A 144,179-nucleotide genomic window follows, 5' to 3' on the forward strand; every position below is an offset into this window, starting at 1 on the left:
GTTTTTGCATTGAATAAGCCTCCAGGAGTAGGTGCCCACCTACTTGTTGTTGTCCTAAATTCCCAACAGATTCTGATTGGGATATCTCCCACTGGAACATGGGAACATGAGTCGGCCATTCAGCCCTTTCAACCTGTTCCTCCATTCAACTGGATCATGGTTGATCTGTATTTTAACTCCATTTAACCATTATCCATGATACCCCGTCAAACAAAGTCCTGTTAATTTTAGTTTTGAATTTTTCAATTGGACCCCAGCCTTTTGGGGGATTCTAGATTTCCTCTGCCTTTTGTGTTAAGAAATGCTTCTTGACATCACCCCATAATTGCGTGTTTGATTTTGATCCTCAAATTTATATCTTTGAATCTTGAGACCTTATCTCTATAAAGTAACTGTACTTAGATTAATGTATTTAATCCCCAATCCTCAATCCAGTGAATAGATCAGCTACACAGATACATGAGAGGGTAGATGGAGCCTCAATTTAACATTTCATCTGAAAGATGACACCACCAAAAGTGCAGGACTCCCTTAGAACTACACTGGAATGTCAGCAGGGGTTATTTGCGCAAGCCTCTGGAGTGAGAACTGAACACTGCTCAGAAGTGAAAGTGCTATCACTGAGCCATGACGGATATACTGGAGTGCTGTGTTACCAGTAGCTGTATTCCATACCGAGCCTGTGCCTTCAGGAGAGAAGTGGGAAAAATGAACAATAAGCTGGATGAGAAGAGCCATGGCCTGCAGGATGGAACCAAATATTCATGTCATGTTTGATTGGTTGAATGGGGGAGGGCATGTGGGTACAGGGCAGGGTGAGATAGATTCCAGTATTTTTGGAACAAAGAAGGCAATTTATTGTTGCTCAGTAACTCAGAGAAGGTGAGAAATTCAAAGGAAGGAAGGATTAATTTTGTGCATCCAAGCTAAATTTAATTTTCCTGGATCATTCAATTACACTTCAGTAATTGGAATGTACTTGTGTATTGTTGAAAAAAAGAAAAAAAAGACAGCATGTCTCTTTTTTTAGTAATACTCAAGTTTTTTTTTATTCACTCATGGGGTGTGGGTATCGCTGGCTAGGCCAGCAGTTATTTCCCATCCCTAGTTGCCCTTAAGAAGGTGGTGGTGAGCTGCCTTCTTGAACTGCTGCAGTCCATGTGGTGTAGGTACACCCACAGTGCTGTTAGGGAGGGAGTTCCAGGACTTTGACTCAGCGACAATGAAGGAACAGCAATATATTTCCAAGTCAGGATAATGAATGGCTTGGAGGGAAACTTCCAGGTGGTGATGTTCCCATGTGTCTGCTGCCCATGTCCTTCTAAATGGTGGTAGCCATGGGTTTGGAAGGTGCTGACTGTACAGCCTTAGTGAGTTTCTGCAGTACAACTTGTAGATGGTACACACTGCTGCTACTGTGCTTCGGTGGTGGAGGGAGTGAATGTTTATAGTGTCAGTCAAGCGGACTGCTTTGTCCTGGATGATGTCAAGCTTCTTGAGTGTTGTTGGAGCTGCACTCATTCAGGCAATTGAAGATTATTCCAGCACACTCCTGACTTGTGCCTTGTAGATGGTGGACAGGATTTAGGGAGTCAGGAGGTGAGTTATTTGCCACAGGTTTCCTAGCATCTGACCTGCTCTTGGAGCCACAGTATTTATATGGCTGGTGCAGTACAGTTTCTGATCAATGGTAACCCCCAGGATGTTGATAGTGGTGGATTCAGCAATGGTAATTCCATTGAATGTCAAGAGATGATGGTTAGATTCTCTCTTGTTGGAGATGGTCATTCCCTGCACTTGTGTGGTGCGAATATTACTCGCCTCTTGTCAGCCCAAGCCTGGATATTGGTCCCAGTCTTGCTGCATTTGGACATGGACTACTTCAGTATCTGAGGACTTGCAGATGGTGCTGAATGAACATTGTGCAATTATCAGCGAACATCCCCACTTCTGTCTTTATGATGGAAGGTCATTGATGAAGCAGCTGAAGCTGGTTGGGCCTAGGATACTACCCTGAGAAACTCCTGTACTGATGTTCTGGAACTGAAATGATTGACTGCCAATAACCACAACCATCTTCCTTTGTGCTGGATATGACTCCAACCAGTGAAGAGTTTTCCCCTGATTTCCATTGACTCCAGTTTTGCTAGGGCTCCTTGATGCCACACTTGATTAAATGTTGCTTTGATGTCAAAGCCAGTCACTCCCATCGCACCTCTGAAGTTCAGCTCTTTTGTCCTTGTTTGAACTAAGGCTGTAATGAGGTCAGGAGCTGAGTGATCCTGGCAGAACCCAAACTGATTGTCTCTGAGCAGGTTATTGCTAAGAAAAGTTCTATACTACCAAGCAACTAAACATACTTGTGTAGATGAATAACTGGTATGAGATCGCCCTCTTATGGTTCAAAGGACTTGTATTTATAAAAGCAAAAAACTGCGGATGTTGGAAATCCAAAACAAAAATAAAAATACCTGGAAAAACTCAGCACGTCTGGCTGCATCTGCGGGGAGGAATACGGTTAATGTTTCGAGTCCGTATGACTCTTCAACAGAACTAAGTAAAAATAGAAAAGAGGTGAAATATAAGCTGGTTTAAGGGTGGGTGGGGGGGTGGGGGACCCCAGCTTATATTTCACCTCTTCTATTTTTACTTAGTTCTGTTGAAGAGTCATACGGACTCGAAACATTAACTGTATTCCTCCCCGCAGATGCAGCCAGACCTGCTGAGTTTTTCCAGGTGTTTTTACTTATATTAATAAAGCACCTTACCACAGCATTTTAAAGTTCTTCACACAGTGTATTACTTTCTTGTGCGCTCTGACTGGAGTATGGCTGTTTAAACGCTAGTAGTCCTCCAGTGCCTCACCCAAATGACCAAAACGCAATTGTGAGCCTACATGGTGACTATTGTTAGGTTGTTCAAACCAGTGAAGCATTACAAGTGAGTGTAAACAACAGCGATTTATATTTTTAAAACATCCTTAGCATAATAAAATATCCCAAGGTGCTTCATAGGAGTATGACATGACACTGAATCACATAAGGGGATGTTAGATCAGATGACCAAAAGCTTGGTCAAAGAAGTAAGTTTTAACCAGTGTCTTAAAGGAGGAAAGCGAGCAAAGAGATGGAGAGGTGTAGGGAGGAAATTCCATGGGCAACTGAAGGCGTGGCTACCTTTGATGGAGTGATTAAAATTGATTAAACTTGTCCACAGTACATCAGTGACTACACTTCAAAAGTACTTCATTGGCTGTAAAGTACTTTGTGTTGTCCTGATGTCACATAAGGTGTGATGTAAGTGCAAGTCTTTTTCACACACGCACTTTCTAGCAGGAGTCACCATGTAGTGATCAGGAACTGGATCTAATTTTTCACTTCCCTAACCCATGTACACTAAGGTCAATTATCCATCATGGCTGAGAGCAATGGACTCAGCTCAGACCAGAGTTTGATTGTGTAGAGTAGTGTAATGGATATGATCCTAGACTAACAACTAGTGTTTGTAAATTGTGCACTTGAATATAATGAAATTGGTCATTTTCTACTAGAGAAAAAGGACCATGAAAACTGACGGATTGTCCTAAAAGCCCAATCAATTTATTAATTTGCCTCAGGGAGGGAACTGGCTGAAAGTTGCCTGGTCTGCCTGTGATTCTAGTCGTTCACTGGGCTGAATTTAATGAAAGGATTGAGAACGAGAGGGTGCAGATTTAAAGTAAATGGCAAAAGAAGCAAAAGCGATATGAGAAAATTCTTTTTCACACAGTGAGTGGTTAAGTCTGGAATGCACTTCCTGAGAGTGTGGTGGAGGCAGGTTCAATCAAAGCATTCAAAAGGGAATTAGATGATTATTTGAAAAGAAACAATGTACAGGGTTATGGGGAGATGGCAGGAGAATGGCACAATGTTGTGGTAAGGTGCTTTATGTGGACAACCAGTGCAGACACAATGGGCAAATGGCCTCCTTCTGCACTGTAACAATTCTGTGACTGCAGCAGTGGCCCCATCCACTGGCCCGGGAGATGGTGGCAACCCCACTGTGGCCGTTTCTGGGAATTAAATCCCAATCAGGCAATTACCTGCCTGTTGTTGGGTTACGGGGGCCTTCAGGATGAGAATCCCATCTCCAAGGCTGCCAGCCAATCAGAAGCTGGTTGCTGTTCAGTCCCAACAGTGCCGGGGGTGGTGGCCACTGCCAGAACCGTAGTAGCCCAGGACAAGAAGCAGTCAGCGAGGCCCCCAAGGACAGGTAAGTGGGGCCAGCCTTGCCAAGGCCACTTAATGTGTAACATTAATCTTTCTTTCCTTTGAATTTCTTACCCTCTTGAGCAGATGATGGCTCCATAATACATTATGGTTTGATAGGCAATGGCCATTCTCAGGCACTCAGCTAAGCTTTCAGATACTTTAAAATGGTTCTTCCTACAGTCATGTATTGGCATCTAAAAAGAGACAGCTCACAATCATGATGTCCTGTTAAATTCCCAAGCTAAGTTGGAAACCCAGGGCCAGTCATGCAGGGGATCGGTGTGAGGTGCAGGAGAAGGATCTTTCTTTAGGGGGTTCTTCCAGTGAGGTCGGTCCTTGTGGCCGATGGAGTCCTCCATGGGAAACAGGATACCTGAACAGGAGGGCCTCCGCTCCCCAAACCCACAGGCAGGCTGCACCCTGGTAACCACTAGTGGAACAGCGGCAGCAGGATGAAGCCCTCAAGTGGCTCTTAATTGGCCGTTAAGGGCCACAATTGGACTATGTGGGACTCAACTGTGAAGGCCAACTTTGACCTTCCCCATTCTTGACTTAATCAAGAGAAGTCAGGAAGGCAGCAAACTCTCCACTCTGTACTTTCCCATCCAATTAAACACCCACCTCCCAGCCACTCCTGTGAGAGGATAAGCATTAAATTCTACCCACTATGTTGTTGAGCCTTAGTGCTCTATGAAGTGGCCAATCAACTACTCCTAAAAGCAGAAAATGGTGGCAATACTAAGCTGGTCAGGCAGCATCTGTGGAGAGAGAAAGAGTTAATGTTTCAGAAAGATGACCTTTCATCAGAACTGTGAAAATTATAAATATAATACAAACAAGGTGCAGGAGTAGGCCATCCGGCCCCTCGAGCCTGCTCCGTCATTTAATAAGATAATGGCTGATCTGATAACCTCAAATCTGCATCCTGCCTACCCCTGATAACCTATCACCCCCCCCCCCCCCTTGCTTACTAAGAATTTATCCATCTCTGCTTTAAAGATATTCAAAGACTGCTTCCACAGTCTTTTCAGGAACAGAGCTCCAAAGACTCACGATCCTCTGAGAGAAAAAACTTCACCTCATCTCTGTTTTAAATGGGTGACCCCTAGTTCTAGATTCTCCCACAAGATGAAACATCCTCTCCACATCCACCCTATCAAGACCCCTCAGGATCTTAAAGGTTTCAATCAAGTCACTTCTTACTCTTCTAAAGTCCAGTGGATACAAGCCTAGCCTGTCCAACCTTTCCTCATAAGAAAATCTGCCCATTCCAGGTATTGGCCTGGTAAACCTTTTCTGAACTGTTTCCAATGCATTTACATCCTTCCTTAAATAAGGTGACCAGTACTGTACTCAGTATTCCAGATGTGGTCTCACTAGTGCTCTGTAAAACTGAAGCATAACCTCCCTACTTTTGTAAATCAATTCCCCTCACAATAAATGATAACATTTTATGAGCTTTCCTAATTACTTGCTGTAACTCCAAACTAGTCTTTTGTGATTCATGTATTAAGACACCCAGAACCCTTTACATCACGGAGCTCTGCATTCTCTCACCACTTAGATAATGTGCTTCTCTTTTATTCTTCCTGCCAAAATGAACGATTTCACATTTTCCCACATTATAATCCATTTGCCAGATCTTTGCCCACTCACTTAACCTATGTATATCTTTTTGTCGCCACCTAATGTCCTCTTCACAACTTACTTTCCTACCTATCTTTGTGTCATCAGCAAGTTTGGCAACCATCCCACCCATTCCTTCATCCAAGTCATTTAAATAAATTGTGAACAGTTGAGGTCCCAGCACTGATCCCTCGGAGCCAAAGTTCCTTGAGCTGCAAACACCTACTGCAGATGTGTTTGCCCTGGATCACACCAGTATCCAGAACCTCCCACATCCTGCAATCGCATCACATCACCTGCCCGGCTATCTCCGATATGTGTTAATTAATTAATAATTGCTAATTAATTAATTATAATTAATAAAGCCTAATCCTCTCAACAGGTTTTGGCACTGCCAGTAAACTTCAGAATACTGATAAAATAATACAGTGCTTACAATACTGGTAAAACGAATAATACCAGTTACTCGTTTATCTGCTCCTGCTGCTGCACCAAAGTGGAAATCAAATATTGGAGACTGAAAAATAGTAGAAGAAAAAAACAAGCACCTCCTCCCCGACCTTCACCGAACTCCCCACTCAGCACACTTTACTTCTTGCAGTAAACCATACCTGAAGCACCTCTTTCCCCTATGTATCAAATTCCCACTTTGAACCAAATTCTCAGATATACTCACTCGGTCTCTGTCTCACTGCGGCCGAACTCTTCCCTCACTGATTTCCTGATGTATGTTAGCTGACACTGCTCTGGATCATGCATTTATTCACCGAGGAATCAGAATGCTCTATTTCTCCCACTACTCCAGCAGAATGAGCTATTGCATTCTTTGGAATTGTTGATCATCTCCATCTATACTTATTCCTATAGCAATCCTGTTCTCAAGCAGATGACCACACTAGCAATTCTCATTCATTTAAAAGCCTGGATTATCCATTCCCTTAATTTTCTTTTCTCCAATTTTAATTGTTCAATCTCTGTTTATCGGTTTAAAATCAATGATCTAAAACCTGGGCAACTTCGTTACTCATCCTTGAATCCTTTCCACAGGGGAGAGAAATTTGGGAGGGGTGGAGATAGATAGGAAAATCATCCCATAGAACTCCCATCTAGAATAGCCCACTTTGGAGTAACCTTTGTAGATGGTTTCCTTGGAAAAGTTCTCAGCCAGTCAATAAAGAGATCAATTATCTTTGGCGAGGCAGAAACAAAAATAACTTATAAAGTAGATATAAAGTAGATTTGGATTTTATTATATGTTCCTGTTCAGTTGAGTTACAGAATGAAACTTCTCAGATGTTGAAAAGGTGAGCAGCACCTTTATGTTATATTTGATTGGACTACTATGCTGCATAAACTATTTCTAGTGGGTTGGTATAACATGAAGGTAGGGATAACCTCAAAAAACCTTTCTTCATCACAGGACAGGATAGAGGTGGAATAGAGGACAGGACCATGACTCGGATCCAGACGTTTGCAAGCAGGCTGTCTAGTCCAGAGCCAAGCAAGTTATCTGAGTACAGTGCTTAAGATCCTTGCATATACCTGATCAATGAAAATGCAAGTAGGCCAATGGTCTGAGTCTGATAACTCGCAGTTATCAATTTCCAAAGTAAGAGGACCCAGTAGCAAAAATAGCTGACACTTTAATTCTCAAACAGAACTGGGGATTAATTGAGTTGTTTGGGCTCTTGGTTACTAAACTGTTCCTTCTGAGGGATGGGAAGAATTTGACATCATTCATTTAGCTTGGTTCCTGCCCCGAAACACCCCCTCTCCCCCAAAGATGTCTGCACAGAGAACAATTGAGGAGAAGTCTGAAAGTTCCTGGTGCACCAGGACCTGCGAGCTTGGCATGGCAGGAAATTAATGTTGTCACCTCTGTCAATTAGCCTGCAATTGGTAGAAAGGTCGAACTTGTCGTTCACGTCATTGACGCCAGACTCCCAAAGCAACTCTTCTCGGAATTCAGTTGTGGCAGGAGACTCCCAAGAGGACAGCGGAACTGTTTTAGGGATGTCCGCAAAGCATTCTTGAAAAGTTCAGACATCTCTGCCCACTCATGGGAGTCCCTGTCTTGTGACAGGGACTTGAAATGGAGAAACTTAAGAGACTTCATCGGGAGCAGCAGAGGCAAAGTTGAGGTGCCGGGGAGAAGGAACAAATCTCCAAACAACCTATTTACCCACCTGCCCCGCATGTGGCAGAATCTGCAGATTGTATTATTAGACTTAGCAGCTGTCTGAGAACCCATCGAACCAGACGGAAGCAAGTTATCCTCGATCCCGAGGTATTACCTAAGAAGAAGAAAGGTAGATGTTGAAAAGGCGGAAAATTAAGCCTTGAAAGAAAAGTATTTTGTTGTGCTGATTGTCCATATATATCATATTGAAATGGGGGAAGGAAGGGCAATGATGCATCAAGGTTCTTGGGATATATTTAATTGAAATGAATTAACTTGAATTTATCATTAAGGCTCTTTAGGTTTGAACTCAAGGTTATAAAAGATCATGTAGCCATCATTGAATATGTACAGTTTGTGATTTGAAGGATTGTAGTGGAGACATATGATATTTTCAGACTTCTTTTCAAAAGGGATGTTGATAAAACTGTCCTTTCCTGTCTTTGTATTGAAAGTGTAAAATATCTCTTCCATTTGAGTTGTCAATGTCCGTGTCACGCAGAGAACTCCACAGAGCGTGAAGGCACTGCTGGCTGCCCTTTTGAACTGATTGGTCTCCCAAGTGGCCTCCACAGTAAAGGATTCTTCATTGATTTTATTCATTACAATGTTGCCTTTGCCTTTTACAGTGGCATATATCACCCACAGCCCATTTTCATCAACGGAAAAGTCAAGAATTTGATCGTCAGAAGAGCTGTATGAGAATCTATTTCCAGTGACTGCATCTTCTAACTGAACTAACTGATATTAGTATGGAGATGATGCATTTGCTGTCGTGATATATCTGTTATCAACATTATAATTACAGTAAAAATAATTATTAAGCATCACTATGTCAGAACCATAACCAGGAGTACCTATTGCAGGAGACTGAAAAGACTCTCCGAGAACTAAATGTGTGTAGTCTGAGTAAAGTAGATACTGGTCCATTATCAGAAATCCATTCTGGGAAGTGACCCAATACATGTTCTTTCTGCCAGGGGCCGGATTAGGGTCTTTCCCCCATGCGCCATATCGATAGGATCCTTGGTAGATTCTTTGCATGACAAATGGTTTGCTCATGTTTGCAATTCCTCCATGTTCACAAGATCCTGGTGGGAGAAAGGATAGGATACAAAAATAACTTGAAGGCTGATTAAATCTTCTAATCTCTCAGCTGGTGTTTTTTAAAATGTGCCTTTCCTTTTTATTCATGGGATCTGGATGCAACTGGCAAGGCCAGCATTTATTGCCCATCCCTAATAACTCAGTGGTTTGTTAGGCTATTTCAGAAGGCAATTAATAGTCAACCACATTGCTGTGGATCTGGAGTCACATATAGGTCAGACTTAGTGAGGAAAGTAGGTTTCCTTTCTTAAAGGATATTAGTGAATCAGGTGTATTATTATGACAGGCCAGTAGTTTCGTGGTCACCATACTAGCATTTTATTATAGATTTATTTAATTAACTATATTTAAACCCTCTGGGTGTCATGGTGGGATTTAAAGAGCATTAGTCTATGCTTCTGGATATTCAGTCTGTAGGTTATTTTTTCCTAGAACCTGTAAACTGTAGAACATCTTCCCTTGCTCAGTCTTCCCTTCCTAAATTTGTAGGATTTCAAACCACCTCGGACAGACTGAGAACCAGACCCCACAGCTGGAGAGCATTAACCTCATACTGTGTGGCAAGGAATCGTCCTTGTCTAATTTTGAGGCAAGGACAGCACCACGTTTATAAAAAGCTTGCATATTTATTTATTGAGAAATGATTAATAATGGGTGGTTGAAGTTGATATCACCCACCACCACCTTCCCCCCGCCGCCCATGAATGTATTTATTATAAAAAGAAAATGGAGGTAGTGGAGAAGGTGCAAAAGGGATTTACAAGGTGATACAGGAACTGGGAGGTTATACTTATCAGGAAAAACTGAACTGGCTGGGTTTCTTTTCTCTCGAAAAGAGAAGGTTTAGGGGTGACCAGATAGAGGGCTTTAAAATTATGAAGGTGTTTGGTAAGGTAGATGTAGCACAGATGTTTCCACTTTTGGAGGGGACTAAAACTAGGGGTCATAAGTACAAGATAATCACCTATAAATCCAACAAGGAATTTAGGAGAAACTTCTTTGCCCAAAGAGTGATTAGAATGTGGAACTTGCTACCACTTGGAGTAGTTGAGGCAAATAGCATAAATACATTAAAGGGAAAATACATGAGAAAAGCAATAGAAGAATATGCTAACAGAGTTAGATGAAGAGGGGTGTGAAGAGATACATGTGGAAAATAAGCACCAAATAGACCAGTTGGTCTAAATGACCTATTTCTGTACTGTAAATTCTATGTAAGATGTCATTACCAAAATCTCCACCCTGGGATCCATTTTGAAGTTTCTGACATTCCTCTGGATGCTGTTGCAGTTCCTGAATTTCACGCCGCATTAGGAGCACATTGTTCTTATAGTGTTCCAGCTGGTTGGTGATGGCAGAAGTGTTTTGAATCTGAAGGTGCATTCAAATTAGTAATATTCTTCATGTCCATGTCAGTAACATTCAATACTGCATTGCTGAGGCTCTTTTCCCTAGAAAATTGAAAGGTGACATGATTAGAAGTCTATACAATTAAGAGTTTGATAGGGTATATGTCAGTAGGACATTTCCATTTGTGGAGGACTCAGGGACCAAAATTAGTGATCATAAATATAAAATAGCCATCAGTAAATCCAATGAGCAATTCGGGAGAAACTGCCTTACGTAGAGAGCAGTTAGAATGTAGAACCTGCTACCAAACAGCGTGATTGAGGCAAATAGTGTAAATATATTTAAGGGGAAACTAGATAAACATAGAAAATAGTAGCAGGAGTAGGCCATTCGGCCTTTCGAGCCTGCTCCGCCATTCATTATGATCATAGATGATCATCCAACTCAAGAGCCTGCTCCTGTTTCTCCCCATATTCTTTGATCCCTGTCGCCCCAAGAGCTACAGCTAACTTTCTTGAAAACATACAATATTTTGGCCTCAACTACTTTCTGTGGTAGCAAATTCCATAGGCTCACCACTCTCCAGGTGAAGATATTTCTCCTCATCTCAGTCCTAAGTGGTCTACCCCGTATCCTCAGACTGTGACCCCTGATTCTGGACTCCCCCACCATTGAGAACATCTTTCCTGCATCTACGCTGTCTAGTCCTGTTAGAATTTTATAGGTTTCTATGAAATCCCTCCCTCATTCGTCTGAACTCCAGCGAATATAATCCTAATCGACTCAATCTCTCCTCATATGTCCATCCCGCCAATCCAGGGATCAGTCTGGTAAACCTTCGCTGCACTCCCTCTATAGCAAGAACATCCTTCCTCAGATAAGGAGATCAAAACTGCATACAATATTCCAGGTGTGGTCTCACCAAGGCCCTGTATAATTGCAGCAAGACATCCCTGCTCCTGTACTCGAATTCTCTTGCTATGAAGGCCAACATACCGTTTGTCTTAAAAACAAAAAACTGCGGATGCTGGAAATCCAAAACAGAAACAGAATTACCTGGAAAAACTTAGCAGGTCTGGCAGCATCGGCGGAGAAGAAAAGAGTTGATGTTTCGAGTCCTCATGACCCTTCCACAGAACTGAATGAATATAAGGAGAGGGGTGAAATTTAAGGTGGGGAGGGTGGGGGGGCTGTGGGAGAGAAGTGGGGTGGGGGGTGGTGGTGTGGTTGTAGGGACAAGCAAGCAGTGATGGGAGCAGATAATTAAAAGATGTCACAGACAAAAGAACACAGAGGTGTTGAAGGTAGTGATATTCTCTAAACGAATGTGCTAATTAAGAATGGATGGTAGGGCACTCAAGGTACAGCTCTAGTGGGGGTGGGGTGGAAAGACTAGCGGGGCATAAAAGATTTAAAAATAATGGAAATAGGTGGGAAAAGAAAAATCTATATAAATTATTGGAAAAAACAAAAGGAATGGGGAAGAAACAGAAAGGGGATGGAGGAGGGAGTTCAAGATCTAAAGTTGTTGAATTCAATATTCAGTCCAGAAGGCTGTAAAGTGCCTAGTCGGAAGATGAGGTGCTGTTCCTCCAGTTTGCGTTGGGCTTCACTGGAACAATGCAGCAAGCCAAGGACAGACGTGGGCAAGAGAGCAGGGTGGAGTGTTAAAATGGCAAGCGACAGGGAGGTTTGGGTTATTCTTGCGGACAGACCACAGGTGTTCTGCAAAGTGGTTGCCCAGTTTACGTTTGGTCTCTCCAATGTAGAGGAGACTGCATTGGGAGCAACGAATGCAGTAGACTAAGTTGGGGGAAATGCAAGTGAAATGCTGCTTCACATGAAAGGAGTGTTTGGGCCCTTGGACGGTGAGGAGAGAGGAAGTGAAGGGACAGTTGTTGCATCTTTTGCGTGGGCATGGGGAGGTGCCGTAGGTGGGGGTTGAGGAGTAGGGGGTGATGGAGGAGTGGACCAGGGTGTCCCAGAGGGAACGATCCCTATGGAATGCCGCTGAGGTGGGGGGGTTGATTAGGATTATATTCGCTGGAGTTCAGAAGAATGAGGGGGATGTCTTCTTTACCACCTGCTACACCTGCATGCTTACCTTCAGCAAGTGGTGTACGAGGACACCCATGTCTTGTTGCACACTCCCCTCTCTCAATTTATAACCTTTCAGATAATAATCTGCCTTCCTGTTTTTGTTACCAAAGTGAATAACCTCACATTTACCCACATTATACTACATCTGCCATGAATTTGCCCACTCAGCTTGTCCAAATCACACTGAAGCATCTCTGCATCCTCCTCACAGCTCACCCTCCCACCCAGCTTTGTGTCATCTGCAAATTTAGAGATATGACATTTAGTTCCCTCATCTAAATCATTAATATATATTGGGGTCCCGGCACCAATCCCTGTGGTACCCCACTAGTCACTGCCTGCCATTTGGAAAAAGACCCGTTAATTCCTACTCTTTGTTTCCTGTCTGCCAGCCAATTTTCTATCCATCTCAATACTCTACCCCCAATCCCATGTGCTTTAATTTTACATGCTAATCTCTTATGTGGGACTTTGTTGAAAGCCTTCTGAAAGTGCAAATAAACCACATCCACTGGCTTTCCCTCATCAACTCTACTAGTTACATCCTCAAAAAATTCCATTGATTTGTCAAGCATGATTTTCCTTTCATAAATCCATGCTGAATTTGTCCATTTCTGCCACTGTTTTCCAAGTACTCCATTATTAAATCTTTTATAACGGACTCTAGAATTTCCACCACTATCGACATAAGGCTGACTGTTCTATAATTCCCTGTTTTCTCTCTACCTCCCTTTTTAAATAGTGGGGTTACATTAGCTACCCTCCAATCTGTAAGAACTATTCCAGAGTCTATAGAATCTCAGAAGATGACCACCGCTGACCAATAAGTACATAAGGGAGAAAGAAATAGAATTAAATGCTGATAGAGTTAGATGAAGAAGGGTGAGAGGAATTCAGGAGAAATTTCCTTATGCGGGGAATGATTAGAATGTGGAACTTGTTACCAAATGGAGTAGTTGAGGTGAATAGTATAAAAGCATTTAAAGGGAAGCTAGATAATCACCTGAGGAAGAAAGGAATATGTCGATAGGGTGAGAAGAAGTAGGGTAGGAGGAGTCTTGTGTGGAACATAAAGTCTGACATCGACCAATGTTTCAAATGGCCTGTTTCTGTTCTGTAAATTCCAAATAATTGCATCAGGAGCCATTTGAGATCATTTATGTTTATGAACCTTCTTCTTCCCTGCCACTCCACACCACCAACCCCCGTACTATACGATTGTCATTTTTAAAACAAACCGAAACGGGATAGGGTAACAAAACTGGGAAAAACACATTGTCTTGAATGTGGCTGGTGTTCTATTATTTGTTTTGCTCATGAGGAAAACTTGCAAAAAGTTTCATAACTAATGGGCGGAATCTTGAAGGGTCTTGCCTGCTGGCTGGTGACCTGGCAAACCGCACTGCTTCTTTTCGGGAAGGCCTGGCAAACCAGAAGCCAATCAGGAAGTCGCAAGGCCAGTGGCGGGCCTTCTCCTGGAATCAAGGCCCAGTTAGGAGAAAAGATAGATAGAATCAAGGTGGAAGTCTTGCTTACGAAGATGCCGGCAACTCTTGTGCTCAGCAGGGCCACTGACTGCTGCCAGAAGGATAGGCACCGGAGACCCTGGATCGTGGAGCAACGCAGGCCACAGCTAAATAACTTTTCGGGGGGGATTGGGGGTGTCACGGGCTGAGGGGTGCGGAGGGTCGGCAGCAAGGGCAGGTGGGGCGGCTCTCAGCGGGCTCTTCACTTCCCGATGTTCAGGCCCTCAATCAGGCACTGAGTGATTGAGGGACCATGCCCCTGACTCCCACTTTCCCAGGAGGTGACAAACTGGCCGCATGGTTTTAGCTGCCATGCACATTGCATGGTGACAGGTGTGCCTGCAGTTGGGTTAATACCAGTGGCAGCAGGATGAGGTCCTTAAATGGTCATTAATTGGCCACTTAAGGGCTTCAATAGGCAGTGGGGAGGGAAGGTTGATCATGGACCTTTCCACGGAAGTGGGAAGGTGGTGAGGTTCCGGAGCACCTTATCCTGCCTAATTACATGCCTTTCCAGTCTCCAAATTCACCACCAACGAGAGAAGTTTCCACCCATTATCTATACACCACAAGACAGCAAAGGATGAGGACAATATGAAATTTTGTTTTTTTTAAAAAACTTTTGGTCTCCAGTCTGCATTTTGAAAATTTCTGAGCAGCCTACTCCAAAAGCAGACTGTCCAGTCCATTCCCTTGTTTTTCCCCCATTATCCTGATTTTCTTTTCCTTTCAAATCTTTACTCTTTTGAACAATTGAATTTGCTTTCATCGCTCCAGATCATAACTTTCTGCATTTAAAAAAAAATTCGCCTTATTTTCCTTCTGGTTCTTTTGCCAATTACCTTATCTCTCTCCTCTGGTTACTAACCCTCAACAACATGAACAACTTATATTGATGCAGCGCCCTTAAAATAATGAAACATCCCAGAGCACTTCACAGGAGTACTATAAAACAAAGCATGACACTGAGCCACATAAGGAGGTATTAGGTCAGATGACCAATATCTTGAATATCTTGATCAAAGAAGTAGGCTTTAAGAAATAACTTAAAGGAGGAAAGTGAGGTGGCAGAAAGGTGTAGGTAGGGTACTTCAGAGCTTGGAGCCTTGGCAACTGATGGTAGAGAAATTATAATTGGGAATGCACAAAAGGCCAGAATTAAAGGAGCACAGATTTCTTGAGGATAGTAGGGTTGGAAGGGATTATAGAGATAGGGAGGGGTGAGGCCACGGAGAGGTTTGAAAACAAGGATGAGAAATTTAAAATCAAGACGTTGCTTAACTGAGAGCTAGCCTAAGCACAGGGTTGCTGTTGGAGTAGAGATGGGGAAGTAGAGATAGGAGAAACGATAGATAGAAATGAAGTGCTGAATAAGTTGGCATCAATCAAAGGTCACCCAGTTCAAATGGAATGCATCCTAGGCTGCTGAGAGAAGTTGGGATGGAGATGGCAGAAGCTCCGACAATGATCTTTCAATCTTCCAAGGATTGCAAATGTTACTAATATAAAAGCAAAACACTGCGGATGCTGGAAATCTGAAATAAAAACAGAAAATGCTGAAAAACCTCAGCAGATTTGGCAGCATCTGTGGAGAGAGAAATAGTTAACATTTCAAATCGGCGTGACTCTTCACTTGCAAATGTTACACCCTTGCTCAAAAAAGAGGGGAAGGATAAACCTGGTAACTACAGACAAATCAGTTTAATGTCAGTGGTGGGAAAACTGCTATGTATCAATGTCAAGAACAAAAATAATTCTCTGGATTAATAAGGGATAAAGAACATGGATTTGCAAAGAAACAAAACGTGTCTGATTGAATGAGCTTTTTCATGAGGTAATATTGATGAAGAATGTTGTATTTATGGGTTTTCAAGGGCAATTAAGAAAATATCTCATAACAGACTTGTTCAGAAAATAGAAGCACATGGTATTAAGGAGGCAGTGGTAACTTGGGTGTGTAATTGTTTAAGGGAGAGGGCACAGAAAGTAGTGGTGAACAAATATTTGTTTCATTAGAGGGAGATATGCAGTGGGGTCTCCCAAGGTTCATTGGTATTGGGACTATTGATTTTCTTGTTATATATGAATGATGAACTTAGGTATATGGTGTGCAATTTTGAAGTTCACCGATGGTACAAAACTTAGCATGTAGTAAATAGTGAGCATGATATTAGCAGATCTTAGGGGTACTGGTGAAATGGGCAAACACATGGCAGATAAAATTTAATGTGGATAATAGTGAAGTGATGTACTTTTGGAGAAAGAATATAGAGAGGCAGTGTAATCAAAATTTTGAAGGGGTAGTGTGCAAGAACAAAGGGACCTGGGGGTGCATATTCACAAATCTTTAAAGATGAAAGGGAAGTTGAGAAAGCGATCAAGAAAGTGTATGGGATACTTGGCTTTGCAAATAGTGACATTGAGTACAAAACAAGGAAATTATGGTAAACCTACACAAATCAGTTGAAATATTCTGTAAAATTTTGGGCATAATTTAGAAAGGATGCCAAGGCTTTGGATAGGTTACAGTGAAGGTTTACTTGAATAATAACAGGGACTAAGGAGTTCAGTAATGTGGAGATACTGGAGAAGCTGGGATTTTTCTCCTTAGAGCAGAAAGGGTTAACAGAAGAACTAATAGGAGTGTTCAACTTATGAGGAGTTTTGATAGAATGAGTAGAGAAGAACTGTTTCATTGGAACTGGGTCAGTAACCATAGGTCATAGATTTAAAATAATTGGCACAAGTGCAAGAGGGGAAATGAGGAGAAATTTCTTCACATGGAGGGTTGCTATGATCTGGATTGCACCATCTGAAAGGGTGGTGGAATCAAATTCTATAGGAACTTATAAACGGCTTTTGGACATCTTTTTTATTCATGGGATGTGGGCGTCGCTGATTAGGCCAGCATTTATTGCCCTTGAGAAGATGATGGTGAGCTGCTTTCTTGAACCACTGTAGTCCTTATAGTGTAGGTATACCCACGGTGCTGTTAGGGAGGGAGTTCCAGGACTTTGACCTAGCGACAATGAAGGAACAGCGATGTATTTCCAAGTCAGGATGGCGAGTGACTCGGAGGGGAACTTCCAGGTAGTGGTTTTCCCATGTGTCTGCTACCCTTGTCCTTCTAGATAGTAGCGATCATGAGTTTGGAAGGTGTTGAAAGAGCCTTGGTGAATTCCTGCAGTGCATCATGTAGATAGTACAAACTGCTGCCACTGTGTGTCGGTGGTGGAGGGAGTGAATGTTTGTGGATGGGAGGCAGTGGTAGCTTGTACTTGAAGAGAATTAATTTATAGGTTTATGGGGGTAAAGGCTGGGGAGTGGGATGAAATTCTGAATTGTAAGATTCTACGGCAGGATTTTCCCTGTGGGCTTCTGAACCCCACCGTCAGGCTGAAATGTGGGTCAGAAGCCTGCAACATGTGAGCAACAGTCACTTTTGGTGATTTTCCCCAGGATGGCCAATTAATGGTCAGAGAGATGGCTTGCAATCCAATTAAGGATGACAGGTCGGCTCTCAAACCTTGAGGGCTTGAAAGGAGCAGCTGGCAGTGATGGCAGATAAGTAAGGGAATCACAGAATTGTTATGCTGCAGAAGGAGGACATTCAGCCCACCGTGTCTGCACTGGCTCTCTGAATGAGCAATATGATTCAGTGCCATTCTCCTGTCTTTTCCCCGTACCCTTGCACACTGCTACTATTTAAATAATCATCTAATGCCCTCTCGAATGCCTCGATTGTACCTACCTCCACCGCACTTCCAGGCAGTACATTCCAGACCTGAACCACTCGCTGTGTGAAAAAGCTTTTTCTCACCTTGAATTTGCTTCTTCTGCAAATCACACAGTTATAAGGCCTCCAGAGCACCTGAACCTCTAACTTCAAGGATTTGAAGGGGGCAGATGGGACAATGAGAATGTTGTTAATGTAGTGATGTCGGAATGACATTAAAATTGTAATCATAAGGTAAATCTATGCCCTCTCATTCTTGATCCTTTCACGAGCAGCAGTAATTTCTCCTTATCTACTTTGTCCAGTCCCTCACGATTTTGAACATCTCTAACAAGTCTCCTCTTAGCCTTCTCCTCTCCAAGAAGAACAGTCCCAACTTTTCCAATCTACCTTCATAACTGAAGTTTCTCAACCCTGGAACCATTTTTGTAAACCTCTTCTGCACTCTCTCCAATGCATGCACATCCTTCCTAAAGTGTGGCACGCAGAACTGTACACAATATTTCAGCTGAGGTCTAACTAGAGTCTTCTACAAGTTCAGTATAACCTCCCTGCTCTTGTACTCTATGCCCCTATTAATAAAGCCCAGGATACTGTAAGCTTTATTAACTGCTTTCTCCACCTGCTCTGCCACTGTTAATAACCTATGCACATATGCACCCAAGTCCCTCTTCTCCCGCAGACCCTTTAGAGTTGTACCCCTTATTTAATATTGTCTCAATGTTCTTCCTACCAAAATGAATCACCTCACACTTCTCTGCATTGAACTTCATCTGCCACCTGTCTGCCCACTCCACCAACTTGTCTATGTCCTTTTGAAGTTCTACGCTGCCCTCCTCACAGTTTACAATGCTTCCAAATTTTGTATAATCTGCAACCTTTGAAATTATCCTCTGCACACCAATATCTAGACCATTAATATATATCAGGACAAGCAAGGGTCCCAATACTGACCCCCGGGAACTTCACTGCAAACCTTCCTCCAGCTCAAAAAATATCCATTAACCATTACTTGCTGTTTCCTATTACTCAGCCAACTTTGTATCCATGTTGCTACTGTCTCTTTTTGTTCCATGAGCTATAACTTCTCTCACAAGTCCGTTGTGTGGTACTGTATCAAATGCTTTTTGGAAGTTCACATATACCACATCAACAGTATTGCCCTCACCAACCTTCTCTGTTACCTCTTCAAAATACTCCAGCAAGTTAGTTAAACATGATTTTCACTTAAGAAATCCATGTAGTCTCCTCCTAATCAACCCACATTTTTCCATGTGACTATTAATTTTATCCCAAATAATTGTTTCTAGAAGCTTCCCCACCATTGAAGTTAAAATTGTCTGTAATTGCTGGACTTATCCGAACAACCAAGGAACTCAGTCCTGGCTCTGTTCTGGTACAACCTGTCTGACTTGTACAGATGCCATCTCCCCCAGAGCCAGTCCCAATGTCCCAGGAATCTAAAGCGCTCCCTTCTGCACCATCTTTCCAGCCACGCATTCATCTGCCTTATCCTCCTATTTCCGTACTCACTTGCAAGTAGCACTGGTAGTAATCCGGAGATTACTACTTTTGAGGTCCTGCTTGCTAATTTTCTACCTAGCTCCCTAAATTCTGTCTGCAGGACCACATCCCCCTTCCTACCGAAATCATTGGTACCAACATGGACCACGACATCTGGCTGTTCACCCTCCAACGAAGAATGTCTTGCAGCCGCTCGGTGGCACACTTGACCCTGGCACCAGGGAGGCAACTACCATCCTGGAGTCACATCTACAGCTGCAGAAATGCCTGTCTGTCCCCCTAACATATCTCCTATCACTACTGCTCTTCCTTTCTTCTTCCTCCCCTCCTGTGCAGCTCATGGTGCCACAAACTTGACTGTGACTACACTCCTCTGAGGAACCAACACCCTCACAGTATCCAAAACAGAAAACCAATTAGGGAGCGGGACCCCAGGGACCTCCTGCACTACCTGCCTGCTTCTCTTGTACTACCTGATGGTCACCCATTCTCTTTCTGCCTCTATGCTCCTAACCTGCGGTGTGACCACCTCTCGAACATGCTATTCATGTAGCTCTCAGTCTTGCAGATGTGCCACAGTGACTCCAGCCAGCTCCAGTGATTCCAAGGAGACTGAGTTTCAAAATGGAGGCGCCCTCTCTCCAAATGTTTTAAACTTATGCTAAAAAATGGCTGTGCAGCCAGGCCAGGGGGGTGGGGGGTGTGGGGTGTGGGGGGGCGGGGGGGTGGGGGGGGGGTGGGGGTGCCTCACTACGTGACAGCCTGCGGCTGCTACAGCATCCAGGCAGGTGGGGAGGGCCTTTAGGCCTGTCTGGAACACTAGCTTCCTGACCTGTGCCAGGAGGCTGCTTCCATGCAGCTAAACTGGCTCCATCTCCTGCAGGAACCTGACTGCAAAATTCCAATCAACCTCCTTTAATTGTCCTTAATAGGCTCTTAATGAGCCTGGTTAGCTGCCTGCTATGTGCAGGTGGATACCCCTGTTGTCCCCCTATCCCACCTCCATAAAAAGTGACCCACGGCAGGGTGGAGTGGGGGAACTGGCACATTTGCCAGTGCCGATGTTTTCATCGCTGGTCTCCACCCGCACCATCGTTCCCATCTCTGCTCCTGGCAGGGCCTAAAACTCAAGCCCTGTTATTCTATATTGTCATTCTAACAGTTTTGTCAACTTGATCTGCCACCTTGGAAGATTTGTTTATGATCTTATGTCATATTATTGCTTGGTGTGGTGGACCCTATGTTCAGTGAGGTCACATTGTCAAACAACTATACCTTATATATTCAATATAGAGAAAGTTCAGTCACTGCTGCATTAACTTATATCTCAACGGTATCACATAATCACTTCCTCAAACAGAGTTTCGAACACATGACTGTCTCCCTGAACCGACTGCATTAGCTCGGCGATGAGACGTTCCATCTCTTTCAGTTCCGCATGCAGAAGCTCAAAGTTGAGCTTGGTGAAAGTGTCTTCAATGTTCTCCATTGCTTTGAGCTGCTCAGTCAGATTCACCAATTTGTCTTCATACTGAATAAGCACGCTCTCGTATGCTTCAAACTATCAGGGTTCAAGATTTGTTAGGAAATAGAGATAGTTTAAGTTATATTGGTATTTGTAGGTGTTAGGAATGAATTTTAGCTTTAAAGTTTAAGTTTGATTTGTATTTCTGTATCTGTGTGTTAAGAAAAGGTCAAGTTCAGTTTTAGTTTCACTTTTAAAAGTGCCTGCATTTCTAATGAGAATTTACAACTGTAAGAGAAGTGAAACAAATAGAAGAGTAGAAAAACTGGGCCAGCAGTTATCTTCAAAACCAACTGAACTCAAACTGCTTCCAAATCAAACTGCCATTTCTAGTTTCTTGTGTGTGTGTCTGTGGGAGGAACCTGCCTCTCTGGACACCTGTTGCTAGGCAGAAGCAGCCTAGAAGGCTCAGAAAGCCAGTTCCAAGCTAAAGTTGGTTGAAAGTAGTTGCCAGAGAGAGACTGGAGCAAAAGGGACAGATAGCAAATCCCAAGCTAAAGAAGAAAGTCCCCAAAATCCAGGTGAGTGGAACAGGAGAAAGTCCCATGCAGACCTTGCAGTCAAAGGAAGGAACTTGAAAAAGACCCTGTTCAATGAAGCTAAGAGTGACGGGCAGAGAAAGGCTCCAAGCTTCATGCTTAAAGCTCCAAGCTGCAGGAAGCAGAGTCAAAGTGATATAAAGGTTTGTGAGAAGTCAGAACACCCAAAGAAGCAGCTGAAGGTCAGTTACTCTTTGCTATGGGTATGTGAAGCAGTGGTATACTGTTGACAGCTGAATCAATGAAAGAGGGAGCATGGAGGAAAGCTTGAATGCTTGCAGTGACCCAGGGGAGAGGAACATTGGAAGGAGAGTTCAAAACCTGTAGGTGAACCCTTGCAGAAGGCGTCTGAGAGAAAGCACCGGTTTGGGAGAAGATTCTAAGGCAAGTTCTTGGAGAGTGGAGATTGGAAACCCTCCTGTGAAAGATGGAGTTCAGTGAGACTGGTTGGCTCATGGTGTAACAAGTGTCTGGGGTGGCATCTGTCACTTGGTTTCAGAGTGTGGTGTGTCTGACCACAGGTTGCCAATTGGTTTACATGGACTGCATTTGCTGTGAACATTAGAGTATAAGATAGCTTTTGTACCTTTTGTTATCCTTACAAATCCGCACATATCGGTAAATGTATAGTTGTGGGTGAAGGAGTATTGTAATATAGTTCATCTTTTCTTGTTTAATAAATGTTTTATGCTTTTGTTAAAAGTTTATTAGCTGACTCCAGTGACTCTGCTCAGTAGCCCGTCTCCACATATCTAAACAAACAAATAAAAGTTGGGTAAAAGCAAAATACTGCAGATGCTGGAAATCTGAAACAAAAACAGAAAATGCTGGGAAAACTCAACAGGTTCGACAGCATCTGTGGAGAGAGAAACAGAGTTAATGTTTCAAGTCTGTATGATAGGAAAAGGGTCATATGGACTCAAAGCGTCGAGTGGAATTTTTCCAGCCCGCTGGCGGAGGCATGAAGGCAGGTCACGATCATCTGCTCAGCCCGCCAACGGTGGGCTGCGTTTCCCATCGGTCAGTGGGGAGCTAATTGTAGTACATTAGCATATGATTAAAAATCCATCCCGCCAGGCTCTTGGAATCCTGCCGTACTGTCCATCCACGTCGGCAGGAAAGCACGCCGACGTGTTTCATAACAGCATGCAGACGACATGTACTTGGCAGCGTTCAGTTTGGGGGAACTGAGCAGCAGTGTTCTCCACAGCTCGCCTGTTGTTTACAGGCCCCAGGCGCAGTGGGGTGGGGGCAACAGATGGCTGGCCCTGGAGGCTACAGCTGAGGAGGGGATGGTATCCGGGAGCAAGTGCTGGCCAACCTCGGAGGTGACTGCTGAGGGTGAGGGGGGGGGGGTGGAGGGGGTTGTCCAAGGGCAGGTGCTGGCCAGGCTTGGAGGTGGATGCTCAGAGGGGTGGGCGGGGGTGCCTCGGGACAAGTGCTGGTCAGCCTCGGAGGCGACTGCTGAGGGGGGTGGTCAAGTGCTGCCCTGACGCTAATCCCATGCACAGGCAATCAAGGTGGTGGGCAGGGTAAGTGAGGGGAGTGGCCATGCATTAGGGACACATGTATAAACTGACCATGCCTCTGCAACTAAGACAGATCAGATGCAGCCACAGTGATATGACTGGGGTCAGGCTCCTAGCCTGACCGCCACATGCTAGCAATGCCGAGGCACCACAGGGTAACCAAGCGCTCCACTCACTGAACGTGAGTTGGTATGCAACCACCAGAAAAGCATCCTGCAGATATGCGCACGGTTTCCAGGGAGTGTGCATGACACCTACATCCTGAGTCATCGCAGATCCCTGCAGTCTTCCTGGTTCCACAGAGGCTGTAGGGTTGGCTCCTTGGGGACAAAGGCTACCTGCAGAGGCCGTGGCTGATGATACCCATGTGGCAGCCTCAGATTGCAGCAGTGCGATGCTATAATGTGTCTCATGCAGCAGCTTGCAACTTGGTGGAGCGGACCATCCGGATGCTGAAGATGCAGTTCTGGTGCTTGGACTGGTCTGGTGGAGCCCTGCAATACAGTCCACAGAAGGTGTCACGCATCGTTGTCTGCTGTGCCCTTTACAACCTGGTGCTGCAATGGGGAGAGGAGCTGGCTGAGGAGGAGATGGAGGAGCTGCACATCTGCTCCGATGAGGAGGACGCCGACAGGGATAAGGGTGAGGGGGTCCTCGGTGGTGACGACGACGGTGATGAGGCTCTCGCACTGGCTAGATGAGGCAGGCGCACTCAGGAGTCCCTCATAGCTGCCAGATTTGTGGAGGATGATGATGACATGCAGTGAGCTGTCCCCATAGATCCTCACATTGCAGTTGTGAACTTTTGACTCCAGTCTGGCTTATGGCAGTACCAATACCCTCTGTGAGTATGCTCCTGTTATGAAGATGCAGTGGAGGCCTTAAGAGTTGCTTGATCACTGGAAGATGATGACAACATGCGGTGAGGACACTCCATAGATCTTCACATAGCCTCTGAGAATGTCTGACTCCTGTCTGGCTGAGGGCAGCTTGCTTGCGCTCCATGATCAGGGCCATCTCAGAGATGCAGCCATGAAACTTTAAATGCATCTGATGCTGTGTCCGCCTTCAGCACCTCAGCTCTTCAGGAGCTGGTGCACAGCATCACTGGTCGCAGAAACTGGTGTGATGGGGGCCAGCCCATCATAAACCTGCTGAGAGCACACAGAGTGTATGGGAGAACTCTATGGCGCCTGCCCACTACATTCTGACAGCAATGACCAGTACTGTCGAGGTGCAGGCATCAGTAACGTTTCCAGGGAGTGTGAGGCTGAACCATCACTGTGGTCTGAAGGCTGCACAGAGCACAGGGAAGAGTCCCTGGACTGAGACACCTGCCTTTTATCTTGTGCAGAAAGGTTTCACATCTGAGTGACAAGAACACTGCTCATCAGAACAAGGAGCCACAGGTAGGGTGACATTCTTGGGAGTTTATTGACTATAGTGAACAAGTATGTACAAGTGATCAACACCAATGGCCAGGCTGTGCAACTACTTTTACCTAACTTTCCTAACCCGGCCGCTACGTCTTGGTGCTCCCTGGAGATCCACAGCGGAGGTGGAGGCAGACTATGACACCCTGTCTGTGATGACTTTGGCGGGCATCCTCTAGAGGGCAAAGGCTTGGAGGGCCCCAGTCCTGCTTTGTGGCAGTGGCACCCTTCTCGGCCTGTGAAGCTGGATCTGCGGAGGTCACAGGAAGCTGGGATTCAGATGGGCTGGTCACTTCCAGAGTCATCTGGGTGGATGGCCCCGGAGTGTGCACCTGCTGATCCTCCTCCCTATGGGTGTCCAAGGGCCCCCGGCTGACTCCATGAGCGGAAGAGGTGCTGGAGTGAGATTGAGCTGCCAAGCACCCCTCTCACGTACACACTGTTGGAGGCCAATTATAGCATCAGCAATGGAACTAAGCAGTGCAGGAGTGATGTCCTGCATCAAGGTCTCCATGGCGGCTGCCATCCTGCCAGTGTTGACATCGGAGTGTTGCAAAGCCAATGTTATCACCTCAGCCTGAAGATGGACAGACTTCTCCATTGTGCCTTGCAATCTGAGGAGTGCAGTGGACATCCCTTCCTGCTGTTCCCTAGCTTGCCCTTGCAGCCCCAGCAACTGTGACATGACCAAGTTCAGAGGCTCGTCGTCTGACTTGGACTCAGCAACGCTTTGGCCTCTAGCAATTTTTCAAGTGCTGGGGACCCGGGAAGTCCCTGGCTCCACCTGCTGTGGATCAGAAAGTATGATGTGTTCACCAGATTGTGATCCCAAGGCTACTCTAAAGCTAGGTCCCACCGAGGTGTGTGCCTCTGCGCTGGTGGAGGGTGTGGGTGAGCGCTGTGATGGGACTTCAGGGAGGGTGCCATCAGATTCCTTTTCAGAGGCTTCTTCGGAGCTTGATTGGAGATCCTGGGTCATGGACTCTGTCGGCTGTTTGGCAGATGTGCCTGCGAAAGCAAGGGGAGACAATTGGTGCATGGCAGTGGCCTGTGAAAGAGGACACATCACTCACGGCATGGTCTTCTGATGGATGTTGCACCGCTGGATCCTCACTTTGGTAGAAGCGCTGACCTCACTGTCAGCACAGGACCGGTCCCAGTTATCACCGGCCAGCTAGATGGCTGTTTCGAATTCTGTCAGAACTTTGATCTCTGGCATCTCTCCACCTTCCCCTCCTATTGTGAGCCAGTTTGTCCTGCATGGATAGAGCTGGGGAGAGTGTATCAGGACTCTTGCCGGGCCAGATGATAAGTATGCCTGGCCTGCGTGGGTGGTGTGGTCCCATGGACGGGATGAGGACAATGACGGTGTGTGGGAAGGAGTGAATGGTGATGTCCTTGCACTGGCAGTGAGTGAGGGCCGGTGGATGTGTGAGGGGTTTGTGAGTGTATGAGTTTGGACTGATGAAAAGAGTGACTTACCTTGGTGGAATGGAGGAGATCATTCAACCTTTTGTGGCACTGGGTGGCTGTCCTCCTCTGTAGGGTGTTCACACTGACCACTGCTGCCACCGCCTCCGAAGCCGGGTTGGTGACATTGCTACCCATCCTGCAGCCAGAGCAGGGGTAGAGCAAATCCCGTCGGGCTTCCACGGCATCCAGCAGTTGCTTGAGGGGCCCAATGTTGAAGCGGGGGGCTGCAGCCTTTTTGCTTTTGCTGGCCATGTCTCCTGGACAGCGGTGGTGAGCTGGTGGTGATGAGTGCTTTGCTGGCGGCTGCCTTTTAAAGATGGCGGCCAGCATGATGCAACAGCAGGGTGATAGCGAGCAAGTGAATGAGTGTCTGCCCGCCATGGAAATGGCGTGTTTCCCAGGAATGCATAAATAATGAGGTTGGCTTGGGAAGAAATGGCATGAAAACCCGCCATTTTCATCAGAAGGTAGGACTCCATTTTACCCACCCACTACCGCATTTTGTGCAATTCTGGGAAAATTCCACCTGTTTCTCTCTCCACAGATGCTGTCAGACCTGCTGAGTTTTTCCAGCAAATAAAAGTTAGAATCTATCAAATTGGGTTCCACCCTGGGATCAGGCTTGTCCAGTGGTCACCTCAGCTGGGGGTCATAACAATACTCAGATAACAAAGAATCTTTATAAGTCAAGAAAGCATGAATATGTAAATATTTTAATTTTGATATAACTAATCCTTTCCCATTAGTGTTTGCTGTGCCTGAGCAAAATCACCAACCACAGATCAATGTTAGTTGGTGAGAGAGAAGGGTGGGTTCTGAGCTCTAAGCTCTAATTAAGGGTGCAGCACTGGTGCTCCTCTTTACACAGGAGTCAATATGCAAAATGGAGCTGCTATTTTTTTCTGGTCTGGTGCTTTAGATCTGGATCCCCAAGTGGACATGGCATCCATTGTTTGGTGTGTGTGCTGGGAGCGTGGCATTGTGGAGGTCAGAGCCAAGAAAATTCCCGACATAGGAATTCCCTCTTTCTGACCCCACCCCTTCTGACATTGTGGACAGAATTTTCTGGCTGGCAGTGGGACAGAGCGGGAGCAGGCGCGGGCGGGCATGGACCCAATCGCCGCCGGCAATCAGGTCTGCACCGCCATTTTAGGCAGGTGGGCCAATTAAGGCCCAACGGCGTGAATCGCGGCTCCCGAGGACAGCGGGAGTGAGCGGGCGGCGGGACTGCAGTGACTGCTGGGTCCAATGGTGACCCAGCGGTCTGTTTTAAAAAGTTGTTACAGTCTTTCCAAGGCTGTGAATCGTGGCCAGTGGAAGGGCTCCCCAGAGCGCTGCTGGTGAGCAGGCCAGGCAGGAGGGTATGGCAGGGGGGGGCACTGTGCCCCTCATTTTTCTGATGATTGCCTCGCTGCCTTCCTCGAGGAGGTGACAGTATGGTGGGAGGTGCTGGTTCCTCAGGACGGGAGGAGCAGACCCCCCCCCCCCTCCTACGTGACCAAACGTGCCTGGGAGGAGGTGGTGGGGGTGGTGAGCTCCCGCGATGTGGTGCGATGCACCTGGATCCAGTGTCGTAAGCACTTCAACATCCTCTTGTGCTCGGGAAAGGTGAGGACAATGTTGGCATTGGTCACTTAACCCAGCAAATAGCACCCCCCCCACCCCCCTCAAGTCCGAGTGTAGTATCTGCATTCAATCATTGACGGCATGTGTCCTTTGTTGGGTTGGCTGGCAGATATTGCCCATGCTGAGGCCACCATGAGAGGATGGTGAAGAGATGGATTCAGCCCCCGCAGCATGTGGTACACTGAGACCCACATTACTGTTTTGGGGGCACCCTGGAGGAGCTGCACCTAGGGTCTGTGCTGGAACTCCAGGACATGTCAAAGTCAGGGTGATGACATTTTGGGAGGAGAGCTTTAAAGTGGCGTTGGCACTGATCGATCTGCTCTCCTCTGCGCTTCACGTGCTTGCGCCTCCTTGCTATGGAGGGTTAGACTGTGTGGTGCCTAATGTGATGTAGGCAGCATTTGGCCAAGGGGGTGGGCGGGGGGTGGGGGACAGGCCTAGCATCTTTGTGTGATTGCTCGGCAGCAGCGGTGTGAGGAGGCACTGGAGTCCTGCAATTTCTCATTCTGGTTGGGGTGGACCGTCCGCGAAGAGAATCCAGGCATAAGTAGCACTAATCAATGTTCTTCTCTCCTTTTCAGAAGAGTGCACATAATGCCGCCGAGCGGGTGAGGACTGGCGGCAGCCCGGCACAGTTGGCAATTCTCAGCCAATTTGAGCAGGAGGCTCTACATTTGGAGAGGTGCCATGCACCCACATCCACCGGTGTTGATGAGGCTGGTGTGCCATGGGCAAGTATGTGTGCCCAGCAGTGAGGTCACCATTGTTCTCCCAGCAGCCATGGCAGCGCTGAATGTTTATTGATTGTAGTTTGCAACATGGATTGACCATTGCTTATGGAAGGATGAGCGCATAATGATCCGGAGGACAGGGATGCACATTGACATTGTCTCCACGTTAACTGATCCAATGTCCTTGTTCTTCCTTTCAGCATCAGCGGAGCAGGGCCGGGAGGAGGAACAGCAGAGGCCCCCTCTCACACCTGAGGGCCCTGAAGTCTCACCAGCATCACACCATTCTGCCAGGCAGGCACCAGCGCAGATACTAGCATCTCGGTGGGAATTAGAACATCGGCTAGTGTCCCGGGGCACATCGGTGAGGGCATTTCACAGTCGCTGGAGGAGCTGGCAGAGACAGAGAGTGCCCATGGCACCAGCAGTCAGAGGACTGCAGGGGACCAGGCACATGCTCAAGTTGGTGCCTGATGATGTGCCTCTGGAGTCATCTGCGACGCAGCAAGCGCAGGAAATGCGGCCGGGTGTGCTGGAGCATCTGGTGGAGATACATGAGGCTATGCTTGGCTTGGTGTCCGTGACGGAGGAGACTATGCAGACTATCGTCGAAACAATGAGCCTCATGCCTGAGCGCCATACGTCCTCCATGGGGAGAGTGGCAACTCTTGTGGAGAGGCTCCTCCAGGAGACCCTTCAGGGCTTCCTGGGGATGCGCTCAGAGCAGCAAGCCCTCACATTGGCATAGACCTCAGCTGGTCATTGCCAATGTGGAAGATGGTCTGGGCACTAAGTTTCCCAGCTCAGTGCCCATCCATTCATGGTGAGCAGGGAGGTCCAAAGCGACCTCACGTCGGCGTAGTAGCTGTCTGTTGTCTCTGCGGGCTCCTCTAAGGGTACTCTGGATGAGGGCGGCAGCTCCTCCAGCCCTCATAGAGTCACAGAGGCCTTCAGCACAGAAAAAGGCCCTTCAGCCCAATGCATCTGTGCTAGTCAAACACCTAACTATTCTAATCCCATTTTCCAGCACTAGGCCTATAGCCTTTTATGCCATGGCATCGCAAGTGCATATCCAAATACTTCGTTGTTATGTGGCCCCTCTGCCAGTGACCATTGCATCCGGTGAGGTGGCAACAACTGGGGAGATGCCAGATGTGGAACTGGTAGCTCCCTCCCAGGTGGGGCCAGCACAGGCTCCATGGGCCAAAGGACGACCGCCAAGTTCATTGAGGACAGCAGATTGAGCAGGCTGTCTCAGATGCCACTCCCAGCGAGGGGTCAGCAAGTCATAGCACCAGAAAACGTTAACATTAGGCACACCACAGGTTCATCATTGGTGCTTTTATGTTGGCCCACAATGTGGTCTTTATGAGTTGGCGTGATTTTTAACACCTTTGTCATTTTGTTTCATTAAGTTTCTTTGCTTGTAATATTAAATTCAGACATGTGACCATGGCTGAGGGTGCCTCTTTTCTTCTGAAGGTGGATGGTTTCCAATAATGTGGGACATTCAGCTTTATGAACAAGGACTTTAGTTAATGTTCCTAACCAGGCAGATTTTGCACTTAGGTATCGTGTATGGAGCCTACAGCCCAGGCTTGTCCTGGAGGTCCATATATGGTGTGCTAGCTGAAGGTTCATTGGATTAAAGCCTCCCGGGTGTCCCTGCCTCCTTGGAGTATGCCCGGCTCAGCGTCTACCCCCTCAGCATTTCCTTGTGCATGTTCATCCTCAGACTCACTGCTGGAGTCATTGTGTGTAGCTGCAGCCACTGCGTCAACATCTTCATCATCCACTACATAACCCCTTTCCAGCACAAGATTGAGGAGAGCACAGCATGCAACCACTATCAGTGACACACGATATGGGGGGTACTGGAGTGCGCCCCCTGAGCAGTCCAGGATCGGAAGCACATCTTGAGAAGACCAATGGCACTCTCCCCACAGCCCTTGTGGAGGTGTGACTCTTATTGTACCGCTGCTCAGCTTCTGTTCTTGGATGGCGGAGAGGTGTCATGAGGCACCTTCTGAGGGGATAGCCCTTGTCACCCAGCAGTCATCCATCAAGCTGGGCTGGAGCACTGAAGAGCCCCAGAACCAGGGTGTGTCTGAGGATGTAGATATCGTGGGAGCTGCATGGGTACCTTGTAGAATCAGATCACACACTATCTGCACATTCATGGAGTGGAAGCCCTTCCTGTTGATGAAGGCACTGGGCTCACTTGCTGGCGCCTTGATGGCCACATGTGTACAGTCTATTGCACCCTGGATGCTGGGGAAGCCAGCAATGGCCGTGAAGCTTCTGGCTCGCTGTATCTGGCTTGCCTGGTCCCAACAGTAGTGGATGATGGTCAATGCACGCCTGAACAGAACGTCTGTAACCTGCTTGACACAAGTGTTGACAGCTGATTGGGAGACACTGCAAAGATCACCCACCAACCCCTGGAAGGAGCCAGAGGCATAGAAGCTGAGGGCAGCTGTGAGCTTCAGAGCCACTGGCATGGGGTGTCCACCCACACAGTTAGAGGAGATCTCAGGCCCAATCACCTGACAGATATAGCTGACTGTCTCCCTTGACAGATGGAGCCTCCTTCGGTACTGCATCTCAAACATATTGAGGTAGCTGCTTCACCGCCCGAATACCCTGGCAGCATCTTCTGCAGCCCCTTCCACCTTGGACTACCTCTTGGCCTGGCATCCCTTGTGCCTGCACCTGACCTCCCAAAGGTGGCTCCCCCAGAGGCTGAATGTGGACTCCTGGCCTCCTCCCCCTTCTATCCCTCCCCTCCTCCTCAGAGGAGGTGCCTCCAGTGGAGAGTTCAGCTCCCATTCCCAGGCTAAGGGAAGGCTTCCTGAAACCTGCAGGCCCAAAAGAGATTCCTCACTGCAGAGTGCTGAGCGGAAGCTTGTGAGTCCCGACAAAGCAGCTGGTATGGGTTTTGAAGTATAGCAGATCACACAGGCAAGTTTCAGTAACTTTGAAAAAACAATATTTGACAGAGCACACTCGCCACCCCACTGAGCCCTCTTAACCCGCCTGTGGATGAGGTTTATACAAATGTGTCCTAACCGCCTGTCCGTTGTGCCCATGCGCCAATCTGAAGACTGCACGGCGCCAAAAAATCAGCATTGGTGCAAGGGCCTTAAGTGGCCCGTTAATTAATGGCGGGCATGCATCGGAGATCAACGTGTGCGCGTGCCCAACGAAATATCGCGATGGTGCACGGTGACGTCGGGACGCTCGCCTAACGTCACCGCACGTCATTTTACATGCAGGCGTGCAGGGCCCACCCCCACATGCCAACCGGAAAATTCTGGCCGATGCGTTATATTGGAAGAGGACAGAGGTTCTGCCCCTATCAAACCTGAGCAGAAACTGAAGTGTGAACCAGAGCACGGGCCTTGGGCAATTTTCTAACTCCTCCATTGCTCTCCTAGCAGATGTAAACAAAGAATTACAGGCCCAAATGTCAAATTGATAGAATCAATGAATAGGCGCAATTGGACAAGTTGGTAACCAAATTAATAGCCGTAGTGTAATTGGTCCACTAATGAGGCCAAACATCTGTCTATGGGATATTTTTGGGGGCACTCGAGCGAAGTTTTTTTTTCCATTTCGCCATGACCTGATTTAATCAAAATCACTTGGAGCTGCTGTAAGAGACAAAGAACTATAAATATACTTATGAAAACTTTGATGATAATATTAGCAAACAATGCTAATTAGCTCAAATAGACTACATGAAGCAAATCAACACAAATAATTATCAGCACAAATTTTTTACCTTTGAGATTTCAGCTCCCACTTTCTGAGAGGTTTTGGTAGGCCAGTTGCAAATTTTTGACTTTTTCAGCTGGGAATGTTGTATTGGGCAGGAAAACTTTACACATGCACTGTCCATCTCCAATAACATTGCCTTGCTGCATGGGCTGAAGAATTCATAGGTTGAAGAGAATGGGAACTGTCAGAGCTAGATTAGTGCGAGGTTACCCAACGAGTTACAAATGTCCTTTGTGATTTTCAAGTTCTACCCAACTGCCAATTGTTCAGAATATTTAAATAGAAATATATAATTAAAGTTACATTCATATGAAATGATGACAAAGGCCAGGGAAGGAATCAAGTTGCAGCTAAGGAAGAAAGTGGGTAAAAACCATCTGGAAAGAAACAGTTTAGGTGTGTGGAACACCATAGAGACAAATGCAATACTTTTCATAGGCTCTTATTTTATCAATGTTATGCCATAAGACCATACAATATAGGAGCAGAAGGACACCATTCGGCCCATTGAGTCTGCTCCGCCATTCAACAAGATCATGGCTGATCTGATAATCCTCAACTCCATTTTCCTGCCTTTTCCCCATAACCCTTGATTCTCTTACTGATTAAAAATCTGTCTATCTCAACCTTGAATATACTTAACGACTCAGCCTCTACAGTCCTCTGCGATAAAGAATTCCACAGATTGACTACCCTCTGAGAGAAGAAATTCCTCTTCATCTCTGTTTTAAATGGATGACCCCTTACTCTGAGATTATGCCCTCTGGTCCTAGACCCTCCCACAAGGGGAAACAACCCCTCAACATCTACCCTGTCAAGCCCCCTAAGAATCTTATATGTTTCAATAAGCTCACCTCTCATTCTTCTAAACCCCAGTGAGTACAGGCCCACCCAACTCAATCTCTCCTCATAAGAAAATCCCTCCATCCCCGGGATCAACCTAATGAACTTTCTCTGCACTGCCTCCAATGCCAGTATATCTTTCCTTAGATAAGGGATCAAAACTGTTCACAGTATTCTCGGTGTGGTCGAACTAGAGCCTTGTATAATTTTAGCAAGACTTCCCTATTTTTACGTTCCATCCCCTTTGAAATAAAGGCCAACATTCCATTTGCTTTACCTATTACCTGATGAACTTGTATGCTAGCTTTTTGTAATTCAAGCATGAGGACTCCCAAATCCCTCTGTCCTGCAGCTTTCTTCAGTCTTTCTCCACTTAAATAATATTCAGCTCCTCTATTCTTCCTGCCAAAGTGTATAACCTCACACTTTCCCACATTATATTCCATCTGCCACATTTTTGCCCACACACATAACCTGTCTATATCCTTCTGTAGACTCGTTGTGTCTTCCTCACCACTTGCCTTCCCAACTATTTTTGTGTCATCCGCAAACTTGGCGATGCTACATAAATTTCCCTCATCCAATTTCATTAATATAATTGTGACCCCAGCACTGATCCCTGTGACACTCCATTAGTTACAGGTTTCCATCTTGAAAATGCCCCCCCATATCCCAACTCCCTGTCTATTAGCCAATCCTTTATCCATGCTAATATACTACTCCCAAGACCATGGGCTCTTATCTTATTAAGTAGCCTTATGTGCGGTACTTTATCGAATGCCTTTTGGAAATCCAAATATATTATGTCTATCCTGCTTGTTGCCTCTTCAAAGAATTCTAATAAATTTGTCAGGCTTGATTTCACCTTCATTAAACCATGATGACTCTGCTTGATTAGATTATGTATTTCTAAATGCGCTGCTATTACATCCTTTGTAATAGACTCCAACATTTTCCCAATGACAGATGTTAAGCTAACTGGCCTATAGTTACCTATTCTTTATCTCCCTCCCTTTTTGAATAAAGGTGTTATATTGGCAGTTCTCCAATCCTCTGGGACTTTCCAGAATCTGTGGATTCTTGGAAGATTACTATCAGTGCATCCACTATCTTTGCAGCTATTTCCTTTAATATCCTAGGATGCAACCCATCAGGTCCAGATGACTTATCAGCCTTAAGCCCCATTAGTTCCCCCAGTACTTTTTCACTAGTGATAGTCAGTGTAATTATTCCCTCCCCGCCCTTTTGCCCCGTGATTATTTAGTATTTTTGATATGCTATTAGTGTCTTCTACCATGAAGTCTGATGCAAAGTATTTATTCAACTCCTCTGTCATTTCCTGGTTCCCTATTATTATTTCCCCAGCCTCATTCTCAAAGGGGGCCTGTTTTGACTTTGGCCTCTCTCGTCCTTTTTATATATTTAAAGAAACTCTTACTGTCTGTTTTTATATTACTTGCTAGTTTACCCTCAAAGTTTATTTCCTCACTCTTTATTATTTTTTTGGTCATCTTCTGTTAGTTTTTTAAAACTTTCCCAATCCTCTAGTTTACCACTAATCTTTGCCACATTGTAAGCTTTTTCTATCACTTTGATACCATCAAACTACCAGTGCCTCATTAATTGGTCTTCCTCGCCTATTTCCGTATACAATGTGTACCATTTGGACCATAAGATTTGTTAGTCTTCTGTCTCTTCGTTGAGCATTAAATTGGTGGCTGGAACTACACTGAAAAAGGAATGTGATGTAATTAGTAGAAAGATACAAACTTTGGTGAAATTGAAGAGAAGGAAAAGCTATCAAAATAATTAATGCATATATTCTAGAAGTGTATATGGAAAAGGATAATGGCTTCCTTTCCGGTTTCCATGTATTTCTGGATATCAGTGACACAATAACTATTATTCATTTAGCGCTTCTAAAGTAATAAAATGTCCTAAGGTGCTTCACAGAAGCATCCTAAAGCAAAATTTGACACCAAGCCACACAAGGATATGTTAGGAAAGATGACCAAAAGCTTAGTCAAAGAGGTAAATTGTAAGGTGCGTGTTAAAGGAGGAAAAAGAAGTGATGTGATTTAGGGAGGGAGTTCCAGAGATTAGGGCCTTGGCAGCATGACCACCAATGGTGGAGCAATTAAAATTGGGGATGCCTAAGATGCCACAATACAGAGATAGGAAGGAGGAAATGATGGAGGTATTTGAAGACAAGGATGAGAGTTTTAAAATTGAAGTGTTGCTTAACCAGAGAGGCCAAGGATGGTGGGTAAACAGGACTTGATGTGAGTTAGGACATAGGCAGCAGAGTTTTGGATGATGTTACCTTAATGGAGGGAAGAACATGGGAGGCTACCAGGACTGTGTTGGAATATTCAAGTCTAGAGCAAACAAAGGCATAGATGAGAGCTTCAGCAGCAGATGTGCTGAAGCAGGGCAGAGCTGGGCGATATTACAAGTGTGGAAATAAGTGAGCTTAGTGATGGTGCAAATGCGTGTTTAAAAACCTATCTTGGGATTAGATTTGACATCAAGGTTGGAAATAATCTGCGTTAGCTCCAGATGATTTCCAGGGAGAGGAATAGAGTCAGTAGCTAGAAAACGTAGTTTGTAGTGGGATCCAAAGACAATGATTTGTCTTCCCAATATTTAGTTGGAGGAAATTTCTTCTCATCCAGTACTGGATGACGAATAAGCCTGACAATTTAGAGATTCTGGAGTGGTTGAGTGAGGTTATGGTGAGGTAAAGTTAGGTGTTGTCAGTGTGCCATAGCGTTGCTTTTTTTTTGAACAATGTCACTGAGAGGCAGCATGTCGATAAGAAATAGGAAGGGGCCAAGGATTGATCCTTGGGAGATACCAGAGGTAAAGGTGCCAAAGTGGGAAGGGAAGCCATTATGTCATATTCTCTGGCTGCAATTAGATAAGAATGGAACCAGGGGAGTCCACTCCCACCCAACAGAATGATGGTAGAGAGATATTGGAGGAGGACGGAGTGACATTGGCTAGATCACATTTTTGCCCATTCCTTCTTGCCTTGAAGATGTGTTTGTTATGCTTTCTTCTTAAAAGGTGCAGCCCTTGTGGTGATAGTGGTTCCACGGTGGTGTTACTGAGGGAATTCTACTGACCGAGTGTTAGTGATAGACTAGTGATGAATGTTCAGTACATAATACAGCTGTTCATGGATCAACTCCACAAATTATCCCATGGGATTTAGAAATCAGTGAAGCAGAAAGACTTGATCAATTAAAGGGACTTTAAACTATCAAATACTCCCGAGTTGATTACTCTAGGCAAACAGTTTCTGAGGCACCCGTTATTTTCATGGAAAAATTGTTACAACCCAGTTAGTCAATCAAGATTTGGATGCAAGGAAACACAATGCCTATTTTTGAAAAGGACAAATCAAACATGCAACTATATGTTCACTTGCCTAACATCATTATCAACTTAAATTATGCAAACCTTGCTAAGGAGTAAGCTGGAGAAGCACTGTATGGTAATTACCAGTCAGTATAGATATAGAATGACAACATCTGACGTGATGAATCTGTTTGACTTCTTTGAGGACATTATAAATAAATTAGATCATGGGGCATCTATAATATATCTTGCTTGGACTTTCAAAACTGTTGAGAATGTTTTACATATCATGTACTTCAAATCAAACTGAGAGCTACGAGAATTGAGAGTAGAACATAGCGTTGGATAATAAAAGGAATTTAGGTACCAGTGAGGTGTAGGGTCATACTTGACCTCTTGTTCTTTCTAATCTCCTTGAATTCCTTCAATGTTAGAGCCGTTCGTAAACATGCTCAATTTTTGAAGGAGCAATAGAGAAAGGGATGCAATTAATGATTTGTAAACTATTTAGATCAGTTAACCAATTAGGCAGAGAAAGTATAAATGAAATTCAACACTAAGTAATACACACTGGATGAGTAAAATGTACATTAAAAATATACAGTGAGAAAGAAAAAAAAGGAAGACTTGCATTTATATAGTATTTTTTTACCACCATCATACGTCTCAAAGCGCTGTACAGCGAATGAAGTACTTTTGAAATGTTGCCACTGTTATAATGTAGGAAATGCAGCAGCCAATTTGCATGCTGCAATCTCTGATAAACAGCAATGTGACAATGACAGATAAACCATTTTTTGTGATGTTGATTGAGGGGTAAATATTGGTAAGGACGCTAGTAGTAACTCCCCTGCTCTTCTTCAAAATGGTGTTATGGGATCTTTTACATTCACCCGAGGAGACAGATGAGGCCTTAATTTAACGTTTCATCCAAAAGACAGAACCTCTGTCAGTGTAACACTACCTCAGCACTGCACTAGATTGATTTTTGTACCTCAAGCCCTGTATTTGAACCCGGAACCTTGCAACTCAGGTGAGAGTGCTACCAACTGAGCGACATCTGACTGAAAATAATAGAATTAGCGCAAAGGCTTGGAAAGACCTGGATATACTAATAGACTGATCCAGTGTCTAGAAAATGTTGCAAAGGGATTTTAAAAAACAGATAAAATAATGAGATGTTGTTGAGAACATTGGATTTTGTGATTTGGCTGCCACATTTGCCCACTAGTCACTACAGTTCAAAAGTAGATTATTAGTGGTGGAAAATATGATAAACTTTGGGATGTCCTGAGGTCATGATAAAATCAATATAAATACATGTTCTTTCTTTATTGTAAAGGAAGGATAGATTTTTTGAGTCCTCTCACATGACATGGCAGCATGCCTGTTGTCTTTGTGTATCAGAAACCATTGGGTAGTACCATCTGTGTTAGGCTGATAAATGATTACAGCAGGGGAGGAGAGATTGTAGAAGATCAAATTCTATTATATGTTCAGAATAACCTGTCACATGTTAGAATTCAAATAGCCAGGTGGTGAAGGATAGAAGTCAAGCCTACTCTTTATTTATTTATAACCTTTTATTTACAGAGACACAAATTACATACTGTGCACTTCTAATCCCACAATCACAGTTTTGGCCTGCTCCTATACTCTTTTGAGTGCATTAATAAAATCGAATAAATTAATTTACTAATAAACAAATCAACAGCATTTAAAGAATTATTGTAACAGAGAGCACAACTTCATGGAAACTTATTTAAATTAAATAAGGGGCCCAAGGAAGCAATTTGTTTTGTTTCTGGGCTGAAGAGAGATTGAAGAATATGTCGTTGGCCGGGATTTTTCGGTCCCACCCGCGGCGGGACCAATAGCGGGCAGGAACAGAAAATTTGGAGAGCCAGCCAAAATTCCATTGACTTTCAGCAGCACCAGAAAATCTTGGCCTCAGGCGGGACCAGAAAATCCCGACCTTTGTAAAAAGGCACATGGTAAGGTAAAAGGAATGAACTGGTTGGACCTAATGACTTTCTCCTGTGGCTTCTCTAAATGAGGTTCTAAATGTAACGGCAATTAGTTTCCATCTTGGGCGTAGACATGACAGGAACTAGGTTGAAAATTGGTGAACTTGTTTCACATGGAACCCTAACATCAGCAGAAATACTTCCTGATGCGTTTATCCTTTTAAAACGAGATTACTAAAGGTCAAAGGAATTTCACGTAGCCTTAGTTTGAGCACTAACTCACTTTGAGCAATCCATTTCAGTAAAGTTAAGTTGACTGTCTCAGAAAACCTGTGCTTCAGTGACAAATTATTCAATCCCCGTGCAAATTAACACTAAGTAGGTATTAGGTTTGATGAACTTGCTTAGTGATGTAATGATATCTTCACAACATTTTACACTTTTCAAGGCATGACAATATGTCTCACAAGACAGCTATGAAAGTCATAAAATGGTACAGCAGAGAAAGAGGCCATTTGGCCCATCACCCCTATGTGGGCCCATTGATAGAGCTATCCAGCTAGTCCCACTCCCCTTCCTTTTCTTCATAGCCTTGCAGATGTTTTCCTTTCAAACATTTAAACAATTCCCCTTTGAATATTAGTATTCAGTCTGTTTCTGCACATTCCAGACCATGACAGCTCGGTGTGTTTAAAAATAATCTCATTTCACCTCTGGTTCTTTTGACAATTACATTAAGTGAGGTACATGTCACAGAAGAGTGAGTAAAAAAGCATAGGAAAGAGCTTCCCTACTTGCTCAGCTGGTAGATACCCTGTGGATCGCGAAACTATTTAGACCATGACTATCCCAGGTTCAATTTCCAGGTGGTGTTGATTTTGTTTACACTCCGGTGGTGTCAATGCCCTTGACTAGGAAGAAAGAAATTAGCTGGGGTTCTTGTTCCTGGTCTCTATTTAGTGGTTCATGCAAGGAAATGGTGATTGGGATATCATGCCTGACTCACTATAAAGATTCCTACACAAATAATGGTCACTTTCTGAAGAACGTTTGGCGCCTGACATCCGTGGAACCATGCCACAGCAAAGAGACCATGTCTTCAAAAGAGGATAGAGGAAGAAATTTGTTTTTTTTTATGTTTCTTGATCTGCCATTGTCATATAGGAAGTGGTTAGCAGGAGGTGACTGAGGAGAAGCAACAGATGGGAAGTGACTACTGGGAGATAATTGGTAGGCGGTAACTGATGGGAAGCGATTAACATGAGATGATTAACAGGGAAGTGATTAATTGAAAATAAATTGTACAGGCCAATAAAGTCCCCATGAAAAGACAAGCTTCCACTGACTGCAAAAATACTACGTTTGAGTCTTCACCTCTCCTCATTTGTGGCCAGAGGTTGATTCCCGCACTGTGCGAAATGAAGTAGCTGGCCTAGGCTTTGTGACAGGGTCCACCTCTAGATTGGAAGTCACACTTAGGCATGTCAGAGAACGTACACATGATTTAGGCAGCAAATCAGGTTGTGAGACCGAGTGCACTTGGACGGAAGAACCCAACCTGGCACCAGAGACAGAAGGGCCAATGTTGGAATGGCTAAATGGATGGTGCACCTGTATGCTGGTCAGGATTGGCACCGAGTACCTACTGCTGATTGACATCCCCATGTGATTCCACGAGCTCAACAATGTGCCAGCTAAGTGCTGGGAACTGAAGGTTTTGAGTGGTTGAATGTCTGGCAGCTTGACCTGACTGGGCAAGATAACAATTGAACTTCGTGGAGTGATGGCCTTCATTGCACTCTTAAGTGTTTTCAGCACTCGCTGGGCCTTTTGTTTCTCTTTCCTTTGGCGGCTTTCCTCCTTGTGGACTTGCTCCCGTTGATCCCTGATCATCTGATTTCTGGTGTCGACGAGATTCCTGTTCAGCTCAGAATTGAGATGAAGAAAGGGTCAAATAGATAAGAAGGAAGAACAGAAAACATGAGGCCAAAAAACATGAATTATTAAACATTATTGTATAAAACAAAGCAGATCAATGAAATTTAACTTTTTTGAAACTCCACAGCAGGAGAGAGGGGAACACCTTACTGCAAATAAAGCAAGGTGCTCACTCTGAACCTCCGTGGATAAACACCACCAACAATGGAGAGGTCAGGACAGGCTCTCTTAATCCCCATGGTACTGGTGCATGCATCCAAGGCACTTGGCCATCAAGAGAATGGGTAGCCGGAGAAATGGGGGTACTGGGCTCACCCGGAAGCATCTGTATAAGGGAGCCGCATTTAACTTGTTACAACAAAACTTCAACATCTTCCTTTGGACCCCACATCCTCAAGCAGACTGTCTTTTTGGGCCTCACTTTTCCTACTAGTCACTGATTTTGGCCCACAGACTGAGAGGCCAAGATGTGATAGGGTTACTAACTTTGATTGGATTGGATTTGATTTGACTCCTGTACCATTGATCTTCTGCTTCAAACCACCCTGTCCACACGCTCCCACCGTGGGTCACCCAATATGTCCATACTTCCAGTGCACTGCCTTCCTCTCTTTGCCAATCAGAAAGAGAACAGATTCTTCATTATCCAATTGGATGATTCTTGACTGTCAGTCAAACAGCCTTTTTTGCCCCATCTCAATATTTTTAAAACTAATTGCCAAAGAATTGAAAGATTAAAATAAAAAACAATTTTCTAATGCCCCTCTGATTTTTCTCCTGATTTGCTCATAGTGGTGTCTTGGAGATTTGTCTTTAATTTCTAGTTGGAAGTTCCAGTAAATTCCAGGAGGGGCAGCAGATCTAAGTTGAATGTAGTAACTCCAAACTCTGCCTTTGGCTCTGACACTTATTGTGCCATTACCCTGAAGGCAAAGGCTTCAATGCCTTTCAAGGCCAAGTAGTAATTCTCCACAAAGCTGGGTCTCTGCATATTGAAGTCCCAGCCTAAATTCCAGCCCATCCAGTACATTGTTGAAGTTGTGATGGGAGTATTCCATAAGAGCCTCAGACTTTTGGTTGAGTTGTCCTCAATTTCAACTCTGAATAATTAAAGGGGAAATGTACTCTATTAAATTAACCAGTATTCCTAATCTAAACAATTAAAAAGGGGAAGTATATTCTATTCAATTGCTCACAATTCCAAGCTGTTATAAAGGGAGTTCCAGCTGTTTAGGCTGTCGTTAAAAGATCCAAGGACACAGGAAGTGTCCTGGCTAACATTCCTCCCTCAGGCACCACTAAGAAGAAATGATTAACTGGTCAGTCAATTTACTTCTGTTTGTGGACGGTTGCTGGTACAAATTATCTGATTGTGTTGCCTTCGCAACAACAGCTGGCACCTCCCAGAACGATTTCTTTGTGCTTTGGAAGCAGTTCAGAGGAGGTTTACCAGACTAATACCTGTCATGAACGTGTTGTCTCATGAGGAAAGGTTGGACAGGCTAGGCTTGTATCTGTTGGAGTTTAGAAGAGTTAGAGGCAACTTGATTGAAACATATAAGATCCTGAGACAGGGTGGATGTGGAGAGGATGTTTCCTTTTGTGGGAGAATCTAGAATTAGGGGTCACTGATTAAAAATAAGGGTCACCCATTTAAATGGAGATGAGGCGAAAATGTTTCAGACGGTCATGAGTCTTTGGAACTCACTTCCTGAAAAGGCAGTGGAAGCAGAGTCTTTGAATATTCTTAAGGCAGAAGCAGATAGATTATTGGTAAGCAAGGGGGTGATCGGTTATTGGGAGTAGGCAGAATGCAAATTTGAGGTTACTATCAGATCAGCCATGATCTTATTAAATGGCGGAGCAGGCTCAAGGGCCAAATGGCCTACTCCTGCTCCTTGTTTGTATGCAAATGTACCTGAAACATTTCAACGGGACAAGGCACATAAGTAGCAATATTTTAATTCAGTACCAATTTGGTATGTATATGCTGTGCCTTCATCTAGATCCCAAACCTGAACCCTTTCCACAGGGAAAGAATAATTATTAGCTTGTCCATTGGGCTATTTATTCCCTCATGAAGATTGTTTTGCTTTGCTTCCAAAAGGGGTGGGTTTTATGCAAGTTTATACAGTATAATTTAAAAATAAACTTATTTGAGGAAATGGGAAATTGAGGGTTATTGTTTTTGGGATGGGTTAGATGGACTGCGGTCTTTACACAGTTTTGTATTTTCTATTTTCCCAATAGCTTCAGAATGTGTGAGATTATGCACAAATTCTGTAGAATACACACCCCCTTTAAAACAAAATATGAAAAGAATGACTTACTTTAATGTTTCTTTTTTAATAGTAGGTAGAACAAAAAATTGTCATGGAAGTGTTTTTAACATAACATACAGTGTTTGTGTAGTTAACCTCATCTTCTCTCTTCATTTTTTTTTTGCTCTCTAGTTGACCTTTACCCTCTCGTACATGTCACCTGATTTATCAAAATCTATAGTTCCTGAGGCAGTGTGAAGCTATTTTGAAAAGAAATAAAAAGCAGTTTAGTCTGTAGCAGGCAGCTGAGGTACCAGGGGATCAGGTAAATAGGCTTCTCTCTTTTAAAATCTGTTTACTGTCCATGAGTGGACCATGGAATATGTTTTGTATGCTTACCCTTAAAACTGATAGCCACGTTCCCCTGCCAGTTTTATTAACATTTTCAGCCCATGAAACAAATCCCAATGTTTCAGTAATTAAGTATCAGGACTAGGCCTAAAACTATAGTATTAACCCTACATTATTATTCACACTTCTTAAATTCTGCTTTTCCCTAATTTCCATGGTTTCCCTCCTCCCCTGATGACAAACTGGTATATGGCTCCATGGCCACCAGCAGCCTGTGCAAAAACAAATATGAATACATACTTGAAGTGCTGCAACCTATAGAGCTACAAACTAAGAACTGGAAAATGGGATTAGGTTGGGCAGGTTTTTGTTGAACAGCACAGACAAAATGGACTGAATAGCCTTGTTCTGCACTGCAAATTTTCACCGTTTCTCTCTTTCAAATGACCATTTTTTATGGTCGGCCCCAGATGGTTTGTGTCAGAAGGCTACTTTACCATGGGTATCGCCAGGTAAGTGTATAAGAGGGAGGCAATTTCCTTCCATTAAAAAAGATTTCCTTCCAACCTAATCCTAAACCAGGGAGCCCTGGGAGATTTTCCTCTCCCTAGCACAGTGGTGCTACATTTAGTTTCCCCAAGATCTTACCCAGCACGGACTGAATCAAAGACATTTCTGCTTTATGTCAGCCTTGGCTCAGTAGTAGCAGTAGTTTTTGAGAGTCAGAAGGTCATACACCAAACCCTCTGTCCAGAACTTCCACTTATAACCTCGGCTGACCATCTTTTGGGGTTGTCTTCTTTTGGATGAGATGTTAAACTGAGGGCTTGTCTGTCCTATCAGATGGCTATATTTGATGCAATTCAAAGAAGAAAAGGGGAGTGCACCCAGTGTCCTGACCAACACTTATCCTGCAATCAACATCACTGAAACAGATTATCTGATAATTTATTGCATTGCTATTTTTGAGATCTTGCCAAGTACAAATTTGCTTCCATGTTTCCCTTCATTAGGTTGCAATTCAAAAATGCCTCATTGACTTTGCAGTGCTAAGAGACATCCTGAGATTGCAAATAGTACTGTAGAAATACAAGTTCCAACAGGACAATGCATTTACCCACTGAATGCTTCTCACACTCCATTGAGGGCTCATTTCCCTTTGATTTTCTTCTGCAACCCACTGCAGCTGAGTTAGTCCACATTTCCCTCTATACATCCCCAGAAATGTACTTGGCCTGACTTTAACAAGGCCCTTTACAAGTCACATCATCTTGACTTGGACATACATTACCATTCCTTCATCATTGCTGTGTCAAAATCCTGGAAGTCCCTACCTAACAGCAATGTGTACCTTCACCACACTGATGGCAGCAGTTCAAGCAGAACGCCCAACCCTGTCTGAAGGGCAACCAGGGATGAGAAATAAATGCTGGCCTTGCCAGCAATGCCCATATCCCAAAAATGATTTGTTTTTTTAAAAGAGCAGTTCCATCCCCATAAGGCAATCTTATCTGAGAGAGATTGACAAATTGGTTGAAAAAGTGATCAGTTTTACTGTTGAGCGACCGCTCTGATCTTACTATGCTGTCTCTTTTATTGCTTGAAGTACTCAGGCATCAAAATAAAACTTGTAAGGAGTGAAATTTTTTAAAAATTAAACTATTGTTGATTTTTGAAAAAAAATGAAGGTGTTGCCATGCAGTGAGAATGGACATATGTAACTAGCTATTTAATCCCACACTCAAGGAGTGTGCCTCTGACCCGCAATATGTTCACTACTGTTGGAAGGAAAGTCCATTCCAAAAACGATCCCTCAAAAATTCATTAACGGGATCCAGGCAACACTGGCATGGCCAGCATTTATTGCCCATCCCTAATTGCCTTTGAGAAGGTGGTGGCAAGCCATCGCCTTGAATATAATTAAGTGGGTTGCTAGTCTGTTCCAGAGGCCAGGTAAGAGTCAACATATTGGAATGTATCTAGAGTTATACATAGATCAGACCAGATAAAGACAGTAGATTTCCATTCCTAAGGGACATTAGTGAACCTGCTGGATTTTTATAACAATCCGACAGTTTCAGGATCACCATTACTGAGGCTATCTTTTTACTCTTGGTTTATTTAATTAACCCAATTTAGATTCCCCAGTTAGACAGAATTTTGATCTACAAGTGAATTTTCAGCAGATTTTTAATCGACAAGGGAGTCAAAGGTGTGGGGGGATGTGGTGGGGACAGGCTGGAAAGTGAGGTTAAGGCCACAATCAGATCAGCCGTGATCTGAACAGGTTCAGTGGGCTGAATGGCCTACCCATGCTTCTATTTCTTATGATCTGTCAATGGGATTTGAACTCATATCACTGGACCATTAGTCCAAGCCCCTTGATTGCTAGTCCAGTATCATAACCATGCTATCATACTGTATTCATCCTGAAATTCTTCACCTGTAGTCAATTGCTCCAGTGTTGTCCCTGTCAAGTTTGCCGAGTAGCTCCTCAATCTGAACGAGATCCAATGGGATGTTGAATTGCTGATGGAATAAGATTGATAACAGAGGAATGAGAAACACTGAAACAAAGACCGTCATTATCAATATATTTTAAGGAAGAGGTTACATAGAAACAGGGTTTTCAGCGTAATATGACCACATTGGCATTTACTCTCCTCCTGAACAAACAGTTGTAGTCTCCACCCCGAAACTGTCCATGTTCTGCTGAAACCTTTATCCATGCTTTTGTTGCCTGCAGTCTCAACTCTTCCAATGATTTCCTTTGCTGACCTCCCACCTTCCACCCTGCTTAAAACTGACATCTTTCAAAATTCTGCAGCCCTATCCTAACTCGCACCAAGTTCCTTCCAGCCCTCCCATGTAAAGAGGTAGCTCAGTGTAATTATATAGATGAGGCCCAAAGGCAAATTTACTTCCATTGGGTCTATTTGACTCATTTCTGAGGCACAAATTGGATAGGGATTATAATGAGGCTTTGGTTGGGGTGTTGGTGGTACTGAGATTTACAGTGAAGTAGGCAGGGGAAAAACGAAAACAAACTTGATATAATTTCCTGTTGCTTTGGAATGCCTAGAGGGGGCAATCCAACAACACTCAAGAAGCTCGACACCATCCAAAACTAGTCCATTTCAGAGGCCAGGTAAGAGGACAAAAGGAGAAAAGCAGCCCGCATGATCGACATCCTATCCACCAGCTTAAACATTCACTCCATCACAGGGGCAGCATGTCTGCCGCAATGTGTACTATCTATAAGATACACAGCAGCAACTTGCCAAAGCTTTGACAGCACCTGCCAAACCCATGACCTCTACCGTCCAGAAATTCAAGGACAGCAGGTGCATGGGAACACCACCACCTGCAATTTCCTCTCCAAACCACACATATCATCCTGACTTGGAAATACACCAACACCACATGGACAAGGTAAGTCAAGAAGACAGACACAACCAGCTTCTCAAAGGCAATTAGGGATGGACAAAATGCCAGCAATGCCCACATCCTGTGAATGAATGTACATTAAAAAAGATGAGTAAACCTTTGGGTCCACCCCGCAATTCATTTATGTCATGGCTGATCTATATCATAACTCCATTTACCCACTTTGGCTCTGTAATCCTCAATACTCTTGCCTGACAAAAATCTTTGAATCTTTCAATTGATCCCACCCAACCTCGACAGCTTTTAAGAGAAAGAGTCCCAGATTCCCTCTACCTTTTGTGTTGAAGAAGTGCTTCCTGATATCGCCCCTGAACTGCCTAAGGTTGCTGCTTTTAGTTGTGCTTATAATTTATGTATCAGCACCACAGTATATTACTCAAGACTAAAATTCCCACACCTAGAATTCCACAGTGCTGGCTTTCCGAATCTTAACTTTCAATGCAGTATTTTTTTGTTGTTAGGATGTGTACATTTTCAGAAGTGCATTTATGTAAGAATCTCAAACCTGTAAAGCTTTCCTGAAGTCAGAGACAGACACACTCATATTTCCATCTTTGTCCATGTTTCGGAAGAAATCAGAGAGCCGGAGTTTGCACTTGTCAAGGTAATCCTGTTTGAAAACAATTGCACAGTAGTCAAGGACGATGTTAAAATATTTATTTAATACTTATTTCTTTTCCTTTCCTCCTTTCTTGAAGGATTCAACACACTGGCTGCTCTTCACTCAAGGTGAGGGACGATAATATTGGGTGGTGGAGCACTTATTTTCATTGTCAGCAATTAAGCAATGCCAAGTCAGATGTAGGACAGCCACATGCACCGTAAAGCTCCCTTGCTCTGTCCCAATAACAGTTCAGTCAGGGGCAGTTTTGCAGTGTGTACCCTTAGACTCCATGAGATAACTTCAGAAAGCACTCTTAGAACCAAATTAAATTTCCATCCCTTCATTGTGAGGCTTGATTTCAATTCAGTCCCACAAGTTATATTTGGTGGTCTCCAGGTCTCTGCACATGGTGGGGGACAGTTAAGCTGCCTAGAGGTAGCCTTCCGGCTGCAGCCTGTTGAGTGGTTGGGGTGGGGGCATGAGGGGTAGGTGGGGCAGCACTCCAAGCAGACTTGGAGGCCCTCCCTACCTTCCTGGGTGCAGCTGCAGCAGCCATCCTCCCCGCCCCACAGTGTTGGCCCGGCTGCTGAATCTATTTTTTAACTTTAACTTCAGAAAAATTGTAGAGAGAGCACACCCATTTTGGGTGGCCTGTCCCTCATTTACCTGCCATGGCATCCTGCTGCTGCTTTCAAGCTGGTTGGCTTAATTGCCTAGAGAGCCCACCCTCTGGCCATTAATTGAATGAATAGTCTAGAGAATGTGAGTTCTAATCTCACCATGGTAGTTTGAGAATGGAATTCAGTTTTCTGGCACAGGCCTGATGAGTTGATCTCCTTCTGAGCTGTGTGATTCTATGGCTACAGTAATGGGTCCAAGAGCTCACTAAGGCTTCTAATGCAGGTTACCTTCCAAACCTGTAACCTCTACCACGTAGAGGACAAGGGTAGTAGAGGCATGGGAACACCACCCCACCTGTAGGTTTCCCAAGTCATACACCATCCTGACTATTTTTATTCTTTCATGAGATGTGAGTGTTGCTGGCACGATCAGCATTTGTTGCCTAGCCTTATTGTCCTCGAGAAAGTGCTTGTGAGCGCACTTTCCTGAACTGCTGCTTTCCACCTGGTGTAGGTAAACCCACAGACTTGGAACTATATCACCATTCCTTCTGGTCAAGACTGGGTCAAGACCCTAGTACTCTCTCTCTAACCTCACTGTGGTTGGCTCACCAGCACCTTCTCAAGGACAATTAGGGATGGGCAAATTTGTTCCTTCATGTCTGTATCTCTCTCTTTTATAAGACACTCCCTACCATTAATTGTACATTAATTGTGTTTAATTATGTACTCATTGTGGGCAATAACTGAGTCGCAGGGATGTGTAAAGGAGAAGTCCCCATCACCAAAGAGGGCATTCCTACCACCTACTCCATGAAAACCTGCAGCCACAACCATTGTCCACATTGCAGTCTCTGTGGTTATGAATGTGACGACAACAATTAGCTTTTATGTCCAGTGTTATCCAGCAATGTCTCAATTTAAAAATTCTTTATTTTCAAATTGTTCCATGGCCTTGCCTCTCCCTATCTCTGGAACTTCCTCCAGTCCTGCAAGTTTTTAGATCTCTGAGCTCCTCCAATTCTGGCCTCTTGAGATTCCCTGCTTTCCATTATCCCACCGTTTGTGTCCATGCCCCTCTCTGCCTCTCCTCCTTTAGGTTACCTACCTTTTGGTTATCTGCCTGAGTATGTCCTTATGTGACTGAGTATCTGACTTGTATTTGATAACCCTTTAAAGAAATACTATACGATTTACAACAGATATACAATCCTCCAAGGTACAAACACCCAAAGGGAAAGGTAAATCAACTGCGGTTAATGAAGGAAGTCAAAGATTGCGTTAAATCAAAGGAAGCGACTTACAAAGATGCTCAAAGAAGTGGTTAGCCTGAGGATTGGGAGAAATTTAGAACCCAGCAAAAGAGGACCAAGAAACTGATTAAGACTGGGAAAAGAGGGTATGAATGCAAACTAGCAAGCAACATAAAGGCAACTGTAAGAGCTTCTTTAGGTACGTGATATGGAAAAGATTAGATAGGACAAATGTGGGCCCATTACAGGTGGGGACAGAAGCATTTATAGTAGAAAACGGAAATGGCAGAGAAATTAAACAGTAATTTTGCGTCTGTCTTCATGGAAGAAGATACAGAAAATATTCCAGAAATACTAGACAACCAAGAGATTTGTGAAACTGAGGAACTAAAAGGAATTAGTATTAGTAAAGAAGTAGTACTTAAAGGTTGATGAATCCCCTGGACCAGATGAGCTTCATCCCAGAGTGTTGAATGTGGTGGTTAGAGAAAGAAAGTGGATGCATTGATGATTATCTTTCAAAATTCTATAGATTTTGGAAAGGTTCCTGGGACTGAAAAGTAGTAAGTATAATCCCACTATTTAAGAAGGAAGAAACTGGGAGAATGGAGAACTACAGACTTGTTAGTTTGAATTCAGTATAGGGAAGTTAGAATCTATTATAAAGGATGTGATAACTGGACATTTAGAAAAGAATGCTAAAATTGGCAGGGTCAACATGGATTTATGAATGTAAAATCACGTTTGATAAATTTGTTGGAGTTTTTTGAAGGTGTTACTTGTAACATAGATAAGGAAGAACCAGTGGATGTGGTCTATTTGGATTTTCAGAAGGCTTTTGATAATATCCCACACAGGATGTTAGTAAATAAAGTTTGAGTGCATGAGATTGGGGGAGCACCTTTTGGTTTCCGTGGAGGCCTGCTTTGATGTCCTCTACCCCACTCTGGCTGCAAGAGGGGCAGCAACATTACAACTCTGGTTGGTAGGCAGTGGCAGTGGTGATCAGTGCCAATGCTGCACAGAAGAGGTTGGCTATCGAATGCAGATAGAGGATGAATGATCTCATCCGTGCCACCAGGGTATGGGAACCATCTCATCACTCTAAACTCACACACTCAAGCTCATCAAACATTCACTGGCATCTCACTCACTGCCAGCTTAAGGGACATCACCATCCATTCTCACACACATTCCCTCAAGTGTCCATCTGGCCTCATCTCCTCTGGAGACTGCCTCCTCAGCTCTCACCAACTTGAGGCCATTTGCACAGATCAACCCAATGTCCCCACACAAACCCTGAGATACCCTCCTTCTACAGTACAGCTCTTGTCCTGCAGCCTCTTCCCTTACATGAGGCCACTTTTCCCCCTTCACCAAGGAAGCCCTAACTCTGTAGCCATTGAAAAGCCACCCACATATGGCTGATCTGGTAGGCCTGTGAGCCCCCGTAAAAATGATGTGGTGCCTTCTGTGAAGCCTGATACTGATGACTGAGAGTGCTGACCGAAGCAAGGTAGGCAAACAAACCTTGAATTCTAGAGTGAAGTGCGGCCTGCCAAGTACGTGCCTTATATATGCATTTGTGAAACTCATGGGCGCGTTTTCCCGCTGACGTGGATGGACAATCCAGCGAGGGAAGGGGAAGGATGACTCCAGTGAGCTGGCCTAGTAATGATATGCTGATGCATTACAATGAGGTTCCGACGTCTGATGGTGATAAATGTGGCCCACTATCGGCGGGCTGAGCAGATGATTACAAACTGCTTTCACACCGTCATGAAACCGATCGCGTCATATTGTTTGCACACACTGCAAAACATACCCGATGTCAGCTGGCAAAGACAATCCTGGCCAAAGAGTTCATTCACACCACCTAAAATGTCAGGTTGGCTCAGTGATAAGACGCTCATGACTTAGAAGATTGTCAGTTCAAGCCCCACTCCACAACTCGAGCACATCATCTACACTGACACTCCAGGCAGTACTGAGGGAATGCTACATGGTTGGAGGTATCATCCTTCAGGTGAGACATTAAATTAATGCCCTGTCTATTTCAGTGGATGTTAAAGATCCAGTGACACTTTGTTTTGAAGAAATGTGGCAAATTCCTCTACCAACACTACCAAAACAGATTAATTGCTCACTGCAGTTTATTGGGCACAAATTGGCTCCCATGTTTGCCTACGAACCAACAGTAAGCACACTCCAAAAGTAACTTGTGTTGTGATGCACTTTGGCACATCATGAGGCTAAGAAAGTTGAAATATATATATATATATATGTGCAAGATTTTTGTTAGCTCAATAGGACTACATTCACAGGATGTACCTAAGCAAGAATCTACATTCTTCTTACCTGTATCATTTTCATTGGATCAAGTCGACGTGGTCGGTTCCCAACAATGGATCCTCCAAGTCCTTTAGTTTCAATCTGAAACTGTGGATGATCATGAGTAATGCTCTTCAGTAACTCCATGAAGTTTTCATTTACCAGTACATTCTGCGAGCAACAAAATCAGAGAGCAGAATGTTTCTGTAACTCACTCACCACAAATACCTCCAAAAGCCTAGCGCTATGTTGTTTCTTCCTCTTTGTTTTAAAAAAAATATTTCTGGGATGTGGCTAGGTCAGCATTTATTGTCCATCCCTAATTGCCCTTGAGAAGGTACTGATGAGCTGCCTTCCTGAACCGCTGCAGTCCCTGTGCTGTAGGTATGCCCACAGTGCTGTTAGGGAGAGTGGTCCAGGATTTTAACCCAACAACATTGAAGGAATGGCAAGACAGTTCCAAGTCAGCATGCTGAGTGTCTTAGAGGGGAACTTCCAGGTGGTGGTGTTCCCATCTAGATGGTAGGGGTTCAGGGTTTGGAAGGTGCTGCCTAAGGAGCCTTGGTGAGTTTCTGCAATGCGTCTTGTAAGTGGTACACACTGCTGCCTCTGTGCGTTGGTGGTGGAGGAAGTGAATGTTTATGGGAGGGGTGTCAATCAATGGGGTTGCGTTGTCCTGGATGGTGTCAAGCTTCTTGAGTGTTGTTGGAGCTGCATTCATCCAGGCAAGTGGAGAGTATTCCATCACACTCCTGACTTGTGCCTTGTAGATAGTGGACAGGCTTTGGGGAATCAGGAGGTGACTTACTCACCACAGAATTCCTAGCCTCCAATCTGCTTTTGTAGCCACAGTATTCATATGGCTAATCCAGTTCAGTTTCTGGTCAATGGTAACCCCCAGGATGTCGATAATGGGGGATTCAGCGATGGTAATGCCATTGAATGTCAAGGGGCGATGGTTAGATGCTCTGTTGTTGGAGATGGTCATTGCCTGGCACTTGTGTGGTATGAATGGTACTTGCCACTTGTCAGCCCAAGGATATTGTCGAGGTTTTGCTGCACTTAGACATAGACTGCTTCAGTATCTGTGGAGTCGCAAATGTTGCTGAACATTATGCAATCATCAGCGAACATCCCCACTTCTGACCTTATGATGGAAGGAAGAACATTGATGAAGCAGCTGAAGACAGTTGGACCTAGGACACTACTCTGAGGGATTCCTGAATGTGTTGACTCTCTTCAGACCTCAGATAACTTTAGCTAGGAATACAAAAGGTCATTCATCGGAAACATTATATCTGTTTCTCCACAGACACTGCCTGATTTGCATGAGCATTTCCAGAATTGCCCTATTATTTATTATGCGGGGTAACCAGTTGGGTTTCCGTTTTCTGCACTGTGTGAAATGTTTGGATGTCCTTGCTTGTGAGCAGAATTGTACTCAGTACTCCAGATGTAGCTGCACCGGTACTGGATTTGGACTAGTTATTTCCTCAATCCTGGGATTGATGTTCAATCCTTCTCACTATACACTCCCTGATCTAATTGATTGATTTGCTTTTCCTTATTTCTGTCACACATTGCACCATTGCCAATCACTCTTTTTTGTTTCCTGTAGCCTACATTCACATTATATATTCTTACCACATCCTTCTAACTTCCACTGAACGTCAGGCTCCCTTACGGTGTGCACCACTCCACTGCCTGATTTTCCTGTATTCGCTGTGTCCAGGCACTCCATTGATTATCTGTTCCTATCACGGCTTGCTTGTCCCTACAACCACACCACCCCCCTCCACTTCTCTCCCCCCACCCAACCACCGCCCCACCTTAAACTTCACCCCTCTCCTTGGATTCACCCAGTTCTTTTGAAGGGTCATGAGGACTCGAAACGTCAACTCTTTTCTTCTCCGCCAATGTTGCCAGACCTGCTGAGTTTTTCCAGGTAATTCTGTTTTTGTTTTATTCCAAAGTGACAGACAGAAATAGGAAAATACCTACCACCTCAGTATGTGAGCTGTATTTCATACTTGTTTGGGTATTCCAACTGTTATCCATTCAATACTGTCCAAAGTCATGTAAACAAAGGATGGGACTTACTTTGATGCTGATCTTTTCCAAGTTTGATTTTTCATTCTTCCGCACAACCTCTAAAAGACGAAAGGCACCATCCACTGTTATAGGATTGTCGGACAGCTGAAGTAGGAAAGTAAGATTAATCAGATGGTAGCCAAATGGCCCTGAGTTTTGGACTTCCCCACAAGTGCAAACATCTCTACGTTTGCCCTATCAAATCCCTTCACAATTTTAAAGACTGCGATCAGATCATCTCTTAGTTTTTTTTTAAGAGGAAAGAGATCTTTTATTGCATTTCCTCTCAGATCTAATGCCATTCTTGTAAAAAAAAAAAAAATTGCATTTTCTATTTACTATTTTCACCTTCAATGTTCTAGCTAACACCCTCTCTTAACCTTGTAAATCTGAACATGGGTTTAGCAACAGGAAGGAGCCCCCACCAGCACTATTTAACATCAGTAACATTCAGGTGAGTTGCCAAATATTTTTTATTGGCTGTTATTGAGTTAATTGAAGTTCTTGGAGAATGAAGTTGGTAAAGTTTACAGAGAATAGTGTGACATCTGTGATCTAGGTTCTCACTTTGAGGGTTCTGCTCAGATTGTCTGTTCCAGTCATGAATGCTGTAGTTTCTAATTCACCCTCAGCCTGCAGCATGACAAGGAGAATGAGCAGAGAGGACAAGTTGCTAGAATAGAGAGGTGGGAGATGGACTCTCAACAGTAGGCCATATACTCACGGTCTTCATGGAGCAATTCTTCTACTTCAACCTAAGCCAAGAATAATGTGTTTCTTGGAGAAGGAACTCACTGAAATTTGCTAGATTTTGTAGGCAGACATGTAGCCTCAGAGCAGAGCAAGGACAGCATTGCCAGTGGCTGTAGAGGTGACAATGGCTAAGAACCTATTCCCAGTGGACTCCTTCCAAACTGCAGCAGCCAACATTTCCAATTTCTCGTCGTTTGCCATACACTATTGTATAAGGGAGCTCATTGACATCTTGGAGGCAAAGAGGGTATTCATTACATTTTCCCTTTCCAGAGAGAAGCAGGCAGAGCATACACATGGCTTCATCAGGATAGAGGTCTTCCTTTTGGCACAAGGTGCCATTGGTGACACACACATAGGTTGTTTTGCTGGCACTGCATGTAAATTCAGACATGTACTGCAACCGCAAGGAGTTCCATTTCCTCAAAGTCCATGTTTCTTTATTGCCTATCAGGTCACACATATTTATCGCTATCTGTGCTAACAAATCATCCATTTTGTTACAAATGCTGTGTACATTCAGATACAGGGTTTCAAACTTTTTTTTCCCATTTTTGCAATCTTCTGCCTTATCTGCTGGTGCAGTGCTATAACTGTATGTTCTATCCCTTCCTGTCACTCTCTGGTAATCATTACCCAAATTGCTGCCCTGCTGTATTATTTTGTTGTTTCCCTTTATTCCCTATAGTTCCTCTCACGTGATCCCTTCCCCCCACTATTTTGTTTAAAGCCCTCTCTGCCACCGTAGTTTTTTGATTCGCAAGAACACTGATCCCAGCACGGTTCATCAGGTATAGACAGTCCCACCTGTACAACACCCGCTTTCCCCAGTACTGGTGCCAGTGCCCCATAAATCGAAATCTATTTCTGCCACACCAATCTTTAAGCCACATTAATCATGTTTACCCTCCACCAATTTGCTCGTGGCTCGGGTAATAATATAGAACCCTTGAGGTTCTGCTTTTTAATTTACTACTTGCTCATTCTCCCTCAGCAGAACCTCTTTCCTAGTCCAGCTATGTCATCGGTACCTATGTAGATCTTGACAACTGGATCCTCCCTCTCTCACTGCAAGCTCTTCTTCAGCCCAGAGCAGATGGCCCAAACTCCGGCATCGGGCAGGGAACACAGCCATTTGGACTCTCGCTCTCAGCTGCAGAGAACTGTGTCTATCCTCCTGACTATATTATCTTCTGCTATCACTACATTCCTATTTACTCTCCATGCTTGAACGGCTTCCTGTACCACAGTGCCTGGTCATTTAGCTCAAACACCCTGCAGCTCTCCCACTCTCATCCAAACAAGCTGAAAGAGCCTCAAAACCTGTTGGACAATTACAAAGGTTGAGGCTCCTGCACTCTTGCTTTCTGGGTTCCCTTACCTGCCTCACTGTCACACTCTCCTGTCCCTCACCACTGACCAAATCAGAAGACCCAATCCTAAGGGATGTTACTGCTTTTTGGTTCAAAGTATCCAGGTAACTTTACCTCTTCCTGATATATTGCAGTGACTGTAGCTCAGCCTCCTGTTCAATGACTATGGGCCGAAGCTCCTCAAGCACACAAATGTTTTCTTGGAACTGGCCACATCTTCCATACGTGGAAACACGTACATCAGATTTATGGCACAGAAACAGGCTTTTTGGCCCAACTAGTCCATACCTGTGTTTATACTAAAAATGGAAGAAACTGGAAATACTTAGCCAGTTTGGCAGCAACTGTGGAGAGAAACAGGGTTAACGTTTCAGGTTGATGATGACCACTTGTGCCCATTGTCTCACCATGTGCAGATCCTGCCTTTACTCTTTAAATTATGTGTAATGTAGGTATCTGGCGGCTGTGGGCATGAGAAGGAGTGAGTGTTTCTTCATCATCAGTCTCCACTTCCTCTTCTATTTCTTGTTCCTTCACCACTGCCTGGTCAAGTTGCAGTTCCTGGATATCTGATAGGAGAAAGGCACCAGGATAGGGTTGCAGTGAGGAAAGGGGAGGAAGGCACCTTTAATCCATCTGCACTGTGTAAATCAGAAGAGATGGTGGAATGAGGGAGAAGTTCATGGGATATGGGCATTGCTGGCAAGGCCAACATTTATTGCTCATCCCTAATTGCCCTCATTTAGAGGGCATTTTTAAGAGTAAACCACATTGCTGTGGGTCTGGAATTACATGTAGGCCACACCAGGTAAGGACGGTAGATTTCCTTCCCTAAAAGACATTAGTGAACCAAATGGGTTTTTTTTGCAGCAATCGGCAATGGTTTCTTGGTTATATTAGACTGAAAATTCCAGATTTTTATTGAATTCAAATTTCACCTCTGCCGTGCTAGAATTTGAACCCAGGTCCCCAGAGCATTACCATGGGTCTCTGGAGTACTAGTCCAGTGGCAATATGCCACCGCCTCCCCAATTAAGTCTGATCATATCATCATATTCAATGCTTTCAGCCCCATCACTGCCTACGGTCTCAGTCATGAGAGCTCCAGTGACAACGATCACAGTCTCCTCCATCGGGGTGAGGATATGCATCTGTGCCTGTCCCCCACTGTTTAGCTGCTACTGTCTGCATTTGTGCCACAACTTGTCTTGCAAGAGAGAGCAAAGTGTGTCAGTGAGTGTGGCGCAATGCATTTGGATGATGTGCCTATCATGGCTGAATAGCTGGCAGTGTGTGCAAGCTGTGAGATGTTGGTGTGAGTCTTGTAGCATTACGAAGTGTAAGGTGAAATGAACCTATGAATGTGAAGTGAGTTTGGTTAATCAAGACTGTTAGCCAATGAGTGAAGGGGCAGGTGATAGCTATTGAGCAGTGTGTGAGGCTGGTGGTTCATTTGTAAGGTTATGGTATTTGAAGATGAGTTCACTGACCTTGATCACTTGCATGAGATCATTAAACTTCTTTTTGCCCTGCATCCAAATCCTTGGGCTACACTGCTGGCATTGAGCACAATGGCTATCTGCTCTCACTGACTTCCCAGTGCCTGACTAAAGCTGCTCCTGCTTCCCTGTGCACAGAGGACTTCTCTTCACTTGTTCACCTCCTGCATCAAGGCCTCCAGTCCTGCATTGGAGAGCTTTGTAGCGCCCTGTTGTCCTGTTGTGTTTTTCCCAGCTCAAACTCATTTCCATGATCTACTGCAATGAAAGTGCACCTTCCCTCTAAGAGCTGCAGGCTGACTTCAAGTAGTGCAGGTTAGCTTTAACTCATACTAGCCTCTCACAACTTTGCATCACCCCATTACAATGTGCAGGCATATTTATCACTGGCTGCATGCTACAATCTTGTAAATAAGCAGGCAGAACAAAGTTTGCGTGCTGTCTGGATCGAAACAAGCAGGCACTGCTTAATCGCATATTTCATGAACCCTGTGCTATTTTTGGAGCCAATCCAATTTTTCCCAGTGTCTTTGATTACCCCTGCACAGCAAATAGTTTTCTCCATATCTATCCTATCAAAACCCTTAAATAGTTTAAATACCTTGATGTTCAAGGGAATTCAAGTTAACTCGATGTAACCTGTCCTCATAATTTAATCATTTTAAGCCCCAGCATGATTCTAATGAATCTGTGCTGAACCCTCTCCAAAGTCAATCTATCTTTACTGAGGTATGGTGCTCAAAACAGAACTCAGTCCTGCAAATGGGGTTTGACCAAGTATATGTACAACCAGAGCATAACTTCCTGCCACCTCAGTGAGATTTATAAATTAGTGCTAAATTATCCGCAACGAACTCACGTTGTCAACAGCTGGAGTGGGACTACTCCAAACTCAATTAATGGCAGATCCTAGAACCAGTGAGAGGGGCTTTCATAGCATCAGCCTAAGCAAGATTTGAATTCAGAAGCCTAAAGTTGAAAGGCCAGAGTGGTGACTCCCCAAGCCACCCAGTCATCTGCTTACATTTCTTTTGGAGCAGGAGATGTTCACGATTTCTGTTTCCTGCTGACAGTCTTATCCCCTCTACTGGTGGCCAAGGTCCTAAACACTAAAATTCCCTCTCTAATCCCCTCTGACCCCATTACCTCTCCATTCTCCTTTTAAGGCACTCCTTAAAAATGACCTTTGATCAGGTTTTAGTCACCTTACATGTCTTGGTGTCAAATCTAATAATGTCTCCTGTGAAGTACCATGGGACACTCAACTATGTTAAAGGTTCTATATAAATGCAAGTTGTTGTTCTGTTGTATTTGACCTTACCAACTTGCAGCCACCTTACTGAAAGTAAAACATACACACAAGATCTTAACATTGTCATTGATGTCCAGCCCTTTACACAACATGATGACCCCCTCGTTGTTGATGTGGTTGGTGTCAAGTCTGAGTTCGAGCAGGGTGTTATTGAATTTCAAAGTCTCTCCCATGGCAAGCACTCCTTCGTTTCCAAAGCCGTTATAGGAAACATCGAGGACCTTCAGGGTGATATTTATCTAAAGAAAGAAGACACACTGACTATGAAAATGACAGACTATATTTAGTAGGTCTGTGACAATGAATGTGCAATGAAAATTACTATGCTGATCCAGTGTTCCAGTGAGGCTATAAATACAGCCAAAAACTACCCTCAGCTACCATCACCAGCAGAGTTGCTTTCCCCTGAGTCTTTGTGCCACAATTTATTGCCCATGAAGCTGAGAAGTATAGGTGGAGCTGGAAGACTGTATTTTCCCTTTCTGTTCAATGAAAGAAGGCAAAACAACATTCTAGGATCTAGCACAGTGAACCATTCTATTGAAAAAGACCCTTTAGTTTTCTTTTCACGTTCATACATTGAATCATACAATCTTACAACACGGAAAGATACCATTTGGCCCATTATGCCTGTGCTGACTCTATGAAAGAACTATTCAATTAGTCCTATTAGCCCTCACTCTTTTCCCATATCCCTGAAAGTCTTTCCTTTTCAATTATGTATCCAATTCCCTTTTGAAAGTTATGTCTGAACCTGATTCCACTACTCTTTCAGGCAGCACATTCACACCTGATGAGATTCAGTGCAATGCTAGTTTTCCTACCCTAACTGATTTGACTTGCCATCGAGGTCAATAGTGCATAATATTAGGTGGGGTGTGAAACAATTGTTTCTCCCAATCCCATGAGTTTCTTGTACAACATATCAGGCTCATATCACCTCCTTGATGTCTGGACACATGTCTGGCCATTATAGGCCACTGGAGGCCTGCCTATAGCAGTGAAACTGTACCCCAACATGAGGCACTGCCTTCAGGAGAAGAGAAAAGTAAACATTGGCTTCAAGCGTATGCTCTCACCCGTAATCCTGCACTCAAAGCCACTGCACCCTCCATTTGGATCTGGTTCCATCGCAGGTTCAATATTTCCAAACTGTCATTGGTTGCTTCAAGCAAAGAAAAAGAAGATAACTTTAAGTAGATAGAACACTATTTAAATTGCAACTGCAGTAATAAAATAAAATTAAAAGTAATATTTAGACATAGGCACATTGACAAGTCTACTCAGTATGAAATCCATTGTGATAAAGAAGTGTCATCACTGGTACCAATACTCTACATGAAGCAGCCCACTTAATATATTTTAATAGTGCACTATACTCCCATGTACTCTTAAGGTCTCAAGTGGCACTTACTCATACTGAACATACCAAATTAGGAGACTGCTCCACGATTCAATAAGATCATGGTTGATCTGACTGTAACCTCCTGCCGACCCCTCAATATTCTTTCACCCCCGTGTTTATCAAGAATTTACCTATGTCTGCCTTGAAAATATTCAAAGGATCTGCTTCCACTGCCTTTTGAGGAAGGGAGTTCCAAAGACTCACTACCCTCAGGAAATAATTCTTCTCATCTCTGTTTTAAATGGGTGACCCCTTATTTTCAAACAGTGGACACCCAAATCCCTCAAAAGCTCAGAGCTCTGCAATCTCTCACCATTTAGATAATATGCTTCTTTTTTATTCTTCCTGCCAAAATGGACAGTTTCACGTTTGGCCACATTATACTCCATTTGCCAGATCTTTGCCCACTCACTTAACCTATCAATGTCCCCTTGTAGCCTCATGTCCACTTCACAACTTACTTGCCTGCATGTCTTTGTATTATCAGCAAATTTAGCAACCCTACCTTCTGTCCCTTCATCCAAGTCATGAACATAAATTGTAAAAAGTTAAGACCCCAGCACTGATCCCTGTGGCACACCACTAGTTACATCACACCAAACAGAAAAGGACCCATTTATGGCTACCCTGTTTCCTGTTAGCTAGCCAATCTTCTATCCATGCCAGTATATTATCCCCTACACCATGGGCTTTTATTTTCCACAATGACCTTTGATATGGCACCTTATCAAATGCCTTCTGGAAATCTAAATACAGCACATCCACTAGTTCCCCTTTATCCACAGCACATGCAACTCCTTCAAAGAACTCCAATAAATTGGTTAAACATGATTTCCTTTTCACAAAACCAAGTTGACTCTGCCTGATTGCCTTGAACGTTTCTAAGTGCTCTGCCATAATAACTTCCAACATTTTCCCTATGACAGATGTTAAGCTAACTGACCTGTAGTTTCCTGCTTTCTGTGCCCCTCCCATTTTGAATAAAGGAGTTACAGTTGTAATTTTCCAATCTAATGGCACCTTCCCCAAATCCAGGGAATTTTGGAAAATTAAACCAACACATCAACTATCTCACTAGCCATTTCTTTTAAGACCCTGGGATGGAGTTCATCAGGACCCGGGCATTTTTCAGCCCACAGCTCCAATAATTTGCTAAGAATCACTTCCCTGGCGATTGTAATTTTCCTGAGTTCCTCCCTCCACTCCATTTTCTGACTTGCAGCTATTTCTGGGTTGTTACTTGTATCCTCTATAGTTTACTCAGCAATAACCTACTCACTGACACTCAGTTTGGGTTCTGCCAGGGTCACTCAACTCCTGACCTCATTACAGCATCAGTCCAAACATGGACAAAAGAGCTAAACTCAAGAAGTGAGGTGACAGTGACTGTCCTTGACACCAAGGCAGCATTTGACTGAGTTTGGCATCAACGTGCCCCAGCAAAACTGAAGTTAATGGGAATCAGGGAGTAAACCCTCCACTAGTTGGAGTAATACCTAGCACAAAGGAAGATGGTTGTGGTTGTTGGAGGCCAATCATCTCAGTCCAGGAGATTGCTGCAAGAGTTGTGAAGGGTAGTGTCCTATGTTGAACCATCTTCAGCAGCTTCATCAATGATCATCATAAGGTCAGAAATGGGGATGTTCACGGATGCTTGCACAACATTCAGCACCGTTTGCAACTCCTCAGATACTGAAGCAGTCTATGTCCTTATGCAGCAAGACCTGGACAACATTCAGGTTTGGGCTGATTAGTGGCAAGTAACATTCGTGCCACACAATTACCGAGCAATGACCATCTCCCCTTGACATTCAATAGCATTACCATCGCTGAACCCCTCACTATCAACATCCTGGGGGTTACCATTGACTAGAAACTAAACTGGATCAACCATATAAATACTGTGGCCACAAGAGCAGGTCAGAGACTTGGAATTCTATGGAGAGTAACTCACCTCCTGACTCCCAAAGCCTGTCCACCATCTACAAGGCACAAGTCAGGAGTATCAAGTGAAGAGAATACTCTTCACTTGCCTGGATGAGTGCAGCACCAAAAATGCTCAAGAAGCTTGACACCGTCCAGGACAAAGCAGCCCGCTTGATTGGCACCCCATCTACCTTCAACGTTCACTCCCTCCATCTCCGATGCACAGTGGCAGCAGTGTATATCACCCTCAAGGTGCACTGCAACAACTCACCGAGGCTCCTTCGACAGCACCTTCCAAACCTGCAATCTCTACCACCTCGAAGGATAAGGGCAGCAAATGCAGGAAACACTACCACCTACAAGTTCCCCTCCAAGTCACACACCATCCTGACTTGGAACCATATTGCCGTGCCTTCACTGTCACTGGGTCAAAATCCCAGAGCTCCCTCCCTAACAGCATTCTAGGTGTTTCTACAGCACATGAACTGTAGCGGTTCAAGAAGGCAGCTCACTACCATCTTCCCAAGGGCAATTAGCGATGGGCAATAAATGCTGCCCTAGCCAGCAACGCCCAAGTCCTGTGATTGAATTTTTTAAAAAGCTATCATCTCACATTGCTCCTACCACCTCAGCCAGCACCAAAGATGACCTACAAGATTGGTACTTTGGTGTTACTGAGCTCAAAATGCTCATTCTAACACAGCAAAATTTTGGAAAGCCAACAAGGAAAGATCCTCGGAAAGGTCCTGCTTTTATTGTCTTTACCTAATGAGAAAGGGTCATATGGGGCGGAGCAGGTGGAGATTTTCTTAAATCTAGAGCGTAGCATTCATCAAAATTGTGCTGTTCATATGCCCCCTCAAGCAAAGGAGAAATTAGCAAAATTATATCCTTCACTTGTATTTGCTTGAGTTCTACCATTAGTGAATGGCTATTTTTACCGTTATTCTGTGGGAATGTTATATGTTTATCAAAATAACTGGTGAACTTCTTCTCAGAGAGGGGTAAGGAGGTGATGCAAGCAGTAAGCATGCATGCTGGGCCTCCACAGTAGTTTAATGACGTGTTGGTACTGAGCCCAGCAGAAGTTTAGAAGTTCAGTTCTTGATCTCTGCACTTGGTTAAATGATCTAGGCAGAGGTCTAATGGTGCAGTAGATGGCTTTCTTCCCTCTGAGCCAGAAGTTCTGGGTTTAAGTTCCACTCCAGGACTTGATGGTCAAGAAGATGCCACAGCAACATGGACTCTCCTGGGGGTTGGGGGGGCAGTTGTCTGGGTGGCTGGTGTAGATCAAATTGATGCCAACAGCACAGGGTTAGATCCCTGTTCCAGCTCGGGTAGATTTGGGATCTGCCTCCTTGTAGAGGTCATGGCTTTGGGGGTTGGACCTGATTTCAGACAGAAAACTGAAGAATTTTAAAAGTGGTCTGAGTGCCACTGTCACTATCAGTGCTCAGGCTGCTACAAGAAAATGTACATGTGTGGGTGAGAACATAAGAAATGAGAGCAGGAGTAGATCATACAACCTCTTGAGCCTGTCTTGTCATTCAATAAGATCATGGCTGAACTTCTACATCAACCAGTCTTGAATAAACTGCATGACTGATCAGTCTTGAATAAACTGCATGACTGATCAGTCTTGAATAAACTGCATGACTGATCAGTCTTGAATAAACTGCATGACTGATCAGTCTTGAATAAACTGCATGACTGATCAGTCTTGAATAAACTGCATGACTGATCAGTCTTGAATAAACTGCATGACTGATCAGTCTTGAATAAACTGCATGACTGATCAGTCTTGAATAAACTGCATGACTGATCAGTCTTGAATAAACTGCATGACTGATCAGTCTTGAATAAACTGCATGACTGATCAGTCTTGAATAAACTGCATGACTGATCAGTCTTGAATAAACTGCATGACTGATCAGTCTTGAATAAACTGCATGACTGATCAGTCTTGAATAAACTGCATGACTGATCAGTCTTGAATAAACTGCATGACTGATCAGTCTTGAATAAACTGCATGACTGATCAGTCTTGAATAAACTGCATGACTGATCAGTCTTGAATAAACTGCATGACTGATCAGTCTTGAATAAACTGCATGACTGATCAGTCTTGAATAAACTGCATGACTGATCAGTCTTGAATAAACTGCATGACTGATCAGTCTTGAATAAACTGCATGACTGATCAGTCTTGAATAAACTGCATGACTGATCAGTCTTGAATAAACTGCATGACTGATCAGTCTTGAATAAACTGCATGACTGATCAGTCTTGAATAAACTGCATGACTGATCAGTCTTGAATAAACTGCATGACTGATCAGTCTTGAATAAACTGCATGACTGATCAGTCTTGAATAAACTGCATGACTGATCAGTCTTGAATAAACTGCATGACTGATCAGTCTTGAATAAACTGCATGACTGATCAGTCTTGAATAAACTGCATGACTGATCAGTCTTGAATAAACTGCATGACTGATCAGTCTTGAATAAACTGCATGACTGATCAGTCTTGAATAAACTGCATGACTGATCAGTCTTGAATAAACTGCATGACTGATCAGTCTTGAATAAACTGCATGACTGATCAGTCTTGAATAAACTGCATGACTGATCAGTCTTGAATAAACTGCATGACTGATCAGTCTTGAATAAACTGCATGACTGATCAGTCTTGAATAAACTGCATGACTGATCAGTCTTGAATAAACTGCATGACTGATCAGTCTTGAATAAACTGCATGACTGATCAGTCTTGAATAAACTGCATGACTGATCAGTCTTGAATAAACTGCATGACTGATCAGTCTTGAATAAACTGCATGACTGATCAGTCTTGAATAAACTGCATGACTGATCAGTCTTGAATAAACTGCATGACTGATCAGTCTTGAATAAACTGCATGACTGATCAGTCTTGAATAAACTGCATGACTGATCAGTCTTGAATAAACTGCATGACTGATCAGTCTTGAATAAACTGCATGACTGATCAGTCTTGAATAAACTGCATGACTGATCAGTCTTGAATAAACTGCATGACTGATCAGTCTTGAATAAACTGCATGACTGATCAGTCTTGAATAAACTGCATGACTGATCAGTCTTGAATAAACTGCATGACTGATCAGTCTTGAATAAACTGCATGACTGATCAGTCTTGAATAAACTGCATGACTGATCAGTCTTGAATAAACTGCATGACTGATCAGTCTTGAATAAACTGCATGACTGATCAGTCTTGAATAAACTGCATGACTGATCAGTCTTGAATAAACTGCATGACTGATCAGTCTTGAATAAACTGCATGACTGATCAGTCTTGAATAAACTGCATGACTGATCAGTCTTGAATAAACTGCATGACTGATCAGTCTTGAATAAACTGCATGACTGATCAGTCTTGAATAAACTGCATGACTGATCAGTCTTGAATAAACTGCATGACTGATCAGTCTTGAATAAACTGCATGACTGATCAGTCTTGAATAAACTGCATGACTGATCAGTCTTGAATAAACTGCATGACTGATCAGTCTTGAATAAACTGCATGACTGATCAGTCTTGAATAAACTGCATGACTGATCAGTCTTGAATAAACTGCATGACTGATCAGTCTTGAATAAACTGCATGACTGATCAGTCTTGAATAAACTGCATGACTGATCAGTCTTGAATAAACTGCATGACTGATCAGTCTTGAATAAACTGCATGACTGATCAGTCTTGAATAAACTGCATGACTGATCAGTCTTGAATAAACTGCATGACTGATCAGTCTTGAATAAACTGCATGACTGATCAGTCTTGAATAAACTGCATGACTGATCAGTCTTGAATAAACTGCATGACTGATCAGTCTTGAATAAACTGCATGACTGATCAGTCTTGAATAAACTGCATGACTGATCAGTCTTGAATAAACTGCATGACTGATCAGTCTTGAATAAACTGCATGACTGATCAGTCTTGAATAAACTGCATGACTGATCAGTCTTGAATAAACTGCATGACTGATCAGTCTTGAATAAACTGCATGACTGATCAGTCTTGAATAAACTGCATGACTGATCAGTCTTGAATAAACTGCATGACTGATCAGTCTTGAATAAACTGCATGACTGATCAGTCTTGAATAAACTGCATGACTGATCAGTCTTGAATAAACTGCATGACTGATCAGTCTTGAATAAACTGCATGACTGATCAGTCTTGAATAAACTGCATGACTGATCAGTCTTGAATAAACTGCATGACTGATCAGTCTTGAATAAACTGCATGACTGATCAGTCTTGAATAAACTGCATGACTGATCAGTCTTGAATAAACTGCATGACTGATCAGTCTTGAATAAACTGCATGACTGATCAGTCTTGAATAAACTGCATGACTGATCAGTCTTGAATAAACTGCATGACTGATCAGTCTTGAATAAACTGCATGACTGATCAGTCTTGAATAAACTGCATGACTGATCAGTCTTGAATAAACTGCATGACTGATCAGTCTTGAATAAACTGCATGACTGATCAGTCTTGAATAAACTGCATGACTGATCAGTCTTGAATAAACTGCATGACTGATCAGTCTTGAATAAACTGCATGACTGATCAGTCTTGAATAAACTGCATGACTGATCAGTCTTGAATAAACTGCATGACTGATCAGTCTTGAATAAACTGCATGACTGATCAGTCTTGAATAAACTGCATGACTGATCAGTCTTGAATAAACTGCATGACTGATCAGTCTTGAATAAACTGCATGACTGATCAGTCTTGAATAAACTGCATGACTGATCAGTCTTGAATAAACTGCATGACTGATCAGTCTTGAATAAACTGCATGACTGATCAGTCTTGAATAAACTGCATGACTGATCAGTCTTGAATAAACTGCATGACTGATCAGTCTTGAATAAACTGCATGACTGATCAGTCTTGAATAAACTGCATGACTGATCAGTCTTGAATAAACTGCATGACTGATCAGTCTTGAATAAACTGCATGACTGATCAGTCTTGAATAAACTGCATGACTGATCAGTCTTGAATAAACTGCATGACTGATCAGTCTTGAATAAACTGCATGACTGATCAGTCTTGAATAAACTGCATGACTGATCAGTCTTGAATAAACTGCATGACTGATCAGTCTTGAATAAACTGCATGACTGATCAGTCTTGAATAAACTGCATGACTGATCAGTCTTGAATAAACTGCATGACTGATCAGTCTTGAATAAACTGCATGACTGATCAGTCTTGAATAAACTGCATGACTGATCAGTCTTGAATAAACTGCATGACTGATCAGTCTTGAATAAACTGCATGACTGATCAGTCTTGAATAAACTGCATGACTGATCAGTCTTGAATAAACTGCATGACTGATCAGTCTTGAATAAACTGCATGACTGATCAGTCTTGAATAAACTGCATGACTGATCAGTCTTGAATAAACTGCATGACTGATCAGTCTTGAATAAACTGCATGACTGATCAGTCTTGAATAAACTGCATGACTGATCAGTCTTGAATAAACTGCATGACTGATCAGTCTTGAATAAACTGCATGACTGATCAGTCTTGAATAAACTGCATGACTGATCAGTCTTGAATAAACTGCATGACTGATCAGTCTTGAATAAACTGCATGACTGATCAGTCTTGAATAAACTGCATGACTGATCAGTCTTGAATAAACTGCATGACTGATCAGTCTTGAATAAACTGCATGACTGATCAGTCTTGAATAAACTGCATGACTGATCAGTCTTGAATAAACTGCATGACTGATCAGTCTTGAATAAACTGCATGACTGATCAGTCTTGAATAAACTGCATGACTGATCAGTCTTGAATAAACTGCATGACTGATCAGTCTTGAATAAACTGCATGACTGATCAGTCTTGAATAAACTGCATGACTGATCAGTCTTGAATAAACTGCATGACTGATCAGTCTTGAATAAACTGCATGACTGATCAGTCTTGAATAAACTGCATGACTGATCAGTCTTGAATAAACTGCATGACTGATCAGTCTTGAATAAACTGCATGACTGATCAGTCTTGAATAAACTGCATGACTGATCAGTCTTGAATAAACTGCATGACTGATCAGTCTTGAATAAACTGCATGACTGATCAGTCTTGAATAAACTGCATGACTGATCAGTCTTGAATAAACTGCATGACTGATCAGTCTTGAATAAACTGCATGACTGATCAGTCTTGAATAAACTGCATGACTGATCAGTCTTGAATAAACTGCATGACTGATCAGTCTTGAATAAACTGCATGACTGAACATCCATAGCCCTTTGGGGCAGACAATTCACAACTCTCCAGGTGCAGAAATTTCTTCTCACCTCTCTCCTAAATGGCCAACCCCTTATCCTGAGACTATTTTCCTTAATTCTAGACTTTTCAGCCAAGGGAAGCAGCATCCCAGCACCTACCCTGCCAAGCCCTCTAAAAATGTAATATGCTTCAATGAGATCACCTCTCATTCTTCTAAACTTCAGTGAGGACAGGATTGTGCTGGGCTGCAATGCCTTTCCTACTCAAACAGCTTCTTCATTGTCTTGGCTCATGCTTGAAGAGTGACCTATTGAACAAGATATTAAATGGTGATTGCTGGTGTCTCTAGTGCTATGCATGGAGAGGAGTGGCAAAATAATAGACGTGTGCTTGTTAATTGTATATTCATTGTATTCAGGTGGTAGGCATTAATGGAGGATTCACTTAAGTCCTTATAAATAGACCCAGAACTCATAAGAGTTACATCTTCTACTCATAAGAGTTAAATAGACCCAGACTAAAATTGTGATTGTTAAGTTCAGAAGTGTATGTTTGTAATGTGTAATTCTGTAAATAAATATTTAAAAGTGTGTAAATATCGGCTCCAGTTCTATCCTTCATCACCTGGCTTTCTGGAATAGAATGTTCTTTCTTGCTGGGCATTTTTGATTGGAGAAACAAGTATTCAACCCCTCACCCTCTTAACTGCAGGAAACAATCCATGTTGCATAGAAGAACAAAGCCAAATGAAAAATCAAACGGCGTCTATGGAATTAAGGCTCACCTAGCATTTGTCCCAGGAACTCTGCTCCTTTGTCTCCAAACTCATTGTAACTGAGATCCAGCTCTGAAATTCTGAAATTAGACTATAGGTGCAAATTTGAGCAAAATAACTAAAGATAAGTTCTTTTGAATCTGCCATCAAATTAACCATACATGAGCTTATTATGTTTCCACCTAGTTTAGTAACTGCAATGCAACAGCAACTCAGTAACAAGAGTTAAGGAAGCTTGCTACCACAAGGATCTGCACTCTAGTGACCTAACTAGAAACTCTTCGAGGTTCCCACCATTACAGATGATAATGTCCAAGTCGCATAAAGTAGTTGAAGCCACTGCACAAAACAAGGGGTATGGGCACTGACAACATTCCAGCTGTAATGTTGAAAATCTGTCAGCTAGAACCAGTGGACAACCTCCAATCATGCCAAATCAAAGCATTCCAGTGTAACTACAACACTGGCATACCTGCTAAACTGTAAAATTGCCTAGGTACATCCGATCCACCAAAAACAGAACAAGTCTAGGCCAGCCAAATACTGCAAAGGTCATGACCCATCAGACCAGATGCAACCTGTTTGGAGAAGCATCTTTGTGCAATGTGGCTTGCATTGGCTTGCCATAATCATGTGACCTCTGATGTCATCCTTGTTATATAAAGGCATTAGAGCAGGAGCCATTTCATCCACTACTTGGAACATGTGTCAGGAGTGTGCAGCTGAAATTGAGTGGATTTTGATAGCTGTAAGAGAGCCAGCAGCTATAAGAAACAGCAGAGAAAAATTAAAACTTCAGTCAGCAACTTTGTACCTGGCATTGATCACTGGGTAAGTCAGTATGGCTTTGAATATTCCAATACTGGCACCAGTGGAGGTGAAGGCAGATTTGAAAGTAAATCAGAAATTCAGCATATCCCCACATTATCCCCAGTCAAATGGAAAGACTAAGGCAGTGGTGTAAATTGCCAAAGGGATCATCAAAAAATCGACTAGATCCAGCACAGATGTGTACAAGGCAATACTAGAGTGGAGAAACACACCGACTGAAGGCATGGGAAGTAGCCCAGTCCAGAGACTAGTGTCTTGCTGCACCCAAACTACTCTTCCAATAGCTAAACTGCCACTGAAGCCAGTAGTAGCAACAGGAGTGAGCGACATAATCAAAGTGAAAAACAGAAAGCCAAATTTCACTTTGATAAAGCTGCCAAGTTATTGCTAGAACTGAGATTTGGAGAGCTGGTCAGCTTGCAAACGTTCAACATTTCTCAACAAAAGTCAGCTCACTTGGCAATTTGAGACCCGTGTACAGAAGTTGTCACCTCAATCATACACGGCGAAAATGGACAACTGGATATATTGTCATAGCCACAGACATATATGTGGAATGGGAGAAGCTGCTCCTTCACAGCAGACAGCTGATAAGGAAGATGTGATTTCACCAACCACACAAGGAACTGAATGACCATCAATCCCAAAGGTCAATCATTCCCCAATGAAGGCAACAGATAAGCAACAACAATTACCGCAGCAGCAGCACTCCCCATGGCAACAATATCCCCCACAGAGGCTACATCACCCCAGGGATGAGCAGACATCAGATGAATAGCCAATAACAACCCACATGCATACTATTAGAAACCTGGATGTTTTAAAGTTTGTGCGTAATGCGTGTGTAGGGCCAAATAAAAGTGGGTCAGATTAGAATGACCGGTTTTCTGTACATGTGATTATTTTCCTCGTAGACCATATATGTGCCTGACTTGCAACAACAAATGATAGTGTATGCAGGTTGTTTTTTTGTATGAAAAGGGGGATGTTTGGAGTGCAGCTTGCCAAAAGGTTCAGTGATGTGACTGCTGAAGTCATCCTTGGAGAAAGGCTTGAGAGCAGAAACCATTTCATCCACCACTTGGAACACAACCTGCTGTACAACTCATTTCATTTCCCAAGCATGGTGGTTATCAAGATTTTTCTGGCCTCCAAAGAGAACTGAGTCTAATCTTTACACCCAATATCTACAGTTGCCCCAACATCTCAACAACCAGCATGTTCTACGCAGTATTTGACCATGTGTGTCATATCACTACAACCTTCAAATTCCATCCCAAAACAAATATCTATCCAAGCTATATTTTGGATAGGATTAGCTGAGCTGTAGGAAAAGATCATCTGGCTGCTGTCCTGTTTGTTGAAGCAAATCAGAAACACAAATAAAGGGAAATGGTGGGAATGTAATTAAATAAGTACTCAACTGTTGGCCCAACTGGGCTGCCTAATATAAAAACAGTAGAAATGCCAGCCAGTTTTCAGCTCAGTTGGAAGTAGACTTTGGTGTATTTCACTGAAAGTCTTCCTCTTTACTTACAGATAAAGTTTCAGCAAAATATGCAGCATCGTTGCTTTTCAGTTTGTTTCCTGCAGGTGGGAGAAAAAAGCATTGATGAAATTATGGCGCATTGAATTTGGGTATCATTTTGTGAGTACTTCATAATGCACAGGGTGCCCAAACAGGAAGCACCCCTACCCCAGCCCTACTATTGATGCATCAGCTTTTACTGCGCGGCCGGGACACTTGGCGTGAACTCCAGCCCCCCCATCACAGAAAAATTCCAGCAGTAGGAGGAAGCCTTTGGGTGACCATTAATTGGCCAATAAAGGGCCTCAATTGGCCCTCAGGCGGGCAGGCCACCCAATGCTTCCCTGCTATAGATAAAATATCCATGGGGGTGGGTGGGGGACAGAGGCAAATAGGTACAGTGCCACTGTCAGGTGTCGCATTTTATGCTTCCTTTCCATCCTGCCCTCAGGGTTGGGGGTGGTGGGGGTAGGGGTGATAGGGTAGGCAGGGGCAGCCAGGGCCCTAAAAAGTTCAGCCCTTAGAACGAGGTGGGTATACTCTCCACTTAACATGTGTTATGCTTGATCTGGGAGCGCTTGATTCAAAATGGACATTCTATTCTACAGCATTGTCATCACACAGCAAAGAACACAAAATAAATAGTACATTTGCTGTTCACTAGAGTTCTTGGTGGTTGCCATCACAGCAAAGGATTGTTAGCCCAATGGCAATAATTCCACTTATGATTCATGCTCGAGTTTTTTTTATAATTAAGCTTTATACAGTGACTGATTTGGTCTTCCATTTATATGAAATGACATGCAAATAATACAACCTGGCTCCCAAGAGTGTTCTTTGATGTCAAAGAGCAACACAATTCCTGGGGTGACCAGCTCCTGCCTCCAGGACCTCACATCAGCTGCATTTCCTCTGATGCTTCACAATGCTCTGAAGTTTAAAGGCACCTGGTTCTATTCTGACACCACAGCACAACCTTGCCTGAGCTTGCATAAGATGCAGCTTGCACGTTTTGCTGAGGCCACATTTTTAGATATTTATCCATTTATAACCTTTACAGCCTTTGCCTCCTAAGCCTGGGAGCCAGCTCATATGATTTGTATGCCTTTGAGATAAATGGAAGACCAAATCAGTCACTATAATAAGGCTTGTAATTATAAAAAACACTCGTTCAAGAATCATAAGCAGAATTATTGTTACTGGAATAACAACCCTTGTTAAAAGAAAGACTTGCACTTATATCACGCATTTAATGACCTCCAGGCATCCCAAAGCGCTTTACAGCCAATGACATATTTTTGAAGCGTAGTCACTGTTGTAATGTAAGCGCAGCTGCCAGTACGTGCACATTAAATTCCCACAAACAGCAATGCAATAAAGATCAGATAATCTATTTTTTGTGATGTTGATTTAGAGATAAATATTGGCCAGGGCACCAGGTATAGCTCTCCTGCACTTCTTCAAAATAGTGCCATGGAATCCAGAGAAAGCAAATGGGGCCTCGATTTAACATCTCAACCAAAAGATGGCACCTTTGACAGTGCAGTGCTCCCTAAGTACTGCACTGGAATGTCACTCATGATCTTTGTGCTCAAGCCCTGGAGTGGGACTTGAACCTGGAATCCTGTGACTCAGAGGTAAGACTGCTACCCACTGAATTGTCGTGAGAAGAAATCTGTTAACAGTTACAGTGGTAAATCCTTTTCACTTTTAGATTAGGATAAGGGAAAATGAATTTGCTGCCTTTGTTTGTGCATTAATCCACTCCATTTTCCTTCAAAACCAGTTGTAGGTTTGATGCTCCTACAGTACAGACAGGCCTGTAGGTTTGAAATGGCGTGTCTGGGACTTACAGTAGACCAGCAGCACTTGTGACCTGAGTCACTTCCAGGGTCCTGAATCTCCATTACGATATCAGTCATTTTCTGGGAGCAGTGAACTGTATCGTAGAAAAGAAATGCTTACAACCTTTTATAAGACTGGTGCCCACCTGAGAGTTTGATGCATTTAAGGGAGATGTTCAGTGGAAGCATTTTACACAACACTTCCACTCCCCATGTTCGTAGTTCATTGTTGGACAAATTCTGAAATGCCAGGAATTAATATAAGCAGTGTGAGTGATCTGGAGCGATAGAATCATAGAATAGTTACAACACAGAAGGCTGCCATTCAACGCATCCCGTCCATGCAAGAGCAACCAAACTTCAAGGGAGGTAATGTTGCCTTTGTGTGATCGTGTAAAAGAGGTGTTAGCAAATGAACAACTTACTTCTCTCCCATTGAAGTCAATGGAAATAAAAGTACTGGTTAAATTTAAATTGGGCAGCCAAATCACTATCATCCATTTTATACTAATGCATGAAGTCAAAACCCACAGTCAAGCAGTCAGTTCACATAGGCCTTAAATAAACACACACAGACACATGCAAATACACACAATCAGATATGTGCACACTGAAGCACACATATACCCACGTAAAATCAAGCAAAAACTGGCACAGCTATATCAAGAAAATTTAGCAACAACACAGCTTGAATGTAGGCTAATGCCACATTTATACCAAGAGAACAGTAGGACATGAGCTTGCCAAAGCTTAACCTGAGGGTTTAGCCAACCTACTATCACATGTATAGAGAATACTAAAACAAATTTCATAGAAACCCAAAATTCCTTCCTTAATCTCTTAACAGTTTTGAAAAGCTAGAGGCAGTAATATGTTTGATAATTAACTTTATTTTTTATCAACATTACAGTAATTTTTACAATACATACAGTGTGGTGCACATCAGCCTTATCTTTACCACTCATGAGCATTTGATTTAATGATGTACCGTGAAAATGGCTTCTCCAAGCCTGTTCACGCCATCAGATCTTGAACGTAGAAAGAGGTCTTCCCAAGTAAAAATGCTGCATCTTTTCTCATACCATTTTCTTTATGGTATGTTGGATACAACACAGATGTTTTATAATGCTGATGTTTTATAACCACCTAGTTGTTTCAACAGATTGTTGAACCAAAATAATGGACCTCATGCCTTTTCACACCATTCTGTTACTTCTTATGTAGTTTTAGAGTGTTCAGGACCGTAAGGGTTAATGGGGAAACAGTACTGCCCACATTAAGATGTAGAGAATCACATGGGAGGAGTGGAATGTAGTAGCGATTCTGGTAGAAGTCGACATGAAGGTGGGATATCGTCCTGACTAGGTGCTATGTGTATGTATATAGTTATCTTTTATTAATAAACAGTTATCATTCAACCATACAAGCTCTAGACCACTTCATGAGACAACATATAACCTTAATCACTCATCATGCTTTTCCTGGGTCATGGTTTGTTGTGAAAACTCTTTCAATGCATGCTCGATAGCAACATATTGAATTTTTACATTGCAGCAATCTACTTCTCTTAAACTAACCCTCGCTGCAATGTAAAACCTGTGTTTTAAAAGCTAATCTTAATAGACCTTCAAGCTCAATATCATCCACACAGTTTATTTATTTACTAATCTATATATATTTATCTTTATAGTGCAACGTCTTTGGTCCAGAAATTCATCCTTCTCTAATGTTATCAGCGTCATTGAGTGGAAAAGACAAGATTTTTAAGAGTACAGGTTAAACTAATTCTGCCTACATTACATGTTTAGTCTTTGCTAGAAACAAAAGTAATGTAAAAGCATATCTATATTTTTACATAGTGAATGACGTGGGATGCAGCAAATACCATTCGGCACTTTTATCCTTGTTTCAGATTTCATTCACACAGTTACTGAATTACCAAGCAGCACCAACTCGAAACTCAAGTGATGCGTGTCTTCTGAGGTTCTATAGTTGGCAACGCCCCAGGATTGCCCTGGAGTTTCAGGAAATTAAAGAATAATTTCCAGCTCACTGTTTGGGGAGCAACACTCAGAAGTTTAAAAAAAAACATAGGGGCATTATGTATGTGTGTGTTTTCACTGGATTAGTCATAAAAATTTTGGACAAGGGGAAAAAATAGTTGTTTGACTGACAATCAAGGATCATCGAATTGGTTGATGAAGACTCTATTCACTTGGGAAGGTATGAATATGGGCATGGCGTATTGGGGGACCAATGGCAGGACTTTGGGGGCAGGGCAGATGGCGGTCATGTGATAACACCTCCAGGAATATGTCCAACTAAAGTTGACAACGTTAGGAGATCTGTGCAACATTTCTCACTCCACCGCTTAAAATTTTCCTTACCACTCACTGCAACCCACCTCACGATTCTTGTATCTATCAACCATGACCTAACTGAATGGTGGAACAGGCTCTGAGGCTGAATGGCCCTCTCCTGTTCCTATGACAGAGCACACAATAAATATTGCTAGGCTCACTTAATGACAGCTAGGTGTGTCAATACAGCCATTCCTAAAAAGACAAGACATTCTTACCAGAGTCTGGATGTAACAATTTTCAACTAACATTTCCATTAGGTATTGCATGCCTTCTGCATCAATTCCATCATGTTCTAGCTCCAATGTAGTCACTGATGTATTACTCTGCAGAAGAATGAGGATTGTGTTCACTCTATCTGTCTCTATCATTCTCATTCTTACTCTCTCTGCCTCTTTGTTTTCAATATTTGTTTTCAGTCTCAGGCCTTCTTAAACTTTCTTGCTTGTTTTGGTCTTTACCTGACCGTCCCAAGGAGTGGGGAGGAGGTGATGGGGCTAAGAAGGATATTAGAGATTAAGTCTTCAATCGGCCCTACTCCCAATATGATTGCCCCGGAACAGCGGAACCCACTGACTGCCACAGACCATTCCCACAGGCCCTCCACTGCCAAAGCCATATTCCTACTCCAAAGCAGTGAACCTGAGAAGTTTATTTAAATGAAGACCCGCTGTTCAGAAAGACGGGCCACCAACACCCCTCCTTGTTCAGGCTCATCACCTGCTACCATTCTTACATGACCATATAAATGGAGATCTCCGTCTGCCTCTATCTCTCGCTATAGGTTTTCACTGTGTTCAGGCTCTCTGCATGCGGGTAAGATAGGCTTTGGGTACTGGTGCACAAAAGGGACGAGTGAACTAACAGCTTGTTTTACAGTTAAAGAAAATGAGGTGGGGTAAAAACGGACTGCCCGTTTATTTTATCGCTTATTCCCCCAATGTTTGAGACCAAATTCACACACTGTTTTCAATCTGTCACTCTTTTACTTTGTCTCTTTCCTTCTCTTTGTCTGTTATTCTTCTGTGTTCAGGAATCTGTTTCGACTCTTGTCAACTTCTTTGATTTTTATTCCATTTGACTTCTGTAACTTTTAAGTTTCTTTTTGGGAATGCTAATGAAACCCCCCTGTCCAACTCCCCCACCCCACCCTACCCTGCCAAAGGCATAAGCTATCAACGCTGAGGGATGGAGCAATTCCATTTCAGGCATCCTAGACTTTCCAGTAAAGGTACAGTTTGAACATAGAAACGTAGAAACTAGGAGCAGGAGTAGGCCATTCGGCCCTTCGAGCCTGCTCCGCCATTCATTATGATCATGGCTGATAATCCAACTCAAGAGCCTGCTCCCGCTTTCTCCCCATATCATTTGATCCCTTTCGCCCCAAGAGCTATTTCTAACTCCTTCTTGAAAACATACAATGTTTTGGCCTCAACTACTTTCTGTGGTAGCGAATTTCACAGGCTCACCACTCTCTAGGTGAAGAAATTTCTCCTCATCTCAGTCCTAAATGGTCTACCCTCTATCCCCAGGCTGTGACCCCTGGTTCTCGACTCCCCTACCATCGGGAACATCCTTCCTGCATCTACCCTGTCTGGTCCTGTTAGAATTTTATAGGTTTCTACGAGATCCCCCCTCATTCTTCTGAACTCCAGCAAATATAATCCTAGCCGACTCAATCCAGGAACTCCTCCTCTACGGTATTGTTACTAATTTAATTTGCCCAATCTATATGCATATTAAAGTCACCCGTAATTACAGATGTTCCTTTGTTGCATGCATCTCTAATTTCCTGTTTAATGCATTCCCAATATCACCACTACAGTTTGGGGGCGAAATACAACCTCCACTGAAGTTTTTTCCCCCTTGGTGTTTTTCAGCTCTACCCATACAGATTCCACATTGTCGGAGCTAATATATTTCCTCACTATTGCGTTAATTTCCTCTTTAACCAGCAATGGCTTTAACTGCCTTTTCTTTTTTGCCCGTCCTTCTTAAATTCTGAATACCTCTGGATGTTCAGTTCCCATCCCTGGTCACCCTGCAACCATGTCTCTGTAATCCCGATTATATCATACCTGCTCACATCTATTTGCACGGTTAATTCATCCACTTTATTGTGAATGCTCCTCGCGTTAAGGCACAAAGCCTTAAGGCTTGCCTTTTTAACATTACTTGTCCCGTTCCCACTATTTTTCACTGAGGCCCTGTTTGATTCTTGCCCTTAATTTCTCTCCCTATCATTTTTCTTATTCCCCTTTCTGTCTTTTGATCTTGTCCTTGATTCCTGTTCCTCTGACTGCTTGCATAGGTTCCCATATCTCTGCCATTTTAGTTTAAATTCTCCCCAACCACTCGAGCAAATATCCCCCCTAGGACATCAGTCCCGGTCCTGACCAAGTGTAACCCGTCCAGTTTGTACTGGTCCCACCTCCCTCAGAACCGGTCCCAATCTCCCAGGAATCTGAAACCCTCCCCCTCACACCACCTCTTCAGCTATGTATTCATCTGATATACTCTGCTATTTCTACTCTGACTAGCAAGTGGCACTGGTAGTAATCCTGAGATCACTACCTTTGAGGTCCTACTTTTCAACTTACTTCCTAACTCCCTATATTCTGCTTTTAGGACCTCATCCCTTTTTTTAACCTATACAGTTTGTACCAATGTGTACCACGACCACTGGATGTTCACCCTCCCCCTTCAGAATGTCCTCTAGCCGCTCTGAGGCATCCTTGACCCTAGCACCAGGGAGGCAACATACCATCCTGGAGTCTTGTTTGCGGCCACAGAAATGTCTATCTATTCCCCTTACAATTGAATCCCCTATACCCATTGCATTCCCACACTTTTTACTCTTTCCCATGCAGCGGAGCCAACCATGATGCAACAAATTTGGCTGTTGCTGCTTTCCCCTGAGAGGCCATTCCTCCCAACAGTATCCAAAGTGGTATATCTGCTTTGCAGAGAAACCCTGCACTGCCTGCCTAGTCCTCTTGCTCTGCCTGGTGGTCACCCATTCCCTTTTTGCCTGTGGACTCTTAGCCTGCAGTGTGACCACCTCTCTATACATGCTTTCCACAATATTCTCCACCTCACGGTTGCTCCACAGTGTCCCCAGCTGCCACTCCAGCTCTGAAACCTGGGCTTCTAGGAGCTGCAGCTGGAGACACTTCCCGCACACATGCTGGCCCCGGGCACTGAAAATGTTCCCAGCTTCCCACATAGAGCAGGAGGAGTACACCACGGCTATGAGCTCTCCTGCCATGACTTACCCCTTTAAATTAAATTAAACCTTTTGGAAGATACTTAATATCAAACAATATCAATTACTCTAGAGCCCTTCTTCCCTGCTCCTCGTTGTTACAGAATATAGCCCTTGCAAACGACGAACTACAAAATAAGACCTTAAAAACTATAAGTGATAAAGGTAGTAAATACTTACCCAACCATACTCATGGTACTCAAAGGATCACCTTGTTCCCTCCTCACCTCTCTCAGTCACCAAATTCCAACGTAAGCGCTCTACTGCAGCCCAGAGCAACACTCCAGTGCAGACAAAGTCAGCACTGTAAGATGGCCTGTTTTTATACTCCCTGAATCTAGCCTCTGAAAACCTGTTTAAGCCAGTTATCTAATTAACTAGTTGTAGATTCTAGCAGAACCTGTATAAGCCCTATTTTAAAGCTGGCCTAAAACTTACCTTCTTCCATTCCAAACACAACTTTCAGTTAATTACTAAATTAAAGAAAGACTAGACTTTAGATAGAAATTAACCCTCAAATTCCCTCAGTCACCGAACTCCAACTTAAGCACTCTACTGCAACCCAGAGCAGCACTCTAGTGCTGCCTGAATAGTTAAACCTGAATGGCTAAAAGCTGGTTTCAGACAGATTTCGCTGTCCCGATCCCTCTCCCTGGATACCAGACACTTACCACGAGTGCAATTGACAGGGCCTTCACTGCTTTGGGTGACATGCAGCGGTAGTTGAGGTTAAGATGAGCATCATGGCGGTGCCGAATGTAGTAAGATATTGGGCTGACTCCAACGTCCTCACATGCCTTACGATAGACCTCCTCCTCAGTTACAGTCTCGCTGGGTTTCCCTATTTAAAGTGGGCGGGGGGGGGTGGGGCGGGGCGGTTGCGGTGGGTTGGATGGGGAGGATAAAACAACTTTTAAACAATCAGTATAAAAAATGTTTCCATGGAATAGACAGTGCAGAAACAGGGCATACACAGCCCTGTGTCATGCCCCACCCTCACACACCCTCCCTCCCTTTTGTTGCTGCCAGAACACCTGTCACAGCAGGATGAGGGACTTGTGGCTCCTGATTTGTCACATCAGGGCCTCACTTTATGGGCAGGAAGGCAAAACTCGGCCTTCCCCACCAAACTTTATTGGGGTAGGGGGGAGTTGGGAAGTCGAAAGGCTTCTAAGCTGATTAAGTGGCTTCTAAGGCTTCCACTTTGTGGCTTCCAAGTTGATTAAGTGGCCCCCACCCAGCTCCCAGCCTGCAGCCCAGGTTGGGGGAGGTGCAATTCCACCCTTTGTGTGTAGAAATGTTTCCTAATTTCACTCCTGAAAGGTCCAGCTCTAATTTTCAAACTATGCCTCCTAGTCCTTCACTCTCCAAGCAACAGAAACACTTCCTCTCTACCTACCCTATCTATTCTCCTTAATATTGAAAATATCAATCAAATCACCTCTTAATCTTCCAAATTACAGAGCATACAGCTCTTGTTTGTGTGATCTCTCATAATTTAACCCATGGCGTTCAAGTATTGTTTTCGTCAATCCACATTGCACTCCCTCCAACTTCTTATGTTCTAGTGACCAGTACTGCTCACAGTACTACAGGTATGGTCTAACCAGGGCTTTGTGCAGCTGATGCATGAGATCCATCCCCTTATATTCTAGTCTTCTAGAAAGGTCAACTTCTCTGATTATTTTCTGTACCCATTCACTATCTTTTGTAGATCCAGATACTTGGACTTCCAAGTCTCTTTGGCCCTCCACTGTTTCTAGCTTTCCATCACTTAGAAAGTATCCTGTCCTATCCTTTGTAGGTCCAAAATGGCAGACCTCACATTTGGCTACAGTGAAACTCATTTGCTACAGTTTTGTACATTCACGTAACCTAATAACTCCTTGTAATGTTATGCTTCCATCTACACTGCTCATAATGGCCCCTTTCTTTGTGCCATCAGCAAATTTAGATATGTGGCTTTCTATCGCATATCTAAGTTGTTAATGAATAGTAAATATTTGAAGCTCCAATTCCTTCCAGACCCACGACCTCTACCACCTAGAAGGACAAAGGCAGCAGACACATGGGAACAATGCAAGCTCCCCTCCAACTCACACACCATCCTGACTTGGAAATATATCGCCGTTCCTTCACTGTCACTGGGTCAAAATCCTGGAACTCCCTTCCTAACAGCACTGTGGGTGTACCTACTCTACATGGATTGCAGTAGTTCAAGAAGGCAACTCACCACCACCTTCTCAAGAGTTATTATGATGGGCAATAAATGCTGGCCTGGCCTGTGACACTCACATCTCATGAACAAATAAAAAAAATACAAATCGTTGGGGACACCACTAGTCACACTCTGTCAATTAGAGTGTCTTCCCAAAATCCCTATACATTGTCTTCTGTCACTCAGCCAATTTCCTAACCAGGTCAATCATTTGCTTTCAATTCCATGAGCTTCAACCTTAGTCAACAGTCTTTTATGAGAGACTTTTACAAATACTGACTGGAAGGCCATAAAAATAATATCCACAGATATTCATTATTTTATTCACTTTTTCAAAAAATTCAGTTAGATTCATCAGGCATGACCTACCCTTTACAAAGCAGTAATGGCTATCTCTGATCAGCAGAAAATGTTGAAAGTGCTCAGCCAGTCACCCTATCCTTAACTATAAGCTCAAGTAATTTAGCGACAACGAGTTAGGCTAACAAGTCTAAAATTTCTCTCATCTTTCCTAAATTGCAGAGTGCAGAATGTATTATTTTTTTCTCCAATTATTTTTCTTAGTTCCGAAGGTACTGAATTCTCAGTGATCATATTCCATAGCTACTGACTGCCCTCCACGAACTCATTCATTCTTCACACATGAACCTTGATGACAAGCTACTTGGTTGTGGAGAGCATCACATTATTCAAAACTAAAGACTTTCTGGCAGGGATCACTGAATGAAGATGATTTCCCTAACACCACCCCTCACCTTCCCACTCTCCCAAAAAGGATTACTGATACCAATTATAATGCCTCCACTGTGTCCCTGCTAAGGTAGCTAACTCAGTATAAGCTGAGAAGTGCAATGTCTTCAGTTCAGTAGCTTGTGCAACCTGTCCCAAAGTGCTTTACAATCAATGAAATATTTCTGAAGTTTTGTCTTTTTTGAAGTTTTGTCTCTGCTGTAACATAGCCAATTTGTGCACAATAAGATCCCACATATAGCAATGAGATAATGACCACATAATCTTTTTCAGTGATGTTAGTTGAGGCATTAATATTGCTTGTGCTCCTGTTCTTCTTAGCATAATGTCACGGGATCTTTTACATCCCAAGAGGCCTTGGTCTAACATCTCATATGAAAGACATTAACGAGCCTGACACTGTAGTGCTGAGGGAGAACTATACTGACATGGATATCACCTTTCCGATGAGTATCAAACCAGGGTGCCTTTCAAGTTGAAGTAAAAGATCCTATGGAACCTTGCTGTGCATATATTGATCGCTACTATTTTTCACATTACAGAAGTGTCTGCATTTCAAAAGTGCTTCAGTGGCTGTGAAGTGTTTTAGAATATTCCAAGGCCATGAAAAGTGCCATATAAATGCAAATACTCTTTCCTTCACTGGAGGGACAGAGACATCGATATTGCAGCTCATTTCAGTCAAATCCCACAATGGGACTTATTAGCAATTGGCATATTAGCACAAACTCGCAAGTCTGTCAATAGTTACAGATAAATGGAGGTGGGCTACAAATAAGCCCCCCTCCACAAACCTTATTACATATCCCACCACGATTATAGGGGCTCAGGGTTAGTTTTGAACACTGTATTCTGCATGAATGACAAATTGATCATGATTTCTCCTTTCTCACCTTCAAGCTCCACATCAGTATCGTAGTTGTCTTCACTGGTCTTTTCCAAGAGCTGGTACATTGGTTCATCACAGAGTGAATTGTAGCTCTCTGCAATGCTTACATGTGAATGAGTTGCACTGATATAAGTCACCAAACTGTGTGCCTCTGTGAGCCGCTGAGGAAAGAACAAATGTGAGGTAGGTCCCAGCATTGACTATTCCATCCAACTAAATTATAATGGGCACAGGACTAGCTCTTCTCCATAATAGCTACTAAACATGCTACACTTTTTTTTTAATATATACAGAGCTACGATTCTCTATTATATATATATAAAATATACATGTAACATTTTGAAACTTTTAGGATAGGTAAGGGATTTTATTTTAATCTGTTATGTTGTCAATACAAGGTTAGATTCAGTTTACAAAGACTTAATGTTCAGATATAAAGCCACCTGGAGTGTTGACTAGGATGGGACAGCACACATAAATATCTCTTTGTTTACTTTTGCATATTACATTAGCTTTGTGACAATAGGATTTTTATTCAAACAACGCTGGAAATACTCAGCAGGTCTGGCAACACTCATGTAGAGAGCAACAGAGTTAACGTTTCAAGTCAAGTATGAATCCTCTTCAGAAGCCAGACAAGGCATACAATGCTGTAGCTTCCACACCAAGCGGATGGTTTTTAATTTGAGACTGTTGCTTTCATTGGAAGCTCAGACATGACAAAAGAGTCAAAGGGAGAGTCTTTGTTTCCTCCGTCGCTCACTTTGGAGTGGGAGTCTGAGACAGGCAAACACAGAAAAGGATCTTTTTCTCCGGCCAGGCAGAGAGAGAGAAACTCCAGGCTGAGGCACAAACTTGATTCACCTTTAAACCATTAAAGAAGCGAGGCACCAGCTGGTTTAAGGAGAGCAAGCTTGGAAGTGAATTCTCACTAAAGAAGTCCTAAAACCATGTATAGTTCAGGTATTATTAAAATGGACCATGAAAAGTGGAAGAGAATTGAATGAATCTCTGTGAGAACTGTATTCTGTTAATTCATGTATCCTATCTGGGTTGCAAATACCCCACCTTCTGAAAAGATATGACAATGCCAGAGGAGATAAATGCAACAGCATTACATCCAATACAAGTAACCGTGTTATGATCCTTCAGTCATGCAATCACTTTATTAAATATTGGGCAGTAAAGGTTATTGTAAATTGTAGAGGCTGCAAAACATCCTTATTTACATGATCTCTAATGGTAAACCCAAAGGGCTTTCTACTATAGATTCATGACATCTGTAACATTTATCCATAACCTATCAAATACAATGGGGGACTTTTTAAACTTGACCCTCAGGTGGCAGTGTGGTTGCAGACCCATTATAAAACCACCCACGTTACATCCCGTTGACTTTGGCGCAATAAATATTGGCAGGTTGTACAAGGGCAGGTGATCTGCTCAGCCATCACCCACAAAGTAAAAATTAAAAAACGTTCCTGCCACTTATGTCTATACAAACTTAGCAACAAAACCTTACTTCCTGTTGTCACTGCATCACACCTTGGCATCAGTTTTTTTCACTATTAATTCCTATATGCACAGTTATAATGGAAATTGCCTGTATAAATATGTCACCCTATAATTGTAAAATCTGGCTAACAAAGGGCTTTCCCACACAAATTGTTCTGCAAGATTCTTTATCTGGTAATTTTTTGAGATGCCATCTTTTTTCCTCAGTAAGTGAAATTTCTGATGGCCAACATAAAGCATCCAACCAAACTTTCATAGATTTGTGAGGTAGATTTTCCGTTTTCACCCCCTGAACAGTAATCTACCGTAACTCACCTCATTCAGCCGTTCAGCACATATTGCTTCTTTGCAAGAGCCACCCAATTCCAATTACTCCCATTCCCCTGTACTATCCACATAGCCCTGCAAATTTTGCTATCAACTATTTATCCAACTCCTTTTGGAAAGTTATCACTGAATCTGCTTCCACTTTCTGGCAGTATATATTCAATTATACCACATGCTGCATAAAAAAAAAAATCTTGCCTCTGATTCTTTTGCCAATTACCTTAAATCTGTGTCCTTTGGTTACTGACCCTTCTGTCATTTTATTTTTGTTTAGTCTATCAAAACCTTTTATGATTTTGAAAATTTCTACATTCTAGAGAGAATAATCCCAGCTTCTCCACTCTTTCCACATAATTGAAATCCCTCATCTGTTATTCTGTATATTAAACCAACTGAACCCCTTGATTAAATCCCAATCTGTGATGTGCTGCTGGGTGGGTACCTGTTATCATAGATCATATTACCTTACTGCACAGATTGAGGCCATTCAGTCCAATATGCCTCTGCTGGCTTTTTGAATCGATAGAAATCCTTGTAAATATTGTTCCCTTGATTAGATTCCAGCCTGTGACTCAGCTGTGTATCCACTATTCTATATATAAACCCCTCCAATCTGATGACTAGATTCCAGCCTGTAACTGACTCCTTGAGTTACTGATATTCTAAATCTAAAATCATCTGAGCCCTTTGATTACATGCCAGGCTGTAACTGATTCCTAGATATCTATTATTCTATTTATAAACCATCTTAGAATTATGCAACACAGACAGGCCATTTGGCCGGTTGTGCCTATGAAGCTCTTTGAAAGATCTATTGAATTAGTCCCACTTTGTTTCTCTTTCAAGTACATATACATTGAATTCCCTATTGAAAGTTACTATTGAATCAATTTATACCACCCTTTTAAGCATTACATTCCAGGTCATTATAACTCTTTGCATAAAAAGCATTCTTTTCATCTCCCCTCTGGTTCTTTCGCCAATTGTCTTAAATGTGTACCTTCTGGCTACTGACCCTCCTGCCTGGAGAAACAGATACTTCCTATTTATTCTTGTCAAAACCCATCACACTTCTATTAAATCTCTGCACCACGGAGAACAAATTCAGCTTTTCTAATTTCTCCACATAATTCAGAACACATCACCCCTCAGCCCCGGTACCTTCTGATCTCACCTATTGGATTCCAGCTTATTAATCATTCCTTAGTTATCTCTTGTTCTCTGTGTAAATAGAATCTCAATTACAATGATGCAAATACTTCTATTTATCCATCATAACACCTTTGTTGGTTAAAAAAAGGGAATCCGTGCAACTCCTGAGTTTGTGAATAATTACGGAATAACTAATTTTGGAATAAAAGCAAAATATGCCGCAAGCATGACCCAGACCTCCCTGTCGCTTGCCATTTCACACACCACCCTGCTCTCATGCCCGCATGTCGGTCCTTGGCCTGCTGCAACGCAAACTGGAGGAACAGCACCTCATCTTCCGACTAGGCCTCTACAGCCTTCTGGACTTAATATTGAGTTCAACAATTTCAGATCATGAACTTTCTCCTCCATCCCCACCCCCTTTCTGATTCCCCTTTTTCCAATAATTTATTTATTTTTTACAACTATTTTTTTCTCTTCCCTCCTATTTTTAAATTTATTTCGATCTATTGTTTCATCTCCACCTTTTAGCCCATTTCGATCCCTTCCCCCCACCCCAACCGTACTAGGGCTATTTGCCACTAACTTGCTTTCCTTAATATCCCCATTAGCACATCCTTTAGATAATATCACCACCATCAACACCCCTTTGTCCTTTTGTCTATGACATCTTTGGCAGTCTCTTCTTGGCCTCCATCTATCAAATCACTGGCCCTCTATCGACCTCTCCTGTCCCACCCCCTTCTACTAGTTTTTATCTCATTTCTATGTGTCTTAGTTCTGATGAAGGGTCATACAGACTCGAAACGTCAACTGTATCCCTCTCCACAGATGCTGTCAGAACTGCTGAGTTTTGAGAGGTATTTTTGTTTTTGAACTAATTTTGGAATATGCCTCATGACCCCAACTCATTTGTAAAAAATGTAACCAGATCAAATGCAGCCACTAGTCTGTGCTCCAGCAGTGCAGTTGGATAGCGTGCAGTACTTATAGAGCAGCGCAGTCAGCGGGCTATGCTGAGGTTGTGAGTTCGAGCTTCACCTGGAGCGGAGGTTTTACTAGAACCACTACATGTGGAACCACATTTGGATCCTAGATTCTTGAATTAATCCACGGTTTTCAGCAGGCAGCATTACAACAGACCTGCAATGACAGAGCATAAGCGCACCCCCACCACCTGGGATGGGTAAGTCTTCTGCTTTCTGAGACTTATTTCAGCCCTTCAATATGTTACATCTTTGTTGCATGCTCCAACATATATGCCACTCTGTGTGTAACTATGGTCCTCCATGTGATGCTCTGTGTTATCCTGTGTTTAAGACTCTGGGTGGAGTCATCCCAGATTTGTACTAAGTGCAATGGTGAGTGAGAAAAAGGATATTTTACCCGCTGGCTGCAATGGCAGGTTTTTGCACAGCATCATCCCAATCCCACCTCATTAATCATGCATTCCCGGGAAACATGCCAATTCACTTGGGGGCGGCCTCCGATTTGCCCGTCACACTGTTACCTCGTTGGTTCCTCACACAGGGCGTCATATTTAAACCGCAGCTGTGCTCACACTTCTCAATGCTTGCAGCCCAGGAGGGCACTGGTGAAGACATGCCCCCAAAAGCCAAAAGGAATGCAACCCCCCGGGTGACGCATCCCTGGGATGCCTTCTGGACACTGTGGGGGCTCACCGCGATGTCCTCTACCCACGCTTTGGCTGCAGGAGGCCCATCAGTCTCACCACTCCGGCTTGGGAGGTGGTGGCAGAGTTGGTCAGTGCAAATGTTGCACACAAGAGGTCAGCCATCCAGTGCAGAAAACAGAAGAATGATCTCATCGGTGCTGCCAGGGTAAGACAACCATCTCATCACTCTAAACTCATACACTCACAAGGACTTCACACATTCCCTGGAGGTGTCATCACATGACCTGCAGCCTTCAGCCACCCCCTTCTGGTTAAACGGCCTTTTTTCCCTCCCTGTGTTTCAAATCAAATCTTTAGAAAACACATTTTTAAAAATTCCCCTAAGGATTTATCTCCTGGATACTTCTGCAAGCAACCCAGGAGATGATCCCTTCAGTCCTGCCGAGTCCAATACAATGCTGAAGGGTTGGTAACCCTACCCACCCTCTACCCTTTCCCTCTCTACCTTGGTTATGTCTCTAATTTTGTCCATTTCCTGCTGGTACCACTTTGCCTTTCTTGTTCTTGCTATCATGACAAACTTTGAAAAATCCCAGGCACGTCCTTTAACTACATCACAAGCACTGATGTCACAGTAAAACCAGTGATGGTTTCAGGAGCAGCAGTCGTTTCCGTAGAAACACTCAAGTTGGCTGGCTCCTTGCAATTGGTTGATAGTCTAGACAAAGAGAAGAAAGGGCAACTACATTAACATTGATGTTTATTGTTGATTTAAATCTGATTAACTGTTACGGGTATTTGTTAAAGATGTCGTAATTACTATATAAGCTGAAACTTGCACAAACCACAACACCTTGCATTTACAGAGTGCCTTCAATGCAATAAAATGTCTTGAGGTGCGTTGCAGGAGTGTAATCAAACCAAATATGACCGAGTCACTTAAGGACATGTTAGCCAGATGACAAAAATCTTGGTTAAATAGGTAAGCTTCAAGTAGCATCTTAAAGGAAGAAGGAGAGGTGGAAGGCAAATGGAATGTTGGCCTTTATTTTAAAGGGAATAGAGTATAAAAATAGGGAAGTCTTGCTAAAACTATACAAGGCACTAGTTAGACCACACCTAGAATATTGTGAACAAGTTAGGTCCCCTTATCTAAGGAAAGATATACTGGCATTGGAGGCAGTCCAGATATATCAGGTATGGAGGGATTTTCTTATGAGAAGAAGTTGAATAGGTTGGGCCTGTAGTCATTGGAGTTTAGAAGAATGAGAGGTGACCTTATTGAAACATTTAAGATTCTTAGGAGGCTTGACAGGGTAGATGCTGAGAAGTTGTTTCCCCTTGTGGGAGAGTCTAGGGCCAGAGGGCATAATCTCGGAGTAAGGGGGCGCCCATTTAAGACAGAGATGAGGAAGAATTTCTTCTCTCAGAGGGTAGTTAATCTGTGGAATTCTTTACCACAGAGAGCTGTAGAGGCTGTGTTGTTAAGTATATTCAAGGCTGAAATACAGATTTTTAATCAGTAAGGGAATCAAGGGTTATGGGGAAAAGGCAGGAAAGTATAGTTGAGGATTGTCAGATCAGCCAAGATCTCATTGATTGGTGGAGCAGACTCGATGGGGTGAATGGTCTACTTCTGCTCCTACGTCTAATGGTCTTATGGTATAAAGGTTTAGGGAGAAATTCCAGAGCTTAGGGCCTTGGCAACTGAAAGCATGGTCACCAAAGATGGAGCAATTATAATCGAGTTGCACAGAATTGGTGGAATCCAGATATCTCAGAGTGTTGTGGGGCTGGAGGAATTTTAAAATTGAAATATTGCTTTTTGGAAGCCAATGTAGGTCAGTAAGCACAGAAGAGATGGATGATTTGGACTTGATGTGAGTTAGGACATGGGCAGGAGAGTTTTGAATGACTTCACATTTACAGAAGGTAGGATATGGAAGGTTGACCAAGAGTGCATTGGAATACAGTAGTCAAGTCTAGGAGTAACAAAGGCATGGATGAGTGTTTCAATGGCAGCTGAGCTGAGGAAGAGGCAGAGCTGGGTGATGTTACAGAAGTAGAAATAGGTGGTCTTAGTATTTGTACAGATTTGTGATGGGAAGATTATCTGGGGCCAACTGTAACACCAAAACAGTCTGGTTCAGCCTCTGACAGTTGCCAGAGAGAGGAATGTGTGAGAAAGAGTGAAGACAATGACTTCTTTCATTCCAATATTTACTTCCCAGTCTTTTGCTGAGATTGGTTCAGAGTCCTGTGAGTCAAACGCAGAAGAGACATGTAATCTTATAAGTCACATGATTATGATTTCTGAATGAAGTTACTAGAAAACAACAGTGTAGTACCATGATTACTGCTGACCAATCATATGTTCAAGCCTTGCACCTTTTTTGAATTACCAGGAAGCGTGGGGAGCCTATAGTTTCCCATTGCTTTCTCCATGGCAACGCCTTGGCCAATCAACTTGCCAACCAATCAACACCCTTTTCACTTGTAGTTTGAATTGTCGTGAATGTTTGAAATTTGGCATTTTTGTGTTTGTCCTGATGAGTGCAAGACAAACAACTTCAGCAACATGTCTCTCATTTCAGCCATAATCATATGTCAGGTGACTTAATCATTTGGACTGGTCAAGTATGAATATAATATTGGACTTGAAACATTGGCCAGAATTTTCCTTGCCTGCCGGCGCCAGGCGTGTTCAGTGCCCTGAGCGGACAATATGGCAAGAAGACCAAAAATCGGCTACATGACATCGTGAAACCAGTTTGCAATCATCCACTCTGCCCGCTAATGGAAGGCCGTGTTCTATTGGATGTTGGGAACCTCATTATAATACATCAGCATATGTGCAGCCCACTGGACTCATCCACTCCTCGCTGGATCGTCCACCCACATCAGCGGGAAGATATGCCAATGTGTTTCGCAACAGCATATATAAGGCGTGCACTTGGCAGGCTGCACTTTACTCAGGACCTCAAGGTTTGTTTGCCTACTTTGCTTCAGTCAGGACTCAGTCATCAGCACCAGGTTTCACAGACAGCACCACATCACTTTTAGGGGGGCTCACGGGTAGGGTCTCTACCTACCAAAGCAGCCACATGTGGGTGGCTTTTCAATGGCTGCAGGGCAAGGCCTTGCTTGGGGAAGGGGAAGAAGTGGCCTCGGGCAAGGGAAGAGGCTGCAGGGTGAGGGCTATACTGGGGAAGGACGGTATCCCAGGGTGTGTGTGGGGGCACATGTTGATCTGTGCAGGTGGCCTCGAGATGGTGAGGGCTGAGGAGGCAGCCTGCAGAGGAGATGAGGCCAGATGGACACTTGAGGGAATGTATGTGTGAGAATGGGTGGTGATGTCCCTTGAGCTGGCAGTGAGTGAGATGCCAGTGAATGTTTGATGGACTTGAGTGTGTGAGTTTAGAGTGGTGAGATGGTTGCTATACCCTGGCTGCACGGATGAGATCATTCATCCTCTATCTGCATTGGATGGCCAAACTCTTCTGTGCAACATTGGCACTGATCACCACTGCTATCGCCTAACAGCCGGAGTAGTAATGTAGGTGCCCCTCCTGTTGCCAGAGCGAGGATAGAGGACATCACAGTGGCCTCCACAGTGTCCAAAAGGTGCTCGAGGGCTGCAAGTCTTCCTACCTTTCGGGGCCATGTCTTCTTCACTGCAGTCCTGGTCTGGAAGCACTGAGCGCGGCTGTACATTAAATGTAGTGCCTGGTGTGATGAAGTGACGGTGTGGTGGGCGAATCGGAGCCCGCCCACCATTGAAACAACGTGTATCCCGGGAATGCATAATTAATATGGCGGGTTTGGGATAATACAGTGCGCAAAGCCGCCATTGCGACTGGCGAGTAAAACATCATTTTACCCACCCACTACCGCACTTAATACAAATCTGGGACGATTCCACCCATAAACTCTGTTTCTCTCTCCAAAGATGCTTCCAGACCTGCTGAGTTTTTTCCAGCACTTCCTGTTTTTACTTCATTAAAATAGATGGATATCAGGGTTAAGTTACAGGCTGAGATTTAATCAAGAGGCTCAGGCTGTTTATTGATGCAAGATAGAATCATACAGCACAGGAGGAGGCCATTCAGCCCATCATTGCCTGCTTTGAATTTGAACAAAAGCCGGACAGTTAATTGTTCTCTGCTGCATTCTCCATTGCAGTGCCTCTACCAATCAAAGACCACTTGCCAATCAATCAGCACTCTCTTTACATGCAGCATAAATTATTGTTTCCTTTACTGTTGGTTTATTTTGTGAGCTGTCCTGATGAGTGCAAGACGAAAAGCTTCGATAGCATGATTCTTTTATCAGCAATACTCAAGATCTGTACTACCAAATGACTAAATCCTAAATTCTGGAATTCCCTCCAACTCTTTTCCTTTGAGACACTTCTTACTCTTTGATCAAGCTTTAGGCTATCTAATATCTCCTTATATGGTTCAATGTCCAATTTTGTTTGATTAAGCCCTTGCAAAGCGCCATGGGATGTTTTACTACATTAAAAGTGCTATGTAAATGCAAGTTGTTGTTTTATATATCCAACTCCCTTTTGAAAGTACTATTGAATCTAGTTCCACCATCCTTTCATGCAGTGCATTCCAGATCATAACAACTCTCTTGATAAAAAAAAATTCTCCTCAGCACTACAGTGGTTATCAACCTCTGGATCGCAAAATACCTGGAAGACCAAGCACTGCTGGGTGAAGGAGGTGTCGTAGCCATTCTGCTTCCTCAGTAACCCTTACTGTTAAATAGACAGGAACTCTTAACATTTACAATGAGTGTAATCATTACTCTGCTAATTAAAGAACAACATAATACAGTGATGCAGAGAGTAATCATTACCTTTGCTCAATAAATAATAAATCTGTGTGGTTAGTGTCATCAAAACTCTGTCAAGGTTATACTGCATTATCAGAACGCTAGACGCTCAGGGAAAGCAATGAGACACAGCCTACTGTTACTGTACACCCTGAGAAACAAGGGGCAGTCCTACCCAGTGAATAATTTAAATGCAACAAATAAACTAAGTAGTCTGATGGAATACAATACAACCTCCTACATCTGACAGAATACTTAAGAAATCCAGCAAATTAATTGATGCAAGAAACAGCATCGCACTGTCTGAAATTTGTAACAAATACTTTGACAAGTTGTTGTGAAAATGTTCTGTCCTCTATTTTATCAAAAATGTTAAAACAGTGTGCTCCTAAAATTAATGAGTTTGAACTTTTGCATTTTTATGCAGGATATCCTCCCTGATTCAGCATCACCAGCTTTTTGTCAATGAACCAGATTGTGTCTTTACTGCTCATTGAGCTAAATAGCGTAGTGACGATATTAGTAATCTGAAGAAGGTGTCCTCAAACCTCTCAATGGCAATTTAAGAATCTTTGAATTCAGTCTTAGAAATCTGGATATAAAAAAGGTGGTGGCAGTAAAGGTGATCAAGAAGCATGCAAACTCAACTGTTAACTATTGCCCTTTAACCTGCAAAGCTGCCATCCTTACCCAGTCTGGAATATACATGACTCCAGTCCCCACACTAATGTGGTTGACCGTTAATTACCATCAGTTCAATTAAAATGCTACAGCCACTCAAGAAGGTCCACTATCATCTTCTCAGGGCAACTGTCGGATGGGCAATAAATACCACCCTTTCCAGAAATGCGCACTCCCTGACAATGATTTTTTTTTATTTTTAAACTTTCCTAAAGTGGAATGAGATCTCACCCACTTTACACTGGATCCCTGGAATATATCACACACTGCCGGCAGAGCTATTCAATACAAGCAATATATTTACAGGTTTTCAAAGTGTCAAATCTACTCTTGCGCTCGCTCTTTACATCAAAATTTATCTGAAGCAAAGTTACTCACTCCTTTTTATGTGAAGAACACTCCAGTGTCTCAGCGACTCTGTTTCCCGCAGACCGGCTGATGAGCTGAATGCAGGCAGAACAGTCGGAAACTGCTGGTCACAGCATTGTCCATCAGATGGATTACAAAGAATCTTTGGCCCTGCCTTCCCTCTCTCACCAGCCTGAGTCATGCCTTTATCCCTGAAAGGACTATCAATCAAATTTGCTCCCTGAATAAAAACTCTGAGGACATTGATCACAATAGGATATTTGGCTTGGAATGGGATGGCTTCATTCATTGATTTGTGCCAAACACTTTGAATGATCTAAAATAAAAACAAAACATGCTGGAAAAGCTCAGCAGGTCTGGCAGCATCTGTGGAGAGAGAAACAGAGGCGGAATTTTTCGGCCCCTCCCACCAGCGAGATTTTCCTGCCCCACCGAATCAATGGACTTTTGAATGGCTCACTGCGTTTTACGGCCTCAGCCCCGCCAATGACGGTGCCATAAAATTCTGCCCATGACCCCGCACACTTCTGGATTTTACTGGGGCGTGTCTCGAGGCGAGCAGGAAATCCTTGTGGAGCTGTTCGTTTAGTCGCTTAAATATTTAAATATCCAATTAATTGAGAACCTAACCCAGAATTTTGGCTTTAACAACCAGAACACACAGGATTTGCGAACTGTGAGAAATTCCCCAGGGTCATTAAGGCAAAAACATTGTGCCCAAAAATGCGGAGTCATTGATTATTGGAACTGATAGGCTGGAAAACCTTTAAAAGGGGGAAGCTGCATAGCTGCTGCCCTGTGTGAATGGCATCTGCTCAAACCATTTGTTCTGTGAGGTTCACAGGTAAATTCCAACCTTTTTGGAAGTCATTGCACCCACCTTAGACTTTGTCCATGTTGATTGGCACTTCCCTGCTGTCAGCCTCCACTGCAGAATAGGAACAGTTTATGCAGCTCTGCCATGGAGCTCTGTTGAGGGACAATAGAAACAGCTACACCAGCACCAGCACAAAAAGAGGACAACAGCAACAACACAAACAGCCGCTGCTCTCTCCATAGACACATGCTGCTGTGCAGGATGGAAGGGATGGACGCAGAGCTCCAGCTCGAAGAGGGTGATGCCCCCCAGCACAGGGGACACAGACAGAGGATCAGCGTCTGCAACAGGATGGAGCAACAGAGTCTCAGGAGGCTTCGGCTTTCAGAGCAGATAATGGCTGAAATCTACAGCTTCCTCCTTCCCAGGGGAGGTGGGAGTGGGAGTGAATTGCCAGTCACCATCAAAGTCAATACAACCCAGAAATCCTGCGCTTCCAGCTCCTTCCTGGGAGCCACATGAGCACAAGGACAATCACTGGGCAACTCATTAGTTTGTGGAAGATGCAATTTAGGGGCCAGGACAGATCTGGGGGCCCCCTTTTAGTCTGCATCAGCGAGGGTGTTGAGAACGGTTGCAGTGTGCTGTACATTAGACAATATGGAGCTGCAGAGAGGAATATAGCTGCAGAGGATAAAAGGGATGACACTTCGATGAGCAGGAGTAAGAGGAGCAGACGGAGCATTATGTGGCCAGGATGCCTAAAGCTGCTCATGTAGCTTGGAAAGAAGCCCACGTGGGCTTGTACAGTCACACTTCATATAACCTGAGTCAGTGAAGCCAAATGGCAAACCAATGCTAAATCCACAGGTCATAACCACTGTCAAAAATCCCTTGATCACATTCTCACCCTTTGCTCATCCTCCACTCTGGATGTATCAGTCTCCTGAAGGCCAATGTCCATTTGGAATGTGGAATGTAACGATGGAGATGGCAGGACAAGAGATTTATAATAAAATGCTTGATACATTGAAAAATTCAAGTATATAACAACATGGACATTGTTATAAGCAGCCAAGTGACCCTGCACTTTATGCGACTAATAAATCTTCTTCTTCCGCTTTCTGCTTCTTCTATGCGATGTTACCCCTGTGGCTACTGCAACAGAGCTAGAGGCAGGCTGCTCGTCCCCCTGCTCTGACAGCAGAAGTGCCCTTGGCTGATGGTCTTTGGGTTTAGGAGCCCATTGGGACCGCACCAGAGAACCCTCCAGTTGCACCGCTGCCAGGAGCAGACTCGTTCCTCAGGGCAGGAGGCAGCATGTGGGCCTCTGTGGTAGTGGGAGAAGGGATGAGAAGCGGGGGCACCTTGGGAAGAGTCCCTATATCTATATGCCTTTTCTCTATCTTCACTCTCATGCATCCAGCTGCATTTCCCTGCTGGGAAAGATCTGGAGAACACTTGGCTGCACTTTGGTGGTGGGTTGAATGGCCAAACCAAAGTTTTTCTCCTTCCCGTTTAAACTGGCAAACTGACTGTGCAGACCAGGGGCCAAGGCCAGCCTGCTGCAGCTGATTCTCCCTCCATACAGGAGACCACTCTCTCCATGGAGGCAGAGACTAGTGCAATTGCCCGAGGCATCATGGCATTCATTGTAGTGACAATCTCCTCCAATCTCTCTCCCCTAGGTGTGCATTCACTTTGGAAATGTTGACAAAACCTCACACATTTCCCATTGCTGCTCCAGAATTGTCACCTTCATGGATGATCCCTGAGGTTCAGGTGTCCTGCGCCCTCCAATGGGGACAGTTCACTGCCTCCAGCAGCTGCACTTGCTCACATGGGATGTGGTCCTCACCATGAGACAACCCAGCTATCTCCACTGAGCTCTACACCCATGTTTAAGTATCTTCCCTGGTGGAGGTGAGCTTGCGTGTGGCGATGATGCTTCATCAGAGTTTGCACCCTCCTCTGAGGACCCCTCGGCCTTCTCCCACACCATCTTCTGCATCTTCCTTGATGGACCTGTGGGAGATTAAGGAGCTGAATTAAAATTAACAAGGGAAAAGAATCCAAAATCAACAAGGTGCAGATTTTGGCATCTCAGTAAGTTAGTGATTATTATGGGCCAAGGGACAGTGTGTCATCAGGTATCTGTGAGACTCTCATCTCTGCATCGTCAATGCCCATCGACTCTGCTACCCTGCGGATTTGATCTCCACAGCAGTCAGAGTGGTTATGATTGCAACGACACCCCAACTTCTTGGCCTCCTCCTGGAGTTGCAATGAGAGGAACCAGTTTATGACTGTGAGAAATTGAATATATAAGGAGGATAGAAGGTGCATTTATTGTGGAGGGTATCTATGAAGCATTGGTACAATTGTCAACAAGATGAGGGTTAGTGTGAAAGTGGGTCTGCTGATGGGGATGTGAAGGCACAATCCAAATCACTGTAAGTGTGCTGCAGTGTGAATGACCTGGGTTTTATCCAGATCACTGTGTGTGTGCTGCATTGTGAATGATCTGGCTTTAATCCAGGTCAGTGTGTGTGTGGGCTGCAGTGTGAATGACCTGGGTTTAATCCAGATCAATGTGTGTGCTGCAATGAGATTGATCTGGCTTTAGTCCAGGTCAGTGTGTGTGTGCGCTGCAGTGTGAATGATCTGGCTGTAATCCAGATAACTGTGTGTGTGCTGACATGTGAATTGTCTGGCTGTAATCCAGATCAGTGTGTGTGCTGCAGTGTGAATGGTCTGGCTGTAATCCAGGTCAATATGTGGGTGCTGCAGTGTGAATGGTCTGGCTTTAATCCAGATCACTGTGTGTATGCTGACGTGTGAATGGTCTGGCTCTAATACAGATCAGTGTGTGTGCTGCAGTGTGAAGGGTCTGGCTGTAATCCAGATCAGGGTGTGTGCTGCAGTGTCAATGGTCTGGCTGTAATCCAGTTCACTGAGTGTGCAGCAGTGTGAATGGTCTGGCTGTAATCCAGATCAGTGTGTGTGCTGCAGTGTGAATAGTCTGGCTGTAATCCAGATCAGTGTGTGTGCAGCAGTGTGAATGGTCTGGCTGTAATCCAAATCACTGAGTGTGTGCTGCCGTGTGAATGGTCTGGCTGTAATCCAAATCAGTGTGAATGGTCTGAGTGTAATCCAGATCAGTGTGTGTGCTGCAGTGTGAATGGTCTGGCTGTAATTCAGATCAGTGTGTGTTCAGTAGTGTGAATGGTCTGGCTGTAATCCAGATCAGTGTGTGTGCTGCAGAGTGAATGGTCTGGCTGTAATCCAGATCAGTGTGTGTGTGCTGCAGTGGGAATGGTCTGGCTGTAATCCAGATCAGTGTGTGTGTTGCAGTGTGAATGGTCTGGCTGTAATACAAATCACTGTGTGTGTGTGCTGCAGTGTCAATGGTCTGACTGTAAGCCAAATCAGTGTATCTGCGGCAGTGTGAATGGACTGGCTGTAATCCAGAGCAGCATGTGTGTTGCAGTGTGAATGGTCTGGCTGTAATCTAGATCAGTGTGTGTGCACCAGTGTGAATGGTCTGGCTGTAATCCAGATCAGTGTGTGTGCTGCAGTGTAAATGGTCTGGCTGTAATCCAAATCAGTATGTATTCTGCAGTGTGAATGGTCTGGCTGTAATCCAGATCAGTGTGTGTGCTGTAATGTGAATGGTCTGGCTGTAATCCAGATCAGTGTCTGTGCTACGGTGTGTATGGTCTGGCTGTAATCTAGATCAATGTGTGTGCAGCAGTGTGAATGGTCTGGCTGTAATACAGATCAGTGTGTGTGCAGCAGTGTGAATGGTCTGGCTGTAATCTAGATCAGTGTGTGTGCAGCAGTGTGAATAGTCTGGCTGTAATCCAGATCAGTGTGTGTGTGCAGCAGTGTGAATGGTCTGGCTGTAATCCAGGTCAGTGTGTGTGCTGCATTGTGAATGGTCTGGCTGTATTCCAGATCACTGTGTGTGTGCTGCAGTGTGAATGGTCCGGCTGTAATCCAGATCAGTGTGAATGGTCTGACTGTAATCCAGATCAGTGTGTGTGTATTGTAGTGTGAATGGTCTGGCAGTAATCTAGATCAGTTTGTGTGTGCTGCAGTGTGAATGGTCTGGCTGTAATGTAGATCAGTTTGTGTGTGCTGCAATGTGAATGGCCTGGCTGTCATCCAGATCAGTGTGTGTGCTGCAGTGTAAATGTTGTGACTGTAATCCATTTCAGGATGTATGCTGCAGTGTTAACGGTCTGGCTGTAATCCAGATCAGTGTGTGTGCTGTAGTGTGAATTTTCTGGCTGTAATCCAGATCAGTGTTTGTGCTACAGTGTGAATGGTCTGGCAGTAATCTAGATCAGTTTGTGTGTGCTGCAGTGTGAATGGTCTGGCTGTAATGTAGATCAGTTTGTGTGTGCTGCAATGTGAATGGCCTGGCTGTCATCCAGATCAGTGTGTGTGCTGCAGTGTAAATGTTGTGACTGTAATCCATTTCAGGATGTATGCTGCAGTGTTAACGGTCTGGCTGTAATCCAGATCAGTGTGTGTGCTGTAGTGTGAATTTTCTGGCTGTAATCCAGATCAGTGTTTGTGCTACAGTGTGAATGGTCTGGCTGTAATCTAGATCAGTGTGTGCGTGCTGCCATGTGTATGGACTGGCTGTAAACCAGATCAGTGTGTGTGCTGCGCTGTGAATGGTCTGGCTGTAATCTAGATCAGTGTGTGTGCAGCAGTGTGAATGGTCTGGCTGTAATCAAGTTGTGTGTGTGTGATGTAGTGTAAATGGTCTGGCTGTAATCCAGATCAGTGTGTGTGCTGCGTTGTGAATGGTCTGGCTGTAATCCAGATTGGTGTGCGTGTGCTGCAGTGTGAATGGTCTGGCTGTAATCCAGATCAATGTGTGTGCAGTAGTGTGAATGGTCTGGCTGTAATCCAGATCAGTGTGTGTGCTGCAGTGTCAATGGTACGGCTGTAATCCAGATCAGTGTGCGTGTGCTGCAGTGTGAATGGTCTGGCTGTAATCCAGATCAATGTGTGTGCAGTAGTGTGAATGGTCTGGCTGTAATCCAGATCAGTGTCTGTGCCATGGTGTGTATGGTCAGGCTGTAATCTAGATCAGTGTGTGTGCAGCAATATGAATGCTCTGGGTGTAATCCAGATCAGTGTGTGTGTGTGTGTGTGTGTATGAGTGCAGCAGTGTGAATGGTCTGGCTCTAATCTAGATCAGTGCGTGTGTGCTGCAGTGTGAAAGGTCTGGCAGTAATCCAGATCACTGTGTGTGCTGCAGTGTGAATTGTCTGGCTGTATTCCAGATAAGTGTGTGTGCAGTAGTGTGAATGGACTGGCTGTATTCCAGATCAGTCTGAGTGCTGCAGTGTGAATGGTCTGGCTGTAATGAAGATCAGTGTGTGTGTGTGCTGCAGTGTGAATGGTCTGGCTGTAATCCAGATCAGTGTGTGTGTGTGTGCTGCAGTTTGAATGGTCTGGCTGTAATCCAGATCAGTGTGTGTGCTGCAGTATGTATAGTCTGGCTGTAATCCAGATCAGTGTGTGTGTGCTGCAGTGCGAATGGTCTGGCTGTAATCCAGATCAGAGTGCGTGCTGCATTGTGAATGGTTTGGCTGTAATCCAGATCAGTGTGTGTGCTGTAGTGTGAATGGTCTGGCTGTAATCCACATCAGTGTACGTGTGTGTCTGCTGCAGTGTGACAGGTCTGGCTGTCATCCAGATCAGTGTGTGTGCTGCAGTGTAATTGTTCTGGCTGTAATCTAGATCAGTATGTGTGCTGCAGTGTTAATGGTCTGGCTGTAATCCAGATCAGTGTGTGTGCTGTAGTATGAATTTTCTGGCTGTAATCCAGATCAGTGTCTGTGCTACAGTGTGAATGGTCTCACTGCAATCCAGATCAGCGTGTGTGCAGCAGTGTGAATGATCTGGCTGTAACCCAGATCAGTGTGTGTGCAGCAGTGTGAATGGTCTGGCTGTAATCCAGATCAGTGTTTGCGTGCTGCAGTGTGAATGGTCGGGCTGTAATCCATCTCAGTGTGTGTGTGCTGAATTGTGAATGGTCTGGCTGTAATCCAGCTCACTGTGTGTGTGCTGCAGTGTGAAAGGTCTGGCTGTAATCCAGATCACTGAGTGTGTGCTGCCGTGTGAATGGTCTGGCTGTAATCCAGATCAGTGTGAATGGTCGGAGTGTAATCCAGATCAGTGTGTGTGCAGCAGTGTGAATGGTCTAGCTGTAATCTAGATCAGTGTGTGTGCTGCAGTGTGAATGGTCTGGCTGTAATCCAGATCAGTGTGTGTTCAGTAGTGTGATTGGTCTGGCTGTAATCCAGCCCAGTGTGTGTTCAGTAGTGTGATTGGTCTGGCTGTAATCCAGACCAGTGTGTGTGCTGCAGTATGAATGGTCTCGCTGCAATCCAGATCAGTGTGTGTGCTGCAGCGTGAATGGTCTGGCTGTAATACAAATCACTGTGTGTGTGTGCTGCAGTGTCAATGGTCTGACTGTAATCCAAATCAGTGTATCTGCGGCAGTGTGAATGGACTGGCTGTAATCCAGAGCAGGATGTGTGTTGCAGTGTGAATGGTCTGGCTGTAATCTAGATCAGTGTGTGTGCACCAGTGTGAATGGTCTGGCTGTAATCCAGATCAGTGTGTGTGCTGCAGTGTAAATGGTCTGGCTGTAATCCAAATCAGTATGTGTTCTGCAGTGTGAATGGTCTGGCTGTAATCTGCATCAGTGTGTGTGCACCAGTGTGAATGGTCTGGCTGTAATCGAGATCAGTGTGTGTGCTGTAATGTGAATGGTCTGGCTGTAATCCAGATCAGTGTCTGTGCTACGGTGTGTATGGTTTGGCTGTAATACAGATCAGTGTGTGTGCAGCAGTGTGAATGGTCTGGCTGTAATCTAGAACAGTGTGTGTGCTGCAGTGTGAATGGTCTGGCTGTAATCCAGATCAGTGTGTGTGCTGCATTGTGAATGGTCTGGCTGTATTCCAGATCACTGTGTGTGTGCTGCAGTGTGAATGGTCTGAGTGTAATCCAGTTCAGTGTGTGTGCTGTGGTGTCAATTTTCTGGCTGTACTCCAGATCAGTGTCTGTGCTGCAGTGTAAATGTTGTGGCTGTAATCAATTTCAGTATGTGTGCTGCAGTGTTAACGGTCTGGCTGTAATCCAGATCAGTGTCTGTGCTACAGTGTGAATGGTCTGGCTGTAATCTAGATCGGTGTGTGTGCAGCAGTGTGATTGGTCTGGCTGTAATCCAGATCACTGTGTGTGTGCTGCAGTGTGAATGGTCTGGCTGTTTTCCAGAACTGTGTGTGTGTGTGTGTGTGTGTGTGTGTGTGTGTGTGTGTGTGTGTGTGTGTGTGTGTTTGCGTGTATGTGTGCGGCACTGTGAATGGTCTGGCTCTAATCTAGATCAGTGCGTGTGTGCTGCAATATGAAAGGTCTGGCAGTAATCGAGATCAATGTGTGTGTTGCAGTGTGAATTGTCTGGCTGTACTCCAGATCAGTGTGAGTGCTGCATTATAAATGCTCAGGCTGTAATCCAGAGCAGTGTGTGTGTGCCGCAGTGTGAATTGTCTGGCTGTAATCCAGATCAGTGTGTGTGCAGTAGTGTGAATGGACTGGCTGTAATCCAGATCAGCCTGAGTGCTGCAGTGTGAATGGTCTGGCTGTAATGAAGATCAGTGTGTGTGTGCTGCATTGTGAATGGTCTGGCTGTATTCCAGATCAGTGTGTGTGCTGCAGTTTGAATGGTTTGGCTGTAATCCAGATCAGTGTGTGTGCTGCAGTATGAATAGTCTGACTGTAATCCAGATCAGTGTGTGTGTGCTGCAGTGTGAAAGGTCTGGCTGTAATCCAGTTGTGTGTGAGTGGTGTAGTGTAAATGGTCTGGCTGTAATCCAGATCAGTGTGTGCGTTGCAGTGTGAATGGTCTGGCTGTAATCCAGAACAGTATGTATGTTGCAGTGTGAATGGTCTGGCTGTAATCTAGTTCAGAGTGTGTGTGCTGCAGTGTGAATGGTCTGGCTGTAATCCAGTTGTGTGTGAGTGGTGTAGTGTAAATGGTCTGGCTGTAATCCAGATCAGTGTGTGCGTTGCAGTGTGAATGGTCTGGCTGTAATCCAGAACAGTATGTATGTTGCAGTGTGAATGGTCTGGCTGTAATCTAGTTCAGAGTGTGTGTGCTGCAGTGTGAATGGTCTGGCTGTAATCCAGATCAGTGTGTGTGCTGCAGTGTCAATGGTCCGGCTGTAATCCAGATCAGTGTGCGTGTGCTGCAGTGAGAATGGTCTGGCTGTAATCCAGATCAATGTGTGTGCAGTAGTGTGAATGGTCTGGCTGTAATCCAGATCAGTGTCTGTGCCACGGTGTGTATGGTCAGGCTGTAATCTAGATCAGTGTGTGTGCAGCAGTGTAATTGTTCTGGCTGTAATCCAGATCAGTATGTGTGCTGCAGTGTGAATGGTCTCACTGCAATCTAGATCAGTGTGTGTGCAGCAGTGTGAATGGTCTGGCTGTAATCCAGATCAGTGTGTGCGTGCTGCAGTGTGAATGGACTGGCTGTAATCCAGATCAGCGTGTGTGCAGCAGTGTGAATGATCTGACTGTAATCGAGATCAGTATGTGTGCAGCAGTGTGAATGGTCTGGCTGTAATACAGGTCAGTGTTTGCGTGCTGCAGTGTGAATAGGCGGGCTGTAATCCATTTCAGTGTGTGTGTGCTGCATTGTGAATGGTCTGGCTGTAATCGAGCTCACTGTGTGTGTGCTGCATTGTGAATGGTCTGGCTGTAATCCAGATCAGTGTGAATGGTCTGGCTGTAATCCAGATCAGTGTGTGTGTATTGCAGTGTGAATGGTCTGGTTGTAATCTAGATCAGTTTGTGTGTGCTGCAGTGTGAATGGTCTGGCTGTAATCCAGATCAGTGTGTGTGTGCTGCAGTGTGAATGGTCTGGCTGTAATCCAGATCAGTGTGCTTGTGTGTCTTCTGTAGTGTGAATGGTCTGGCTGTAATCCAGATCAGTGTTTGTGCTGCAGTGTGACTGGTCTGGCTTAATCCAGATCAGTGTGTGTGTTTCAGTGTAAATGTTCTGGCTGTAATCCATTTCAGTATGTGTGCTGCAGTGTTAATGATCTGGCTGTAATCCAGATCAGTGTGTTTGCTGTAGTGTGAATTTTCTGGCTGTAATCCAGATCAGTGTCTGTGCTACAGTGTGAATGGTCTGGCTGTAATCTAGTTCAGTGTGTGCACAGCATTGTGAATGGTTTGGTTGTAATCCAGATCACTGTGTGCATGCTGCTGTGTGAATTGTCTGGCTGTAGTCCAGGTCAGTGTGCGTGCTGCAGTGTGAATGGTCTGGCTTTAATCCAGATCAGTGTGTGTGTGCTGCAGAGTGAATGGTCTTGCTGTAATCCAGATCACTCTGTGTGTGCTGCAGTGTGAATGGTCTGGCTGTAATCCATATCAGTGTGAATGGTCTGACTGTAATCCAGATCAGTGTGTGTTCTGCAGTGTGAATGGTCTGGCTGTAATCCAGTTGTGTGTGTGTGCTGTTGTGTGAATGGTCTGGCTGTAATCCAGATCAGTGTGTGTATTGCAGTGTGAATGGTCTGGCTGTAATCCAGAGCATTATGTGTGTTGCAGTGTGAATGATCTGGCTGTAATCTAGTTCATTGTGTGTGTGCTGCAGTGTGAATGGTCTGGCTGTAATCCAGATCATTGTGTATGCTGCAGTGTGAATAGTCTGGCAGTAATCCAGAGCAGTATGTGTGTTGCAGTGTGAATGGTCTGGCTGTAATCTAGTTCAGTGTGTGTGTGCTGCAGTGTGAATGGTCTGGCTGTAATCCAGATCAGTGTGAGTGCTGCAGTGTGAATGGTTTGGCTGTAATGCAGATCAGTGTGTGTGCTGCAGTATGAATGGTCTGGCTGTAATCCACATCAGTGTACGTGTGTGTGTGTGCTGAAGTGTGAATGCTCTGGCTGTAATCCAGATCAGTGTGTGTGCTGCAGTGTGACTGGTCTGGCTGGAATCCAGATCAGTATGTGTGCTGTAGTGTTAATGGTCTGAGTGTAATCCAGTTCAGTGTGTGTGCTGTGGTGTCAATTTTCTGGCTGTACTCCAGATCAGTGTCTGTGCTGCAGTGTAAATGTTGTGGCTGTAATCAATTTCAGTATGTGTGCTGCAGTGTTAACGGTCTGGCTGTAATCCAGATCAGTGTCTGTGCTACAGTGTGAATGGTCTGGCTGTAATCTAGATCAGTGTGTGTGCAGCAGTGTGATTGGTCTGGCTGTAATCCAGATCACTGTGTGTGTGCTGCAGTGTGAATGGTCTGGCTGTTTTCCAGAACTGTGTGTGTGTGTGTGTGTGTGTGTGTGTGTGTGTGTGTGAGTGTGTTTGCGTGTATGTGTGCGGCACTGTGAATGGTCTGGCTCTAATCTAGATCAGTGCGTGTGTGCTGCAATATGAAAGGTCTGGCAGTAATCGAGATCAATGTGTGTGTTGCAGTGTGAATTGTCTGGCTGTACTCCAGATCAGTGTGAGTGCTGCATTATAAATGCTCAGGCTGTAATCCAGAGCAGTGTGTGTGTGCCGCAGTGTGAATTGTCTGGCTGTAATCCAGATCAGTGTGTGTGCAGTAGTGTGAATGGACTGGCTGTATTCCAGATCAGCCTGAGTGCTGCAGTGTGAATGGTCTGGCTGTAATGAAGATCAGTGTGTGTGTGCTGCATTGTGAATGGTCTGGCTGTATTCCAGATCAGTGTGTGTGCTGCAGTTTGAATGGTTTGGCTGTAATCCAGATCAGTGTGTGTGCTGCAGTATGAATAGTCTGACTGTAATCCAGATCAGTGTGTGTGTGCTGCAGTGTGAAAGGTCTGGCTGTAATCCAGATCAGTGTGCGTGCTGCAATGTGAATGGTTTGGCTGTAATCCAGATCAGTGTGTGTGCTGTAGTGTGAATGGTCTGGCTGTAATCCAGATCAGTGGACGTGTGTTTGTGCTGAAGTGTGAATGGTCTGGCTGTAAAACAGATCAGTGTGTCTGCTGCAGTGTGACAGGTCTGGCTGTCATCAGGATCAGTGTGTGTGCTGCAGTGTTTATGGTCTGACTGTAATCCAGATCAGTGTGTGTGCTGTAGTATGAATTTTCTGGCTGTACTTCAGATCAGAGTCTGTGCTGCAGTGTGAATGGCTTCACTGCAATCTAGATCAGTGTGTGTGCAGCAGTGTGAATGGTCTGGCTGTAATCCAGATCAGTGTGTGCGTGCTACAGTGTGAATGGACTGGCTGTAATCCAGATTAGTGTGTGTGTGCTGTAGTGTGAATGGTCTTTCTGTAATCCAGATCAGTGTGTGTGCTGCATTGTCAATGGTCTGGCGGTAATCCAGATCACTGTGTGTGTGTTTGTGTGTGTGTGTGTGTCTGTGTGCTCCATTGTGAATGGCCTGGCTGTAATCCAGATCAGTGTGTGTGCTGCAATGTGAATGGTCTGGCTGTCATCCAGATCAGTGCGTCTGCTGCAGTGTGAATGGTCTGGCTGTAATCCAGATCAGTGTGTGTGCTGCAGTGTGAATGGTCTGGCTGTAATCCAGATCAGTGTGTGCGTGCTACAGTGTGAATGGACTGGCTGTAATCCAGATTAGTGTGTGTGCTGCAGTGTGAATGATCTGGCTGTCATCCAGATCAGTGTGTGTGTGCTGTAGTGTGAATGGTCTTTCTGTAATCCAGATCACTGTGTGTGCTGCATTGTCAATGGTCTGGCGGTAATCCAGATCACTGTGTGTGTGTTTGTGTGTGTGTGTGTGTGTCTGTGTGCTCCATTGTGAATGGCCTGGCTGTAATCCAGATCAGTGTGTGTGCTGCAGTGTGAATGGTCTGGCTGTCATCCAGATCAATGCGTCTGCTGCAGTGTGAATGGTCTGGCTGTAATCCAGATCAGTGTGTGTGCTGCAGTGTGAATGGTCTGGATGTAATCCAGATCAGTGTGTGTGTGCTGCATTGTGAATGGTGTACCTTTATTCCAGATCAGTGTGCGTCCTGCACTGTTAATGGTCTGGCTGTAATCCAGATCAGTGTGTGTGTTGCAGTGTGAATGGTCTGGCTGTAATCCAGATAAGTGTGTGTGTGCTGCATTGTGAATGGTCTGGCTGTAATCCAGATCAGTGTGTGTGTGCTGTAGTGTGAATGGTCTGGCTGTAATCCAGGTCAGTGTGTGTTTGCTGTAGTGTGAATGGTCTGGTTGGAATCCAGATCCGTGTGTCTGTGCTGTAGTGTGAATAGTCCGGCTGTAATCCAGAACACTGTGTGTGCTGCAGTGTGAATGGTCTGGCTGAAATCCAGATCAGTTTGTGTGTGCTGTAGTGTGAATGGTCTGGCTGTAAGCCAGATCAGTGTTTGTGTGCTGTAGTGTGAATGGGCTTTCTGTAATCCAGATCACTGTATGTGCTGCATTGTGAATGGTCTGGCTGTAATCCAGATCACTGTGTGTGTGCTGCAGTGTGAATTGTCTGGCTGCAATCCAGATCACTGTGTGTGCTGCAGTGTGAATGGTCTGGCTGTAATCCAGATCAGTGTGTGTGTGCTGCAGTGTGAATTGTCTGGCTGTAATCCAGATCTGTGTGTGTGCTGCAGTGTGAATGGTCTGGCTGTAATCCAAATCAGTGTGGGTGCTGCAGTGTGAATGGTCTGGCTGTAATCCAAATCAGTGTGTGTGCTGTAGAGTGATTGGTCTGGCTGTAATCCACATCAGTGTGTGTGCTGTAGTGTGAATGCTGTAGTGCTGTAGTGTGAATGGTCTGTAGTGTGAATGCAGTAGTGCTGTAGTTTGAATGGTCTGGCTGTAATCCAGATCAGTGTGTGTGCTGCAGTGTGAATGGTCTGGCTGTAATCCCAGATCAGTGTGTGTGTGCTGTAGTGTGAATGGTCTGGCTGTAATCCAGATCACTGTGTGTGCTGCAGTGTGAATGGTCTGGCTGTAATCCCGATAAGTTTGTGTGTGCTGTAGTGTGAATGGTCTGGCTGTAATCCAGATCAGTGTGTGTGTGCTGTAGTGTGAATGGTCTGGCTGTAATCCAGATCACTGTGTGTGCTGTAGTGTGAATGGTCTGGCTGTAATCCAGATCAGTGTGTGTGCAGCAGTGTGAATGGTCTGGCTGTAATCCAGATCACTGTGTGTGTGCTGCAGTGTGAATGGTCTGGCTGTAATCCTGATCAGTGTCTTTGTGCTGTAGTGTGAATGGTCTGGCTGTAATCCAGATCAGTGTGTGTGCTGCAGTGTGATTGTACGGCTGTAATCCAGATCAGTATGTGTGTGCTGTAGTTTGTAAATTCTGGCTGTAATCCAGATCAGTGTTTGTGTGCTGTAATGTGAAAGGTCTTTCTGTAATCCAGATCACTGTGTGTGCTGCATTGTGAATGATCTGGCTGTAATCCAGATCACTGTGTGTGCTGCAGTGTGAATGGTCTGGCTGTAATACAAATCACTGTGTGTGTGTGCTGCAGTGTCAATGGTCTGACTGTAATCCAAATCAGTGTATCTGTGGCAGTGTGAATGGACTGGCTGTAATCCAGAGCAGTATGTGTGTTGCAGTGTGAATGGTCTGGCTGTAATCTAGATCAGTGTGCGTGCCCCAGTGTGAATGGTCTGGCTGTAATCCAGATCAGTGTGTGTGCTGCAGTGTAAATGGTCTGGCTGTAATCCAAATCAGTATGTGTTCTGCAGTGTGAATGGTCTGGCTGTAATCCAGATCAGTATGTGTTCTGCAGTGTGAATGGTCTGGCTGTAATCCAGATCAGTGTGTGTGCTGTAGTGTGAATGGTCTGGATGTAATCCAGATCACTGTGTGTGCTGCATTGTGAATGGACTGGCTGTAATCCAGATCAGTGTGTGTGACGCAGTGTGAATGGTCTGGCTGTAATCCAGATCAGTGTGTGTGCTGTAGTGTGAATGGTCTGGCTTTAATCCTGATCAGTGTGTGTGTGCTGTAGTGTGAATGGTCTGGCTGTAATCCAGATCAGTGTGTGTGTGCTGTAGTGTGAATGGTCTGGCTGTAATCCTGTCAGTGTGTGTTTGCTGTAGTGTGAATGGTCTGGTTGGAATCCAGATCCGTGTGTCTGTGCTGTAGTGTGAATAGTCCGGCTGTAATCCAGAACACTGTGTGTGCTGCAGTGTGAATGGTCTGGCTGAAATCCAGATCAGTTTGTGTGTGCTGTAGTGTGAATGGTCTGGCTGTAAGCCAGATCAGTGTTTGTGTGCTGTAGTGTGAATGGGCTTTCTGTAATCCAGATCACTGTATGTGCTGCATTGTGAATGGTCTGGCTGTAATCCAGATCACTGTGTGTGTGCTGCAGTGTGAATGGTCTGGCTGTAATCCAGATCAGTGGACGTGTGTTTGTGCTGAAGTGTGAATGGTCTGGCTGTAAAACAGATCAGTGTGTCTGCTGCAGTGTGACAGGTCTGGCTGTCATCAGGATCAGTGTGTGTGCTGCAGTGTTTATGGTCTGACTGTAATCCAGATCAGTGTGTGTGCTGTAGTATGAATTTTCTGGCTGTACTTCAGATCAGAGTCTGTGCTGCAGTGTGAATGGCTTCACTGCAATCTAGATCAGTGTGTGTGCAGCAGTGTGAATGGTCTGGCTGTAATCCAGATCAGTGTGTGCGTGCTACAGTGTGAATGGACTGGCTGTAATCCAGATTAGTGTGTGTGCTGCAGTGTGAATGATCTGGCTGTCATCCAGATCAATGTGTGTGTGCTGTAGTGTGAATGGTCTTTCTGTAATCCAGATCAGTGTGTGTGCTGCATTGTCAATGGTCTGGCGGTAATCCAGATCACTGTGTGTGTGTTTGTGTGTGTGTGTGTGTCTGTGTGCTCCATTGTGAATGGCCTGGCTGTAATCCAGATCAGTGTGTGTGCTGCAGTGTGAATGGTCTGGCTGTCATCCAGATCAGTGCGTCTGCTGCAGTGTGAATGGTCTGGCTGTAATCCAGATCAGTGTGTGTGCTGCAGTGTGAATGGTCTGGCTGTAATCCAGATCAGTGTGTGCGTGCTACAGTGTGAATGGACTGGCTGTAATCCAGATTAGTGTGTGTGCTGCAGTGTGAATGATCTGGCTGTCATCCAGATCAGTGTGTGTGTGCTGTAGTGTGAATGGTCTGGCTGTAATCCAGATCAGTGTGTGTGCTGCAGTGTGAATGGTCTGGATGTAATCCAGATCAGTGTGTGTGTGCTGCATTGTGAATGGTGTACCTTTATTCCAGATCAGTGTGTGTCCTGCACTGTTAATGGTCTGGCTGTAATCCAGATCAGTGTGTGTGTTGCAGTGTGAATGGTCTGGCTGTAATCCAGATAAGTGTGTGTGTGCTGCATTGTGAATGGTCTGGCTTTAATCCAGATCAGTGTGTGTGTGCTGTAGTGTGAATGGTCTGGCTGTAATCCAGGTCAGTGTGTGTTTGCTGTAGTGTGAATGGTCTGGTTGGAATCCAGATCCGTGTGTCTGTGCTGTAGTGTGAATAGTCCGGCTGTAATCCAGAACACTGTGTGTGCTGCAGTGTGAATGGTCTGGCTGAAATCCAGATCAGTTTGTGTGTGCTGTAGTGTGAATGGTCTGGCTGTAAGCCAGATCAGTGTTTGTGTGCTGTAGTGTGAATGGGCTTTCTGTAATCCAGATCACTGTATGTGCTGCATTGTGAATGGTCTGGCTGTAATCCAGATCACTGTGTGTGTGCTGCAGTGTGAATTGTCTGGCTGCAATCCAGATCACTGTGTGTGCTGCAGTGTGAATGGTCTGGCTGTAATCCAGATCAGTGTGTGTGTGCTGCAGTGTGAATTGTCTGGCTGTAATCCAGATCTGTATGTGTGCTGCAGTGTGAATGGTCTGGCTGTAATCCAAATCAGTGTGGGTGCTGCAGTGTGAATGGTCTGGCTGTAATCCAAATCAGTGTGTGTGCTGTAGAGTGATTGGTCTGGCTGTAATCCACATCAGTGTGTGTGCTGTAGTGTGAATGCTGTAGTGCTGTAGTGTGAATGGTCTGTAGTGTGAATGCAGTAGTGCTGTAGTTTGAATGGTCTGGCTGTAATCCAGATCAGTGTGTGTGCTGCAGTGTGAATGGTCTGGCTGTAATCCAGATCAGTGTGTGTGTGCTGTAGTGTGAATGGTCTGGCTGTAATCCAGATCACTGTGTGTGCTGCAGTGTGAATGGTCTGGCTGTAATCCCGATAAGTTTGTGTGTGCTGTAGTGTGAATGGTCTGGCTGTAATCCAGATCAGTGTGTGTGTGCTGTAGTGTGAATGGTCTGGCTGTAATCCAGATCACTGTGTGTGCTGTAGTGTGAATGGTCTGGCTGTAATCCAGATCAGTGTGTGTGCAGCAGTGTGAATGGTCTGGCTGTAATCCAGATCACTGTGTGTGTGCTGCAGTGTGAATGGTCTGGCTGTAATCCTGATCAGTGTCTTTGTGCTGTAGTGTGAATGGTCTGGCTGTAATCCAGATCAGTGTGTGTGCTGCAGTGTGATTGTACGGCTGTAATCCAGATCAGTATGTGTGTGCTGTAGTTTGTAAATTCTGGCTGTAATCCAGATCAGTGTTTGTGTGCTGTAATGTGAAAGGTCTTTCTGTAATCCAGATCACTGTGTGTGCTGCATTGTGAATGATCTGGCTGTAATCCAGATCACTGTGTGTGCTGCAGTGTGAATGGTCTGGCTGTAATACAAATCACTGTGTGTGTGTGCTGCAGTGTCAATGGTCTGACTGTAATCCAAATCAGTGTATCTGTGGCAGTGTGAATGGACTGGCTGTAATCCAGAGCAGTATGTGTGTTGCAGTGTGAATGGTCTGGCTGTAATCTAGATCAGTGTGCGTGCCCCAGTGTGAATGGTCTGGCTGTAATCCAGATCAGTGTGTGTGCTGCAGTGTAAATGGTCTGGCTGTAATCCAAATCAGTATGTGTTCTGCAGTGTGAATGGTCTGGCTGTAATCCAGATCAGTATGTGTTCTGCAGTGTGAATGGTCTGGCTGTAATCCAGATCAGTGTGTGTGCTGTAGTGTGAATGGTCTTTCTGTAATCCAGATCACTGTGTGTGCTGCATTGTGAATGGACTGGCTGTAATCCAGATCAGTGTGTGTGACGCAGTGTGAATGGTCTGGCTGAAATCCAGATCAGTTTGTGTGTGCTGTAGTGTGAATGGTCTGGCTGTAAGCCAGATCAGTGTTTGTGTGCTGTAGTGTGTATGGGCTTTCTGTAATCCAGATCACTGTATGTGCTGCATTGTGAATGGTCTGGCTGTAATCCAGATCACTGTGTGTGTGCTGCAGTGTGAATGGTCTGGCTGTAATCCAGATCACTGTGTGTGCTGCAGTTTGAAGGGTCTGGCTGTAATCCACATCAGTGTGTGTGCTGTAGTGTGAATGCTGTAGTGCTGTAGTGTGAATGGTCTGTAGTGTGAATGCAGTAGTGCTGTAGTTTGAATGGTCTGGCTGTAATCCAGATCAGTGTGTGTGCTGTAGTGTGAATTGTCCGGCTGTAATCCAGATCAGTGTGTGTGCTGCAGTGTGAATGGTCTGGCTGTAATCCAGATCACTGTGTGTGCTGCAGTTTGAATGGTCTGGCTGTAATCCCGATCAGTTTGTGTGTGCTGTTGTGTGAATGGTCTGGCTGTAATCCAGATCAGTGTGTGTGTGCTGTAGTGTGAATGGTCTGGCTGTAATCCAGATCACTGTGTGTGCTGTAGTGTGAATGGTCTGGCTGTAAGCCAGATCAGTGTTTGTGTGCTGCAGTGTGAATTGTCTGGCTGCAATCCAGATCAGTGTGTGTGCTGCAGTGTGAATGGTCTGGCTGTAATCCAGATCAGTGTGTGTGTGCTGCATTGTGAATGGTGTACCTTTATTCCAGATCAGTGTGTGTCCTGCACTGTGAATGGTCTGGCTGTAATCCAGATCAGTGTGTGTGCTGCAGTGTGAATGGTCTGGCTGTAATCCAGATAAGTGTGTGTGTGCTGCATTGTGAATGGTCTGGCTTTAATCCAGATCAGTGTGTGTGTGCTGTAGTGTGAATGGTCTGGCTGTAATCCAGGTCAGTGTGTGTTTGCTGTAGTGTGAATGGTCTGGTTGGAATCCAGATCCGTGTGTCTGTGCTGTAGTGTGAATAGTCCGGCTGTAATCCAGAACACTGTGTGTGCTGCAGTGTGAATGGTCTGGCTGAAATCCAGATCAGTTTGTGTGTGCTGTAGTGTGAATGGTCTGGCTGTAAGCCAGATCAGTGTTTGTGTGCTGTAGTGTGAATGGGCTTTCTGTAATCCAGATCACTGTATGTGCTGCATTGTGAATGGTCTGGCTGTAATCCAGATCACTGTGTGTGTGCTGCAGTGTGAATTGTCTGGCTGCAATCCAGATCACTGTGTGTGCTGCAGTGTGAATGGTCTGGCTGTAATCCAGATCAGTGTGTGTGTGCTGCAGTGTGAATTGTCTGGCTGTAATCCAGATCTGTATGTGTGCTGCAGTGTGAATGGTCTGGCTGTAATCCAAATCAGTGTGGGTGCTGCAGTGTGAATGGTCTGGCTGTAATCCAAATCAGTGTGTGTGCTGTAGAGTGATTGGTCTGGCTGTAATCCACATCAGTGTGTGTGCTGTAGTGTGAATGCTGTAGTGCTGTAGTGTGAATGGTCTGTAGTGTGAATGCAGTAGTGCTGTAGTTTGAATGGTCTGGCTGTAATCCAGATCAGTGTGTGTGCTGCAGTGTGAATGGTCTGGCTGTAATCCAGATCAGTGTGTGTGTGCTGTAGTGTGAATGGTCTGGCTGTAATCCAGATCACTGTGTGTGCTGCAGTGTGAATGGTCTGGCTGTAATCCCGATAAGTTTGTGTGTGCTGTAGTGTGAATGGTCTGGCTGTAATCCAGATCAGTGTGTGTGTGCTGTAGTGTGAATGGTCTGGCTGTAATCCAGATCACTGTGTGTGCTGTAGTGTGAATGGTCTGGCTGTAATCCAGATCAGTGTCTGTGCAGCAGTGTGAATGGTCTGGCTGTAATCCAGATCACTGTGTGTGTGCTGCAGTGTGAATGGTCTGGCTGTAATCCTGATCAGTGTCTTTGTGCTGTAGTGTGAATGGTCTGGCTGTAATCCAGATCAGTGTGTGTGCTGCAGTGTGATTGTACGGCTGTAATCCAGATCAGTATGTGTGTGCTGTAGTTTGTAAATTCTGGCTGTAATCCAGATCAGTGTTTGTGTGCTGTAATGTGAAAGGTCTTTCTGTAATCCAGATCACTGTGTGTGCTGCATTGTGAATGATCTGGCTGTAATCCAGATCACTGTGTGTGCTGCAGTGTGAATGGTCTGGCTGTAATACAAATCACTGTGTGTGTGTGCTGCAGTGTCAATGGTCTGACTGTAATCCAAATCAGTGTATCTGTGGCAGTGTGAATGGACTGGCTGTAATCCAGAGCAGTATGTGTGTTGCAGTGTGAATGGTCTGGCTGTAATCTAGATCAGTGTGCGTGCCCCAGTGTGAATGGTCTGGCTGTAATCCAAATCAGTATGTGTTCTGCAGTGTGAATGGTCTGGCTGTAATCCAGATCAGTATGTGTTCTGCAGTGTGAATGGTCTGGCTGTAATCCAGATCAGTGTGTGTGCTGTAGTGTGAATGGTCTTTCTGTAATCCAGATCACTGTGTGTGCTGCATTGTGAATGGACTGGCTGTAATCCAGATCAGTGTGTGTGACGCAGTGTGAATGGTCTGGCTGTAATCCAGATCAGTGTGTGTGCTGTAGTGTGAATGGTCTGGCTTTAATCCTGATCAGTGTGTGTGTGCTGTAGTGTGAATGGTCTGGCTGTAATCCAGATCAGTGTGTGTGTGCTGTAGTGTGAATGGTCTGGCTGTAATCCTGTCAGTGTGTGTTTGCTGTAGTGTGAATGGTCTGGTTGGAATCCAGATCCGTGTGTCTGTGCTGTAGTGTGAATAGTCCGGCTGTAATCCAGAACACTGTGTGTGCTGCAGTGTGAATGGTCTGGCTGAAATCCAGATCAGTTTGTGTGTGCTGTAGTGTGAATGGTCTGGCTGTAAGCCAGATCAGTGTTTGTGTGCTGTAGTGTGAATGGGCTTTCTGTAATCCAGATCACTGTATGTGCTGCATTGTGAATGGTCTGGCTGTAATCCAGATCACTGTGTGTGTGCTGCAGTGTGAATGGTCTGGCTGTAATCCAGATCAGTGGACGTGTGTTTGTGCTGAAGTGTGAATGGTCTGGCTGTAAAACAGATCAGTGTGTCTGCTGCAGTGTGACAGGTCTGGCTGTCATCAGGATCAGTGTGTGTGCTGCAGTGTTTATGGTCTGACTGTAATCCAGATCAGTGTGTGTGCTGTAGTATGAATTTTCTGGCTGTACTTCAGATCAGAGTCTGTGCTGCAGTGTGAATGGCTTCACTGCAATCTAGATCAGTGTGTGTGCAGCAGTGTGAATGGTCTGGCTGTAATCCAGATCAGTGTGTGCGTGCTACAGTGTGAATGGACTGGCTGTAATCCAGATTAGTGTGTGTGCTGCAGTGTGAATGATCTGGCTGTCATCCAGATCAATGTGTGTGTGCTGTAGTGTGAATGGTCTTTCTGTAATCCAGATAAGTGTGTGTGCTGCATTGTCAATGGTCTGGCGGTAATCCAGATCACTGTGTGTGTGTTTGTGTGTGTGTGTGTGTGTCTGTGTGCTCCATTGTGAATGGCCTGGCTGTAATCCAGATCAGTGTGTGTGCTGCAGTGTGAATGGTCTGGCTGTCATCCAGATCAGTGCGTCTGCTGCAGTGTGAATGGTCTGGCTGTAATCCAGATCAGTGTGTGTGCTGCAGTGTGAATGGTCTGGCTGTAATCCAGATCAGTGTGTGCGTGCTACAGTGTGAATGGACTGGCTGTAATCCAGATTAGTGTGTGTGCTGCAGTGTGAATGATCTGGCTGTCATCCAGATCAGTGTGTGTGTGCTGTAGTGTGAATGGTCTTTCTGTAATCCAGATCACTGTGTGTGCTGCATTGTCAATGGTCTGGCGGTAATCCAGATCACTGTGTGTGTGTTTGTGTGTGTGTGTGTGTGTCTGTGTGCTCCATTGTGAATGGCCTGGCTGTAATCCAGATCAGTGTGTGTGCTGCAGTGTGAATGGTCTGGCTGTCATCCAGATCAGTGCGTCTGCTGCAGTGTGAATGGTCTGGCTGTAATCCAGATCAGTGTGTGTGCTGCAGTGTGAATGGTCTGGATGTAATCCAGATAAGTGTGTGTGTGCTGCATTGTGAATGGTCTGGCTTTAATCCAGATCAGTGTGTGTGTGCTGCATTGTGAATGGTGTACCTTTATTCCAGATCAGTGTGTGTCCTGCACTGTTAATGGTCTGGCTGTAATCCAGATCAGTGTGTGTGTTGCAGTGTGAATGGTCTGGCTGTAATCCAGATAAGTGTGTGTGTGCTGCATTGTGAATGGTCTGGCTTTAATCCAGATCAGTGTGTGTGTGCTGTAGTGTGAATGGTCTGGCTGTAATCCAGGTCAGTGTGTGTTTGCTGTAGTGTGAATGGTCTGGTTGGAATCCAGATCCGTGTGTCTGTGCTGTAGTGTGAATAGTCCGGCTGTAATCCAGAACACTGTGTGTGCTGCAGTGTGAATGGTCTGGCTGAAATCCAGATCAGTTTGTGTGTGCTGTAGTGTGAATGGTCTGGCTGTAAGCCAGATCAGTGTTTGTGTGCTGTAGTGTGAATGGGCTTTCTGTAATCCAGATCACTGTATGTGCTGCATTGTGAATGGTCTGGCTGTAATCCAGATCACTGTGTGTGTGCTGCAGTGTGAATTGTCTGGCTGCAATCCAGATCACTGTGTGTGCTGCAGTGTGAATGGTCTGGCTGTAATCCAGATCAGTGTGTGTGTGCTGCAGTGTGAATTGTCTGGCTGTAATCCAGATCTGTATGTGTGCTGCAGTGTGAATGGTCTGGCTGTAATCCAAATCAGTGTGGGTGCTGCAGTGTGAATGGTCTGGCTGTAATCCAAATCAGTGTGTGTGCTGTAGAGTGATTGGTCTGGCTGTAATCCACATCAGTGTGTGTGCTGTAGTGTGAATGCTGTAGTGCTGTAGTGTGAATGGTCTGTAGTGTGAATGCAGTAGTGCTGTAGTTTGAATGGTCTGGCTGTAATCCAGATCAGTGTGTGTGCTGCAGTGTGAATGGTCTGGCTGTAATCCAGATCAGTGTGTGTGTGCTGTAGTGTGAATGGTCTGGCTGTAATCCAGATCACTGTGTGTGCTGCAGTGTGAATGGTCTGGCTGTAATCCCGATAAGTTTGTGTGTGCTGTAGTGTGAATGGTCTGGCTGTAATCCAGATCAGTGTGTGTGTGCTGTAGTGTGAATGGTCTGGCTGTAATCCAGATCACTGTGTGTGCTGTAGTGTGAATGGTCTGGCTGTAATCCAGATCAGTGTCTGTGCAGCAGTGTGAATGGTCTGGCTGTAATCCAGATCACTGTGTGTGTGCTGCAGTGTGAATGGTCTGGCTGTAATCCTGATCAGTGTCTTTGTGCTGTAGTGTGAATGGTCTGGCTGTAATCCAGATCAGTGTGTGTGCTGCAGTGTGATTGTACGGCTGTAATCCAGATCAGTATGTGTGTGCTGTAGTTTGTAAATTCTGGCTGTAATCCAGATCAGTGTTTGTGTGCTGTAATGTGAAAGGTCTTTCTGTAATCCAGATCACTGTGTGTGCTGCATTGTGAATGATCTGGCTGTAATCCAGATCACTGTGTGTGCTGCAGTGTGAATGGTCTGGCTGTAATACAAATCACTGTGTGTGTGTGCTGCAGTGTCAATGGTCTGACTGTAATCCAAATCAGTGTATCTGTGGCAGTGTGAATGGACTGGCTGTAATCCAGAGCAGTATGTGTGTTGCAGTGTGAATGGTCTGGCTGTAATCTAGATCAGTGTGCGTGCCCCAGTGTGAATGGTCTGGCTGTAATCCAGATCAGTGTGTGTGCTGCAGTGTAAATGGTCTGGCTGTAATCCAAATCAGTATGTGTTCTGCAGTGTGAATGGTCTGGCTGTAATCCAGATCAGTATGTGTTCTGCAGTGTGAATGGTCTGGCTGTAATCCAGATCAGTGTGTGTGCTGTAGTGTGAATGGTCTTTCTGTAATCCAGATCACTGTGTGTGCTGCATTGTGAATGGACTGGCTGTAATCCAGATCAGTGTGTGTGACGCAGTGTGAATGGTCTGGCTGAAATCCAGATCAGTTTGTGTGTGCTGTAGTGTGAATGGTCTGGCTGTAAGCCAGATCAGTGTTTGTGTGCTGTAGTGTGTATGGGCTTTCTGTAATCCAGATCACTGTATGTGCTGCATTGTGAATGGTCTGGCTGTAATCCAGATCACTGTGTGTGTGCTGCAGTGTGAATGGTCTGGCTGTAATCCAGATCACTGTGTGTGCTGCAGTTTGAATGGTCTGGCTGTAATCCACATCAGTGTGTGTGCTGTAGTGTGAATGCTGTAGTGCTGTAGTGTGAATGGTCTGTAGTGTGAATGCAGTAGTGCTGTAGTTTGAATGGTCTGGCTGTAATCCAGATCAGTGTGTGTGCTGTAGTGTGAATTGTCCGGCTGTAATCCAGATCAGTGTGTGTGCTGCAGTGTGAATGGTCTGGCTGTAATCCAGATCACTGTGTGTGCTGCAGTTTGAATGGTCTGGCTGTAATCCCGATCAGTTTGTGTGTGCTGTTGTGTGAATGGTCTGGCTGTAATCCAGATCAGTGTGTGTGTGCTGTAGTGTGAATGGTCTGGCTGTAATCCAGATCACTGTGTGTGCTGTAGTGTGAATGGTCTGGCTGTAATCCAGATCAGTGTGTGTGCAGTAGTGTGAATGGTCTGGCTGTAATCCAGATCACTGTGTGTGCAGCAGTGTGAATGGTCTGGCTGTAATCCAGATCACTGTGTGTGTGCTGCAGTGTGAATGGTCTGGCTGTAATCCTGATCAGTGTCTTTGTGCTGTAGTGTGAATGGTCTGGCTGTAATCCAGATCAGTGTGTGTGCTGCAGTGTGATTGTACGGCTGTAATCCAGATCAGTATGTGTGTGCTGTAGTTTGTAAATTCTGGCTGTAATCCAGATCAGTGTTTGTGTGCTGTAATGTGAAAGGTCTTTCTGTAATCCAGATCACTGTGTGTGCTGCATTGTGAATGATCTGGCTGTAATTCAGATCACTGTGTGTGCTGCAGTGTGAATGGTCTGGCTGTAATACAAATCACTGTGTGTGTGTGCTGCAGTGTCAATGGTCTGACTGTAATCCAAATCAGTGTATCTGTGGCAGTGTGAATGGACTGGCTGTAATCCAGAGCAGTATGTGTGTTGCAGTGTGAATGGTCTGGCTGTAATCTAGATCAGTGTGTGTGCACCAGTGTGAATGGTCTGGCTGTAATCCAGATCAGTGTGTGTGCTGCAGTGTAAATGGTCTGGCTGTAATCCAAATCAGTATGTGTTCTGCAGTGTGAATGGTCTGGCTGTAATCCAGATCAGTATGTGTTCTGCAGTGTGAATGGTCTGGCTGTAATCCAGATCAGTGTGTGTGCTGTAGTGTGAATGGTCTTTCTGTAATCCAGATCACTGTGTGTGCTGCATTGTGAATGGACTGGCTGTAATCCAGATCAGTGTGTGTGACGCAGTGTGAATGGTCTGGCTGTAATCCTGATCAGTGTGTGTGTGCTGTAGTGTGAATGGTCTGGCTGTAATCCAGATCAGTGTGTCTGTGCTGTAGTGTGAATAGTCCGGCTGTAATCCAGAACACTGTGTGTGCTGCAGTGTGAATGGTCTGGCTGAAATCCAGATCAGTTTGTGTGTGCTGTAGTGTGAATGGTCTGGCTGTAAGCCAGATCAGTGTTTGTGTGCTGTAGTGTGAATGGGCTTTCTGTAATCCAGATCACTGTATGTGCTGCATTGTGAATGGTCTGGCTGTAATTCAGATCACTGTGTGTGTGCTGCAGTGTGAATTGTCTGGGGGCAATCCAGATCACTGTGTGTGCTGCAGTGTGAATGGTCTGGCTGTAATCCAGATCAGTGTGTGTGTGCTGCAGTGTGAATTGTCTGGCTGTAATCCAGATCTGTGTGTGTGCTGCAGTGTGAATGGTCTGGCTGTAATCTAAATCAGTGTGGGTGCTGCAGTGTGAATGGTCTGGCTGTAATCCAAATCAGTGTGTGTGCTGTAGTGTGAATGGTCTGGCTGTAATCCACATCAGTGTGTGTGCTGTAGTGTGAATGCTGTAGTGCTGTAGTGTGAATGGTCTGTAGTGTGAATGCAGTAGTGCTGTAGTTTGAATGGTCTGGCTGTAATCCAGATCACTGTGTGTGACGCAGTGTGAATGGTCTGTCTGTAATCCAGATCAGTGTGTGTGCTGTAGTGTGAATGGTCTGGCTGTAATCCTGATCAGTGTGTGTGTGCTGTGGTGTGAATGGTCTGGCTGTAATCCAGATCAGTGTGTGTGTGCTTTAGTGTGAATGGTCTGGCTGTAATCCAGATCAGTGTGTGTGCTGCAGTGTGAATTGTCTGGCTGTAATCCAGAGCAGTGTGTGTGCTGCATTGTGAATTGTCTCGCTGTAATCCAGATCATGTGTGTGATGTAGTGTGAATGGTTTGGCTGTAATCCAGATCAGTGTGTGTGCTGTATTGTGAATTGTCTGGGTGTAATCCTGATCAGTGTGTGTGCTGCAGTGTGAATGGTCTGGCTGTAATCCAGATCAGTGTGTGTGCTGTAGTGTGAATGGTCTGGCTGTAATTCACATCGGTGTACGTGTGTTTGTGCTGAAGTGTGAATGGTCTGGCTGTAAAACAGATCAGTGTGTCTGCTGCAGTGTGACAGGTCTGGCTGTCATGCAGATCAGTGTGGGTGCTGCAGTGTTTATGGTCTGGCTGTAATCCAGATCAGTGTGTGTGCTGTAGTATGAATTTTCTGGCTGTACTCCAGATCAGAGTCTGTGCTACAGTGTGAATGGTCTCACTGCAATCTAGATCAGTGAGTGTGCAGCAGTGTGAATGGTCTGGCTGTAATCCAGATCAGTGTGTGCGTGCTACAGTGTGAATGGACTGGCTGTAATCCAGATTAGTGTGTGTGCTGCAGTGTGAATGATCTGGCTGTCATCCAGATCAATGTGTGTGTGCTGTAGTGTGAATGGTCTTTCTGTAATCCAGATCACTGTGTGTGCTGCATTGTCAATGGTCTGGCGGTAATCCAGATCATTGTGTGTGTGTTTGTGTGTGTGTGTGTGTGTGTGCTCCATTGTGAATGGCCTGGCTGTAATCCAGATCAGTGCGTCTGCTGCAGTGTGAATGGTCTGGCTGTAATCCAGATCAGTGTGTGTGCTGCAGTGCGAATGGTCTGGCTGTAATCCAGATCAGTGTGTGTGCTGCAGTGTGAATGGTGTACCTTTATTCCAGATCAGTGTGTGTCCTGCACTGTGAATGGTCTGGCTGTAATCCAGATCAGTGTGTGTGCTGCAGTGTGAATGGTCTGGCTGTAATCCAGATAAGTGTGTGTGTGCTGCATTGTGAATGGTCTGGCTTTAATCCAGATCAGTGTGTGTGTGCTGTAGTGTGAATGGTCTGGCTGTAATCCAGGTCAGTGTGTGTTTGCTGTAGTGTGAATGGTCTGGTTGGAATCCAGATCCGTGTGTCTGTGCTGTAGTGTGAATAGTCCGGCTGTAATCCAGAACACTGTGTGTGCTGCAGTGTGAATGGTCTGGCTGAAATCCAGATCAGTTTGTGTGTGCTGTAGTGTGAATGGTCTGGCTGTAAGCCAGATCAGTGTTTGTGTGCTGCAGTGTGAATGGGCTTTCTGTAATCCAGATCACTGTATGTGCTGCATTGTGAATGGTCTGGCTGTAATCCAGATCACTGTGTGTGTGCTGCAGTGTGAATTGTCTGGCTGCAATCCAGATCACTGTGTGTGCTGCAGTGTGAATGGTCTGGCTGTAATCCAGATCAGTGTGTGTGTGCTGCAGTGTGAATTGTCTGGCTGTAATCGAGATCTGTGTGTGTGCTGCAGTGTGAATGGTCTGGCTGTAATCCAAATCAGTGTGGGTGCTGCAGTGTGAATGGTCTGGCTGTAATCCAAATCAGTGTGTGTGCTGTAGTGTGAATGGTCTGGCTGTAATCCACATCAGTGTGTGTGCTGTAGTGTGAATGCTGTAGTGCTGTAGTGTGAATGGTCTGTAGTGTGAATGCAGTAGTGCTGTAGTTTGAATGGTCTGGCTGTAATCCAGATCAGTGTGTGTGCTGTAGTGTGAATTGTCCGGCTCTAATCCAGATCAGTGTGTGTGCTGCAGTGTGAATGGTCTGGCTGTAATCCAGATCAGTGTGTGTGTGCTGTAGTGTGAATGGTCTGGCTGTAATCCAGATCACTGTGTGTGCTGCAGTGTGAATGGTCTGGCTGTAATCCCGATCAGTTTGTGTGTGCTGTAGTGTGAATGGTTTGGCTGTAATCCAGATCAGTGTGTGTGTGCTGTAGTGTGAATGGTCTGGCTGTAATCCAGATCACTGTGTGTGCTGTAGTGTGAATGGTCTGGCTGTAATCCAGATCAGTGTGTGTGCAGTAGTGTGAATGGTCTGGCTGTAATCCAGATCACTGTGTGTGCAGCAGTGTGAATGGTCTGGCTGTAATCCAGATCAGTGTGTGTGTGCTGCAGTGTGAATGGTCTGGCTGTAATCCTGATCAGTGTCTTTGTGCTGTAGTGTGAATGGTCTGGCTGTAATCCAGATCAGTGTGTGTGTGCTGCAGTGTGATTGTACGGCTGTAATCAAGATCAGTATGTGTGTGCTGTAGTTTGTAAATTCTGGCTGTAATCCAGATCAGTGTTTGTGTGCTGTAATGTGAAAGGTCTTTCTGTAATCCAGATCACTGTGTGTGCTGCATTGTGAATGATCTGGCTGTAATCCAGATCACTGTGTGTGCTGCAGTGTGAATGGTCTGGCTGTAATACAAATCACTGTGTGTGTGTGCTGCAGTGTCAATGGTCTGACTGTAATCCAAATCAGTGTATCTGTGGCAGTGTGAATGGACTGGCTGTAATCCAGAGCAGTATGTGTGTTGCAGTGTGAATGGTCTGGCTGTAATCTAGATCAGTGTGTGTGCACCAGTGTGAATGGTCTGGCTGTAATCCAGATCAGTGTGTGTGCTGCAGTGTAAATGGTCTGGCTGTAATCCAAATCAGTATGTGTTCTGCAGTGTGAATGGTCTGGCTGTAATCCAGATCATTATGTGTTCTGCAGTGTGAATGGTCTGGCTGTAATCCAGATCAGTGTGTGTGCTGTAGTGTGAATGGTCTGGCTGTAATCCAGCTCAGTGTGTGTGTGCTGCTTTGTGAATGGCCTGGCTTTAATTCAGATCAGTGTGTGTGTTGCAGTGTGACTGGTCTGGCTGGAATCCAGATCAGTATGTGTGCTGTAGTGTTAATGGTCTGGCTGTAATCCAGTTCAGTGTGTGTGCTGTGGTGTCAATTTTCTGGCTGTACTCCAGATCAGTGTCTGTGCTACAGTGTAAATGTTGTGGCTGTAATCAATTTCAGTATGTGTGCTGCAGTGTTAACGGTCTGGCTGTAATCCAGATCAGTGTCTGTGCTACAGTGTGAATGGTCTGGCTGTAATCTAGATCGGTGTGTGTGCAGCAGTGTGATTGGTCTGGCTGTAATCCAGATCACTGTGTGTGTGCTGCAGTGTGAATGGTCTGGCTGTTTTCCAGAACTGTGTGTGTGTGTGTGTGTGTGTGTGTGTGTTTGTGTGTGTGTGTGTGTGTGTGTGTGTGTGTTTGCGTGTATGAGTGCGGCACTGTGAATGGTCTGGCTCTAATCTAGATCAGTGCGTGTGTGCTGCAATGTGAAAGGTCTGGCAGTAATCCAGATCAATGTGTGTGTTGCAGTGTGAATTGTCTGGCTGTACTCCAGATCAGTGTGAGTGCTGCATTATAAATGCTCAGGCTGTAATCCAGAGCAGTGTGTGTGTGCCACAGTCTGAATTGTCTGGCTGTAATACAAATCACTGTGTGTGCAGTAGTGTGAATGGACTGGCTGTATTCCAGATCAGCCTGAGTGCTGCAGTGTGAATGGTCTGGCTGTAATGAAGATCAGTGTGTGTGTGCTGCAGTGTGAATGGTCTGGCTGTAATCTAGATCAGTGTGTGTGCACCAGTGTGAATGGTCTGGCTGTAATCCAGATCAGTGTGTGTGCTGCAGTGTAAATGGTCTGGCTGTAATCCAAATCAGTATGTGTTCTGCAGTGTGAATGGTCTGGCTGTAATCCAGATCAGTATGTGTTCTGCAGTGTGAATGGTCTGGCTGTAATCCAGATCAGTGTGTGTGCTGTAGTGTGAATGGTCTTTCTGTAATCCAGATCACTGTGTGTGCTGCATTGTGAATGGACTGGCTGTAATCCAGATCACTGTGTGTGACGCAGTGTGAATGGTCTGGCTGTAATCCAGATCAGTGTGTGTGCTGTAGTGTGAATGGTCTGGCTGTAATCCTGATCAGTGTGTGTGTGCTGTAGTGTGAATGGTCTGGCTTTAATCCAGATCAGTGTGTGCGTACTGTAGTGTGAATGGTCTGGCTGTAATCCAGATCAGTGTGTGTGTGCTTTAGTGTGAATGGTCTGGCTGTAATCCAGATCAGTGTGTGTGCTGCAGTGTGAATTGTCTGGCTGTAATCCAGAGCAGTGTGTGTGCTGCATTGTGAATTGTCTCGCTGTAATCCAGATCATGTGTGTGATGTAGTGTGAATGGTTTGGCTGTAATCCAGATCAGTGTGTGTGCTGTAGTGTGAATTGTCTGGGTGTAATCCTGATCAGTGTGTGTGCTGCAGTGTGAATGGTCTGGCTGTAATCCAGATCAGTGTGTGTGCTGTAGTGTGAATGGTCTGGCTGTAATCCACATCGGTGTACGTGTGTTTGTGCTGAAGTTTGAATGGTCTGGCTGTAAAACAGATCAGTGTGTCTGCTGCAGTTTGACAGGTCTGGCTGTCATGCAGATCAGTGTGTGTGCTGCAGTGTTTATGGTCTGGCTGTAATCCAGATCAGTGTGTGTGCTGTAGTATGAATTTTCTGGCTGTACTCCAGATCAGAGTCTGTGCTACAGTGTGAATGGTCTCACTGCAATCTAGATCAGTGAGTGTGCAGCAGTGTGAATGGTCTGGCTGTAATCCAGATCAGTGTGTGCGTGCTACAGTGTGAATGGACTGGCTGTAATCCAGATTAGTGTGTGTGCTGCAGTGTGAATGATCTGGCTGTCATCCAGATCAGTGTGTGTGTGCTGTAGTGTGAATGGTCTTTCTGTAATCCAGATCACTGTGTGTGCTGCATTGTCAATGGTCTGGCGGTAATCCAGATCACTGTGTGTGTGTTTGTGTGTGTGTGTGTGTGTGTGTGTGCTCCATTGTGAATGGCCTGGCTGTAATCCAGATCAGTGCGTCTGCTGCAGTGTGAATGGTCTGGCTGTAATCCAGATCAGTGTGTGTGCTGCAGTGTGAATGGTCTGGCTGTAATCCAGATCAGTGTGTGTGTGCTGCATTGTGAATGGTGTACCTTTATTCCAGATCAGTGTGTGTCCTGCACTGTGAATGGTCTGGCTGTAATCCAGATCAGTGTGTGTGCTGCAGTGTGAATGGTCTGGCTGTAATCCAGATAAGTGTGTGTGTGCTGCATTGTGAATGGTCTGGCTTTAATCCAGATCAGTGTGTGTGTGCTGTAGTGTGAATGGTCTGGCTGTAATCCAGGTCAGTGTGTGTTTGCTGTAGTGTGAATGGTCTGGTTGGAATCCAGATCCGTGTGTCTGTGCTGTAGTGTGAATAGTCCGGCTGTAATCCAGAACACTGTGTGTGCTGCAGTGTGAATGGTCTGGCTGAAATCCAGATCAGTTTGTGTGTGCTGTAGTGTGAATGGTCTGGCTGTAAGCCAGATCAGTGTTTGTGTGCTGTAGTGTGAATGGGCATTCTGTAATCCAGATCACTGTATGTGCTGCATTGTGAATGGTCTGGCTGTAATCCAGATCACTGTGTGTGTGCTGCAGTGTGAATTGTCTGGCTGTAATCCAGATCATTGTGTGTGCTGCAGTGTGAATGGTCTGGCTGTAATCCCGATCAGTTTGTGTGTGCTGTAGTGTGAATGGTCTGGCTGTAAGCCAGATCAGTGTGTGTGTGCGGTAGTGTGAATGGGCTTTCTGTAATCCAGATCACTGTATGTGCTGCATTGTGAATGGTCTGGCTGTAATCCAGATCACTGTGTGTGTGCTGCAGTGTGAATGGTCTGGCTGTAATCCAGATCACTGTGTGTGCTGCAGTGTGAATGGTCTGGCTGTAATCCCGATCAGTTTGTGTGTGCTGTAGTGTGAATGGTCTGGCTGTAATCCAGATCAGTGTGTGTGTGCTGCAGTGTGAATTGTCTGGCTGTAATCCAGATCTGTGTGTGTGCTGCAGTGTGAATGGTCTGGCTGTAATCCAAATCAGTGTGGGTGCTGCAGTGTGAATGGTCTGGCTGTAATCCAAATCAGTGTGTGTGCTGTAGTGTGAATGGTCTGGCTGTAATCCACATCAGTGTGTGTGCTGTAGTGTGAATGCTGTAGTGCTGTAGTGTGAATGGTCTGTAGTGTGAATGCAGTAGTGCTGTAGTTTGAATGGTCTGGCTGTAATCCAGATCAGTGTGTGTGCTGTAGTGTGAATTGTCCGGCTCTAATCCAGATCAGTGTGTGTGCTGCAGTGTGAATGGTCTGGCTGTAATCCAGATCAGTGTGTGTGTGTGCTGTAGTGTGAATGGTCTGGCTGTAATCCAGATCACTGTGTGTGCTGCAGTTTGAATGGTCTGGCTGTAATCCCGATCAGTTTGTGTGTGCTGTAGTGTGAATGGTCTGGCTGTAATCCAGATCAGTGTGTGTGTGCTGTAGTGTGAATGGTCCTGGCTGTAATCCAGATCACTGTGTGTGCTGTAGTGTGAATGGTCTGGCTGTAATCCAGATCAGTGTGTGTGCAGTAGTGTGAATGGTCTGGCTGTAATCCAGATCACTGTGTGTGCAGCAGTGTGAATGGTCTGGCTGTAATCCAGATCAGTGTGTGTGTGCTGCAGTGTGAATGGTCTGGCTGTAATCCTGATCAGTGTCTTTGTGCTGTAGTGTGAATGGTCTGGCTGTAATCCAGATCAGTGTGTGTGTGCTGCAGTGTGATTGTACGGCTGTAATCCAGATCAGTATCCGTGTGCTGTAGTTTGTAAATTCTGGCTGTAATCCAGATCAGTGTTTGTGTGCTGTAATGTGAAAGGTCTTTCTGTAATCCAGATCACTGTGTGTGCTTCATTGTGAATGATCTGGCTGTAATCCAGATCACTGTGTGTGCTGCAGTGTGAATGGTCTGACTGTAATACAAATCACTGTGTGTGTGTGCTGCAGTGTCAATGGTCTGACTGTAATCCAAATCAGTGTATCTGTGGCAGTGTGAATGGACTGGCTGTAATCCAGAGCAGTATGTGTGTTGCAGTGTGAATGGTCTGGCTGTAATCTAGATCAGTGTGTGTGCACCAGTGTGAATGGTCTGGCTGTAATCCAGATCAGTGTGTGTGCTGCAGTGTAAATGGTCTGGCTGTAATCCAAATCAGTATGTGTTCTGCAGTGTGAATGGTCTGGCTGTAATCCAGATCAGTATGTGTTCTGCAGTGTGAATGGTCTGGCTGTAATCCAGATCAGTGTGTGTGCTGTAGTGTGAATGGTCTGGCTGTAATCCTGCTCAGTGTGTGTGTGCTGCTTTGTGAATGGCCTGGCTTTAATTCAGATCAGTGTGTGTGTTGCAGTGTGAATGGTCTGTCTGTAATCTAGTTCAGTGTGTGTGTGCTGTAGTGTGAATGGTCTGGCTGTAATCCAGATCAGTGTGAGTGCTGAAGTGTGAATGGTTTGGCTGTAATCCAGATCAGTGTGTGTGCTGCAGTGTGACTGGTCTGGCTGGAATCCAGATCAGTATGTGTGCTGTAGTGTTAATGGTCTGAGTGTAATCCAGTTCAGTGTGTGTGCTGTGGTGTCAATTTTCTGGCTGTACTCCAGATCAGTGTCTGTGCTGCAGTGTAAATGTTGTGGCTGTAATCAATTTCAGTATGTGTGCTGCAGTGTTAACGGTCTGGCTGTAATCCAGATCAGTGTCTGTGCTACAGTGTGAATGGTCTGGCTGTAATCTAGATCGGTGTGTGTGCAGCAGTGTGATTGGTCTGGCTGTAATCCAGATCACTGTGTGTGTGCTGCAGTGTGAATGGTCTGGCTGTTTTCCAGAACTGTGTGTGTGTGTGTGTGTGTGTGTGTGTGTGTGTGTGTGTGTGTGTGTGTGTGTGTGTGTGTGTGTGTGTGTGTTTGCGTGTATGTGTGCGGCACTGTGAATGGTCTGGCTCTAATCTAGATCAGTGCGTGTGTGCTGCAATGTGAAAGGTCTGGCAGTAATCCAGATCAATGTGTGTGTTGCAGTGTGAATTGTCTGGCTGTACTCCAGATCAGTGTGAGTGCTGCATTATAAATGCTCAGGCTGTAATCCAGAGCAGTGTGTGTGTGCCACAGTCTGAATTGTCTGGCTGTAATACAAATCACTGTGTGTGCAGTAGTGTGAATGGACTGGCTGTATTCCAGATCAGCCTGAGTGCTGCAGTGTGAATGGTCTGGCTGTAATGAAGATCAGTGTGTGTGTGCTGCAGTGTGAATGGTCTGGCTGTAATCTAGATCAGTGTGTGTGCACCAGTGTGAATGGTCTGGCTGTAATCCAGATCAGTGTGTGTGCTGCAGTGTAAATGGTCTGGCTGTAATCCAAATCAGTATGTGTTCTGCAGTGTGAATGGTCTGGCTGTAATCCAGATCAGTATGTGTTCTGCAGTGTGAATGGTCTGGCTGTAATCCAGATCAGTGTGTGTGCTGTAGTGTGAATGGTCTTTCTGTAATCCAGATCACTGTGTGTGCTGCATTGTGAATGGACTGGCTGTAATCCAGATCACTGTGTGTGACGCAGTGTGAATGGTCTGGCTGTAATCCAGATCAGTGTGTGTGCTGTAGTGTGAATGGTCTGGCTGTAATCCTGATCAGTGTGTGTGTGCTGTAGTGTGAAAGGTCTGGCTTTAATCCAGATCAGTGTGTGCGTACTGTAGTGTGAATGGTCTGGCTGTAATCCAGATCAGTGTGTGTGTGCTTTAGTGTGAATGGTCTGGCTGTAATCCAGATCAGTGTGTGTGCTGCAGTGTGAATTGTCTGGCTGTAATCCAGAGCAGTGTGTGTGCTGCATTGTGAATTGTCTCGCTGTAATCCAGATCATGTGTGTGATGTAGTGTGAATGGTTTGGCTGTAATCCAGATCAGTGTGTGTGCTGTAGTGTGAATTGTCTGGGTGTAATCCTGATCAGTGTGTGTGCTGCAGTGTGAATGGTCTGGCTGTAATCCAGATCAGTGTGTGTGCTGTAGTGTGAATGGTCTGGCTGTAATCCACATCGGTGTACGTGTGTTTGTGCTGAAGTGTGAATGGTCTGGCTGTAAAACAGATCAGTGTGTCTGCTGCAGTTTGACAGGTCTGGCTGTCATGCAGATCAGTTTGTGTGCTGCAGTGTTTATGGTCTGGCTGTAATCCAGATCAGTGTGTGTGCTGTAGTATGAATTTTCTGGCTGTACTCCAGATCAGAGTCTGTGCTACAGTGTGAATGGTCTCACTGCAATCTAGATCAGTGAGTGTGCAGCAGTGTGAATGGTCTGGCTGTAATCCAGATCAGTGTGTGCGTGCTACAGTGTGAATGGACTGGCTGTAATCCAGATTAGTGTGTGTGCTGCAGTGTGAATGATCTGGCTGTCATCCAGATCAGTGTGTGTGTGCTGTAGTGTGAATGGTCTTTCTGTAATCCAGATCACTGTGTGTGCTGCATTGTCAATGGTCTGGCGGTAATCCAGATCACTGTGTGTGTGTTTGTGTGTGTGTGTGTGTGTGTGTGCTCCATTGTGAATGGCCTGGCTGTAATCCAGATCAGTGCGTCTGCTGCAGTGTGAATGGTCTGGCTGTAATCCAGATCAGTGTGTGTGCTGCAGTGTGAATGGTCTGGCTGTAATCCAGATCAGTGTGTGTGTGCTGCATTGTGAATGGTGTACCTTTATTCCAGATCAGTGTGTGCCCTGCACTGTGAATGGTCTGGCTGTAATCCAGATCAGTGTGTGTGCTGCAGTGTGAATGGTCTGGCTGTAATCCAGATAAGTGTGTGTGTGCTGCATTGTGAATGGTCTGGCTTTAATCCAGATCAGTGTGTGTGTGCTGTAGTGTGAATGGTCTGGCTGTAATCCAGGTCAGTGTGTGTTTGCTGTAGTGTGAATGGTCTGGTTGGAATCCAGATCCGTGTGTCTGTGCTGTAGTGTGAATAGTCCGGCTGTATCCAGAACACTGTGTGTGCTGCAGTGTGAATGGTCTGGCTGAAATCCAGATCAGTTTGTGTGTGCTGTAGTGTGAATGGTCTGGCTGTAAGCCAGATCAGTGTTTGTGTGCTGTAGTGTGAATGGGCTTTCTGTAATCCAGATCACTGTATGTGCTGCATTGTGAATGGTCTGGCTGTAATCCAGATCACTGTGTGTGTGCTGCAGTGTGAATGGTCTGGCTGTAATCCAGATCACTGTGTGTGCTGCAGTGTGAATGGTCTGGCTGTAATCCCGATCAGTTTGTGTGTGCTGTAGTGTGAATGGTCTGGCTGTAAGCCAGATCAGTGTGTGTGTGCTGTAGTGTGAATGGGCTTTCTGTAATCCAGATCACTGTATGTGCTGCATTGTGAATGGTCTGGCTGTAATCCAGATCACTGTGTGTGTGCTGCAGTGTGAATGGTCTGGCTGTAATCCAGATCACTGTGTGTGCTGCAGTGTGAATGGTCTGGCTGTAATCCCGATCAGTTTGTGTGTGCTGTAGTGTGAATGGTCTGGCTGTAATCCAGATCAGTGTGTGTGTGCTGCAGTGTGAATTGTCTGGCTGTAATCCAGATCTGTGTGTGTGCTGCAGTGTGAATGGTCTGGCTGTAATCCAAATCAGTGTGGGTGCTGCAGTGTGAATGGTCTGGCTGTAATCCAAATCAGTGTGTGTGCTGTAGTGTGAATGGTCTGGCTGTAATCCACATCAGTGTGTGTGCTGTAGTGTGAATGCTGTAGTGCTGTAGTGTGAATGGTCTGTAGTGTGAATGCAGTAGTGCTGTAGTTTGAATGGTCTGGCTGTAATCCAGATCAGTGTGTGTGCTGTAGTGTGAATTGTCCGGCTGTAATCCAGATCAGTGTGTGTGCTGCAGTGTGAATGGTCTGGCTGTAATCCAGATCAGTGTGTGTGTGCTGTAGTGTGAATGGTCTGGCTGTAATCCAGATCACTGTGTGTGCTGCAGTTTGAATGGTCTGGCTGTAATCCCGATCAGTTTGTGTGTGCTGTAGTGTGAATGATCTGGCTGTAATCCAGATCAGTGTGTGTGTGCTGTAGTGTGAATGGTCCGGCTGTAATCCAGATCACTGTGTGTGCTGTAGTGTGAATGGTCTGGCTGTAATCCAGATCAGTGTGTGTGCAGTAGTGTGAATGGTCTGGCTGTAATCCAGATCACTGTGTGTGCAGCAGTGTGAATGGTCTGGCTGTAATCCAGATCAGTGTGTGTGTGCTGCAGTGTGAATGGTCTGGCTGTAATCCTGATCAGTGTCTTTGTGCTGTAGTGTGAATGGTCTGGCTGTAATCCAGATCAGTGTGTGTGTGCTGCAGTGTGATTGTACGGCTGTAATCCAGATCAGTATGCGTGTGCTGTACTTTGTAAATTCTGGCTGTAATCCAGATCAGTGTTTGTGTGCTGTAATGTGAAAGGTCTTTCTGTAATCCAGATCACTGTGTGTGCTTCATTGTGAATGATCTGGCTGTAATCCAGATCACTGTGTGTGCTGCAGTGTGAATGGTCTGGCTGTAATACAAATCACTGTGTGTGTGTGCTGCAGTGTCAATGGTCTGACTGTAATCCAAATCAGTGTATCTGTGGCAGTGTGAATGGACTGGCTGTAATCCAGAGCAGTATGTGTGTTGCAGTGTGAATGGTCTGGCTGTAATCTAGATCAGTGTGTGTGCACCAGTGTGAATGGTCTGGCTGTAATCCAGATCAGTGTGTGTGCTGCAGTGTAAATGGTCTGGCTGTAATCCAAATCAGTATGTGTTCTGCAGTGTGAATGGTCTGGCTGTAATCCAGATCAGTATGTGTTCTGCAGTGTGAATGGTCTGGCTGTAATCCAGATCAGTGTGTGTGCTGTAGTGTGAATGGTCTTTCTGTAATCCAGATCACTGTGTGTGCTGCATTGTGAATGGACTGGCTGTAATCCAGATCACTGTGTGTGACGCAGTGTGAATGGTCTGGCTGTAATCCAGATCAGTGTGTGTGCTGTAGTGTGAATGGTCTGGCTGTAATCCTGATCAGTGTGTGTGTGCTGCTTTGTGAATGGCCTGGCTTTAATTCAGATCAGTGTGTGTGTTGCAGTGTGAATGGTCTGTCTGTAATCTAGTTCAGTGTGTGTGTGCTGTAGTGTGAATGGTCTGGCTGTAATCCAGATCAGTGTGAGTGCTGAAGTGTGAATGGTTTGGCTGTAATCCAGATCAGTGTGTGTGCTGCAGTGTGACTGGTCTGGCTGGAATCCAGATCAGTATGTGTGCTGTAGTGTTAATGGTCTGAGTGTAATCCAGTTCAGTGTGTGTGCTGTGGTGTCAATTTTCTGGCTGTACTCCAGATCAGTGTCTGTGCTGCAGTGTAAATGTTGTGGCTATAATCAATTTCAGTATGTGTGCTGCAGTGTTAACGGTCTGGCTGTAATCCAGATCAGTGTCTGTGCTACAGTGTGAATGGTCTGGCTGTAATCTAGATCGGTGTGTGTGCAGCAGTGTGATTGGTCTGGCTGTAATCCAGATCACTGTGTGTGTGCTGCAGTGTGAATGGTCTGGCTGTTTTCCAGAACTGTGTGTGTGTGTGTGTGTGTGTGTGTGTGTGTGTGTGTGTGTGTGTGTGTGTGTGTGTGTGTGTGTGTGTGTGTGTGTTTGCGTGTATGTGTGCGGCACTGTGAATGGTCTGGCTCTAATCTAGATCAGTGCGTGTGTGCTGCAATGTGAAAGGTCTGGCAGTAATCCAGATCAATGTGTGTGTTGCAGTGTGAATTGTCTGGCTGTACTCCAGATCAGTGTGAGTGCTGCATTATAAATGCTCAGGTTGTAATCCAGAGCAGTGTGTGTGTGCCGCAGTCTGAATTGTCTGGCTGTAATACAAATCACTGTGTGTGCAGTAGTGTGAATGGACTGGCTGTATTCCAGATCAGCCTGAGTGCTGCAGTGTGAATGGTCTGGCTGTAATGAAGATCAGTGTGTGTGTGCTGCAGTGTGAATGGTCTGGCTGTAATCTAGATCAGTGTGTGTGCACCAGTGTGAATGGTCTGGCTGTAATCCAGATCAGTGTGTGTGCTGCAGTGTAAATGGTCTGGCTGTAATCCAAATCAGTATGTGTTCTGCAGTGTGAATGGTCTGGCTGTAATCCAGATCAGTATGTGTTCTGCAGTGTGAATGGTCTGGCTGTAATCCAGATCAGTGTGTGTGCTGTAGTGTGAATGGTCTTTCTGTAATCCAGATCACTGTGTGTGCTGCATTGTGAATGGACTGGCTGTAATCCAGATCACTGTGTGTGACGCAGTGTGAATGGTCTGGCTGTAATCCAGATCAGTGTGTGTGCTGTAGTGTGAATGGTCTGGCTGTAATCCTGATCAGTGTGTGTGTGCTGTAGTGTGAATGGTCTGGCTTTAATCCAGATCAGTGTGTGTGTGCTTTAGTGTGAATGGTCTGGCTGTAATCCAGATCAGTGTGTGTGCTGCAGTGTGAATTGTCTGGCTGTAATCCAGAGCAGTGTGTGTGCTGCATTGTGAATTGTCTCGCTGTAATCCAGATCATGTGTGTGATGTAGTGTGAATGGTTTGGCTGTAATCCAGATCAGTGTGTGTGCTGTAGTGTGAATGGTCTGGCTGTAATCCACATCGGTGTACGTGTGTTTGTGCTGAAGTGTGAATGGTCTGGCTGTAAAACAGATCAGTGTGTCTGCTGCAGTGTGACAGGTCTGGCTGTCGTGTAGATCAGTGTGTGTGCTGCAGTGTTTATGGTCTGGCTGTAATCCAGATCAGTGTGTGTGCTGTAGTATGAATTTTCTGGCTGTACTCCAGATCAGAGTCTGTGCTACAGTGTGAATGGTCTCATTGCAATCTAGATCAGTGAGTGTGCAGCAGTGTGAATGGTCTGGCTGTAATCCAGATCAGTGTGTGCGTGCTACAGTGTGAATGGACTGGCTGTAATCCAGATTAGTGTGTGTGCTGCAGTGTGAATGATCTGGCTGTCATCCAGATCAATGTGTATGTGCTGTAGTGTGAATGGTCTTTCTGTAATCCAGATCACTGTGTGTGCTGCATTGTCAATGGTCTGGCGGTAATCCGGATCACTGTGTGTGTGTTTGTGTGTGTGTGTGTGTGTGTGTGCTCCATTGTGAATGGCCTGGCTGTAATCCAGATCAGTGTGTGTGCTGCAGTGTGAATGGTCTGGCTGTCATCCAGATCAGTGCGTCTGCTGCAGTGTGAATGGTCTGGCTGTAATCCAGATCAGTGTGTGTGCTGCAGTGTGCATGGTCTGGCTGTAATCCAGATCAGTGTGTGTGTGCTGCATTGTGAATGGTGTACCTTTATTCCAGATCAGTGTGTGTGCTGCACTGTGAATGGTCTGGCTGTAATCCAGATCAGTGTGTGTGCTGCACTGTGAATGGTCTGGCTGTAATCCAGATCAGTGTGTGTGCTGTAGTGTGAATGGTCTGGCTGTAATCCAGATAAGTGGGTGTGTGCTGCATTGTGAATGGTCTGGCTTTAATCCAGATCAGTGTGTGTGTGCTGTAGTGTGAATGGTCTGGCTGTAATCCAGGTCAGTGTGTGTTTGCTGTAGTGTGAATGGTCTGGTTGGAATCCAGATCCGTGTGTCTGTGCTGTAGTGTGAATAGTCCGGCTGTAATCCAGAACACTGTGTGTGCTGCAGTGTGAATGGTCTGGCTGAAATCCAGATCAGTTTGTGTGTGCTGTAGTGTGAATGGTCTGGCTGTAAGCCAGATCAGTGTTTGTGTGCTGTAGTGTGAATGGGCTTTCTGTAATCCAGATCACTGTATGTGCTGCATTGTGAATGGTCTGGCTGTAATCCAGATCAGTGTGTGTGCTGCACTGTGAATGGTCTGGCTGTAATCCAGATCAGTGTGTGTGCTGCAGTGTGAATGGTCTGGCTGTAATCCAAATCAGTGTGTGTGCTGTAGTGTGAATGGTCTGGCTGTAATCCACATCAGTGTGTGTGCTGTAGTGTGAATGCTGTAGTGCTGTAGTGTGAATGGTCTGTAGTGTGAATGCAGTAGTGCTGTAGTTTGAATGGTCTGGCTGTAATCCAGATCAGTGTGTGTGCTGTAGTGTGAATTGTCCGGCTGTAATCCAGATCAGTGTGTGTGCTGCAGTGTGAATGGTCTGGCTGTAATCCAGATCAGTGTGTGTGCTGCAGTTTGAATGGTCTGGCTGTAATCCCGATCAGTTTGTGTGTGCTGTAGTGTGAATGGTCTGGCTGTAATCCAGATCAGTGTGTGTGTGCTGTAGTGTGAATGGTCTGGCTGTAATCCAGATCACTGTGTGTGCTGCAGTTTGAATGGTCTGGCTGTAATCCCGATCAGTTTGTGTGTGCTGTAGTGTGAATGGTCTGGCTGTAATCCAGATCAGTGTGTGTGTGCTGTAGTGTGAATGGTCTGGCTGTAATCCAGATCACTGTGTGTGCTGTAGTGTGAATGGTCTGGCTGTAATCCAGATCAGTGTGTGTGCAGTAGTGTGAATGGTCTGGCTGTAATCCAGATCACTGTGTGTGCAGCAGTGTGAATGGTCTGGCTGTAATCCAGATCAGTGTGTGTGTGCTGCAGTGTGAATGGTCTGGCTGTAATCCTGATCAGTGTCTTTGTGCTGTAGTGTGAATGGTCTGGCTGTAATCCAGATCAGTGTGTGTGTGCTGCAGTGTGATTGTACGGCTGTAATCCAGATCAGTATGTGTGTGCTGTAGTTTGTAAATTCTGGCTGTAATCCAGATCAGTGTTTGTGTGCTGTAATGTGAAAGATCTTTCTGTAATCCAGATCACTGTGTGTGCTGCATTGTGAATGATCTGGCTGTAATCCAGATCACTGTGTGTGCTGCAGTGTGAATGGTCTGGCTGTAATACAAATCACTGTGTGTGTGTGCTGCAGTGTCAATGGTCTGACTGTAATCCAAATCAGTGTATCTGTGGCAGTGTGAATGGACTGGCTGTAATCCAGAGCAGTATGTGTGTTGCAGTGTGAATGGTCTGGCTGTAATCTAGATCAGTGTGTGTGCACCAGTGTGAATGGTCTGGCTGTAATCCAGATCAGTGTGTGTGCTGCAGTGTAAATGGTCTGGCTGTAATCCAAATCAGTATGTGTTCTGCAGTGTGAATGGTCTGGCTGTAATCCAGATCAGTATGTGTTCTGCAGTGTGAATGGTCTGGCTGTAATCCAGATCAGTGTGTGTGCTGTAGTGTGAATGGTCTGGCTGTAATCCAGCTCAGTGTGTGTGTGCTGCTTTGTGAATGGCCTGGCTTTAATTCAGATCAGTGTGTGTGTTGCAGTGTGAATGGTCTGGCTGTAATCTAGTTCAGTGTGTGTGTGCTGTAGTGTGAATGGTCTGGCTGTAATCCAGATCAGTGTGAGTGCTGCAGTGTGAATGGTTTGGCTGTAATGCAGATCAGTGTGTGTGCTGCAGTATGAATGGTCTGGCTGTAATCCACATCAGTGTACGTGTGTGTGTGTGCTGAAGTGTGAATGCTCTGGCTGTAATCCAGATCAGTGTGTGTGCTGCAGTGTGACTGGTCTGGCTGGAATCCAGATCAGTATGTGTGCTGTAGTGTTAATGGTCAGAGTGTAATCCAGTTCAGTGTGTGTGCTGTGGTGTCAATTTTCTGGCTGTACTCCAGATCAGTGTCTGTGCTGCAGTGTAAATGTTGTGGCTGTAATCAATTTCAGTATGTGTGCTGCAGTATTAACGGTCTGGCTGTAATCCAGATCAGTGTCTGTGCTATAGTGTGAATGGTCTGGCTGTAATCTAGATCGGTGTGTGTGCAGCAGTGTGATTGGTCTGGCTGTAATCCAGATCACTGTGTGTGTGCTGCAGTGTGATTGGTCTGGCTGTTTTCCAGAACTGTGTGTGTGTGTGTGTGTGTGTGTGTGTGTGTGTGTGTGTGTTTGCGTGTATGTGTGCGGCACTGTGAATGGTCTGGCTCTAATCTAGATCAGTGCGTGTGTGCTGCAATGTGAAAGGTCTGGCAGTAATCCAGATCAATGTGTGTGTTGCAGTGTGAATTGTCTGGCTGTACTCCAGATCAGTGTGAGTGCTGCATTATAAATGCTCAGGCTGTAATCCAGAGCAGTGTGTGTGTGCCGCAGTGTGAATTGTCTGGCTGTAATCCAGATCATTGTGTGTGCAGTAGTGTGAATGGACTGGCTGTATTCCAGATCAGCCTGAGTGCTGCAGTATGAATGGTCTGGCTGTAATGAAGATCAGTGTGTGTGTGCTGCATAGTGAATGGTCTGGCTGTATTCCAGATCAGTGTGTGTGCTGCAGTTTGAATGGTCTGGCTGTAATCCAGATCAGTGTGTGTGCTGCAGTATGAATAGTCTGACTGTAATCCAGATCAGTGTGTGTGTGCTTTAGTGTGAATGGTCTGGCTGTAATCCAGATCAGTGTGTGTTCTGCAGTGTGAATGGTCTGGCTGTAATCCAGATCAGTATGTGTTCTGCAGTGTGAATGGTCTGGCTGTAATCCAGATCAGTGTGTGTGCTGTAGTGTGAATGGTCTTTCTGTAATCCTGATCACTGTGTGTGCTGCATTGTGAATGGACTGGCTGTAATCCAGATCACTGTGTGTGACGCAGTGTGAATGGTCTGGCTGTAATCCAGATCAGTGTGTGTGCTGTAGTGTGAATGGTCTGGCTGTAATCCTGATCAGTGTGTGTGTGCTGTAGTGTGAATGGCCTGGCTGTAATCCAGATCAGTGTGTGTGTGCTTTAGTGTGAATGGTCTGGCTGTAATCCAGATCAGTGTGTGTGCTGCAGTGTGAATTGTCTGGCTGTAATCCAGAGCAGTGTGTGTGCTGCATTGTGAATTGTCTCGCTGTAATCCAGATCATGTGTGTGATGTAGTGTGAATGGTTTGGCTGTAATCCAGATCAGTGTGTGTGCTGTAGTGTGAATGGTCTGGCTGTAATCCAGATCAGTGTGTGTGTGCTGTAGTGTGAATGGTCTGGCTGTAATCCAGATCACTGTGTGTTCTGCAGTTTGAATGGTCTGGCTGTAGTGTGAATGGTCTGGCTGTAATCCAGATCAGTGTGTGTGTGCTGTAGTGTGAATGGTCTGGCTGTAATCCAGATCACTGTGTGTGCTGTAGTGTGAATGGTCTGGCTGTAATCCAGATCAGTGTGTGTGCAGTAGTGTGAATGGTCTGGCTGTAATCCAGATCAGTGTGTGTGCAGCAGTGTGAATGGTCTGGCTGTAATCCAGATCAGTGTGTGTGTGCTGCAGTGTGAATGGTCTGGCTGTAATCCTGATCAGTGTTTGTGTGCTGTAATGTGAAAGGTCGTTCTGTAATCCAGATCACTGTGTGTGCTGCATTGTGAATGATCTGGCTGTAATCCAGATCACTGTGTGTGCTGCAGTGTGAATGGTCTGGCTGTTATACAAATCACTGTGTGTGTGTGCTGCAGTGTCAATGGTCTGACTGTAATCCAAATCAGTGTATCTGTGGCAGTGTGAATGGACTGGCTGTAATCCAGAGCAGTATGTGTGTTGCAGTGTGAATGGTCTGGCTGTAATCTAGATCAGTGTGTGTGCACCAGTGTGAATGGTCTGGCTGTAATCCAGATCAGTGTGTGTGCTGCAGTGTAAATGGTCTGGCTGTAATCCAAATCAGTATGTGTTCTGCAGTGTGAATGGTCTGGCTGTAATCCAGATCAGTATGTGTTCTGCAGTGTGAATGGTCTGGCTGTAATCCAGATCAGTGTGTGTGCTGTAGTGTGAATGGTCTGGCTGTAATCCAGCTCAGTGTGTGTGTGCTGCTTTGTGAATGGCCTGGCTTTAATTCAGATCAGTGTGTGTGTTGCAGTGTGAATGGTCTGGCTGTAATCTAGTTCAGTGTGTGTGTGCTGTAGTGTGAATGGTCTGGCTGTAATCCAGATCAGTGTGAGTGCTGCAGTGTGAATGGTTTGGCTGTAATGCAGATCAGTGTGTGTGCTGCAGTATGAATGGTCTGGCTGTAATCCACATCAGTGTACGTGTGTGTGTGTGCTGAAGTGTGAATGCTCTGGCTGTAATCCAGATCAGTGTGTGTGCTGCAGTGTGACTGGTCTGGCTGGAATCCAGATCAGTATGTGTGCTGTAGTGTTAATGGTCAGAGTGTAATCCAGTTCAGTGTGTGTGCTGTGGTGTCAATTTTCTGGCTGTACTCCAGATCAGTGTCTGTGCTGCAGTGTAAATGTTGTGGCTGTAATCAATTTCAGTATGTGTGCTGCAGTATTAACGGTCTGGCTGTAATCCAGATCAGTGTCTGTGCTACAGTGTGAATGGTCTGGCTGTAATCTAGATCGGTGTGTGTGCAGCAGTGTGATTGGTCTGGCTGTAATCCAGATCACTGTGTGTGTGCTGCAGTGTGATTGGTCTGGCTGTTTTCCAGAACTGTGTGTGTGTGTGTGTGTGTGTGTGTGTGTGTGTGTTTGCGTGTATGTGTGCGGCACTGTGAATGGTCTGGCTCTAATCTAGATCAGTGCGTGTGTGCTGCAATGTGAAAGGTCTGGCAGTAATCCAGATCAATGTGTGTGTTGCAGTGTGAATTGTCTGGCTGTACTCCAGATCAGTGTGAGTGCTGCATTATAAATGCTCAGGCTGTAATCCAGAGCAGTGTGTGTGTGCCGCAGTGTGAATTGTCTGGCTGTAATCCAGATCATTGTGTGTGCAGTAGTGTGAATGGACTGGCTGTATTCCAGATCAGCCTGAGTGCTGCAGTATGAATGGTCTGGCTGTAATGAAGATCAGTGTGTGTGTGCTGCATTGTGAATGGTCTGGCTGTATTCCAGATCAGTGTGTGTGCTGCAGTTTGAATGGTCTGGCTGTAATCCAGATCAGTGTGCGTGCTGCAGTATGAATAGTCTGACTGTAATCCAGATCAGTGTGTGTGTGCTTTAGTGTGAATGGTCTGGCTGTAATCCAGATCAGTGTGTGTTCTGCAGTGTGAATGGTCTGGCTGTAATCCAGATCAGTATGTGTTCTGCAGTGTGAATGGTCTGGCTGTAATCCAGTTCAGTGTGTGTGCTGTAGTGTGAATGGTCTTTCTGTAATCCTGATCACTGTGTGTGCTGCATTGTGAATGGACTGGCTGTAATCCAGATCACTGTGTGTGACGCAGTGTGAATGGTCTGGCTGTAATCCAGATCAGTGTGTGTGCTGTAGTGTGAATGGTCTGGCTGTAATCCTGATCAGTGTGTGTGTGCTGTAGTGTGAATGGCCTGGCTGTAATCCAGATCAGTGTGTGTGTGCTTTAGTGTGAATGGTCTGGCTGTAATCCAGATCAGTGTGTGTGCTGCAGTGTGAATTGTCTGGCTGTTTTCCAGAGCAGTGTGTGTGCTGCATTGTGAATTGTCTCGCTGTAATCCAGATCATGTGTGTGATGTAGTGTGAATGGTTTGGCTGTAATCCAGATCAGTGTGTGTGCTGCAGTGTGAATGGTCTGGCTGTAATCCAGATCAGTGTGTGTGTGCTGTAGTGTGAATGGTCTGGCTGTAATCCAGATCACTGTGTGTGCTGCAGTTTGAATGGTCTGGCTGTAATCCCGATCAGTTTGTGTGTGCTGTAGTGTGAATGGTCTGGCTGTAATCCAGATCAGTGTGTGTGTGCTGTAGTGTGAATGGTCTGGCTGTAATCCAGATCACTGTGTGTGCTGTAGTGTGAATGGTCTGGCTGTAATCCAGATCAGTGTGTGTGCAGTAGTGTGAATGGTCTGGCTGTAATCCAGATCACTGTGTGTGCAGCAGTGTGAATGGTCTGGCTGTAATCCAGATCAGTGTGTGTGTGCTGCAGTGTGAATGGTCTGGCTGTAATCCTGATCAGTGTCTTTGTGCTGTAGTGTGAATGGTCTGGCTGTAATCCAGATCAGTGTGTGTGTGCTGCAGTGTGATTGTACGGCTGTAATCCAGATCAGTATGTGTGTGCTGTAGTTTGTAAATTCTGGCTGTAATCCAGATCAGTGTTTGTGTGCTGTAATGTGAAAGGTCTTTCTGTAATCCAGATCACTGTGTGTGCTGCATTGTGAATGATCTGGCTGTAATCCAGATCACTGTGTGTGCTGCAGTGTGAATGGTCTGGCTGTAATACAAATCACTGTGTGTGTGTGCTGCAGTGTCAATGGTCTGACTGTAATCCAAATCAGTGTAACTGTGGCAGTGTGAATGGACTGGCTGTAATCCAGAGCAGTATGTGTGTTGCAGTGTGAATGGTCTGGCTGTAATCTAGATCAGTGTGTGTGCACCAGTGTGAATGGTCTGGCTGTAATCCAGATCAGTGTGTGTGCTGCAGTGTAAATGGTCTGGCTGTAATCCAAATCAGTATGTGTTCTGCAGTGTGAATGGTCTGGCTGTAATCCAGATCAGTATGTGTTCTGCAGTGTGAATGGTCTGGCTGTAATCCAGATCAGTGTGTGTGCTGTAGTGTGAATGGTCTGGCTGTAATCCAGCTCAATGTGTGTGTGCTGCTTTGTGAATGGCCTGGCTTTAATTCAGATCAGTGTGTGTGTTGCAGTGTGAATGGTCTGGCTGTAATCTAGTTCAGTGTGTGTGTGCTGTAGTGTGAATGGTCTGGCTGTAATCCAGATCAGTGTGAGTGCTGCAGTGTGAATGGTTTGGCTGTAATCCAGATCAGTGTGTGTGCTGCAGTGTGACTGGTCTGGCTGGAATCCAGATCAGTATGTGTGCTGTAGTGTTAATGGTCTGAGTGTAATCCAGTTCAGTGTGTGTGCTGTGGTGTCAATTTTCTGGCTGTACTCCAGATCAGTGTCTGTGCTGCAGTGTAAATGTTGTGGCTGTAATCAATTTCAGTATGTGTGCTGCAGTGTTAACGGTCTGGCTGTAATCCAGATCAGTGTCTGTGCTACAGTGTGAATGGTCTGGCTGTAATCTAGATCGGTGTGTGTGCAGCAGTGTGATTGGTCTGGCTGTAATCCAGATCACTGTGTGTGTGCTGCAGTGTGAATGGTCTGGCTGTTTTCCAGAACTGTGTGTGTGTGTGTGTGTGTGTGTGTGTGTGTGTGTGTGTGTGTGTGTGTGTGTGTGTGTGTGTTTGCGTGTATGTGTGCGGCACTGTGAATGGTCTGGCTCTAATCTAGATCAGTGCGTGTGTGCTGCAATGTGAAAGGTCTGGCAGTAATCCAGATCAATGTGTGTGTTGCAGTGTGAATTGTCTGGCTGTACTCCAGATCAGTGTGAGTGCTGCATTATAAATGCTCAGGCTGTAATCCAGAGCAGTGTGTGTGTGCCACAGTCTGAATTGTCTGGCTGTAATACAAATCACTGTGTGTGCAGTAGTGTGAATGGACTGGCTGTATTCCAGATCAGCCTGAGTGCTGCAGTGTGAATGGTCTGGCTGTAATGAAGATCAGTGTGTGTGTGCTGCAGTGTGAATGGTCTGGCTGTAATCTAGATCAGTGTGTGTGCACCAGTGTGAATGGTCTGGCTGTAATCCAGATCAGTGGGTGTGCTGCAGTGTAAATGGTCTGGCTGTAATCCAAATCAGTATGTGTTCTGCAGTGTGAATGGTCTGGCTGTAATCCAGATCAGTATGTGTTCTGCAGTGTGAATGGTCTGGCTGTAATCCAGATCAGTGTGTGTGCTGTAGTGTGAATGGTCTTTCTGTAATCCAGATCACTGTGTGTGCTGCATTGTGAATGGACTGGCTGTAATCCAGATCACTGTGTGTGACGCAGTGTGAATGGTCTGGCTGTAATCCAGATCAGTGTGTGTGCTGTAGTGTGAATGGTCTGGCTGTAATCCTGATCAGTGTGTGTGTGCTGTAGTGTGAAAGGTCTGGCTTTAATCCAGATCAGTGTGTGCGTACTGTAGTGTGAATGGTCTGGCTGTAATCCAGATCAGTGTGTGTGTGCTTTAGTGTGAATGGTCTGGCTGTAATCCAGATCAGTGTGTGTGCTGCAGTGTGAATTGTCTGGCTGTAATCCAGAGCAGTGTGTGTGCTGCATTGTGAATTGTCTCGCTGTAATCCAGATCATGTGTGTGATGTAGTGTGAATGGTTTGGCTGTAATCCAGATCAGTGTGTGTGCTGTAGTGTGAATTGTCTGGGTGTAATCCTGATCAGTGTGTGTGCTGCAGTGTGAATGGTCTGGCTGTAATCCAGATCAGTGTGTGTGCTGTAGTGTGAATGGTCTGGCTGTAATCCACATCGGTGTACGTGTGTTTGTGCTGAAGTGTGAATGGTCTGGCTGTAAAACAGATCAGTGTGTCTGCTGCAGTTTGACAGGTCTGGCTGTCATGCAGATCAGTGTGTGTGCTGCAGTGTTTATGGTCTGGCTGTAATCCAGATCAGTGTGTGTGCTGTAGTATGAATTTTCTGGCTGTACTCCAGATCAGAGTCTGTGCTACAGTGTGAATGGTCTCACTGCAATCTAGATCAGTGAGTGTGCAGCAGTGTGAATGGTCTGGCTGTAATCCAGATCAGTGTGTGCGTGCTACAGTGTGAATGGACTGGCTGTAATCCAGATTAGTGTGTGTGCTGCAGTGTGAATGATCTGGCTGTCATCCAGATCAGTGTGTGTGTGCTGTAGTGTGAATGGTCTTTCTGTAATCCAGATCACTGTGTGTGCTGCATTGTCAATGGTCTGGCGGTAATCCAGATCACTGTGTGTGTGTTTGTGTGTGTGTGTGTGTGTGTGTGCTCCATTGTGAATGGCCTGGCTGTAATCCAGATCAGTGCGTCTGCTGCAGTGTGAATGGTCTGGCTGTAATCCAGATCAGTGTGTGTGCTGCAGTGTGAATGGTCTGGCTGTAATCCAGATCAGTGTGTGTGTGCTGCATTGTGAATGGTGTACCTTTATTCCAGATCAGTGTGTGCCCTGCACTGTGAATGGTCTGGCTGTAATCCAGATCAGTGTGTGTGCTGCAGTGTGAATGGTCTGGCTGTAATCCAGATAAGTGTGTGTGTGCTGCATTGTGAATGGTCTGGCTTTAATCCAGATCAGTGTGTGTGTGCTGTAGTGTGAATGGTCTGGCTGTAATCCAGGTCAGTGTGTGTTTGCTGTAGTGTGAATGGTCTGGTTGGAATCCAGATCCGTGTGTCTGTGCTGTAGTGTGAATAGTCCGGCTGTAATCCAGAACACTGTGTGTGCTGCAGTGTGAATGGTCTGGCTGAAATCCAGATCAGTTTGTGTGTGCTGTAGTGTGAATGGTCTGGCTGTAAGCCAGATCAGTGTTTGTGTGCTGTAGTGTGAATGGGCTTTCTGTAATCCAGATCACTGTATGTGCTGCATTGTGAATGGTCTGGCTGTAATCCAGATCACTGTGTGTGTGCTGCAGTGTGAATGGTCTGGCTGTAATCCAGATCACTGTGTGTGCTGCAGTGTGAATGGTCTGGCTGTAATCCCGATCAGTTTGTGTGTGCTGTAGTGTGAATGGTCTGGCTGTAAGCCAGATCAGTGTGTGTGTGCTGTAGTGTGAATGGGCTTTCTGTAATCCAGATCACTGTATGTGCTGCATTGTGAATGGTCTGGCTGTAATCCAGATCACTGTGTGTGTGCTGCAGTGTGAATGGTCTGGCTGTAATCCAGATCACTGTGTGTGCTGCAGTGTGAATGGTCTGGCTGTAATCCCGATCAGTTTGTGTGTGCTGCAGTGTGAATTGTCTGGCTGTAATCCAGATCTGTGTGTGTGCTGCAGTGTGAATGGTCTGGCTGTAATCCAAATCAGTGTGGGTGCTGCAGTGTGAATGGTCTGGCTGTAATCCAAATCAGTGTGTGTGCTGTAGTGTGAATGGTCTGGCTGTAATCCACATCAGTGTGTGTGCTGTAGTGTGAATGCTGTAGTGCTGTAGTGTGAATGGTCTGTAGTGTGAATGCAGTAGTGCTGTAGTTTGAATGGTCTGGCTGTAATCCAGATCAGTGTGTGTGCTGTAGTGTGAATTGTCCGGCTCTAATCCAGATCAGTGTGTGTGCTGCAGTGTGAATGGTCTGGCTGTAATCCAGATCAGTGTGTGTGTGCTGTAGTGTGAATGGTCTGGCTGTAATCCAGATCACTGTGTGTGCTGCAGTTTGAATGGTCTGGCTGTAATCCCGATCAGTTTGTGTGTGCTGTAGTGTGAATGGTCTGGCTGTAATCCAGATCAGTGTGTGTGTGCTGTAGTGTGAATGGTCTGGCTGTAATCCAGATCACTGTGTGTGCTGTAGTGTGAATGGTCTGGCTGTAATCCAGATCAGTGTGTGTGCAGTAGTGTGAATGGTCTGGCTGTAATCCAGATCAGTGTTTGTGTGCTGTAATGTGAAAGGTCTTTCTGTAATCCCGATCACTGTGTGTGCTGCATTGTGAATGATCTGGCTGTAATC

General features: G+C 44.8%; 2 protein-coding genes across 2 annotated transcripts; both read right to left on the reverse strand.

Annotated features, from left to right (window-relative positions):
- Window positions 1–8,343: 8,343 nt before the first annotated feature.
- LOC121292377 (olfactomedin-4-like) lies at window positions 8,344–32,183 on the reverse strand. The gene is made up of 6 exons (XM_041214226.1): window positions 32,063–32,183; window positions 20,747–20,952; window positions 13,987–14,217; window positions 10,392–10,533; window positions 8,913–9,146; window positions 8,344–8,792 (listed from the first exon to the last, which is right to left on the reverse strand). Exons 1-6 carry the CDS (start codon window positions 32,181–32,183, stop codon window positions 8,344–8,346), a joined length of 1,383 nt encoding a protein of 460 aa, XP_041070160.1.
- A 7,059-nt stretch (window positions 32,184–39,242) lies between these two features.
- On the reverse strand, window positions 39,243–95,509 carry LOC121292378 (leucine-rich repeat-containing protein 74A). The gene is made up of 17 exons (XM_041214227.1): window positions 95,432–95,509; window positions 92,850–92,997; window positions 87,295–87,398; window positions 82,164–82,320; window positions 78,974–79,143; window positions 75,256–75,363; window positions 72,824–72,917; window positions 70,843–70,892; window positions 68,484–68,565; window positions 59,123–59,208; window positions 58,088–58,282; window positions 53,116–53,211; window positions 51,043–51,186; window positions 46,713–46,817; window positions 45,204–45,289; window positions 39,857–40,128; window positions 39,243–39,451 (listed from the first exon to the last, which is right to left on the reverse strand). Exons 1-17 carry the CDS (start codon window positions 95,507–95,509, stop codon window positions 39,243–39,245), a joined length of 2,184 nt encoding a protein of 727 aa, XP_041070161.1.
- Window positions 95,510–144,179: the final 48,670 nt, after the last annotated feature.

This window comes from Carcharodon carcharias, chromosome 20, assembly GCF_017639515.1.
Source record: "Carcharodon carcharias isolate sCarCar2 chromosome 20, sCarCar2.pri, whole genome shotgun sequence".
Classification (NCBI taxonomy): Eukaryota; Metazoa; Chordata; class Chondrichthyes; order Lamniformes; family Lamnidae; genus Carcharodon; species Carcharodon carcharias.

Coding starts and splice junctions, on each gene's coding strand:
- LOC121292377 (XM_041214226.1), bottom strand. CDS start 32,183: ATGCAGCAAGGCAATGTTATTGGAGATGGACAGTGCATGTGTAAAGTT. Junction 14,218..20,746: donor TCGAAACTCTGTTTGAGGAA/GTGATTATGTGA, acceptor TCCACGATCCAG/GGTCTCCGGTGCCTATCCTT. Junction 9,147..10,391: donor ATCCCAGGGTGGAGATTTTG/GTAATGACATCT, acceptor TTCTCCCACCAG/GATCTTGTGAACATGGAGGA.
- LOC121292378 (XM_041214227.1), bottom strand. CDS start 95,509: ATGCAGAAGATGGTGTGGGAGAAGGCCGAGGGGTCCTCAGAGGAGGGT. Junction 82,321..87,294: donor AAATTAGAGACATAACCAAG/GTAGAGAGGGAA, acceptor TTCTTTCCTCAG/CGGCTCACAGAGGCACACAG. Junction 72,918..75,255: donor ATTGTTACATCCAGACTCTG/GTAAGAATGTCT, acceptor CTGGCATTTCAG/AATTTGTCCAACAATGAACT.